Here is a 121,896-nt window from a genome sequence, read left to right on the forward strand (position 1 = left end):
AGTCTCCAAAACAAAATTCTTAGTCTAGCAATCTGATCCATGGTAAGGTGTAATGAAGTGTTAGAGGAATGAGGAAAAGATAAAAATTAGAAAAATAGGAGAACACCTAAGCAATTCTGAATAGACAGTGCAGTGTCTGTACTAAATGATGACATCATTGTGAAATGTCATTAGATTCCACCAAAACAGAGATTTTTCCTTGTCATTAAATGCAGCTTTTTCTGTATACTGACTCATATCCTTGGCTTTTGAGGGAAACATGCATTCTGAGACTCTTACAGAGTCTTTCTGCATGTATATCCACCAAAGATATGTTTTCTATTCCTTGAAGAATTCATTGAGTATCATGATGACAGGAGCAACTAGACCATCTTCCGCACCTACAAGTGGAGTTTCAAGGAAAATTTTTTTAAACTTATATATGAACTTTGATAAAAATTTAGGAATGTAATTGCTTTTCCCCTGAAGATGTTCACTGAAAGGTACAGTAATAATTTATTTTAAAAGCAAACACATGGAGATCCATGGAAAAGTAGGGTTTTTTACAATTCTATGAATGTATTTTTATCACTTATGATATTATAATAAGGCTCCTTACCTTCTTCAGAAAAATTAAGAAAGACACATTATTTTCTGGAGTGCAAATCATCTTCTGGAGTGCTGACCACTTCAGCTGTCTACTGATCTCAGCCGCCTTTTAGCTAGCAGTGCCCGGTGTTCACCATGGAAACAACAGCTCTGTTTGCTCAGCAGAGTTCATCCCCTCTCCTTCCCCAAATTTCTCAGGTACCTAAAAGCAAAATGGACTTAAAGAAATTCTATCCTTGAAAAATGGACTTGGGAAATCTCGTTTGGAAGATAAATGCTTTTAAATGAATAATATTTTTTTTAAAAATCTCCAAAAATCGATGACTGAGTTATGCACAAGCTGGAGGCCCAGAGGTGAGCTCCACTGGGCAGTATCTCATCCTAGCACACTGCTCAGTGTCTCAGGTTTAACATTAGAGACTGTATGTGCAGCTGCTGCATGAAGTGAAACTTGTGCCCTCTCAGTTTTTCTTTCACAAAGGTTGGACAGACAGTGATTGCGCTGCTCCATCCACTCTACAAATGATTACTTGGTTTGTTACCATATTATGTTCTGCAGAAAGTATCTGATTTAGCAATCAATTTCAAATTAAAATAAGTGAATTAAATCAAGTATAAATAAAATTGCAAAACTGGAAAGAAAATTACAAAGCTATTTCTTAAAATTTTCTCCTTTATCTCTGCCTGGCTGTACCTGTTGCTGGACAACAGTCAGGTAAGATTTAATCCTCTTTACAAGTGAACCCTGAAGGAATATGATTACACCTAATTTGCAGCAAATTGCAGAACACAGAGCATTAATTTAATCCTGTGTCACAATTTTTGTTCTTTAAAAACCACTTTCCAGGATAATGGTTTTACAGACCTTGGAAAGCAAAGTTACTCACTTAGCCACCACAAAACTTTTTTAGATTTTTAAATTTTTAGGTTTTAGATTTTTAAAAACTTTTCTTACTGGCTGAAAATATCTGGGGGAAGGGAGCTTAAACCTCTTCCTCCAAGCATGGTCCCATCAGAGTCCTGGCAATCCATCAGTTGCACAACACTGCGTGGCTGCAAGTGCATGAAAGCCAGAAAGCAAGGAAAGTATTAAGTTACCCTACAAGCTGATGAAAAAAGCTGATGAATAATTGGCTAGTTGATGAACATGAAAAAACAGCTGTAAGAATATTTCCACTGGTAAACAGGAAATATTTCCTTTCCCCTCAAATACAACGAAGATTGAGCAAAAAGTCATTTTTCCTCAATAAATGTGGTCACGTGTCACATGGCAGTCATGGTATTCCACAGTGTGGAGAACTAAACTCTGAGCCATTCTGCACCAATACAAAATTCTGGAAAAGTACCCATCTAGGACGTCATCATACCAGGCCCATGTGGTTTTTTGTTTGTGAGAGGGTTTTTGTTTGTGTTGGATTTTGGGCTTTTCAGTTGGGGATTGTTGCTTCTCTGTTGTTTTTGTTTTTAATGGGGATAATGCTACTCCAGCAGTTCTGTAGATATCCTTTAGAAAATAGTTAACCTCTATGCTCCTGGCCCTACCAGACCACTACTAAGACAAATTAGGGTTTAGTGACAGAGGCGGTAACACCCTCAGGCTTTAATTTTTTTACTTTACCCAGTGCAGAGGAACTCTCTTAAGGAAAAGAGAACTGACTCAATTTTAGCCAAAAAAAGTGAGGTCGCAGAGGATCAGGTCTTTGAGGACTTAATCACACAGATTTCCAGGATGAAGAAATACTGAAGGTTTACTCCTTTAATTTTCCTTTAGTATACTGCAGTGGTGGCAGATCACTTACCTAATAGTGCTTTTTCCACCAAGAGGCCATGTACCAATTCAGGTTTTAAAAAGTTCCCGTTCCCTTTTTTCATGCCCGATTATTACAATAATCTACCTTAATGTATTCAGCTACCATGTATTTAGGACCCTCATTAAGAGTACTAGTCCATGAAGAGATTTCTATTCAGTGCATAGATCATAAGAAAATGAAACATCACAGATCATTTTCAAAGCAAGCCAAGGTCTTTAATAATACAGCCAAACAATGCTCTATATACACTGGAATAATCTTTGCATTATCTTTGTATGAAGGACACTGACATCTTCTCATTTTTCTCAGTGACATGAATCATAACACAAAAAGATTCTGAAAACTCTCCTTCATATATGCTTGCTTTGATGAAGCATGTCCTTTGAAGTTCTGTTCTGTGAGTGCTTTTGGCTTGTGCTCAATTTGGCATAATTAAACAACATATTATATTTATGTATGCAAATAATCTCACTCAAAGTCAATGAACCAGCTGAAATGTCCTCTGCACTTGGGATCAAACCCCTGATTTGGAAGAGTGGAGGTCATTTTCCTTTTCTTGAGAGGTGCATTTTTGATTGTGAGGTCAGAAGCAATCCCCAAAAGGGTTAGAACTATTACACATATTTTTCTGAAGAGTCTTTACCACAAATAATAACTGTATATTAATAAATTGATTTCTATTTTCTTGTTTTTATTTCTGGAATGAACTTGTTATGCATCTCTTTTTCTCACAACTAGACATTTAGGTGTTCAACTGATCTGCAAGGAATTTTTAATTTGCCTTGCACTTGCATCTGACCCCATTAATTTCAATAAAAGTCTCTAAATCTTAGAAGACTTCCCAGAATGACATTTTAATTAGTTTTTGAGGAAGTTTTTATAATTTTTTTTTTTTTAAACTTACTTACTGACATTTTTAGCAGGGAGAACTAAATAGTTTAATCTGGACTTTACCCTAGAAATTGTTCAAGTTTTGTTTCATTATTGTCATAATTTCAAACATTCCTTGATATGTGCATCTTCCAGCCAGGGATAATCTGAATATCAGTCCAAACAGTTAATAGCCCAAAATTTGTATTATCACGAATAATTGTTCTTCCCTTAAAAAAATTAAAAAGAAGCTGAAATTTATGTCGTATCAATTACCTTTTTCCTTGCATGTCATCCTTGAAATAAAGAAGAATAGGGTATGATTCAAGTAAAGTAAGCAAATAAATAAAACCATAAATAAAATAATTTCACTTTGTAAGTTGTACATATAGTCTCTAAAAGCAATGAGAATTCTTCTCAGCTAATCCGTTTCCATGCTCATCTGCTTCCTGCTTTGTAGTGCAACATTAATGAAGTAAAAACATTGATGCTGATAGATGAATTGGGCATGGAGGAATATTTTTATGCAAAAAAGGTATTCAGTAACAAAGAAATACACTCACTATTAGACAGTTTGGAGATGTGTTGCATGCATTATCTATATTGTATATATACCTATATGTATTAACTGTAGTTTTCAGAGTCATTGCCTGTTGCAGATTTACTTTTAAGATGTAGTGTTGCGTACTTTTTTTGTACAGCATTGTATATTCTGTACAGTTATTTATCAGACACTGTTGCTGCAAATGCTCATCTTAATAATTTTAATTACCATAGGATCAATCTGGCAGTAACTGAACTATTTGGCATTTGCATGCAGGTCCCAAGGGGCATCTTGGTTCCTTAGGAACCAAACTAGCTCTCAAACTTAAGAGATGCTCACTCTGCAAAAAAAGATAAACTATGCATGCGATCATTCACCACTGAAAATCACTTGAGATTTCCTAACCTCTGGTATACTATTACACTGTTATCATAGGTTAGCACAATTTTGTTTTCTAGATACAGAGAAACGTAAAGGGTTGTTTTCCCTGCCCTAACCGTGGCGTAGGTTGGGGGGAGGAGGACAAGGACCTATCAGAAAGCAGGCCGGGATATTGACAGCTAAGTTGACCAATGAGAACTGTCAGTACAACTTTGGAAGGGACATTTAAAACTTATCTGCAGCTGACCGCCCACTTTTGCTTTAGTGACTTGCCGTGAGGTAACGGGGTGGTTGTGGCTGGGCCCCGTCGGGTCGGGCCCTGCTGCCCCTCTGTGCGGCCGGGCCGGGCCGGGCCGGGGCTCTGAGGGCCGCTGCCCGCACGGAGAGAGCCGGGGCCGGCTGAGCCCCTTTCCCTGCTGCGGCAGAGGAGAGAGGCGGCTGCAGCTGGGCAGTGCGGGGCCGTGAGCTCAGACCGCGGCACAAGGGGCCAGAACACGGCCCAGCGTAATCACCGCTGGCAGCGGAGAAAGCAAGCCTGCAGCTCTGTAACAACTCTGAGCTGAGCCGCCCTGGATGAGACCGAGGGGTGGGAAAAAGGACATTTGCTGGTTTCTTTTACCAGTCAGCAAGCGCACCTGGCTTTGCAAGCCCGGGCAAAAAATTTAACCCTTTCTTAGCAATACAGAACTTTTAATGCACAATTCTTCCTTGAGAGAAAGAAGAAAGAAGAAAAGAGAAGGTACGTGGAACAGACACTGCATGAAGACAGATGAGAAGTGAAAGAACTAATAATATTAGAATGGGATTGAAGAAGTGGACATTTTTAACCGGACTTTTCTAAGGTAAATTATGAAGAAATGAACTGTTCTTTGCAGCATTCTTAGTATTATTTTGGGTAGAATGCTATTCTAATCAAAATTAAGGACTGGTGTAATAGAGATTTATTTGGGAACTTTGAAACACCCACTCCTGGGTCAAAAGGAGGTCTCAGCCTTTTGAGACAAAGATAATTTTAGATAAGAAGAAGTATTTGTAAATAATACCCCAGATACACTGAGAAGCTCTGCGGATAGAACATCACAGTCTGCAAAAACTCCGGGCGGCAGCGGATGTGTGTGTAAGCAAACATCTTCATAAAAGATCTTAAAAGGACTCTTCTCCTAAAATAATGTATAGTTATGTCTAAGTAGTGAAACTGACTGAAAATGCTAAGTTGTGTCTTTCTATGTTGTTTAATAAGGAAGTTAATAGTTTGTAAGTGGAAAGAAGCGTGTTTTTAAAGTTTCATTATGTTTTAGGGTTTTTTTTCCTATTCTTTTAGTATGTCTTAATAAAACCATTTTTTGTTCATTTTTAAGCTTCAGCCTGCTTTGTTTATTTGTCTCCTAATCTCTCCCTCCCACAAAAATACTAACACTAACACCCCTATATTAATAAGGGTTTCTGCCCCGTTTTATTAAATTAAAAACACTACAATTGTCAATTTTGAACTAAACTTAAGATTTTTACACTGATGAGAGCACAATTTAAAATATTCCCCCATAGTGTAACACACAGATGAAAAGCAAGCCATATCAAGAGGCTGTGCAAAAAAAAAAAGAAGGGCAACATTTTTCCAGGAACATGAAAAAAAACCCAGCCACAGAAAATCTATTTTTTCATAAGAGTGGTATGATAAAAGTTCATTCCTTTTTTGTGTGATCAAAGACAGAAACTCAGAGAGACCAGTGCAGAGATTTTAGCCTCTCATGAAGACCAAGGGAATTACTTAGCCATAATTCTTTCTGGGAAAGAAACCTCTCTGGCCTCGATTTATGTGGATACTATGTGGGAGTGGGTTGCATCCTTGTAGGAGTTTCTACTGAAAATTCCTGGAGGGGGGATTAAAGTTAACCAGTCCATTCTCTTTCAATAAGATAGGGTAGAAAGTTTCTTGGGAAATAATTTTTTTTTAATCTCCTATACAAAGGAACACCAAAATAAGTAATTTTAAGGGGTTTTTTTTTGTTGTTGTTTTTGTTTGTTTGTTTGTTTTAATATTATTACTGGCCACATCTACAGAGTAGACACAGCTTGGTTTCTTTAGGCCTCAATCAAAAAACTCATTTGCCGAATGCTCCATATGAAAAACTCATATGAAAGGTTTGGGATTCCATACCTGTTATACAAAAGCAAATGTTTTAAAACAGCTCGAAGGGGATTTTTTTGCTGTGTGTCATCATTCTTCAAAGCATGATAGAGCCCAGAACTGTGATCATGATGCATTTAATAGAAATCTATCAATAGTAAATATAGATGGATTATTGAGTTGGTCACATTACAAGTCATGCTTAGCTTTTTAAACAAACCCTTCACGCAAGCAAATTTCTTTTCATTTACGTTACGCGAAAGTGCAAAGATTTTTGTATACCAGCATAGGGAGCATATGAACAAACAAACAAAAAACCTGTTCTGCTGAACATATGTTTCCTACATCAATTTAGACAAGGCACATGCTATGGACTGTGGCAGGAATATTTCACACTTTATTCAGAAAGAAGCCAGAGGATCATGCAACTGAAAAGCTGCTTAAGAGGAGCTATGGAGAAGAAACATGAGTTCAAACATCTGACATGTTTCTTAGATGCCTTTTTTTTTTTTTTTTTTTTTTTTTTTTTTTTTTTTTTTTTTTTTAAAGCAGCAGAAGAATAATCAGAAAGACATGGACACGGTCCATGCCAGCATGGCAGTATCACTCTTTATAAAATGTCTCAAAGCTTGACGTGGACCTTTGCCAGAGTACACTTCATGCACAAATATTATGACCCACATTGGAAGGTTTGGCACTCAAACTAAATATTAACATTTTCTTTGTTTCCCTTTGGGATAAATAGCTTTCATCCCTTAAATAAACCAACTCTTTACACAATTTACATAAATGGGAGAAGAGCAGTCTGGATTATAGCCTCTGCAGTAGTTTTGCCACCTGGCTCAGTCCCAGGCAGGCTTAGATATCACTGTTCAATGTAATTATGCACTCAGATAAAGTCAATTTGGTTTACCCTGCTACAAAGTCTGGCAGCAGGAAAGTTAGGGGTATCATTCCATATAACATTGCTACTAATACATCCATTCTGAAATGGGATCAGGAGAATATACAGGTACTGGCTTTTTCCTCTGGACACAGGTGGATATCCTACTGGGCTGTTGAAAGGAAGAAGCTCACTTGCCACAAACAGCCTCAGTGAAGTGGTCAGAGACCAAGAATTGCAGTCAGATGCTGTGTCAAGTTGCAGTGTTACGTGGCCCCTCTCACAACCCAAGCAATGATACAAACCCAATATTGCTAACTTTTTTAGCAAAGAACTGACAAGGTACACAGATACCCGAGTATATAGCATGAGTTTGTGCTAATATTGACAGACCTACTTACTCAAATAAGTCATCTTGCAGTGTTCCTCTGGAAGCATTTGTACAGGAACGCTGATATTTGCCAAATAATCCAGTCACAGGAAACCACAATAAACTTTATTACCCATTATCAAATGCTGATTCTTCATTAAAACTGTTTAGTGATTGAAATATGACACGTTCATTGTCAGAGTCCCAAGCACTTAGTGGTCGTTATTGGAGAACCAAACATCTCAGAAAATTTCATCATTTTCTCAGTGATAATCCATTGGTTTTGTCATCCAGCTAAATATCAGCAGCCTGTTTCTACAAGTCAGGTTTCTTAACTGAAATGGAAATGTAAGTTTCTGAACAAAAGTATTCCCACCGGAAAAAAACAAAAACAAAAACAAAACAAAACAAACAAAACCCCCCCCCCCAAAACAAAAAAAACCCAACCAAACAAACAAAAACCCCCAAACAAAAAAAAACCAAACCAAAACAAAACACATTTATTTATGTTTCACCCTGTATTTTTTTTTCAAGTAACTAATGATTTGTTGATTTTTTGTTGTTGTTGTTATTATAAAGAAATTAATTCAAAGGTGGAATAAAACAGCTATACTAAATTACTAAAAAAGATCTTTGACAATAAAGTGGCATGATAGACAAGTATTATACATTTCATAATTTGATTAAGTTGAAGTGAATATGATAGCACAAAACCTTTTATTTTCCACTAGTAAAAAAGACCAGAGCAAGAATCAAAATTATGACCTGACAGACCACAAAGAATTGGAATAACAAGAATCAAGATGGGCCCTACTTTGGTGTGAACTTTCAGTTGCTAATTTAGAGCACTTGCTGTTTGGAATTTAAGCAATGATGAAAGCAGTTCTGCTTTAACTGAATACGATAAGGTTGACATAATTTACTAATAATGAATGTTAACATTACTTAATGTTCCTTTCTAATTTCAAGTGTTTATTTCAGTTCTTCTGGACTGTAAGATTTCTTACTTTCTCTGTTTTTTTCTTTAAATTCAGAGAGGTCAAGTATCTAGAGAAATATATCTCTGAAAAGGCAACTATATTTCTGGAAAAACACAAAACTAGAAGCCATAAAGCTTTTTCTTTGTTCACAATCTCAACAGCCATCAATCTCTGATTACTATTTGAACATCTCTGTAGGTCTATACTTCTTCTGAACAGCCTCTGCTGAGACCAAACTTTTAGGACCCTTTATAAATAGTGTAGCTGTGTAATTTTATTTCATTTCCAATAAAAACCCAACCACCTTCAGCTGACTCCCAGGACATAGAGTATAGACATCAGTTAAAAAAACTACATGCCCCGCTACAATGTCTGGAATGGATAGTTTGATGCTGAGAATGACTGGCTAAGTGGGAATAAATTATTTAGTAGCCAGTGTACAAAATGAAATGGCTGTGATTCATTCCTGTCTTGGGAATGTGAAGAATATATTTGAACAAGAGTGCATTGGGGCAATAGCAAATGGAAATTACATGTCAAATCTGCATGCTTCTTTCTGGTGGTAGCCTTTGAGCCCAGGGACTTTGTCTTTGCATTAGCATTAAAGAAAAAAAAGATGTATTTGGCCTTAAGAATAAGCAGCCATAATCCCCCTGTATTACCCAGTGTTGTAGACTAAAGTACTGCATCAAACACCCAGTTAACAGCTTACTCCCCCTACAATTTTCCAGTTTCCAACAAGACTAGGAATTCCATAGAAACTTTTGCTTGTCTTACATAACTTTTACGTAAGGAAAATCTAATTGTCTATAATACACAAGTGTTTAGGACTGAGGAAATTGGGAATAGGGAAGTAAGCTTTCATGACCTAGAAACCAAAACACCTGTAGCAGCAGGTGTGATCATCCAGGATGCCAGTAATGCTAAAGCAATTGGCATTCAGGAAAGGAGTCTTGGAAAGGAATTTAAAATTATACGTGAGATAACAACTTTTCAACTGAAAACACACCTCCTTTGTGCTGTTCACTTTTTAATAGCTGCACATTTTAAATCCACAAAGTCAAAAATATCTCTGTTTAAATTAAGAAAGTAACCCATTCGTTTAAGAGGATTTTTCCTAGGCCATATCTCTATCCCTTGCTTTGTTTGTTTGTTTTTTGTTGTTCTGGGGGATTTTTTTTGGTTGGGTTAGGGGTTTTGTTTGTCTTGGGGGGTTTCAGTTGCTTGCTTCGTTGGTTTAGCTTGGTTATGTGATAGTAATTTTTTATTGGTATTATTAGCAGTTGTTGGGTTTCTCCTTGATTTGGTTTTTTTGTTTGTTTGTTTGTTTGTTTGTTTGTTTTTTGTTTTGGTTTTTTTTTCTTGTTGTTTTGGATTTTTTTTAAAATAATCTAACTTGGTGAAATTTGTGGTAACAATATGAATAGGAATTCTTTACTTGTCAGTTTTCCCTTCAGTCTTTCCCTTTGTAAAACACCTCATCTCAGTGTTTCAGTGAGGCAGGTCAGATTTGGGGCTCCTTCTGCTGAAAGCTGCCTTTGTTGTGCCTCAGCCTCCACTTTGCAGCTGTCCTTCCAGCTGCCCGGCACTCACTCATCTGGTGCTGGAATAACGAGGTGTAAAGTGAGCCCAGAGCACTCACATCCAGAAACGACCCTTCAGCAGAGTCCAGGAGTAATATAAAGCTGTGACATGTACAAAAAGAAAATTTGACAATGTTTCTTAAAAAGACTGGTCAGAGGACTTCTGAAAAACCATTAGTAACTTCTGATATCTCAAATGCAAACTTTCTTACACATGACAGCATATTCTGAAAATACAAGGCTCTCGAGATTACTCCTATTTATACCACTGCTGTCCAGCCCAACTAAAGGGCTGTAAGGTCAAAATATTATGAATACAGTAACACATGAAGAATAATTATTTGATATAAATTTACTATCATAACAACTTCCAGTAAAAAAGGTCTTAAACGTGTAAAGAAACTCCAAGATGCAGCTTTCCCTACAAAATATATTTTTCTAAACTAAAAAGTGAGTCTCTTGTACATAATAGAAGAGGCCCAGCTCTTTAAGAAAACCCAAACACCAAGCTGGAATAGTTTAAAATTACAAATAGCTGATCCACAGATAGCCAAGCTAAAAAGGCTTGGAAAGGTTTGGTTTTCCTCAGGAAAGACTGAGGAATACATACAGCTATACATACCTGGGCTCTAAGAAAATTTTCCATTTAAAGATGATTTTTTATGTTCTAATCCCTTAAAACACCTGCTTTCAAAACAGCATAGGAGTCTTTTCAGAGAAGCTAATGTTCCCTAAGTTGACCTCCTCCTATATAGGTCTAGAAGTTTCACCTTTTGAGAATTTTGTAGCATCTGTAGTTTCTGAATTCTTAAAAGTTAATTAGAAAACACTACCACTTTGGTAGTATTTTTGTTCTGATTTTTATTCTTCAACTGGTGAGCACAAAAACACAGAAAAATAGCTCTCTTATTTGAACTGGTTTGAAGCATGTTGAGAAAAAGTCCTTCACCCAGAGGATGGTTGAGCCCTGAAACAGGCTCCCCAGGGCAGTGGTGACAGCACCAGCCTGGCAGAGCTCAGGGAGCATTTGGACAAAGCTCCTGGGCATATGGTCTGATTTTTGTAGCATTCTGAGCAGATCCAGGAGTTGGACTCAATAAGTCTGGTAGGTCCCTTCCAACTCAGAATATTCTGTGACGTGATCAAGACCATCAAAGTTGCTGCTTTCTGAATTACTTGTAGCACTAATTCTTCTTCAAAGTAGGTGTTCTACCTGTAATTACTACACTAAATTTTTCAGAAATGGTTCTACAATATTTTGTTGATACATTCAGTCAACTTAAGTCTGTAAATGGTATGTGTAATGCCATGAATCTACATGTAGGTACATGCTCCTTAAAACCTACTATTAAAAGAATAAATAATAATAGTTGAAAGATACACCCACAATGAAACCAAAATGAGTTAGAGAAAGCCCTTTTCATTCTAGCTCTTCAGAGTGGCCAAGCTGGCCAGCATGTAGGCAAAGCAAGCAGACAGCCAGTGAATGATTTCTAAGGGCACGTTAAACATCACCCCTTCTTCTCAACCAATCATTGTGAAAGTGTAGGTGAACATCACCTCTATCCACAACTGACATCCTGTTCAGTATTCAAACAAAATTTATAGTACATATTGGCAGAGCTGGATCAGTACACCAAGCCTGATTTCTTACCAGAGAAAAGCATTTAGCTGAAGATATTCACAAAAAGACAGATGGTCCTGCAAACTCTGCCAAGCCAATGGGTCTTACTATTAATAAATCAAGTACAGAAGTGATGAAAATTAATTTACATACTGATAATTTTATCTCTTTTAAAGGTGAAGTCTCATTGAGTGCTAATAAATCCACTTAAACCCAGAGATTTTGTGTTTGATGGGAAGTCCCAAACAGTGAAAACAAGTGCTGTATTTCAAAAACTCCCTATGTAATGAAGGTCCAGAGTGATTCAAAAGAACATCAAATTAAATACATGAAGCAGTGGCATTTTTAAACAGTGTCCATACAGCACAATTTTGAAATTAGGTCTGTATTTGAAGAACTTGCATTGAAGACACATGTGCAGAGTAAATCAAGACAAACAGATGTACAAAACTCTTTAGTATTTATTCTAAGCATAGTCACTACAAAGCACAGTCCCTTTGACCCCTACAGGCAGGTTACACAAGGCAAGGACAGACTTCAGCTGCTGTGCCTCACAAAATCTGCTGTGCTGATGAACATTCATGGCTCTGGCAGCTGCTAGACAGAGGAGAGCACAGACCTGTGCTGGCTGGCTGTAGGGAGATGTCAAGCTCAGTCTTCTCAGCACCACCTTTATGATCTACAATTGGCAAGGGGTCAATAACAGAGGAACATAATATTTAGGTGTTGCACAACAGTGTCTTGGTTGCAAGATCTAAGTAAAAGTATGTATTCTATTACTGTCTGTTGGAACCAACTGGGGAGGTGATTTTCTTTTCTATGACCCATTCCTCACGACTCCAGGGCAGAGGGAGCAGGTGCCTTCTGTTAATGGCCAGCTGTTAAAACCAGGTGGAGCAATGTCCCTTATCTCTTCCACAACCCATCTTCCCTCTGGGGGATATCTTCTGTTAATGGGCCATTAAGGCTCACTGCATGACTGATGAAATTACATCACCCCGGTGTGAGATGCTCCAGCCAGTGGGAGGAGACAAACATTCCTACTTGGATAAAAGCCGCAATTCAGAACACCAGGACAGCCTGTTTTTCCAGTGGATTCCCAGAGGAAGACTGGACCCATCTCACCACCACTGGACCTTCAGAGAAAAACAACACCCTTCTACAGGATCGTCTCTGCTCTAACAGAACCACATCTGTCACTCCAAGAGGACTTAATTGGACTGCTACCAGCACCCTGACCAAGTGTGTGTCAGGTTGTATTATGACTCTGTCAGTGTCTTCATTTTTTGTTTGTTTGCTTCCTTTTTTGTACTTTTTTTTTTTTTTTTTAATTCTCCTAGAAAAGACTGTTATTCCTGCTGCCATATTTTTTACCTGAAAGCCCCTTAATTTCAAAATTATAATAATTTGGCGGGAGGGGTTTACATCTCCATTCCAAGGGAGGCTCCGGCTTTTTCTCTGGCAGACACCTGTCTTTTCAAACCAAGACAAACAGAAAGGTGTATGAGCAAGTAGGTTTATAAGAGAAACAACGATCTGCAGTTCCCTCAATGGCTGTAGAAAAAAACCCGGAAGATTAAATCTGGCACTTTGAAAATCAGAAGACCAAATTTTGGCCAAATTTTCTTTGGGTACTGCAGTATTTTACCACCAGAGTCCCTATTTAATTACCAGGGCAGTGTACAGTCCATGAAGATAGCATTGTTTTCACTTCTCTTTTCTGCAGAAATAATTTTCAGCTGCTCTGAATTTAATTCTTTTTAATAAATTCTAAAGGTCAGAAAATATTTATGCACCATAGTATTGACTGAGGAGTTGAAAAATTTATGATTTTCCTATCTGGAAGAATTATTTTTAAACTTTTGTATTTTGGTATTTTAAGTGAGATAATTTCCTGCTCTAGATGCTGAAAAAGCTGGTATTTCCAAGCATTACTTCTATGACTTTAAGTTAAAAAAGGCTATAAATAGGAAGAAAGGCTCTGGTAAGTTTAATATCAGCTGAAGAAGAACGGTAGCTGACTTCTTTAATAATAGTCAGAGCAGATGAAAAATTATTTGCAAAAGATGAAAAAATAAGGGTCTCAAAATCTAACAAGCTAATTTTTTTTTCAGTTTATATACCTCCAGAGCTTATACTATGTATCTCTAAAGAATGGTGTCAAAAATGGGCTTAATATCTTGCAGCTGAATAATTCCTGGTTGTGTCATATTAGATATTTGGTTTTTTCTCTCTTCCTGATATAAGCTTGTTCAATTCATAGATGCCATAGACTTTGGATAGAAAATCTCAAACAAAAACATTTGTATTTTGGTAATATCAAGGATATAAGTGCACAGTGTAGAACATGCTATTATTCATTTGAGATAGATTTTAGGGGAAGGTCTGAAAAGCTGCTTTCCCTGGGGGTTTTTAAATGATATGTAGATGCGTCACTTAGGGACACCGTTTAGAGGGGAATACGATGATGCTGCATTAATGATTGGACTTGAGGGTCTCAGAAATCTTTTCCAAAAGATTCTATTTTATGATTCAAGAACAGCAGAAGCCAGAGGGCTACAGGCTCTCAATCCTTCCATCTCTCCCTACCTTCTCCATCAAGGCAGTGGCTTAGCTCCCAATGCCACCTTTTCCCGACCAACATCTCCTCCCTTTTTTCATTCCTCTTTCCCATCAGAGCAAAGCCTAAGCTGGGTCTTGCCTTAAAGCAGGAAACTAACAGTGTTGGATCAATCCTTGCACAAGAACTCTCCAAGCACATCTGGATCATAATGAAGTTTTACCACTAAAATCCCAGCACTATGACAGTAATATCGATCAATAGTTTTAGTAAATGGGAGCAGAACTTTTAAATAACCTTGTCTTCATCACAGCTGAAGAACTGCTGATGGTTGTCAGGACAGACTTATTTCCTTAGGTATACAGTATGGACTATCTCTCAGGTACCTTATCTATTTTCTTAAGTTACAAGCTTTTCCCATATGATTGTATAGCTACAAAAAAGCAAAGCAAAATAAAACAAAAACAAAAACAAACAAACAAAAAAACAAAAACAAACCAAAACAAAAAAAACCCCAAAACCAAAACAAACAACCCCCCAAAAACAACAAAAAACCCCATCCCAAACATAAAAACTACAAAAAGTAAAAAACCCCAAACAAAACCAAAAACCAAAACACAAAAAACAAGACGCAAAACATAACACAAAAACAACAAAAAAAACCAAAACCCAAACAAACAAACAAAAAACAAATAAAAAATTTCTAAACTAATATATGTTTACCGAATATTCTACCATAACATCCACTCAGCCTAATTAATCACTTTAGTTCACTTGCATCAAGTCTTATTTGTATTTATGTTTTGCAGTGTTAAACATTCAGTCAATCCTGCTAATGCAAATGAAATTATGGTAGTAAGGGCTGCCAGTGACACATATCTCAGTATTTACACCCACTACACACAGTAGGATGGCCTGGGAAAATGTGTTCCTTACCACAAGGCAAGGACCCCAGTAGAGCTGCTCAGGGATAGGCAGGGTGAACTCAGAATTTAAGAATACTATTAGAAGTAGAGAATAAGAAGTTAGCCCTTTACACCCCAAGTTCATTAATGGAGAGAAAGGCATCATGTCAAGGAAGCAGAGTCATTACACTTTTGTAGAGGGTAATATGGGAACAGCTGATGGACGCATTGAAACAAAGCATCATCACAAACTAGTGAACAAATCTTTCCTCTCCAAACTAAGCCAAGTCACCCTTTCAAAACCATGAAGTCATTCCCTTCAGCCATGATGAATCATAGAACCACAGAATATTTGGGGTTTTAAGGGATGTCTGGAGATCATCTCATCCAAACTACTGCCAAGGCAAGGTCACCTCTAGCAGGTGACACAGGTACATGTCCAGCTGAGTTTTGAATTTCTCAAGAGAGGGAGACTCCACAACCTCCCTGGGCAGCCTGCTCCCATGCTTTGCCATCCTCATCATAGAGAAGTTATTCCCTATGTTGAGGTGAACTTGTTATGACCACTGCTCCTTGTCTAGTGTTTGGGCACCACTGAAAAGAGTCTGGCACCATCCTCTTGGCACCCACCTTTGAGATATTTATATGCATTGATGAGATCCCCTCTCAGTCTTCTCCAGACTAAACAGGCCCAGCTCCCTCAGTCTCTCTTCAAAAGAGAGGTGCTCCAGACCCCTCATCATCTTTGTGGCCCTTTGCTGGACACTCTCCAGGAGCTCCTTGTCTCTCTGGTATGGAGGAGCCCAGAACTGGACACAGAACTCCAGATGTGGCCTCACCAGGGCCCAGCAGAGGGGGAGGATCAGCTCCCCTGACCTGCTGGCCACACTCTTCCCAGTGCAGCCCAGGATCCCACTGGGCCTCCTGGCCACAAGGGCACACTGCTGGCTCACTGTCACCTTGAGATCCACCAAGACTCCCAGGTCCTTCTCTGCAGAGCTGCCCTTCAGTGGGGCAGCCCCAGCCTGTGCTGGTGCTTGGGGTTATTCCTCCCCAGGTGCAGGACCCTGCACTTGCCCTTGTTGAACCTCATCAGGGGTCTCTCTGTCCAACTCTCCAGCCTACCAAGGTCCAGATGAAAGGCAGCGGAGCCTTCAGGTGTATCAGCCACTCCCCCAGTTTGTATCATCAGTATGAAATCAACCTTGGCTAAAAGTGAAAAAAATCAAAGAAAACTGAGAAACCTCTATGCACATACATGGACACAAACAACATAAATATATATATCTTGCCAGTAAAAGATGGTCAAGTGATAAATCAATTCCAGTTAGCACATGCAAGAAGTTAGATATTGGTGTGATTAAATCATGTTTAACTAAATATAAAATTCATTTAGCCCAGTTCTCACAGTTGAAAACTGATCATCACAAAGAAAAATGCATACTTATGAGCATATCTGAAAAATGGATATGCAAATTTAAGATTTTATGCTCATAGCTTTATAAAAATCAAATATTACTCCAGACATACCTTTCAATCATACTGGTTCTTCAAGCACAGCCCAGAGTTACCACTAATGGGTAATCTAACAACAGTGCTTGTAGTCAGCAATTACTTACTCGTCCTGCTGAGACAGATGAGTGAAGAACACATTTGTGAGCAGAGAGAGTTCAAGAAATGCCAGGCTTCTAAACCAAATAGCTCATTCCAAATTTGGTAGCAAAGCAACAGCAGCCAAAAGTCCACAGTCACAGAGATTGGAGCTATAATGCCCTATTCACTCATTCCAGCTAATTCCCCTGAAAACTCAATATCCTTGCTCACACTTTGCACCATTACCCTCACTGCTTTTACTGTTCAGGTCTTTTCTTCACCTTTGAGGTCAGAGGCACACTGAGGAGAAATGACTTGGAATAGTGAAAACTATTTGTACTTTATCTGTAAAGAACTATCTGCTTTCCCTTATAATCAAAATCTCAGTTTATCAAAAAAATGGTGAGGAAAGCACAGGTCATAGACTCAGAACATTTTAATTTTTTAGAATTATTACTATTGTTTATATTATTTATATGGTTTACATTTTGAGCTGAACAAAAAAAAATAATCAAAGTCCTTTTGAGTGAACTTGACTTGTTCCATGCTGATGCTTTCTGACCTCTAAACTAGTAATCTGAAAAAAAGATAAGGTGTATTTTCAGACATTTCTTTCTGTAAGTTGTTGAGATCTGTGGTTTATCTATTTAATTTTATTTTAATTTATAAATAACTTACCCTGTATATAAATGATAAAGAAAAAAGATGGTAAGTTACATCAGCCAAAATGTACCTTAAAAATAAAGGAGCCTGGTGACCTAAAATACCTAACAAATTCATTATTCAGACAACGCAGGTACCTTAAAATTATAGAAAACTAAACTGAATGTACAGCCTGTTAAGGCAGGTATCACAATATTAAGAATTCCCTAGTGGGAAATTTCTAGCTTTGATCTGAATCAGTCCTCATAGGAACAAAATTCAATTCTCAGAGAAAACAAAGGACAAAATCCTAAGCTTAATTTTGCATTTCAAAAGAGTCTTCTTTAAAGTCAATGTAACATTTGAAATGCTTAATGAATGCTTCATTTCTGAGAGAGAGTTAGAACGGGCAGGTGGGGGTACAATGAAGGACCGCTGCTCCATGGGTTGAAATACAAGCTCAATTAGCCCACAGACAAACGCTGAACACACGCTACTCAGTGCATCTGAAACGCGTTAAATTTCACACTCACAACCAAAAACATTTGTCTCTAACAAAAGTTGCTTGTTACCTCTCTCCAAAAGCAATGGCACAAAGGAATGAAAGCTGTTGTTCTCTAGGGGGCTCTTTTGTGCAACAGAAGTCAAGGTTTGTTGCACCTAAATTCTTCAAGCACAACACGTATTTCGGATGTGCCAATAGTCAGATGTGTGGAAAATGAACCAATCTTTGCAACAGGCAGCTTTTCTGAATGTATTTGGAAGCAAAAGCGAGGACAGGGAGAGCAAAGGACTATTCCAGGATAGAGGAACAGAGACAGTTTCAGCCCTAAAAGAGAAATTGCCTTTTAGAAGTGACTAGCTGTAAGCGGTGTTTTTCTCTCTCTGTGTACCCAGCACAGCAGCCTCCCAACTACCTCACGGTGAGAGCAAAACTGTGCATGGTAATAGTAAGGCAGGAAAAGCCCTGTTCAGTCTGCATTTTTGGACAAGCACTGCCTCACAGGTGTGGTTTCAGCACCAGAGGATGCTCCTCTGCTGATCACAGCCACCCATCCAGAAGCCGAGATTGCCCTCACTCACTTCTGAGCCAGCCGCTCTGGGAGCTCTCCCTGGCACCAAAGCCATCACTCCTCACTGCTCCATGGACAGGAGCACAGCACCTGGGAGGAGGGAACTCAGTCTGGAATATCAGCTATCTCAGCAGGAACAGGAAACCCTCCACATCTTGGGAGTGTTCCTTAAGCCATGCCAACCCACAGAGGAAAATTTAGAAGGGATATTAAAAGCACAGGGACAACAAACCACAGCTGACATCTGTCCCACCCCACCCTCTCCTGCTCCCTCCTTTGTACCAGCAGCACTGTAGGAGCAAAGACGTTTGCAAAAAACCCCCACGAACCACAGAACAATTAAATGAGATTTCAGCCGAATCAGGGTGGCGGTATGGGGGCACAGGCAGCATGACAGGACCAGCCTGACACTTTTTCCCTGCTTTCCAGCTTTACAATCTGTTTCCTAGACAACTGCATTGTCGCCTTGACACTTTCTACCTCCGTGCACAGCCCCCTCTTCAACAAAAAGAAGTCAAAGTGTTTGTAAGGAGGTGTACCATCTGCAGCGCTAGTTTCTGCAACATCTAGATTTAGTTTGGCAGTCTCACACCTACCCATTCCCTGCCAGCTGCAAACTAAGTGGGTTTGACAAAATAGAACCAGAACTCAGCAGCACAAATGAATACAGCGGAAAACAGAGAACACAGTACCAGCTTGTACAATTCTTGTTCCTAATATTCCTCCTATATGATGTTGTGTCATCAAATAAACTAGATAGCAGAAAAGCATTCAATCTCTGTAATTACTTTTTAAATATACCTTTGACTCATAGAAATTTTTAAAATCAAGACAATTAGAGAGAGAGAAATGTATATATATTTCTCTATTTATAACTCAACCAACTAAAATGCTTCTTGGTCTGGCTCTAGGGAGTATGAAAACAATTTCTTCAGCCTTAAACTTCAAGGCATTATTTGGTATGTGAAGGCATTATAAGAGAATAACATTTTATTCAGGCAAAAGTATTACAGAGTAAAGAAGTAACCATGAATGGAAGTTACCCCACATCATAAAAGGCAGTGAGAGTAATTTTTATTTTAGAAAAAAATTTAGGAGAAACCACACTTATGCATATTTTGTGGCTTCCTTGGAAAGTTTTGGTACTAAATCCGGAGTCCTGGTGACCTAAACTGGTTTGTCACAGAGGCAAATGTTAATCACTCAGCTTCCATATTTCAAAAAACACAAGGTTTTACTTAGTAAGTTTTAAGTGGCTTAGGAGATGAACCCAGACATAAATCAGAAAGTCTGGATGATTACTTAAAATTTAATGCAACCATACAGTCTGGAAAAGCAGGACCCAAATCCTGATAAAATTTGCTATAAGAAAAATTATTTTTTCCATCTCTTTACTCAGACACAACTAAAAAAAAAAAAAAAAAAAAATCTGCTTTCTTCTATTCCATGTTACCTAGAGCAATAGGACATGTAAAATTTTTATCTCCATTTTAATATCCTCTTTCTCCCTTCAGAAACCTGCCCTACAGATAGAATACAAAATTACATCATAACTTCTCTTACCTGTATTTATCTTTTACTATTTATCAGCCCAGCTCCATTTTTTTCTCAGTGTGAACATAAAATTCAACAACAGAGCTCATTCTCATTCCTTCAGACCTTGTATTGCCTTCTGAAATTTAGTGATCCCTGAAATCCTTTAGTCAAAAGGAGGCTATTTTAAAACAGCACCATCAGCAGTAACTAAATTAATCTCAGAACATGATATAAACTGTGCAGTCATTAATGCCTTTCCCTAGACACTGCAGATGATGAATAGGAGTATCCTGAAGTTTGATGACCAAAAATAGCACCAAGACCCAGTTTATTAAGGCTCCATGCCTCCTGCTCTTACCTGCATAACACAAAAACTTTCAGAACAAAGCAAAGGCACAGAAAAGGGTTTAGAGACTTTCAGAACTACCTCCAGCAAATAAATGAAATGTTATAAAAATAGGAGTATTCATAATAGGTAATTGAGGAACAGCTATGAACCTCCCACTCAACATATGCACAAAATGACACTGTAATTATAGAAAAGTTGCAAGTGGTAGGAAGACTAAACTTTACAAAGTTTTTTTAAAGGATTGACCCTTGATAAGAATGATCCTATGAAAAGGTGCCAGAGCACCACAAGGGCTGAACTTCCAAATCTCCAAAAATGGTCTTGTTCATAATTTTTTAAGAATTATATTAATATACTGGCCCAAATAAATAACTGATGGTGAAATCCACCATCTCAAGTACAATTTCCTATTGTTATCTATTTTTTCTTTTGCTTTTAAAAAGCATATTTTATTTCTGTCTTTTCTTTGTTCATAAGCACATTTAAACTTCAACATTCCCAACAAAGTACTGCATCGTCATTGTATATTCACAAATCCTTTGTATTCAGCTTTGTCATCATTACACAGGTCTCCTGTAACACTATCATATTCTCATCAAAAGCCTATTAAAAAACCTCCCAGTTACTACACATGAAGATCAGTTTTTGGTCTCTGAAGAAGATTAAATTTGGTTTTGAGACCCCTGAAACCCTTCATGCCATTAGATCTGCCACCTGCATACAGATTATTTTTCTCATTTTTACAATACAGTGCCTTGAAAAAAACAGGATTCAAGGCAAAGGAAAGCGAAGAGAAAAAGAAAATAATGTGAGGCAGACAAGGTATAGTAAAGTTGCTCCAGTAATCTCTCTATGCTAACAGGTACTGGGTGGGGGGTTAAGCCTCACGTTTGGCTCAGCAATCAAATACATTTCCTCAGTGTGAGGTGAATGCCTTAAGGTTTTCACAGGTTTCAGGGATGCTGGCCCCAGGAAATTCCAGCTTCCGCGTGACAGAACATTAGGTCAACTCAAAACACATTTGTGCTAATGAAGAGAAACTATCACCTTTGGATCTGATTGATTTGAATTATTTCAAACTGTCCCTTTCTGGGGACCTCAGATGACCAACTCTGATGTATGCACATCTACTCTACAGGCTCACAAGGCTCACTTCACTCTTTGTGCCTCTAATAACAATTTTGCAATTTCACAGGTAACTATTGGAAACTATTCACATTTGAAAACACTGACCAGGTAAGTCATCGCCAAAAATCAAATAAACCAAGACAATTCTTGATTTAATACTGTTAAACTTATGATGGAAAAAATACTATGCAAAATAAAACTCTTTACTGACATGCCATGTATTGGCACTAAAGCTGTACAAATACACACATGTAGTCCCAGGATTCGCAGTCGTGAGTCTCTAAAAATGCAAATCAACTCATTGTCCTTTGCAGCAACCTTTTCCTCTCCCCCAGCTGTCATGAACTCCTGAGTGCATGGAGTGACAGGGGAGCAAAACACCTGACATCTTGGTCTAAAGGGACCTAATGAACACCATCCCTTTGATCTGTGACAGCTGTAGGCTTAACAGGCATCCAGCCTTCATCCAGGGTTTATCAACAAGGCTGCACAAAATAGATCGCCATGAACAGTGCAGAGACTCCTGAATGTCCCCTGTATTCTGTGGGATGCTATCTTCTATTTTCAGGTCATTGTTTTTAAGTACATTTTTCAAAAGCACATGCAGGTAGTAAAAAGCTTCATTCACCTTGCCTAATGTTTTCTCTGACAAAAATATTTTCCCCGGAGAAAAATATATCCTATTCCACCCAAGACAGGGCTTTATATTTATCTCAAATGTATCACCAGAATTACCAAGATTTGTTCTCTACCTAGTTACTGCCTCATTAATGCTCAGAGGACTGACATGTGCAAGCAGCCTAAGGAAAGTGTTGAAATATTTCAAAAATTCAGAGATGCATTTTCACTGTGTGTAGAAAAATCTTCTACCATTACAGAAGACAGCTCAGTCTCTTTAGCATGGTTTTCATAGTTTTTACACACTGTGTGCAAATAGGTGGGGCGACTCAGTGAGACGGGAAATCCTTGATGACGGGAACTAAAGATTAAAAATGAGATTTTTAAATATACCAAGGATTTTGAAAGTTACTATCAAGAACAACTGAACGTTCTTTGTATATTCTGTCCAAAGTTCTGGGATAAACAAAGACCCTTCAGTAATTCAGGCACTGGAGGAGACTTGGAGCAAAGGCAGTATTAAACTTAGAAACTTAAGTTGCATTTTAATTCAGTTGAATCATAGAATGGTCTGGGTTGGAATAAGCTTTAAAAATCATCTATTTCCAAACCCCCTTCCATGGGCAGGGACATCTTCCCCTGGACCAGGTTGCTCAGAGCCCCATCCAACCTGGCCCTGAGCACTGCCAGGGATGGGGCACCCACAGCTTCCCTGGGCAACCTGTTCCAGTGCCTCACCACCCTCCTGCAGTAAAGAACTTCTTCCTAACATCTAATCTAAGCCTGTCCTTTTTTAGTTGAAAGCTACTGTGCCTGGTCCTGTCTCTGCCTGCCCATATTAAAAGCCTCTTCCCAGCTTTTTGTAGCCTGCCTTAGGTATAGAAAGACTGCTAGAAGGTTTCCCCAGAGCCTTTGTTTTTTCTCTGATTACGACTCATCCTGCCTCAGGTAATACAGCGGTGTTGCAAACATATGTATGCTATAGCATGTATGTGTAGCTATATCTCTGCAATCCTTCTCTCACTGCTAACAGCAGGTGCGTGTTAATGCATGTAAGTCCAGTCCAAGGACACATGCTGAACTCACACAATTCAGTCTTGAAAGAGGCACAAATATAAAACTGAGTGTTGTGCCATTTGTTAGAAATTAAAAACCCAAATTATGATACTTCAAGTGAAACACAGATCTTGCTTTTTGTCCCAAAATATCAATTCCTAAGGTCATTATATCACTACAGAAAGAAAAGGAACAACAGAAACCCCAGATGGAACACTTGAACAGTTGAAGTTATATCATCTAATATATCTGACCTTCTAAAAAAAACCCTAAACCAATTACATATATTCTGCAATATAAGTTGCATAATACTTGCCTTTTCCAGATATTTAATTCCAGAAAAAGCAGTTGTTTCAATACTTACAGAGCCAAACCAAACCCCTACCCATGAAATCTTCATGACACAATTTTTCATCATGTACTTTCCCCATATACGAATAAATTACTTAATTATGACACAAAATATTAGAGAAAGTATGTATAGGTTTCTGATATTAATGCTTTTCAGGGGCTGGTGATGTGTTTGTTTAATTAGCAGAACTTCAGCTCTGCCAACAGCTTCTGTATTACTGCAGAAGCACCACAGCAGTAGTGCAGTGGAACACATGATATGATGGATTGATGATATTTGAGGTTAATGGAATTGACCATATTCAGCTGCAGAGTTGAATAACGAGGCCTGGTAAAGCCTGCTAAGGTAAGCAAATCCATAAGATTTATCCTCTTTCCTCCTTTCTGAGCACCAAAGCAATAATCTCTCAGGTAAAATTGTTATTTTGTATTTGGAAAGATTCCACCTGATAAAAGAGCATTTATCAGTTACATAGACAGAAAACCATATCATGCTGTTAGGGTGTACATTCATCTGTTGTGATAATTATATTTAATACAGGATTATACCTTCTCCTCCTGTGTACTACCCTTAAAAACTACCATTATCTCATTTATACTGCTTTTTTTCTCTTTTCTTCTTCAGGTCCCTTAGCATAAAGCTTTGCTCAAGTGAGGCATTCTTGCCAAAAGAGAGGGTGTTCTCTGCTTATGCACTGTGTCAGTAGGCAAACATATGTTTTCAGCAAATTGTACAGCATCCAGCTAAATCCAGGACAAATGCATATGTCACCCCTTAAATCAAACACTCTTTCTTTAATTTACAGTCTGCTCCAAATTATAGCAATTCAACTAAAAGAGGAATTTGCCTTAGTACTTCTGGGCTTTTGGATAGACATAATTAGTGCCAAATCATTTAATAGTTTGAGTTAACACACTCCAGTTCATTTTTGCTTGTCAGTTTAATGTGATAATAAGCTAATCTGTTGTGAAGCAACTGAGTAATCTGGTTTTGCTTATCCTGTAGAAGAGAAGGCTCAGGAAAGACCTTATTGCCCTCCACGACAGCCTGAAATGAGGGTGTAGCCAGGTGGGGCTCTTCTCCCAGGTAACAAGAGCCAGGATGAAAGGAAATAGCCTCAAGTTACACCAGAGGATGTTTAGACTGGATATTTGGAAAAATTCCTTCACAGAAAGTGTTGTCAAGCATTGCAGAGGGAAGGGGGCCCTGGAAGTGTTCAAAAAAACCCATGTGGATGTGGCACATGGGGACATGGTTTGGTGTTGCCATATTATGTGAGCTTTTGTGAGATGTTTATAGCTCTGACTGAATTTTCCCTCAGCTTTCTGATGCAAACATCTTGTTTTACACATTCCTTTCTGATTATATTCAACTGATGGACTTCTAGCCTGGCCAGTGGGATGGAGAGGTGGTAGCCTTGTTCTCCATTCCCTGGTCATTCTTTGAAACTTATAAAAGTGAGGTCTTTGTAAACAATAAAATTCTTCCTTCTTCAGCCTTCATCTTGTGGAGTCAAATCTGTGAGTGTTTATTCGAGCCCACTAGCAACAGTTTGGTGGTGACACAATGATGACGTAGTTGGACTTGATTATCTTAGAGGCATTTTCCAACTTCAAGGATTCTGTGATTCTATGAAAGCAAGAAGCATCATGAAATAAGTCTCATAGTTTTAGTTAGGCTATTTTTCTTGAACATTAACAGCCCTTACTATGAAGTATGACACATGGAAGCACTGAGTATAGCATTCCCAGGAGTAGCTATGAGGTCCAAGAAGAATCTGAAGCCAAGTAAGAAGATGAGGAGAGCAGCATTTCTGTCTGCTTAACACCTTAACCACCACCCTAACCACTACCTCTGTCACCACAGCAAGGATAATGCACACGGTGCATTGTGTCAGGGCCCTGCAGCTGCCTCAGACAGCCGTGCCTAGCATATGCCTTTCCTCAGAGCAGCAGCAATGAGTAAAATACTAATATATATATATTTAACTATATATATATATATCTATATATCCACACAGCACTAGTATGAGTGAGCATGAAACAGCATTCTAATTCTCTGCCCTGTCCATCCAACCCACACTGCTTGTGTTTCTCCAGGAAGGGTGTCCCACCTTAGGAGCTGAGTCATGGTTGCTCTTCACAGATCTCCTGCTCAGCTCAACATCAACAAGCAGCCACAGTACAGAGCTGGTCTTCTAAATTTCAGCTTTTTGGGGAAAAAAACAGATCCAAAACAGAATTGGGCAGACTACAGATAAAGGGACTATACTACATATTATCTGTATTATATTACTGTGCCCTACAAGTGCCGGTTAATTGTGGACAAGTTAGATTCCTCAAGGTGCTTTTAATTGGGTTTTGATGCTGTTGAGACACCACTGAGACATTCAGGCTGTAGGTTAGGAAGGCAACAGATAAACACCCTAATTGCCATGCTGTTGATTGAACTTGGTTTGGCAAAGGCTTGTTAGCTAGTGGACAAATTTGAGCATAGTTTATAAATTACAGGCCAATTCAGACAGGTAAGTGTGGCTGCTGCATGAGTGCTATGAGGAGCCATAACCAACAGAGCTTGTCTGAGCCTGTGCAAGCAGATCCAAACATGGTGTTTCTGGCCACCTTTCTTCACTTGAGAATGCTGCGTGCAACAGCACAAGGGTATTCGTAGCAAAGCCACCTCTGGTGCCACACATACCATCAGAGTTAATTTTGGAAGAGTCAGTTAGCATGAGCAAAGTTCTGGGAAGGCACAAAGCAGTGGAGATTGTGTCCAACAGAGACACGGAGATTGCAGAATTCCAGAAATCAAGCCCTAGAAGGATACTACAGTTCTGCAGAAGAAAGAACAACAGCTTTGACTAGGAGCCTTAACACCCTGCTAAAGCTCCATCTGGTATAAACAACACCTCTGCACCATTTCTTACTATGTTCTCCAATAGTAAAATTATCCAAGCAGTAAAGAACAATTATTCTGCTGTATGGGGCCCCTAAACAACTTAATGGGGAAAAAATCAAATCCTCCCATCTCTTACCCCAAGAACACACAATTTGTCTATTCTTGACCTATGCTTTGTAATTTTATATCATAAAAGACTGGAGAGGAATGGATGCCCTGCGTTAGATATAATCTGCTTCTACTACAGTCCTTAAAAATGTCTTAGAGTAAGAGTGTATGCTAGCTTATTAATGTCACAGCCTTTTCACTTTAAATTGTGTCTCTAGAGCCTCAACTAAAATGTATCATATTCATGGGCACTAAAGCTTATATAAGTTACTTTATCCAAATTTTCTGCAAAATGAAGTTGAGTTAGAACTTCAATTTAACCTGAAGCTGCACATAAGAGTCCTTTGTACTTGCTTGAACTTCAGATTGCTTAGGATTTTATTGCTGTAAGATTTTATAGACTTTGAAGTGCAAACATCACTGTGGGCAAAGGGAAATAATATAGATTTTAATATAATTTCTACTGGAAGAAGTGTATAAGTAATAACTTTGAGCAAAATTAGTCTTTGGTAGACTGACAACTCCAGAGATAAGTTTACACAAAAACCCCAACTCTCTGAAGAGAAGGCAAATGTACTTCTGGGATTTGTTTGTTTGTCTTTTGTTTGTTTGTTTGTTTGTCTTTTCTTAATCATAACTTCAAAGTCACATTTTTCATTGGTGGTGCCTACAGTAAGGCTTAACATCTATATTTTGGGTGTGCAAAAATGATCAGGAACAATTGTGTTTTTGCCACTTGGTGACTTCCCATTGATGTGCTGCTGTTAAGCTCCGAAGCTCATCCTGCCCATCTTTATTATGAATTCATGGTATTTTAAGCAAATGCATTGTGTCTCATTTAAAACAGGAGGACAACTTACACCAATAGCATACCAACTCTGCCATGATTTCTATTACTACTCTAAAATATGGCTGCGAGAAACAAATAGATTTTTGCTCCAAAATAGAAGTTCTAGCAAATTTGAATGCCCGAGATGCAAGCTTCAAGAGCCTAATTCACTGGTCAAACTCTGAGAAATATGATAATCCTGGTAACAGTGACAGAAACACAGGTCAGTGCATACATACCAAACTGAACATTATTACCCTGACACTGTTAGGTGTTTTCCATCCTTTTTGGTGTTTTCTGTCCTTTTGCATTTATCATTTTCATACTTTAGTATCATTCACTTCTTATGTTTGTTCCCATGTCAAGTCTTATCACCTTCCCCCTTCCTTTTCCTTTCCTCTACAGTTTTTCTCCTAAACACAATTTTTCTATCCTCTTCCTCCCTAAGGCAGTCCATTTCTCTTTGGCTCCTGCTGAGGAAATCTTGTACTCACCTGTTTTCTGTAAGCAGGCAGTTAAAACTGTCCTACCCTAAAGCTACAAAGAGAAATCACACAGCAGACAATACAAACAGGTTGTGGTCAAAATCTTCATAGCTTTGGGGTAAGACAGGCCAGGGATATTTAGTTCAAAATACAGTAAATACAAAGGTGAACCTGAAGTCTTAGAGCCATAGAATCATAGAATGGCTTGGGTTGGAAGGGACATGAAAAATCATCAATTTCCAACCCCCTTCCATGGGCACAGACACCATTAGACCTGGTTGTTCAAAGTTCCATCCAGACTGGCCTTGAACTCTTCCATGGGTGGGGCATCCACAGCTCCTCTGAGCAACCTGTGTCACCCTCCTCACAGCAAAGAATTTCTTCCTAATATCTAATCTGAACATACCCTATTTTAATTTGAGCATATTTTCCCATGTCTTTTGACTACTTGCCCATGTAAAATGTCTCTCTCCATCTCTCCTGTAGGCTTCCTTTAGGTACTGGAAAACTCCAGTTAGGTCATGCTGGAGACTTCTCCTTTCCTGTCTGAAAAATCCAAATCCTTTCCTCACAGGAGAGGTTCTCCATTCCTCAATCAACTTGGTGTCCCTCCTCTGGACCTCCTCCAGTGGGTCCATGTCCTCCCTGTGCTGGGACCCCAGAGCTGATGCAGCTCTGCAGGCGGGGTCTCAGCAGAGCAGAGGGGCAGAATCCCCTCCCTGGCCCTGCTGCCCACACTGCTCTGGATGCAGCCCAGGACACGTTTGGCTCTCTGGGCTGGGAGTGCCCATGGCTGGGTCATGTCCAGCCTCTCACCCTGCAGCACCCCCAGGTCCTCCTGGGCAGGGCTGCTCCGGGTCTGTTCACCCCCAGCCTGGATTGATACCAGGGTTTGCTCTGACCCAGGGGCAGCAGCAGCACTTGGTCTTGTTAAACTGTGTGAGGTTCTCATGAAACACTTCTCCAGCTTCTCCAGGTCCCTCTGGATGTCATCCCATCCTTCAGGAATGTCAGCTGTAGCACTCAGCTTGGGACCATCTACAAATCTGCTGAGGGTACACTTGACCCCTCTATGTCATTAAAGAAGATATTATATAACACTTGTCCTAATACGAACCTCTGATAGTCGCCACTTTTCACTGATGTCCTTTGGGACTGAGCAGCTGACCACGACCCACTGGACGTTACCATCCAACCACTTTTATATCCACCAAACACCCCTCCTACTGAATTCTTCTCTCACCAGCTTAGAGAGAAAGATGTTGTGGAGGACTGTGCGAAAGGCTTTATGGAAGTCCAGATAAATTACATCCACAGACTCCATCGCAGAAGGGCATTGGGTTGGGTCAGGAAGGACTTGGCCCTGGCGAAGCTAAGCTGGGTGTCCTGAATCACCTCTCTGTTCCCCACATGCCTTAGTACAGCTTCCAGGAGGATCTGTTCCATGATCCTCCCAGGCACACAAATGAGGCTGACAGGTTGGCAGGTCCCAGGGTCTTCCTTTCTATCCTTTTCTAGGATTGGTCCATGTTTCTGTTTTTCCAGTCACCTGGGACTTCACCTGACTGCCATCACTATCTTCCTCAAGTGTCAGTTGTAGCAAACAGAGTATTTCTGAAAACCTGAGAAAGCCTTCTCAATTTCTACCTACCAGTTCAAAGTCTCCCAAGATTTAGGGGCAGCAGAATTCCCTAATGCCACTGAGTTTTATTTAGTTGCAGCTTGTGACTAATTTGCATATTCTGTATGCCAGTAAAGGAAACGCAGCACATTAACAATGGCCTAAGAACTACACATTGAAGGTAACTCTGTTTAAGGAAAAAAAGGTCTTGAATCCAGTAAATAAAATAGGAAAATGCCTAACATAGTGGTCAATTAGGAGCAGCGTCCTGGAATCCTCCACAATAAAGAGTAAAAGAGGTTAAAAATCGAATACAGAAAAAGAATAGCCTCTGACATGGTCTGATAGGTCTACAGGATCGGTACTACTCCAGTGTTATTTAAAAACTGTGAAGAAGTGACTCAATACAGCAAAACTGCTAAGTTTCTAAAGCCAGTTTCTGTCATTATTTTTCTATTTACAAACTGATTTAACAAAAAGTGCAAATTAGGATAATTCCCCTCAATGCCTGTGAGCAATAAGACACTAAAGACTTCATTATGTCTTTGTTGCTTAACTCCCACTTATATGCTTATATATTAAAACAAGAGCCTTGAACTCCAGAGATCATGCTGTCATGAAAAATAGTCCACATTGCCATCACAAATTAAGGTAAATATCTTCCTTGCTGTTTTACAAATGGGCCAAGACAACATTGCTGGTTTTTGTAGTGATGAAAGATGCCCATGGCTGGGCATATGTGATGCCTCCAAACTCCAAATTCAGGGTTCATCTGTCCCTAGTTGTGCAAGTTCACCTTAAAAAAATGGGATAAAATTATTCTTTTCTTCATTCTTCAATTTCAGGGCAGATTTTTGTGAGCAAATTCAATGTTTGACATTACAAGATCGGACCACTCCTTCCGTAATTAACTTGCCAGCTGTAAATGTCAAGGCAGAAAGTCTTGTCTTTTCAACTTCTGCCTTTCCCCAGATTAGTCCTCACTTTACAAAAAAATCAAAATAAAACACAATCTAATCTCTCCTGAAGAGATCCTCACCTCCTTCTGGTCTTGCTTCTGACATAACCTCTTCGTGAAGGTTCAGATATTTCTATTTCCTCGTGACAAAGTACCTGTAAGACCCCTCCAGTCTGTGGAAATTTACACCCTCTTGTTATTATGGGTCCATACAGTCTCCAGCCCAAACACTGACCAATACTCTTCTCCAGCCCATGAACAATCCTGTTTCTTTCCTGCGCCAAGTAACATTAGGATCCACTGAGTTCCATCATTTTATCTTCCTTGGGAGAATCTTTCCCCCAAACCCACTCTGCAGAGAGGGTCAAATCTTGAGGGATCTTAGCAGTATGTATAAATACCCAACAAGAGAGACAAAGAAAAGAGAGCTGAATTTTTCTTGGGGATGCTCACTGACAGCACAAGAAGCAATGGACAGAAACTGAAATGTGTTTGAACTCAAGATGTGAGCGTGGTCAAAGAGGCGGCTCAGCGGGCTGTGGAGCCCTCATCAGTGGACACACTCAAGAACCAACTGGATGAGGAGGACGAGGGTAAACTAAATGACCTCAAGAGAATATTCCAACATGGACGATTCTGTGAGATCTCATTTCCAGCTGTGTGAGCTTCTTTAAATTCTCTCCCTCCACACTGAGACCCTCTAGATTTCCATTTCACAAGCCCCAAGCAAAACTTGATATACAAGGGACGCTGGACTTTCTGTCACAAGGCAGATCAGCATTTTCTAGCTCTAGAACTTCATCAGTCTTTGCGCTGCTACTTGTGTTGGTTTTGCATAGCCTGGTTTTATGGTAGCAGGGGGCTCACGGAAGTGGCCTCTGTGAGAAACAGCCAGAAGCTTCCATCATGTCCAGAAGAGCCAGTCCCTGATGGCTCTGAGGATGGACATGCTGCTGGACAACCCAGGGCCAATCAGAGATGATGGCAACACCTCTATGATAACATATTTAAGAAGAAAGCAAAACAAGATTAGTGGTACAATTGTAATTCCAACCAAAGAGGAGAAGGAAGCAGGAACATGTGAGGGAAACAACATGGAGACACCAAGGTCAGTGGAGAAGGAGGCGGGGGAGCTGCTCCAGGCACCAGAGCCGAGATTCTGCTGCAGGCTGTTGTGAGACCATGATGCCACAGCTGTGCCCCTGCAGCCCATGGGGATCCACGGGGATGCAGAGATCCACCCACAGCCCTTGGGGGGAGTGCCCATGATGAGTGGGTGGATGCCTGGAAGAGGCTGTGATCCAGCAGGAGACCCAGTAGAGAGAGGGGGCCCTGCTTCCAGGCTGGAGCAGCCTGTCCTTGGAGGACTGCACCCTATGGAAGAGTGTCCCACGCCACAGCAGTTTTGGGTGGACTCTCTGCCCATGGGAGGGACTCACACTGCAGCAGTTTTGGGAGGACTGCTGAGGTTCATGAGATTAGAAAGTGGTTGTGAGATTGGAACCACACTGGGGAGATTCCCAGAGAACATGGGAGGGCCCCCATGGTCTCACAGGGAAAGGACTCCTCTCCCTGAGCAGTAAAGAAAACCTTGGGTGATGAACTGACCAAACCCCCACGCCTTGTCTCTCTGTGTTGTCGGTGGGAAGGAGGGAGTGGTTGGGGGAATAAAAGGTGTTTTTTAGGGCTTATTCTATTTCTCGTGATCTTCCTCTGATTTTGTTGTAATAAACTCACTTGGTACCTCTCAGCTGAGCCTGTTTTTCCCTTGGAGTGTTTTCTCCTGGTCCTTATCTCAACCCATGAAGCCTTCACTAAATTCTAAATTTTCCTCTCTTCTGCCCAGCTGTGGCAGTTTGGCCAGTGTCAAACCGCAACACCACTCCACCAACCGCTCAGTTGCCTTCTTTGCCATTTCTATTTCACTGGCAGATTTTTTTCATCAGTGCTCCTAAACCATCCATAAAGTTTGATAAAACTCCGTCCTTATACAGAAGCTTTGTGGACTCTTTCTTCAGTCAGGTTGAAAACTGCTTATTCACTCTCTAGATTTCTGCCTGTTACTTAGATGTTAGCATTTCATGTTTGACTGCACCACCACCCAGCCTCCCCAGGAGCCTCTCTGCTGCAGCCTTCCGAAAGACCAACTCCTCTCATTCAGCCATGCATTTGACACCGCGCTTGCCGAATCTCAAGGAGGCTGAGATAAATTTGTTGATTTCTTCACAAGTACTTCAGGAGGACGACAAAAAGGAACTTCTGCAGAGCAGAACAATTCTGCTTGCAGCACTCTCAGATGGATCTCAAGAAAGAGACAATAATACATCAAAATGCTTCAACAAATGAGTACAGCTAGCAGCAAAAACCTAGGCGAGGACTCCTGGGATCCAGGGTCTACCCACACATGAGGCATTACAGTATCATTGAATAAAATGCTTAAATAGCTTTAAAGCCAGATAGAAGAATATGGAACTCTCACCACTTTCTTCACCCACAGCTGTTGGACAAACCAATCTGCATCTTTTATTCCTCTCCAGAGTGCTTGATGGCCAGCATACGAGGATTTCATTTAAGTATTTGAGAACTGAAAAACACAAGTGTTTGTGAAACAGCAGGCACTTGTTATAGATGTAGTAAGCCAAAAAAGCTACACCTAGTAGTGTAAAGTTTGGGAAAATACAGGGCAGAGCATTTCAACAGCTGAACAAGGGGAAAACCTGTGCATGTAGTTTATGCCTGTAAGCTTCCTGAACACCTGCCTGATTAAAGTTGGGTTGGTGAAACATCAGGGTGAAGTTTTTAAGTATCTATTCCCTTGAAAACTCAGATAGTGAGTCAGGAGTCATTCCCACAATCCACATGTATGAGAATTACTAGTTTTTCTCAGTATCCTATAAAAATATCTGCAAAATATCTGTCATTTTAGGGTTTTTTTTGTTTGTTTTTTGGGTTTTTTTAATCAAATTGTAACAATTAATAAATAGATTATTTGCCATTAAAATAAAGACGACTTGGTTTAAAATACTTTTGAAATCACTCATGGTGTGTTTTCAAGCACTGCCATGCAACACAATAACAAAGTGTACACTTTCTCTGGTCAGAATTTAGCTATCAGCAATTTCCAGTTTCTCAAGGTGGGAAGTTACTGGGTATTTGTCTATATTGTATGACTGACCCAATTATTTCCTGAATAACTAAGGAAACATTCCTAGTTTAAACCACAACCACCGTCTATCAGACAGGCCCCACAATGTTTTGTTACTTTCCCTGATTAACATCAAAGTTTGCGCTGGTGCAACTATTAGAAAAACAAATGTAACTTCTGGGTCAAACATTTTCCGACTGTTTTTAAATGCTGTTTTAGTAATCATTTTTGCTGGTTAAAATTCCAGTGGGAGGGGATGAAAACCTGCAATCACAGTCAACATGACTAATTTTTTGTCATCTTTTAAAGCAGTATCTCTTTATTAGCACTACACTCCATTATAGAATTGTACAAACTTTCAAGAGATAATGTAACAACTGAAAACTGAAAACTTTCATACTACCTAAACCAATATGCACATTCAGCAAATAGTTTTATCTATTTGTTGTGAACATTTCGGACTTTTCACAGGTTTAGAAGTTAACAGCTTGACTTCAAAAATAGCTTGTATTTTATTAAAAGCAGGTACAGAAGTCTTAGAAAAGAGAGAAATACACCATTAAACTTTAGGTCAAGTAATACACTTCTGTTGAGCATTTTCCCTTCTTAAGAAAGGGAATGAAAAGTCAACTGCTTGCACAACTCCAGGCCAGATGAACTTTGCCACCTGCCAACAACCACTGCTTACTCCAGAAATGACACACACCTTGATGTGGGTTGATTTTATTCCCTATAACCAACTTGTGATAGGCATTCTCTAGTTCCATTTATGTATTGCTGGTGGAATTTGCATGTTTGCAGATCATTCTTTTAATCCTTTTTGTGACAGCTGTAGCTGGTCTGTAAGCTGCAGAGACGAACGAGGCACAACTGACACCAGCTCGAACAGCCTGGCGCCTTAGAGAGTGGAAGAAAAGAAATTCCCGGGTATGGTAATGATAGGTCAGATTCAAGCCCCAAAACAGGACCCCAGCCAATCCCATTCAACCATGAATGCAGACATATCATTGGCCAGTGAGCTGGGCGGTGCTAAGACCCCAACCAATCACGTGTGCAAGCACGGGAAATCTGAAGCCCCTATAAAAGGGGGCGCCCAACAACAAACTTCAGCTGTTGTCACATGAATGTCGGTGGGTTGTGCTGTATGCCTGTCTCCAACATAGTGACACCTTTCCACTTCATTTTAGACCAAAACTGATCACACGTTCCATGTAAATTTGAGAACTAACTCCTTCACCATCAGTATTTTCAAGCATGCCGTATGCACTAGTTAGTGCAATAGTACACACAGTCTAACACTGCTGCCTGGTCACTGTGAGGAGCAGAGGATGTACCATTTGTAAGCACTCCTTAAGAATACTCAATTAAAATTTTAAGGGGGTTGTCACCACTTAATTTGATTTCACTTTCCCAAGAGCCAGCGAAATGTGTTATGAACAAGCCATTGAACCTTATGAAATGTTTTTACAGAACTAGTCAAATCTGACTACCTGGCAATTAGTCATCATTATTAATCACAGTTGGCAGTAAGATGGAAATTGTGAACATTTTACAATTAATAATCATTTATTTTTTGAAGCAGCAGCACTGAAGCAAGACAAGTAAATGAGTCTGAAGATCCTTCAAAATGTGTGTCTTAGTTACCAAGGTGCTGTTTCTGCTAAATGAGTATGTGGCATGCTCACTGTTCCAACACTGTGAGCTGCAATTTAGGAGCTAGAATTTGGAACTGAACAAAAACTAAGGAAAAAAGTCAAGCATACTAAACAATATTGAATATTAGTTGCAAACCTTGTATCTGTGTTAATATGATGTAAAGAAATGATTTTACCACTGCTGAATTATCAGAGAAAAGACCATATCTGTTACAATTGGCAGTTACGAGCTGTGATTCTGCTTAGGACTTTGGCCTTCATTCCAGATATCCTGGGAGAACATGTCTGAACACCTGAGTTTCCCTCCTGCAAATCCTCTAAGGCTTAGAATCATGGAATCATAGAATGGTTTGGATTGGAAGGGACCTTAAAACCATCTAGTTCCAACCCTACTGCCGTAGGCTGACACTTCCAGAGTGCTCAGAGTCCCATCTGAAACAGTCTTAGCAATTTACAGAAAATACACTGGAAAAAGCTGATGTGTTATTTGTGTATGCAAAGATCCTGAGGAGAAAGTAGATGTGAATGGCTTGCATGGTGTGTTCATTCGTGGAACTGTGGAACCCCTTCTCAGTGAAGGCACAGTGGGCAGAACACTCTCTGCCAATCTGCCAGCAGTGCCACAAGCAGTCACTTCCCTGGCAAGGTTCTCTCCAGGAGCCTGGCCACGAGGGCTGCTGGGACAGGCACCTCACACTCTCTCTGCCCCTCCTGGGACATGACCATGGCTGAGGTCTCCAGCACACAGCCTGACCCTGGCACTTAATCACAAATGATGCAAAATCCCCCACCACTTCACTGCAGGGAGAGTGGGAGGCCACGGCCTCACGGCTGGTAAGACAAAGAGCACTGCAAGAACACAAGAACCCTGCCCACAGGTTATCTAACCAGAAAACATCCTTAGAAGTTATTCAACTTGTATTTTTTATGAGACAAACACCTCAACTATTTAATAGAAATAAGTCATAGCTTGGATTTAGTTTCTAAAGCTGAAAAAGATTTAACAGATTAAAGTGATCACCTGAGTTATTAACACTTCAATTAGGCCAGGACCTAAAAATGGTCATCACTGATATATCAAAGCTAAAGTTTCGAAGAGGGAAGCAGTGGAACTGTTCTTCTCAAATATCTCTTATCAGAAGCAGAAAGTTTGCCTTCACCTTAATCATTGGTTTTTCTGAAAAGTAAACTGATAGCAGTTTTAAGTATTCAGTTGTGCCATAAGAAAAAAAATAAGCCAATTTAAATTACTTTTGTCTTGAAAACCAAAGCCTAGAGAACATGAGAATCCAAGATCCTTCCTCACGAGAATTTCAGAAACTGTATTTTACTGCTTTGGTGTCAGGCTAATTGCTGCATTTGGTTTCCATTCTTTCCCTAGAGACAAAAGTTAAAAATTTCACCATCAAATTCAAAAAGGTCTGTAGCTTGCTGCAGTCCTAATCCATACTCTTCCTGTGAAAATTTAATCTTACGTATAGAGCTTAATATATAATGACAGTTTGTAAGAGTTTTTCTGCTGTTACAAGCTGAAATTTCTCCACTTTGAGTACTGGATTGCTGCTGGCTGCAGCTGGACACTTGTTTGGCATTGTGCTCATTGTCAATGCTTGTCATACAAACAGCTATGAAAATGATGATTGTTTTTAATTATAGTCCAAGCCTCAGAGTAAAACCTTCCAAGATCACAGGCCGAACACCTAGTAACAAATCTGGCTTCTACCCTAATGCATATGAAAATGAACACATGCAGTTATTCAGAGACTTTACTCAGAAAGTCAATCACAGCTTACTATGCTGTTATTAGCTGAAAGTATGTCCATCATTCTTGGCAGGGTCTCTGCCACCATCAAGCACTAACATAAACTACAGCTAACACTCCACCACATGAGGGGATGGAGCTGCTCTGAGAATGATGCAGGCAGGCAGGCCTGTCTTGGTGACAGATCTGGCCTGTGAGATGCTGCACGGGGAGCTGGGTGGCTTGGCCACACAGCAGAGAGCAGCCTTTAGGCCAGTGCTGGACAACAGCCTCTGAAATTCAGGGAGCTCCATTTGGCACTGCACAAGGGGTGTTGCAGAATGGTGGAAGGACAGTACTTGCTTCCTGCCAGGATGTGTTTCTGTATGCCAGGAGGTCATGCCAGGTGGGGTTAAAGCCAGCAAGGGTGACCAGATCTGCACAGATTTTACACTGAGCTGAAAGCTTAGGGTGTCTGCAGACGAACTGTGCAACAAATCCAAACTTAGTCAAAAGCCACCGGGTTCTGTAATTGTGGTTCACAGCTGAATGGGACCATCAGCACGCTGAGTCTCCTCCCTCTCAAGTACCAAATGTAACCAGATAAACCTCTTAATTATGAGATGATGAGGGTGGTGGATGATTGAGGAAATGACATATACATAACACACAAGCTAATAGTAGCAGTTCTTCTGGCAACTCCCTGTGCCAAGGTAAAATGCAGGAAACAATGAGTTGAGTTCTCACGCAACTTCTGACAGATGCTGGCAGCAGGTGACAGGGGAGGTGTTGCATTCAGAACTGTGAGAGCCCCAACAGCCTCTGACACTAATGCCAAAGGAGGAGAGAAGGGTGAACCTTCCTTTGGAAACAGAGGGAAGGTTTCTAAAAAATGAGTCCCCAAAATAGGCTCATATTTTTAAAAACATCTGGTAATCTGGTAAGATTGTCAAAAGCTTGTAGGTGTCTTTAAACAGCTAATCCCCTCTGGAAAAAAAATCTGATTTCATAGCTGAATCATCCCTTAGTGAGGCAAAGTTAATTTCAGCTTTGAAGGTGGAAGATCAGTACTTAAAAGGAAAAACCTGAAAATGGAAATCAGCATTTTCTTCCCACTTCCACCTGCAAGGTATAAAAGACAAAGGCACGTAGAAAGGAGCAGCTTTACCCTGAAGGTAACTAATAAATAATTAAACGTAAGCCCCATATTTGTAAGTAATTGTTTTAACTGTGACCATTTGGATTTAAATGTTTTACGAACAATTCTGAAGTATCCCCATGACAAGTCTTTGATGAAAAAACAAAGAATTGAGATACTGTGCACAGTAATTTTAAGTAGTCCAGGTATGGCCACAAAAGAATTAGAATTAATTACTCATCTACTTCTGGTGAGTTTCTCTCTGTTATGACAGCTAAAAGTGAAATAGAGGGAACTCAAGAAATTAATTTTTTTGGTAACAGAAATAAAGAAAACGTGGTAATAAAAATGAAAACTCACATCTTCAGATAGAAATATACAATGATGCTCTCTAACAATTCAAATACAATTAAAGAGTTACAATCAAAGTTTCTTTTTCTCAAATGGGAATTATCTTTCTCTCACGAAGGAATATTTCTGTTCACAGTCTTACTGCTTTCCTAAATCCTTGTTTGTAAGGTGGAACATACAGTCTAAAAAGAGCAACAGAAAGGGAGAAAGTTACAGATCTACAGTATAAAGGAAGCAGATCCTGATACTGAATTATAGTATTGAATTAAAAGATGCTTCCCATTAATATACATTAGTAAGTTCCTTCAGATTTCTGACTTTATGACATACTTTTGTGAACCAAAAACATGGTCAAGGGTACCAAAAAAATGGTGCCATCCCTCGGGCAGCATATACCATATTAGGAATCATGGAAAGGTTAGCTTAATGACAAAATCTTTAATTAACCCTTCATTATTAAGAAAACCAAAAGAGCATAGTTTAAGAGCAACAGCAGAAACTTATTTTTATTCCTTTGCCACAAGTTGTTTTCACCTTTCATTAGACTCATCCATACAAGACAGAAGGCTAGAGTTCTTTCATATTTTTGAAATAAAAATTTGACATAAAAAAAATCTTTTTTCTGCGTATTTAGAAGCCTTGTAAAAATTCTTGTAGCTGGGCAACTATTTCTGTATCCACGGTTTCCATAAGGGCATGAAAACCTTGTTCTCCCAGTAATTCCTGCTGTGCCTTTAACTTCTCATAGATGAACTGCTGCAGTGACACAGTGTGTACTGGATCTTTCAGTGCAAGCTGTGGAAAACATGTAAAAGAAAAATATATAACAATGCAATAAAAAATACTCTATGACTTACGCATTTGGATTATAACCTCAACTCAAGGAAAAAAATCTGCTTTTATTTTCTTTGTACATACTTGAGAAACAAGAAGAAACATTTGTGCAAAACAAAAATCAAATTAATTATTATTAAGGCAAATATCAGTTTAAAACTATGTGAAACAGTGTCAAATCATGAACCTTACACTTTGCCCTAAGGTTTTAGGCTTCTACAAGATAAAACAATTTCAAAGCTGCTTTATTACTTATTTGTTACTGCTGAATGAGGTTCCTGTAACTCCTAAAATTCACATCAGATCTTACCAAGGACTTGAGTGATGGCATGCACTATGGCCAGTTTCATTTTATTAGGAAGAAATCCAAACACTGAAAAAGTTGAACTTGTTTAGAATACATAATAATCAAAATAAACTGTCCATATGTATAAAGAATAGACACACTTCAGCACTGATAACTGTAAACCTCATAAATCTAGCTGGATTATACAATTTTCTTTTGGGCATGGAAGGACAGGATATTTGTCACTATTTTCCCACATTAGCTGCCCTTTAATGAAAGCAAAAATAGATAAAAGAAGAGGCTACATTGACTGAGGATATATTGCTGATTTTAGTGTCAGCAGACACAAGGGCAGGCTCAGGGCATTGACAGTCATGCCACACTTGCCCCTCAGTCCACCAGGCTGGACGTGAGGGGATGGGAGATGGGGACACCTGGCACTTGCTGCATCATAAGGAAGTAGGATGTTGAAATCAATGGCAATTAATGCAGACCTGTGATCTCTTCATCTTCGTGTCAAACCCAAACGACACTACTGTTTATACTGGAAGGTCAGGAAACTATTTTGCTATTTCAAGGTGAGACTTGATCATTTTATTACCTACTATTACACTCTTTAGAAAGGGGAAGCAATTGCATTAACAGTTGGGTACTTTGTAGGAGGTTTTTTATTTCAGTAAATTAAATTTAAATCTCTAGAATACAGTAGAGTCTTCTAATGGAATTTCTAAACCATAACTACTCTAATCAGTATTTGCCAAAGTTAGTGGCCTTCCTGCCCTGCCATACAAAGGATCTACCAGTTTCTGAATGATTTGCATTTGTTCACCTAAAACTATAATTTGGGACATATAATGCATTTATAGTTAGTTTCTGTAAATTTATAGCTCTGAATAATCATGTATAAAATTACCTTAGGGAATTCTGCACAGTAAAACAGGTATTTAAATAGAAGTGTTCTCATCCCTGTGACCCTGACCACAGCTACTCAACCATACCCTCCACAACTGGGACAGGGGAGAGAAAATACAATGAAAGGCTTATGGGCTGAGGTAAGAACAGGGAGAGATCACTCACCAGTTTCTCACATGATCAAAACAGATTTGACTCAGAGAAATTATTCTACCACCAAACAGATCAGAGCAGGGTAATGAGAAATGAAACAATCTTAAAATACCTTCCTCCCACCCCTTCCTTATTCCTGGGCTCAGCTTTAACCCTAAATTCTCTACCTCCTGGAGCAGCTTGAGAGACAGGGGAATGGGGACTGCAGTCAGTTTATCACATGTTGTCTGTGGTGCTCCTTCCTCCTCACACTCTTACCCTGCTCCATCATGGGGCCCCGCCCACAGGAGACAATACTCCATGAACTTCTCCCACATGAGTGCATCCATGAGCTGCAGTCCTTCACTAACTCTTCCAGTGTGGATCTCTTTTTTCCATATGGTGCAGTCCTTCAGGAACAAGCTGCTACAGCATGGGCTCCTGTCTCCATAAGGCTGGCCACAGGTCCTGACAGGAACCTGCTCCAGTGTGGGCTTCCCACAGGGTCAGACTCCTTTGGGCTTCCACCTACTCCACCATGGGCTGCAGGTGGATCTCTGCATCCCCAGGGACCTCCACGGGCTTCAGGGGCACAGCTGCCCCACTATGGTCCGCACCACGGGCTGCAGGGGAACCTCAGCTCTGACACCTGAAGCACCTTCTCCCCTTCCTTTCTCACTGACCTTGATGTCTGCGGATTTATTTCTCTGACATACCTCACTGCTCCCTGGCTGCCTCACCATTCAAAGCAGTAGCACTCGAAGCCATTAGAGACTTCTGCAGTATGATTAATGCTTGCTTCTAGAAGCATCATCTACCATCTGTAAGTCAAATGCGACTTAAGATTCTTCAGACTTAATTAAGGAGTTAATACACTAACTTGTTTTCATTCACATCAAAAGTATTTCAAGTAAATGAAGGAGTTTTCTGCAACAAGAAGTCGATTTTTTTTGCTCTACTTTTTTGGAACTTGTATTCAGAACTAACAAAACAAATAAAATAGTTTGATATAATGAGTTTGTCAACAATGTTCAACAGACAGCTGCAGCCTTCACTGACTAAGCAAACAAAATCTTATGTCTGGAAGAACAGTAAGCACAGTTGGTAAAGGAATATATATAAAGTATGTATGCTGAGTTCCTAGGTGTGTAGCCACAGCTGTTTTATTGAAATGTGCCTGATTCTGATAAGGCAAGACAAATCTGTTTTCCAGTTAAAAAAAACCCACTAGTAAATTCCAACAGCTTCTTAGTCAAAACAGCTACAGAGAGGAAACAAAAATTTGGCCAGTAACTACACATGATTGAAATGTGATTTATGCTGCTCAGTGAAAACCTGGATATGACTAGTTTTTCAATCTCCTTACTTTACAAATTATCTTGGAACTGAATACAGGTGCCCACCTTGGGGCTGGAGTGAAGAAGCTAATCTTCCACAGCACTGGCTGTAAATACTGGCTTGAAGTAGACAAACAGTTAGAGGTTTTGCTGATTCCCTTTAGGTTGTTCTCGATTTTCTTATCACATTATATATTTACTCCCCCTCTTACGTTACGAGTGGTATCACCTACTATAGTTTTCTAAGTTTCATGTGAGTGTGTGCACTGGTGCTCCTACAGAGAGGAAGAAACTCCATCACACATAGGTGGGAATGGACCCAGGTAATGTTTTGTTTTTAATCCAGTTTCTAAAATAAAAAGCTAGGTGTGCTTTCGAAGCCATGATTAACAATTTTGATTGTTTTCTGACACTTCTGCTACTAGTGACCTACCCAAAGGACCCGTACAGTTTTGAAATAAATAGCCAAATGTCAAGTCTCAATTTCTGCACCATCTGAAAAGCAATATATATGAAGCTATTTCAGCTGAAATAGAGAATTAATTTATAGAAAACATTCATAACAACTACAGTTCACTTGCTTTTGCGACGCAAGACATTACATTAAAAAGGGTAAGAATACAGTGTAAACTAAAGTTAGCTGAATAAATGACAGCGTAGAAGGTTTAAATCAGAAATATATCAGGAAAAATTAACTAAATATAACAATGAGAACACTAAAGTAGACAGCTATTCTTAAAAAGAAGGCTTGAAAGGAGAAAAAACAAATGATTTCCATAATGCTTAGGAATCTATAAAACACAGCAACCATGGAAATAGTTAAATTTAGACTAGGAGATTCAAAACAAAAATGAAGCTTTGATGTTCACATATGGTAATTTATTCTCTGTAAACTTTCCAAGAAAATAAAGCCTGAAAATTAGTTTAAGCTTAATGTTAAAGAGCAGATGATGAACAAATCTCAAGCAATCCCTTAGAGAAAAAAGGGAAGTGATATGCAAAGGAAGATATACATAAGGGAAGATACATGCAAGGGAATTAAAGCAAGACCTTTGATGTGGTGTTATTAGTTTGGTGAAGCTCCTCCTTATCAAAACACATTTATCTTTACTCAAATGACCATTGGTATGTGACCCCAGAACAGTTCCCTCACTTATACCTGTGTTCATCAGCAACATATTGGTGTGCTGCATCATTTAATGATATAGGATAATTCAATCTGCCCTGCTTTTCATTTTGTCTGACATATCCACACTGTATGTAGTCCGTTACAAATCTAACAAGTCTAAATTCCTCAACATATATCCAAACTATTTAAGTTAACCTGCAACAGAAAAATTAAAGCCTGACACAAAGTAGTCTGAGTATACTCAAAACGAAGAACATAAAAGCATTGTAGATTTAAATTTACTTTGCCTTTTAAATCTGATTAACAAGCAAAACATATCTCTCTCCCTGCTGACATACAGACATATCAATCCCTGTTGATGATATATACGTATGTACCTATATTGAGAGATTATACAAAACAACTATGAATCAATACTATCACTCCTCAACAAACAGCTAGAAATCAAGCCCACAAGCAAGAAGGAAATTTAACAGAGTCTAGAGATGCTTTTAAGAGTAACAATTATAGAATTGTGTAATACATTTTTAAGGAAAATTGTATTTCAGCATTTTGTTTAAATCGGAAATTGCAAGACAATAGGAATTTCTCTCCAGGCATTTCTAATCACAGAAGAATATGGAAAGGGTTTTGCCTTTTTTTTTTTTTTTTTTTTAAAGACATATATTATATTGCTTTTATAAATATATTCCTATATATTTATTAGTATTTAAAAGAAAAATTAAACAAGTGTACACTGGCTTCTTTTTAAGAGTTCTTTACACTAGAAAAAAATTCTATGCAGGCAAATCCATTCTTTTAAATATGAGAAATTTGGCCTGCCGTGATATTTCAATAAAGTTCAGCTGTCTGCTTTTCTTCAGTAAATTCCTTCTATATTGTGTTAGTATTGTAATGCCCAGATATTGTGAAGAGATGATGTTTATTTTGATAACAGTTACCAAGATGCAAAAGGCAAGCAGAAGCGTCAACCAAACCTAAAAGGAATTTAGTGTGACAGAAGTGAAACACATAATCAGGTCTATGACTGAATAACAGATCGAAAACTTACAATTTTTTTCCTTTTGTCTTGTTCTGTGGGAGGTTCCTCATCTTCTGTAGCCTTGGGCTCTTCAAAATGAGACATTAACATGCAGCTAAAAATGGGAATAAGAACAGTTTTAACATACATTATCATCAAAAATTATTTTAAAGCACTTTTGAAAACACAGAACAGATATGGAATTTGCTGAAAGTCAGGCAATCTGATCACAAGTAATTTTTTTTTTCTGAGAACAGTGAATGTAATGAAGCCTGAATACATGTTCTCTGTCACCTCTACACATGTAACAATCTCAGTTTCCTCCATATTTTAGCTCAGGTTGTGGGTTAAAATGCATTTGCGCATATAGAAAACAGACTACTTGGCTTAAAAAAAAAAAAATAGAAAATCCTACTGTTCCTTACAAAAATTTTCCACTCTTTTCAAGGAAGCACAATACAAGCACTATGTATTAAGTCAAAGTGGCACATATACAAAGAGCGCAAAGATGTCTCATGGCATTAATGTTTTTCTGTGAGATCTTTGACAAAAGGACCTGAAAATTAAAAAGGGCAGTGCTAATGTTCTACAATAAAATCTGCAAGATACTGAACAAAGGCTTTAAACTCATTTTTTGTTTTGCTGAAACTCACAACTGGCACGTACCCATGCGTGCAAGTATCAGCCAGACTGTACCTTTTAAAGTAAGTATAAAACCAGAAAATATGAAGGAAAAAAAAAACAGTTTACAAGTCAGAGGTTTTCCTGTCTGCTGAAATGGTTTGAATTGACTTTATAAAAACATTGATGAAAGCTATCCTATAGAAAACATGTCTTTCATTCACTTTACATGCTTTGTGCTGAAACAATAGACAAATATTCCACCACTTTATCAAATATTTTCCTGGAATTTCTGCCTTAAAAACCAAAAGTATATTAAAAACACTCAGGTGATGACAACTTGCCGCCACGTATCAGGTATGATTTAAGACATGAAGGACATGTAACTCGCACATTACTAAGCACAAAGACAGATACAGATTATTGTTCATTTTCAGTCCTGCACTACTGGGCATTTTTAATTGCTGCATTCCACTAGCATGTGAAGTGCTCCATCAACTAAGATGAATAACCTATTTTAATGTTACTAAAATGAAAATAAAGGTTGTGATTTTATGTGTTCATATATGATCTTATATGAAAATGTCCAGACTTATTCTGTTTACATATTTAGTTTTCTATTAGCATGTGTTTAGACCTGTATGAAACACTTGCTAAACAGCATGGCAAGCAGGGTCAGATACTAACACAGAAGCCATTTTTAATAAAGGGATTAGTTATTTCAAAATAATACAGCAAAAATTGCACATCTCATCTGCTCACAAATGGCTGCTTGCATCTCAAGTTTATTAAAGGAAAAGGAGACAAAAATGTCAATTGTCAAAACATACAAGATTGAATTAACTTTTTCAGACCTTCATAAATTTTAAGTACCACAAAATTCTAAACACAAGGAGAGGAGACAATAAAAGAAGAGATGGTGATAAAACTGGGAAAAAATCTGAATATTGGTGAAACAAGTCTAGAGTAATGGAGTGCTCCCCTTTCCAGAAAATCTGAGGTTTGTAAAGCTCTCTCATAATTATCAATGTGAAATATGAACTCTAGGAAACCTGGCTGAGTGTAATCCCTTTGCATTGTAAGACAGCATAAACATTTCCACAACCTGAATAAAAGCCATTACAAATCTAAAAAACAACAAGGCTTTTACTGCTTTCAAAATCTCACTGCACTAACTACAACAGTTTCTTTAAAATCCCAGTTTAAATGCATTCATTTAAAGTGATTAAGCCACTTAAGCCATGGGCATTGTTTAACATTCACAATTTTCCCTGTACATGTTTACCCTCTCTTCATCCTTCAGTGGCTGAAGTTCTACAGTCTTTCAGCCTTGATTTTCCTGTGTTAAACACACACATAATTTTATTTCCTGCACTACAATAATTAGCTAATATGATAATCAGTGGACTGCACATTATCTTTTGTCTGAACCAGCTCAAGCTTAAGCCATTCTTCTTCAGTCTGGAGAGCCAAAACAATGCAAACAATTTCAGATGACTGCTCCCATTTTAGTTCCAGATGATGTCAAAATATATTATGCAAATGTCAAAATCTTTCAAACAACTCTTTCAGAACCTGCCAACATAAATATGCCCTTGGTTCAGTTTAGCTACATTTTATGAAGTAAAAGCAATGCCCCAGGTTTGGAAAAGTAGTGACAAGTTCTACAGTCTTTCAGGCTTAAAATATGAAATGAACTAGGATAAAGTTTATTTATTTCTCAGTAAGAACTGTTTTCAGGAAGTGCTGGCAAAGCAAAGCATTTAGAAATTGAAGGGCTCTGCAACGTTGTCTCCAACAGTAAACAAAACACAGTGCCACACATTGTACATATTCCCAGACTTTGGAGCTACATCTTTTTTACTGAGAGTTTGGTGGAAGGTATTTTGGCAAACAATTCTTAGGCATAGTTCAGGCTCAGTGTGAGTGAGGACTGTTCTCAACATACAGTTGTGTGCCAACCACCTGTTTTAAGTGGAGAGGAACTTACTAGATTGCATTCTGGCTGTTCTGTGCTGCCTAGTTTCAGCGGCAGCAAACATCCCCTTAAGCAGTTAATTAATTAGCTCAGATACAGTCTGTTCCACCACCATGTAGTGAAATAAATAAATTCTGTTATTAGCACGTAGTGTTTGTAAGAATATCCTGCAGAGCACCTGTTTTTAACATCTTACAACTCTCCATTCTGAAAGTAAGCAATCGTTACAGAGATAAAAATGACACTAAGATATCTGTCCAAAAAATTTCTTACTATTCATTATGCTGTTTTTCCCCCCCCCCAACTTTCATGGACTACAACCATTAATCAGGGAGCTATCAGGAGATGAATGAGTGTGGTGCTGGGTGGCAGCACACTCCAGACACCTCCAACATTCCTGTCACAAGCAAGCTCTTGCTCCCAGCTCTGGAAGCTGTCTTTTGAGATATATCCTTTAGCAGAACATGTGGTACATGGAACAACTGGAGAACTGTCCTTTTGGGATATGCTTTCAAGTTCTCCAGGCTGTGAAATACTGCACACTAGGTAAACTCACATGAGGTTCATGTCATACTCAAAGAAACTGAGTTACTTCTGAGTTAGAGTGGTACTTAGCACACAAGCTTCTTGTATTAAAACTTTAGATATGACAGTCAAGTAAACAAAAAAGCAATGTTTTAAGACATCATTTAGTAGATAACTTGATGAACAATGTAAAATTATACTGTCATTTGAAGCCCTCCTTCTCCACTGCAATCATTTTCTTTTAAGACCAGAAGCTTCCTGTCTTCCTAAAACACTCACTCTTGAGAAAACAGAACTGTAACAAGCATGTCTTCATTGCCTACAGAATTTTCAAATGAAAACACTTCATATAAAACAGTACTGCTACTGTTAAACCCAGTTTAAATTAGATTTTCTGCTTACTCTTTGTATGTTCCCGTTTCAGAATCTTCAGTCATAACATCGTGCAGTCCTTCCACTGAAACATTGATGATACCACAAAATTTATCTTGGATAACACTGTAAAAGAACAAAATTTATTTTGGATAACACTGGAAAAGAACAGGAAAGTGACTTAGCTAAAGGAACTGCACAGGAAATTTGTTCAGTTGTAGAGTACACTTACTGTGAGATATTTTCCTTGCTTACTGCTTAGCTGAGCATGCAATCAAGCATCTAATTCAACATACAAGCAACATTATTTTTTAATATTATAAAACTTAATGTGCCACTGAAAACCTAGAAGTAATTGCAAATGGAATAGAAGAAAATACACATTAGCACAGTAGTCAAGAACTGAGTGGGAATGGCATGCTCCTGCCAGCCAGGAAGAAAGTAGTGGATTCTATTCCCCGTACATTTTCACCTTTTGATTGTAGCTGATCATTGTTTTAACACAGACATATCTATTTCCTGATATTCTTTCATTTCCTTTTCTTATTTGGGATGAAAACTGAAGACATGGATGAACTGTAGCTCCTTATACAATAGCAACTTCTTTTGTAAAACTTCTTTTCAGACACACAACAAAATTTTATACATATGACAAACAGTTAAATAGCAATAGATGCCTTGGAAAAAATGCTATCAAGTCAGAATACTAAGCATAGAAAATATTTCTTTTGTATTTGTTTTGATAACATTACAATTTAAGTCAAGATGCTGTTTCAAAGGGATTAGTTTTCGTTCCTTTTTTTCAGTTCAGCTATGGTTGTACGCCAGAATCTGAAGTGTATTTTGTATCATCAGACTTGAAACTCCTGAATTCCACAAAATGAAAACTGACATAACTTTCACTGCCTGATTGCCAGCTATGTATTTTAAAAGACACTTATTCCTTTGCCAAAAGGCTTTCCCATCACATTCAGAACAGCAAAGCATTACATGTTGTGAGACTGAATCTCTGTGAGGCTCTGCAGAGAGCAAGCAAACAACCTACTGACCTCACAGCATAGCTGAGAGAGTGAACAGGGCCTCAGCACTTGCACAATGAGCCCTCTGAGACAGAGCAGGTTTCTTCACCAAGTCAGAGGTCCTGCCTAGCACACCTCCATTAAGACTCATTTGCCTCACCCTTGTTTTTGAAACACAACTCTAGGAAAAATGCCATTAACACGGTTAATATTTTCCAACAAGCTGCCCTCAGATTCATGTCAACAGTAGACATGGGGCATTCAGTGGAGAACAAATGTCAACATTTTGAGCCCTGGAGGAAGTAAACTATGCCCTGTTCATACACACAAATTAATAATACAGGATACTGTCCAATGGCTGTGTTATTCCTTCCTTCCAAGTTGCACTAATCCCAGAATGGTTTAGGTTGGAAGGGATCTCAAACGTCACTTAGTTCTGAAACTCCTGCCATAGGCAGGTCACCCTTCCAATGGACCAGGCTGCTCAAAGCCCCATCCAGCCTGGCCCTGAACACTTCCAGGGATGGAGGTCTTCTGGGCAACCCAGTGCCTCACCACCCTCACAGTAAAGAATTTCTTCCTGACATCTAATCACAACCTGCTCTCAGTTTTAAGCCACCTTGTCCTATCCTGACAGTTTCTGATGAACAGTCCCACTCTGGCTTCCCTGCAGGCCCTTTCAGATACTGGAAAGTTGCAATCAGGTCTCCACAAAACATTCTCTTCTCCAGGCTAAACAGCCACAACTTTCTCAGCCCATCTTCATAGTGGAGGTGCTCCACTCCTCTTATCAACCTTGTGGCCCCTGGACTTCCTCCAGAAGTATCAGGTCCTTCGTATATTGAGGGCCTCAGAGCTGGATGCAGCAGTCCAGCTGCAGTCAGCACAGAGAGGCAAAAACGTTGTTCCTGATAGTTACTGCAAAAGCACACAGGGAAATCATTAATTTCTTGGAAAGGATAGTCTTACTTTATGACATAAATGAGAAATAGTATTTCACTTCTTTCTTTAGTCAAAGATTCATGAGAGTTTTTGGGTTTTTTTTTTTAAGGAAAACAAAAAAAGTAAACACCTTTCAAAATGCAATTTGCCTGCCGCTTACAGTAATACCTTTTCTTTTTTCCCCTTTCTTTTTTTTTTTCCCTTTTAAATGGGACATACAATTTCTGTCTACCAAAGACCCACTAAAATTTTACCAAGTATGGAGTCATTAAACAGCGCAATTCTTTCTAGAACACAAGACACATGCTGGTGAAAAATAAAGATACTACAGACTCATGCTTTAAAAAAAGAAACCTCAAAGTGGTGGCAATATAAAATGCATCAGGCCTTATTTTCATAGATGAGAAGGCAAGCATGCCACTTAATGTAATATCTTTTCAAAGATACTAAAATTAGCTTGCTTATTTCAAGAAATTATTAGAGAAGGCATATGAGCGGATTCAGAGACAAATGCTGTATTCAGATGAGTTTTCAAAGCAGAACAGTTAATACATGGTACGCAGCAAAAGCAAAAGATGCACAACTAGGACCTAAAACACTCCATCACCCAGCTTCAAAGGCATAATGACTACGTTTTTTTTATTACAGAAATGATATTTTATGCTGCCTGTTAATAAAGTTCACCTTACCAATAAAGAAAACAAAATTTAGCATTCAAGGCAGCTTCCATATGAATAATCTCAAAACTTCTATTTAAAAGTTTGCCTAAGTTTTTAGATAAAAGAATAAAAGCTTTGCAAAGGACAAAAACCACATCTTTTTTGAAAATAAAAAGGTGGGTTTTCTTTTTCATTCTATCTATAATTTCTACTGCACAAATCTATGGATACAAGTTATTATCCTGAGGTTTTATGTGAAAATTCACAGCTTTTACTTCAATTATATAGCCAACTACTGTCAACAAACCTCTGTCATCATGTTAAAACATGCCTTGACATATTTTCAGTGGTGCTTAAATAAAATGGACCCCATCTCTACTTTGCAAATCTCTCAGAGTGGGAGGAAAAAAATCTATATGAGAAAAAATACTTTTTCAGAGATTAAAAGAAAAACATTTTTTACTTTTCTACATTCAACAGGATAAAGCAATGAACACCAAGAAGAGCTTGTTTTCATACACTTACTATTGTACATATTGAGAAAGCTTAATTAGCTCTTTCTTCTTATCTCATTAGCCAAGGAAAGAGGTGGAATGGGACAAATAGAGGTTACTTTGCACATACTGTAAGTGACGTAAATGATTATTACACACACACCCCCTCCCCTTGGGAGCAGCACAGTTGTAGCAAGCTCCTAAAGCACTGAAGTAGCGGCTAAGACTATCCAGAGGAGTCCCATGACTGATCATAAACCTGATCTTCAGAAAGCACCACTTTGCTTCATGAGGGCAGACTCAACTAAGGCTTCTAATGTTATTTCCTAATGATTTTAATAGACATGAACCATACACGTACATTAAAGGGTTGGTTACCTGGTGTGAACATTTAAGTACAAATACTGACTACTGAAGAAAGGCACTTCCCCCACAACTGGATAATAAATCTCTCAGTGCCCTGTATGTCTAATCCCTGTGTTGGCAAGCTGGATATTAGAGGATGTCTGCACTCCAAAGGATACCTTTCAACTGCTCTCTCTGCTGCACAAACAGCTGCAACACTAGGTTTCCTTTCATGTTCCACCACTACAGATGGTGAGGCTCATACCTGGCAAACAACTCCCACAGCAGCTTGTCAGTGATAAAGATACAGAGAGAATCTCTCATGCCTTTCTGTATAGAGCAGCTGTGGAAACCAGAGCCTAAAATAACAGAGCTGCTCCCTGCCTGACTTCTTTGAGAACTGAGAGTTAGGTTCATTCCGTTTTTAACCTCTGTGCACTACCAAAACTCCTCTGTAACAGAGGTGTAGCAGCATTTCTAGCAGAAAACAAAAAAAAAATATTTAGTTTCTACTGCATTTATAAGTCATTATTTCTGAAGGTGTCCATGTAAAATTAAAAAATTAGAAATACAGCACATAAAATTGCTGAACTTACTACAGTGCAATCACTGATTGTGCAGTTGCTACTAAGTGAAAACACAATATTTATCACAAGGCACTATGTAGGAGAGATAGAAAGTAACAAAAATGGGTTAAAGAGGAAGAGACTGCAGTGAATTAGCCTCTGGAAAAAAGTGCATCAATTACAGTCAGTGTTCTCCCTTCTTAAAAGCATTTGCCCATTATATTTAACATCTGATCTTAAGATAGAAAAATATTTTAAAAAATAGTTTCTACTCAAACAATAGTAAACACTAAGTTTTTGTCCAAGAAGCTGAATTGTGTGTTCCCTAGAACTATCTGTTCTATGATACAGTAAATTACAGTCAAACACAGCATTATTTCATTACACTAATAACAACAATAAAGTCACACTTGCACATTCACACCCACTCAGCGCAGTCAAGATTTATCTATGTCCTGGTAGCAGATAATGGATTCTTTCCTTCTGGAAAAGAACTGCAGATGGACAAACAGGATGACCGGGAACTGCACAGGTCGGATATGCATGGGATTTACACCAGCAGGAAAGAGAGGGGATAGAACAAGAACACTGAGAGCAGCTCTGGCTCAGCTGGAAACTGACACAGGCTGGAGCCTGGAACAGCAACCTACTTCTACACAATTTAAATCAACACCATGGAGGAAAGTGTATCAAAGCATTGTTCCCCACTTTTCCTTGAGGAAAATAGTCTAACTAAAACCTGTGTAACTTATAAACAACACAGCAGAAATCCCTAGGGCACAGGCCTGTAGAAGACAAACAGTATCTACAAGACTAAGACTGGTTGAAAATTTTACAATATTGGATGATTTGGAACATAGTGTTATGACTTTCAATTCCTGAATGAAGTTTGAATTATTGAAGTAACAAACAGAAAACCAAACATCATAGAAATTCAGGTTGAAAATAAAGTCACAACATACTAGACATAACCTGACAACAACAGAACACCAACATTTGAAATAGAAATAAAAAGTTAAATGCAAACTATATTGGAATCCCTATTTTGAAGATGAAGCTTTCACTAAGAACGTGTATCTTGACCTGACACCTCCATATTAAACCAAATATGTAAATGTTTTGAGCCATTAATTTAGCATTACGTATTTATGGTGTAGTGTATTTCTTCAATTTGTATCTCTTACCTAGCTAAGAAGTCCCTCAAAATATTACTACATAGATGACATAGGTGATGATCTTTTACTGATAATCATTAACCAGCTCTTACCTTAAAAATAATAAATTTGGTCATTAAACTTTGGTAAATTTCAACAAATTTAGTTTTTCTGAACTCCAATTTGGGGTATTTAATGAAATGATACAGATAACACACTAATAAAAAAAGTCACTTTAATATATTCTTTATACAGACTTTATACACAGCTTTGTATATTACAATGTTATAGACATGAACAGAATTTGTATAGTTTGAAATTTTTCTCTTACTCAAGAGTTTGAACATGCTAGCTGTAAATGCGTTTTGTTCCACTGTGCTTTATTTAATAGAGGAAGAGTAGAAACTCTATTACAAAAAACACATGAAACACCGTTTTCTGATTCCCCAAGATTTCTTGGCATTGTGATTCTACTGGGAGAAGAACTAAGAACTGATGTTTTGCTTGCTCCACAACACCTATGAAATTTCTATAGGAACTTACATCATTAAGAACTGCAAAATAAATTAAAGTGTACTGTGTACTGCATGTATACTTTAGTTTAGGTGAACAATTACTACAAATAGGGACTGAGGTTAATAAACCTATCCACGTTAGACTGAAATGACATAATGAAATAATAAAATTCAAAACATTCAGTAAGCACATGGTGATACAGAACCTAAATTGAGCCAATTCTATTAAGCAGCTGATTTCAGTCGGTGTGGGGTATTTTCACAGAAGTGAGTTCTTGATTTCTTCACCTTTTGTATCACCGTTAACACCAAACCAAATGAGAGAATTTACAATGATGAATGTTCAAACAAGATGACCTGTGCCTGACTTTCTGATGCTGTTCGCTTGAGCAGCCTTATTTGGTCCAGTTCTGAATGTTCCACTGATTTCCGAGTTAGAGACTGCACTGAGTCAGTTATGTTGTATCTGCCAGGCTGATAAAAGCCATAATATTCTATACTCTTTTCCCCTGAGTTTTCCAGCACCTTTAGTTTCTGCCTAAACTGAATAATTTTACAGGTTAAAAACAGGATAACAGCACAAGCCAGAATGAAAAAGGCTAGTAAAATATCAAAAGCTTGATTCAGCTTTTCGACCTGTTGTGTACAAATCAGGGTAGTTTTTAATGACACAGGAGCAGGATCTGTTGTAAACAACCGTCCTTCTTCTACATTTCTATTAGTAGGTGTAGTTTCTCCTAGTATTTGCACTGTTACTGTTGGTGACACTGTAGCTGCCTGTGATGGCATTTCAACAGCATATTCCTCATAAAGCAATGGGGTAGAAGACGTAACTGTAGTTCCTTCCCAGAAAGCAATATACTTAGTTTCTGCAGTGACGGACTGTTCCAATGTGTAGTGTCTGCTCCCTTTATGCCAGGCCATCAGCAGAGTGGTAGCGCTGCGACGCACCCCGAGGGATCCCCAGCTCAGGGCAGAGCCCGGGCTGGCAGCGCGGCCAGTGCAGTTTGAAAACCAAGCCCACTTCACAGAATGCAAAGGTCTACCACGCATACTCTGGGGATTCTGACAGTGGATTTTTGCAGAAACAGAAGATGATGCTAGCCAATTAAGTAACGCAAGCATTTTGCAGCTGCAGTTCCAAGGATTAGAATGTACCTGCAGATGAGTTAAAGATACCAAGGGTTTGAGCACTTCAGGTTGTAACTCTGTGATATTATTAAATGCTAAACTGAGTACTTTAAGTGACTGTCCCATTTTTTCAAAGGTACCGTCGCCAATACTGGCTATTTTATTTCTGTCCAGCTGTAGATACATCAGATTGTTCAATAAAGTAAAAGTGCTGGAATTTATATTTTCTAAATCATTATAACTTAAGATTAGCTGGCTAAGGTTGTTTAATCCAAAAAATCCATTTACAGAAACACATTTTAGCTTGACATTTTTCAAAGACAGATATCTAAGCTTGTTAAGTCCTTTAAATGCAAAAGGCTGAATTGATCCAATGGGATTGTGAGACAAAGAAAGTCTTTCAAGATTTTTGAGCCTTCCAATAGCATTTGATGGCACAAGTGTTAAGTTGTTACCTTCAAGAAACAAATATGCAAGATTTTCAAGATGATGAAATGCTGAATCTGATATCCGTGAAATCTTATTATTTGCCAAGTTTAGTGTTTGGAGACTTATCATTCCCCAGAAAGTCCCACTTCCAAGTACATTGAGACGATTTCTTTGAAGTGTTAAATATCTAACAGAAGGAAGATCGGTAAATAATCCTCTGGGAAGAAAAGCTATTTGATTATTCTGAAGGTATAAACAACGAAGATTGGAAAGGCCTTCAAAGATTCCTGGATCCAGGCGTTTAATATTATTGCTATTTAGATGCAAGTAGCACAGTTTGGGGAGTTCCACAAAAGCTTTTGGGTGTACATACAAAATACTGGAATTATCCATGTAGAGTGCAGCAAGCTTCTGAAGGCCTCTTAGATCATTTGGAGTGACATGGGATATATTATTTCCACTGAGGTAAACAAGAATTGTTGTTTTTGGAAGATTCCAAGGGATGCTCGAAAGCCCTGCATTACGACAGCTAACTTGTCTCCCTGTGCAGAGCTGACAAGCAGATGGACAGCCAAAAACCTCCTTCTGGAGCAGCAACAAAAGAAAACAATTAAATATATACAGGAATGCTCCTGGGCAGGGTGGAGAACTTTGCAGAACACACATATCCCTGTCTTTGGCCTTCTTACTCATCTCTGACTTCACTAGTAGAGATAAAAAGAAGTATATAAATATTATTAATTTCAAGTATATTCATTATATAGATATTAATTATTAGTAATTATTTGAATCTATCTATGAATAGATAGATTCTATCTATGAATGTGAAATCTTAAAATTATTAGCATTGCTCTCAAGATTAGTATTTTTCATATTATTCTTTCATGCTAAACAAGCAGTTTAAAACTCCAACTTACTAATTGGACTACACTGCAAAAATTTTTTCGAAGTAAATATACTGCTAACATAGCCAGAAAAAAATGTAACTGGCTGTAGCATAAAAGCATCTAAGTTGCCAAAATAACAGCTTCTATTAAATTAAAAATACTATCTATTATGTACTTATAGTTAACCATCAGTAAGAAACGTTTCAAAAGCATTCAAGCAGAAATGCCAACTGTAAACAAGTTACGTTTTACTGGCAGCTCACCTACAATTTGAATTTTATTTTTATAAAGCTGAGTTACATTTAAAATAAATGGAAGCATTTACTTACCGCAAATCTGAAGTTCATTATTTCTGTTACTTTGCTGTTTGCAGTCCGCTGGACTATGTTATAAGCTGACCAACCACACTCATCTGTGAAACCTTTGTAAAGGCAGTACTGCTGTGTACTACAACACTCACATTTTTGCCCCAGGGTTAGCAACAGATTGCTCAGGAAACTAAGAAAGAAGTGCCTGAAGTCAGGTTGCCATGGATACAGGAAACCCTGGGACAGGAAGCCATTTTATCTGTGCTTCAGAAGTATTGTTGGAAAGGAAATCTCAATGATTTGTTTCTAGAAAACCAAGAACTATCTTAGTCTGTAACTGCTGGGTTTTGTTGTTTTTTGGAGGGGTTTTTTTGCTTGTTTGTTTGCTTGTTTTTGGTTTTTTTTTTAATCTACTGATGTAACTAAGAGACCTCAAAAGAGTTTTATCTTAGTTAGGTGTAACTTTCAGAATAAAGTACAACTAATTTGTAACAGCACTACTGCATTACCTGTAACTCCCTTATCTTTCAGCCAGAATCTGAAATGCTTTATTAAGTTGGTAGCAACACATAACACTGTTCTCTGTCTACAGCGCCAAAATGCTGCCACATGCTCAAATATTCCAGTGGGCTGGACGAGAGGGAAAAGACACATGCTCTGGAGGGAAGAGCCCAGTGTCTCCTGCCCTCTGGAAAGGCACAACCTGCCTGCAATCCCAGAGAAACCTGTGAAATCTTAGGACATGAGACACACATGATATGGCACCAAGCTGCTATGCACTTGTGATTCTGACCTGACCCAAGCACTTTGCCAAGTCTCACTTCAGGCCACCCTCTAAAAACCAAATTTATCTGCAGAGGGTTATGAGATGGTTTCTGCTTCTGAGAGCCACACCTCTCATGAACAGCTTTTGTTTCCTGCAGTGTCCCCTGTGCAGAAAAACACTACATGGGTTATAAATATCCCTCTTGCTTAAGGACCGGAGATTACACCCTCAGTTTATCCCTCACAGGGAAGAAATATTTTCAAAGCTCAGTCACATCATAGAAGGGGGAAAGGGGAGATTAAATCTACAAATAGCAACATAACTAAAACTCCATGACTTTACAGCAATGAAACTTTCTGCTCAGCAGAAGAAAGATCACAAAGCCCATCAGTAGCCACAGCCAAAAAAAGAGGTGCAACAGCAGAAGAATTAAGTCCCTTCAGCTACAGTGATCTCACAAAGGAAGCATGAGTTCACGTAAGGGGTGAAATGTAACCCAAGTGTCTCTCTATATAATCCAAACTGAAATGCAGGACACACATGAGAAAGGGAAGCAGAACAGACAATGGCATGATTTTGAAGAAGCTTTCTTCCAAACATCTAGTCTAAAATTAGAAATCAAGTAAGTAAAACTGGTCCGTGGACCATTTTAGACAAAGCCTGCATCAGTTACAACCCAGAATTAGAACTGCATTTGTTTTTTTCCTGAGACCAACAGATCAATAGGAAAATTAATTCATCTTCATATTTGAATATTTATTTTCACGCTTATATTTTTTCACAGTATTTAACATTAATTGTTGATACAGAAAACAGTAAAATAAAATGTCATGTCATTTAATTGAGAGGAAAACACTGTATAGTTCACAGGAAGATTGGTGAAGTATCCTGGATGTGAGGAACAGAACACTAAGAGTAATGGAAAATAGAGTCAGATGTGGGGAAAATCAGAGACTGGCTAAGAATGGAAAGCTACTTCAAACAAAAAAGGAAATTATCTTCTACCTAAACTTCACTACCTATAGTATCTTTGTATTGAAACCCTTATGTTTAACAAAAAAGAATTATTCTTCCAAGGTGCGCTGTATGAAACAACCCTTTACAGCTACAAGAAGTAAGACAAATTTAAAAACCAAAAAGTTTTAAAAGGCAAATGTTCATAGAGCTGTCTTTTTGTAAGATGTCAGAAGCAACACATTTTTAAAAACCAGAGTAATTAATGAAGCTCTACGGTGTATCAGCATGAAAATTTAGAGGAGCCAGTAGAGCAGCGGTCAGATAAAAGGAAGCTGATGACCAGCAAGTAGCTGAATGTCTCTGTGGTCTTGCTCTGAAAGTACCTTACAAATATTCACAAAATTTTTGCTTGAACTATAGCTCCATTGCGGCTCTGAGCACACTGAGGATTGTTCTGATAGTTCAATCCCAGCCCAAAATGGAGGAAAAAAAAAAAGTGTTAGTCCAGATCATGGCTCCTTCCATTCTGCACTAGGAAATCTAGATAAAGTCCTGTTTTACACTTTGTAAAAACTGCACCTGAAGGTGTGAAAATCTGATTGCAATGTAATTTAGAGTTATTATGCCATTAATACTACATATTGTCAAAGTTTCTGAAAGTCGTTATCTGTTAAGAAAAAGACACAACATTATGTGCCACATAACTGATACCATTTTGGGGAAAACCATAAAAAGGACTGGCTGAGATACATGCATAACTTGGATCTGCATTTCTCAAACTGGCTTGTACTTGAACAATAAAATCCCTTACTTTTTGAAAACTGTACCAAAATAACTAGGAAACACTAACAAGCTTAGGCAGCTTTCATATTTTATTCACTGCAAATTTTCTTCTGCAGTGAGAGAACTACTAGGTTTGTACCTGGATACAGCTTCACACAGCCATAGAGAAAATTATTTTTGAACCCACAAGTGAATTTTATCTTAATATACTAATATTGACGAAGTTACTAATGCTACTTGCTTTTTAACATTAAAATCTAGTTCAACAGTGATTCTTGTAAATACAAGCTTGAAGTCTGAGTAATAGCAATTTCTCAAACTGTACATAAAATGACAGGTATAAGTAATTGAAAGAACATACAAGCACTGCACCCATGTTATATTACAGCCAATATAATGAATATTAGGTGGCACAAACTAGTCATCCAAATTGATTCCACATATGTCCAGCAGAAAACATGCAGGAAGTTCAAAAACAGGGTGTCAAGTCAATTTTTGAGAAGGGATTTCATTCTCATAATCACTACAAATTATGATAAAGCCTACAGAAGAAGACAACCAATTTTTAGCACTGTATTCTTTTAAGCTTGCATGAGTGAAACTATTTATTGGCCTCCCATTGTGTATTTAGCAACCAATTGCTCTTGCAGGGATTCCTTCTACTTTTATTCTCTACAAGTAGGCTATTGTACAACTTTATTTTTTCAAATACCTACTTCCTTCTGCCCACATCATCTCTAGATATGGACACAAATAAAAGCAATTCAGGAATTAAACTACTGCTTAGGCAGCAGAGACATCAACATTTAATTAACATCCAGTAGGCAGGTTGACACCTTATTAACTTATCAGATCCCAAAACACTGTTCTGTTTTTCTCATTATCTAGTTTACCTAAACATTTCTGATTGTCTCAAATATTGCAGATTCCTTCTAGTATTTAATATTTCTGTTTCAGTAAGAATCCTGACTTTATGGTCCAAAATTTCTCACTTCCACAGCGTGAAAACTACAAAATTATTTTTTCCAAAGAGGATATGAAAATAAGTTTTCATTCTATAAACCTAATCTGATTTTAGACTCCAGTGAAATAATATGACAGAAAGCTCTCACAAAACTAAAAGCTCACTTTGAGAAATTGTTAGAATTAGTTTCTTCTTCTTATTCAGAAATCTAAGTCTTCTATGGACCAACCACTAAGTTTGTGAACAAAATAGTAACATAAAAAAGGCTGGCCATGAATGCAAGGCACAGATGTGATATGCTGACCCTAACACAACAGCTTTAGCCTTTACTTTTCACTGCAATATTTAGCAATTCTGTTCAAACTATGAAAGTATTAATGTACTCAATATGAATGCAATTCAACCCAAAAGGTCCAAAGAACTCAAATTAATTTTCCAAATTTCAACTCCTAGAAATTTAATCAAAACTCAATTGCAAAACCACAGACCGCCTGACAGTTTAGGAGACAGGATGGTTATACACTTGGCATTAGCAACTGATAGCTCCAAATATTTAGCAGAAAGAAAAAATGTCAACTGTTCCTAACAAATACTACAGATAATACCCACAAAAAAGAAATACAAAATTTATTTCTTAAAAATACCTATTTTCTTTATACTTAGGCTCTTTTTAATATCAAAACTTGATGTTCTGTTTTAAACACTCACTTTCTCATTAAATTGTTTGGATATGAAACATTATTTTTCAAGATAGTACTTATTTGCAGAAAGTCTTGTAATTACATGGGTCATGGTATTTATCACTTCTGGTATCTTATCATAGTAGTCTATCACTGTTAAAGAAAGTCACTGAATAATCTGAGCTACTCTCTGGCACTCTCAAATTTCACAGAGTATAGCACTACAGAGAGAGAAGCAGATGTACCAAAATAGCTCAAACAAACCCAGGTGCAGAAACAGCTGTAAACCTATGTTTTGTGTGGGTTTTTTTGTTTTCTTTGATTTTATTTTTTTACTTTTGTTACAGTCTTGTGATTTTTACAGATTTTTAGTAATACGCTATACTCTAGTCACTATGTATTCAGTATCTAACTTACTAACATGTAAGTCATACATTGCAAAGAGTTTAAAGGAAGCCAGTTAGTATTATCTTTTGCTGTCTTTTATATAATTAAAATCTTAAAATTTAGGGTAAATTGCAATTAGAATAGTTTAAAGAAAGACTTCTGAAATATTTTATATAGGCCATAAACAAAAGTAAGATATCAGTAACCAGACCCTTATAACTGCAGTTTGTTTTTTTGCAGCGGTTTAGCAGCAATTAGTGACATAATTCGTTGCTATCACTTGGTACCTTTTTCCTTGAAATCAAGGCTTAAGAGTCTTAGGGGAAAAGATAATATGCTCGTGACCAGTCCATGCTAGCAGTCAAGTGCAGGAGAAAAACTGATGGAGACTTGTGAACAAGGAAAGTTTAATAAGTGCATCCTTTTACCAATGCCATAATGTGACATGCAGTTACAAAAGTTGGCAGTGCTCTGTGTAACCTTCTGAATTATGCAGACTCTGATAGACTAAGACCAAAGCCACATTTTTCAGTCTTATCATTAAAACTGCACTTTTACCTGTCATTCAAGCTAAATAAATCCAAGGCCAAACACTGATAACAACTGCAAAATCATAATTTAAAGAGCTTCTTTAAATGCTAATAGTCTATTAGAGGCGTGTGTGAGCATACCTTCAACTAGAGGGATTAAAAAAATGGAGGGGAAGATAAAATAGATTCAGAGTATCATCCCTAAAAAGAAAGGAGGATGTACAAGTAATTACGTAAGAAATTTTGACTTTATAAATGAGGATGTAACTATCCTGAGGAGAACATGACATTCTATTAGGCACTTTCTTGCCATTTACTAACATTACATATAGACAACTTTTTGAGAGGAAAATTAAAATTTCTAACTAAGTTATTTTAACAAACGACAGAGGCAAAACTCTGTAACAAACTAATGAAGATTTAAAATTGCATACTGTAAGTACTTACAAAATACCAATTATATAGCTGGCAGAATGCATACTGACTGATTTATCAGACTTGATACACAGTGAGAAAAAGCAGACATTAATTTGCAGAATGATTAGAAACCTGGAGAACCTCTTAACCCTTTCCCCACAATACATAAACATATTTGACTCAAAGGAGTAAAATGAAAACTACTCATGTACCAGAACCCAAAATTTAGAAAGATAAATTAAAATACTTCATATTTTAAGCTCAGTAGAGTCTCCCCTGCTTTAGAAGAGTACCACTCTACACACGTAGGTCCACCAAAAAAGAGCCTATCCTCAAGGACCACAATTAGTGACCTGTTTTGGAAAGCACTGACTTTGAGGAAAAGTAAACTTGGCAATCTCCCATTCAAAAGTGACAGACATAGCAGAAATAACACTCACTTGCAGAAGGGGAGCACTTTGCATTCCACAAGGTGTCAAATGCTACCGGCGGGCACAGTTAGGTACCACCCCAAACTAGGCTGATCATTGACACTATAATCTTTCCAAAATCTTTTTCCATTTCCTTATTAGAGAATAAATATTCCTATCACTCTTTAGCATCTTTCAGTGTTGTTTGTGTTCTACTAAAATACACACAATTGTAGGATTAAAAAAGGTATCTACTCTGGTAAATAAATCATTAGAAGTTTTCAATATCACCAAAGAAGGACATTCCGAAATGCTGTAATACTGACATTATACTGCAGTAAGTAAGCTAATTATTTCCAGACAGATATATAAATAGATAGATAAGGGTAGGAGAAGGGGACATAGTACTATTTTAGCCACTTTGGCATCAGAAACTACAAAGGATGCTGAAGAGCTCAAAATGCAGAACTGTAGATAGTGGTGGAGGCCCACACGTTTTCCATAACAAATAAGAGGCAAGAATGCTGTTACTGACCATGTTCACTAGGGACTAATTCACTATTTTAGGGACCAAGGGCACATCCAATAAAACTCAACTCAGTCTTGAAGAGTACTCCTGCAGTTGTATATTTACAAGCAAGCTGTTAAGGTTATAGACAAGTGTAAATAAAATTACAACAGTAGGAAAATCATGACATTTGTGAATTTACTCATCCAGGTTGCTGTCATATCTCATGTCTCACACTCCAGCTCAAATAAAATGTTCCTCCAAAAAAATTCAACTCAAGCATGTTTTTCAAAAAGCCATTCCTGTTAGAGCTGCTGTGTGTCTATCCATACTTTCCTCATGTACTGAACATGGAGACATTGTAACTCCCCAAGTGCATCCTTACAGTCTGAATGTTACTGGTCCCCACTGTTACATACAACAGTTTAAAGACAGAAGTCTTTAACCTCTTTTGTGAAATACTAAGATTTTTTTAATAAATTAAGAAAATGCACATGGATGGATGAGTGATAAATAGGCAGTAAGAATAAAAAATACAGAAAAAATTGCCAAATGCAAATACCGGTCAAACACAAAAAAATTGCTAACATTAACTGACCACACTTGGATAGCAAAAGCAGATAATTTATATAGCAATTAATTTGGGCAAACCCCTAATACCAGGAAATTACTCTTCCGTGAAAAGGTGCTGCAACACACTAATCAGGAAAGCAGCAGTTATTGTTCTTTTTTTGATATGAATTTCTAACCACTAACAGATGTGCAGCTGTGGGAAGATAAACAGGATGCTAGATTGAAGGACATGCATACATGATTAAAATGCAGCACGACTGCTGATACCAAAAGCATGTCATTTTGTCTAACTCTGGATGGTACTGTCTGGATGAGAAAATTAAAGTGTGGCTAACAATTTGTCACTTTACAACCTGCTTACTCACACTAGTCAGCCCAAGAGCCACTGTGAACAACTGCTCTGCAGTGAATCCTGTCTTATCTGCTCTAAAATCCTCCACCCATGACACTGCCAAAGGTGCTGTACTTGAAAGAGAAAATTATTTGCGTCAAACTGATTTTAAATTAATAATGATGGAAGTTTTACCTTCTCCTAAAATGCACAAAGTCCTGAGTTCCAGATAGTTGTAATTATAAACCTGATCACTAACTAGAGAAACACTTAAAATCTATTAATACTTCAGAGTTTACAGGGAGAATAAAAAAGGTCACTGTTTAATACGTTCCCCAACATTTTATCCATTTATCAACTATGAGGGAAGAAATGAGAATACATGTTATCTGCATTTTCCCCCCACTACTTTTGTCTACTCCTTCTTTTTCCTCTCTAAAATAAACCAGCGCTTCAGCTATAGGAAGCTAGAGGAAGCAACTGCCAAAAGGCAAAAAATTCTCAGAAAGTGTAAGACACAGCACAGATGCCTGTTTTCTTTACAGCAGAACCTTGAAAATCTGAGCTTGCTACTGGTACCAATCCTGACCACCACAGAGCAGCAAGCTGAGGGAAGAATCTCACCCCCACCTAGACCTTCCCAAGACAGCCCATCAACCATTCACAGACAAAAAAAAATAATGTTCTGCCTCTGCATTTGAGAAATCTTGAACTTACCTTGGATATCCAAACAAAAATCTAATCAGGAAACCAGTTAGTGAAGCATTCCAACAGGAAAAATTACTTCAGCTTTTCTTGAAAACACTTAAAATAATCAAAGTGTTTTGTTTAGACACTGTATTATATTTAAAACCTTTTTTGCTTCAACTATGCAAGCGGACTTGCACAAGAAGCCTACAGATACAGGATGCAGCAAGCATGTGTAGTATAATCCCTGAGATTATACTGAGATAGCAAAACCAGGGTGACTTACATGGTTCTAGTACAAGAAACAATCAATTGACAGAATCCATTTCACACACTCCGTCTGAAGGTAAATTTGGCAGTCTATCAACTGCATAAGTTAAATTTTCATAGCTTTGATATAAATATGTCCACTGAAGAGAGGCTGTTTATTTGAAAAGCAGCTTTCTTAAATGGTATGAGTAACTGAAAAATAAAGCTGTCATTTGCAGAAGGTTTTATTATGTTAAGGACTGCCAGAAATAATTGGCTTTTACAGCAGGAAATCTGGAGCAGCTGAACATAGTTCAAAATAACATGGTTATCTAAAGGAATTTATTTTTTTTTCCTTCCTCTCTTTAACAAACTTCACAGGAAGACAGATGTAGTTCAGCACCTTAAATTTTAGCTAACACCTCTCTAAAAACACTTCAAATATACTTATAAACAATATAGCACTGTTACATTTACTAGGAAAAACCTCTCATAAAGCAGCTGCTTGGTTCACCTTTAGCTAGATGGTTATCCTGACTATCCATCAGACTAAAAAAGGGAACATTTTTCTGCACATAAAAAGCAATGAAGCCTCTAAATTACACCGACAGTGTTCCTTGATTTTTTTTTTAGATAGTGACTATATAGTCTACAGCTTTGACAGATACTACATATTCTACAGATACTAACATAGTTTTTAGGATTTGGGAACAACATCTAATTTCCCAACAGACAAAACTTAAAGACTGTTTAGGAAACCCAGCAGACTAAATATAAACTCAGGCAGTCTTGTCTTCCTGAATGTCAAACAGATAGAAATAATCTGAAGGTAACCACGTACTGAACTCTCACCTAAACATGTTATATGTGACTTCTAGTATTGACAGCTTAGAAGTCAATACACTTATTCAGCATTTTCATTTAAAACTTTCTTTTCCTATGTACATCCAGTAATGATGATGGCTACTGAAGGGATCATAGTAAAATCTGCTTGCTATAAACTTATAGTGCAAAAACTGCTCCACAGTAACAACACAGACTTTCACAGCAAGTCTTTCTTCCATTTAATGTCGTAAAGGAGAAAACCAGGATGAAAGTTCAGATCACCCACAACAGGAAAAAAACTGAACACTGTTCCCTGGAAGGGACACCAAAATAGTAACACGTCAACTAAAGCAACTACTAATCACAGATGAAAAAAGCAGATAGTTCTAAGCTAATATGAGAATCAACAATAAAATCTGCAGTGCTAGCTCTTCACTTCTACAAAATGACATTTCCTATAAAATGGAAGAAAGGTTACAGTAATACTATGATGCCAAATAAGTTTATATAATGTAGCATGAAAGTTCTACCTCTTTAAAGTTTCTCTTGGGGGTGAAAAACCAAATTCTTATATTGGAATATTTAGCTGCAGAACTGTGAAATATTTCAAAAACAATTCCAAGGGCCTTTGAAGCATTCTTATTTAAGGTATTGTATGTTTGCTTACCTATTCAATGATGGAAGGAGAGAAAGCAATGCCAAAGCAGAAAGTTTTCTTCTTTCTGGTTGAGTGATGTTATCCATCCTATCAACCCACATTTCAATCATGTTACCAAGAATTTGGTCCAGCTGCATGGGAAACATAATGTTCCTTTTCAGTTATGAGTGCATCAGTGTGTTTAGAAAATAACTTATTTTAATTTTTCTAGCAACTGAATACATTATTTAATCTTGGAAAGACACTACACAGTTGTATACCCTACAGAAGAAACAAGCAACAGTTACTTTTCAAATTTTCTACAACAATTCTTCCAGGCCCTGAACCCTCCATACCATTAGCTGTAACCCAGATGTTTGAAATTAATTTCATTTCTGGAGAGGGAACTAATTCAGGACAGCAAGTTATTCAGTTTTCATCCTAACAGCCTCATAGAAACAAAGCACATGGATTTACTCTCTTATCTACACAGTGACAAATTTAAAGAAGAAAAAAAAAATACAAAGAAAATAAAAAGACTTGCCATTATCTGTTTGAAAACTGTATTATACCCCAGAAAAGCAAATGACTTCAATTTCACTTAAAGACAGAACAGAGTACTTGTAGCAAAAGTCCCTCAGTAACTTCACGAGTGGAACTGAAGCACACTGAACCTGATACTCTAGAAACTCAGGGGAGAATGATTTGATCATTCCCCATCCTGCAAGACCCATCAAGACAGCACAGGGAAATAAATTCTCACCCTACAAATGCATGTGAACTAAGGGGGCTTACATGGCCAATTGTGGGATGCAACAGGAAGAGAATTTAGGGACTATATAAAAATTTTAATGAAATGTTTTAAGTAATTGTGGGAATATGTAAAAGTTGTTACAAGGTATTCAGGGAAAGGAGAAAAAGAGGGGAAAGAGCATATTTTCAAGTTGAACTGGGCAGAAACAAGCATGCATAATGGAAGAGTTTCTTCAGGTCAAAAGAAAGCAAGACTTCCCTATGTAATAAAAGCTGAAATACAAAGACACCAAAAAAAGGACAAAAAAGAACAATAAACCTTACCTCCTGACCTAATTCACATGCCATCTGGCTCAAAAGTAATGAAAAAAACCTTGCATTTTGTAGTAGAACTCTACCCATGATCCCCAGGTAAGTAGACATCACCACTGGATATCTCTGAAACAAAAATAAACCAAAATAAAAGGTGCTTAGTTTAAGTAAAAGAAAAATATTTGACAGTCACAGCAGCAATACCTGGAAAATACCTGTATACATTCCTTATGTCTTTTACTAAATTTTAAATTATAAATTGCAATTTAAGAGCCTCTAGAACAGAAGACTGAGCAAGCAATCATTACCAGAGTTCTCAGTTCCTACATATGAAAACTATGGCAATTTCAAAGTCAATTTTGTCCAAACAGCCAAGACAACCTGCAACGTGATTTTACTTTAAATTTTAAAAGATGCACCTTAAGGAATTGACAGTTTATTGTACTGTTAAAAAATTATTTTCAAAGTTGATCTTGGTTCAAAGTAGCTGCTTACTATTTCAGTAACATTAAGAACACTTAGTATTTCTGAAGCTTCGACTTTCTTCAGGTAGAAACTATAATACATTTGCCCATAACTAATATGTAGGTGTCTCAGAATTAACTGGATACAGCAATAGGTTCATTAGTTTATTATATCTGGTTATTACTTTTAAAAGAAGCTATAGGTTTTTTGTATTAAATTCAGCACATAGCAATATAACTGTATTTTGTAAAATAGCCTACTTCAAAAACAGAATGCCAACATTTACCTGAAAATGCTAACCCAGATTAATACATTCTGAATAGGGTACAATGAATTCATTAACCTTAAATCAAAAGACATTTTAATAATCCACTCTCTATCTTTGTGCTTTGAACAGCAAAAAGTACTTTGCTCTACAGTATTACTTGGCTTAAGTTTGGAAGCCTTACTCAACTCAGTAATTGGAGCCACATATTGATATTTTAGTGTCTTCAACTGAAATAAGCAAAGGTTGTGATCAAAGTAGTCAAAAAACTTGAAGAATTCCACCCACTGATTCCTACTAGAACTGAAAGGTTCAACACATAGTTAAAGCATATTTGATTTTACTCATTTTCATCCATCATACTAGTTTGTTGAATACAAAGAGAGAAAAGCAAGAAGGCAAGGCATACAAGCCAGCAAAATATTAAAGACTCTATCTCACAAAAACCATTCTCACACCCTTCAGCTCTTCATATTAGATACGCCAATTAGGAAAAGAAGGTCAAGCTGATCTCCTGGTTCAGTTTGCTTTTCTCTGGTCCAGGTACCATTAAAAAGGAATAGTATGTGTCTTCAAAAAAAAAAAAAAAAACCAACAAAAAACACCAATACCGACTAAGGATTAAACTAGACCTAATGTTCTGTCTCTTAAAAGCGTTAATAGTGAAGGAACAGTGGAACAGTAGAGTAAAATTTGTGCTGTTTTATTAAAACAAACACTACACGATGAAACAAGTGACATATATGTTGTGTTTTTCTTGTGCTACTGTGTTACTTTTAGAGACTTTTAAACTAGATGTCAAAAATCTCTCAGATGCTCTTAAAACAAGAGAAAATACAACAACAATACAAAAAAACTGGAGATAATGGAAGGCATTGTCATCTTCCAAAGAACAAGTAGAGAGTAGTTAAAGTAACTCTTACCTCCCCATCTATAATCCCCCTGAATACCGATGGCAGAAGAGGTTGAAACATTTGAGGACCCAACACAGGGTTGACTTTTAGGACATTTTCTACAACCTTAAGAACAAAAGCAAATTATACTGTTATTAAAGTATATTCATAAATCTTAATTGAAGCTTTAAAACCACGTGTACTGGTGTACACATATAAAGTGCTGATAGGATGCTTACCATTAAATATCAGCAAACCCCAGACTGCTGAAACTATAAACTAGTAAAATAGTCTGCAAACCTGATATGCATAAGTGCACCTGGTGAACGTTTACAGGCCAATGAAACACACCTAGCCAAGCACCTCACAAGCCTCCCCATGGCCCAGGCAAACTTGATGAGGTAGTTTGGAAAAAAGGGCTTTATTATGGTTCCAGGAAAAGCAGCAGACTGTGGTTGGTAGGGTGAAGCACCAGCAGTTCAGGGCATATCTCTATAGCTTTGTCATGTCCCTTTTTTGAGAAACCACTGCTTAGAACCTACCAGCTCTTTGCAGGTGTGCTCTCAGAGGTGCTATTCTGGGTACCTTGCTTTGGCTCCCAATATTTAAACACTTCACCTTCTGTTTTTCAGCTCCTTTCCCCTCACCATGTGCTGTTCCCTGAAGTAACTTGTTTTCCTGCCTTCTTCAGTTTTTCTTTTGCCCAAAAGTTTGTGCTCTACCCTTGTACCAAGAGAGATGGGAAGAGGCTGTAAAAATAATGGGCTGAGGGCTCCTCACTCCTACTGCCAGGCAAAGACAGTGACACCACAGGCATCTGAACACACCGATGGGCTTATAAAGGACATAAAGGTATCATAAAGGTACCTCACTTAAAACACTCAGTCTCCTTTTACTTCCCTCTCAGAGGAACTTCAACAAGGGTCAACTCTTCTGTGCTCTTGAGCATTCTCCCCTAAGTGTTTTTTCTCCTTTTTGAACCTTGTTCCCAATAGTTTCATTTAATACTCTATTGTTTTGCATTGAGAAAAGTGTTAGGCAGTTGACCTTTCTCAATACCTCTCCATTTTGTAGGCCTTTAATATGCAGAGGCATAGAAGAGGCTTTTTACATACACAGGTAAACTTAACTCTTCCCCCACTCATCTTTCTGGGTACCGGAAGTTTTGGCCAACTCCTTTGTTCCTTGCACAGTCTTTTTAAAACTTTTCTTGTCTGTGTCAGATAATTAGAAAATCAAGTTGCATTAAACCTCAGCAATCATGCAACTAATCTTCTTATCAGTCCAAATTAGTATTTTTTGACCTTATTTATTTACTCTTCTATTTACAATCCAAACAAAGCTGTTTGCAGGAAACACCCCTGGGTGTTTATGTTCCCAATGCTTATCTAGTTTCGGGGGGGTGGGGCGTGTTTAAACAAGTCAGAATAGTGAAGTATGACAAAACTTCAGCTTTTTCTAAAAATATTTACAAGGGTGATAGCTCAGTTATCCCTCTGGAATCAAGAGGGCATACTAGGAAAGTGTTACAAATATACAGGACAAATCTCGCAGCTAATGCAAGGCCACAGAGGGACCAAAGTGAATAAATGATTCTGTATTAGCAGCATAATTCCATTTTAGAAATCTGATTAAAAGCTGCTGCATTAAACATTTGCCCAGCTGCAGATTTTAAATAGTATCCCTGATAGACTGGAATTGACATTTTACATTTCAGAACTAGAAGTCTTAAGCTCCTCACAAGCAGTAACTACAAACAGGAAAGACTATCAACTTCACCAGTTGTTTTCTGTCCTGGATTCTGGAAGCAGTTGTGTGATCCACCAAAGAGACAGGTGGGATCCAATTTATATCCTCCATCACATTTAGAATTAATTGAATTCAAGTCCAAGTTTTCATAAGCAACACAGGTTGCCCTGTTTGTGTAACCACTGGAAATGTTAGTAGTAGCACACTACAGCTACTGCTCAGTTATCTTTCAATGTATATTCCAACTTTATTTCCTGAAATTCTTCAGAAGACATGTTCAAATTATTGCTATTAATATTTCAAAAGCCTACAAGTCCCACAGCACCATTTGAAGGCTGTGTGAAAACAATTTTCTGGTGCTTTGAAAAACCTTTAGCAGCTTTATTTAAGCAGTTATGGCCATTACAACAGCAACTTATGCCAAAGGCAAACAAAAACTGTTTGAGCTCTGTGTCTGGTACAAATGGAAGTATGGAACACAAAGGAATTTCATGAAGACCACATACATATAACATTCAATAAATATTGGAAAAGTTTGCTCTACACTCACTAGGTCTCTACATGCATGCACAGCCTTCAAATAAGTAGTTAAACCACCACTGATGGTTTAACTCCAATGTCAAATTCTGCTGAACACACTGGTTTCCTCTAAATGTTCTAAATTCTGCGTGAAAACACTACATCTACAGAGCTGATCCTCTGGATATTATTTTCATTATACTCCACCTTTAAAACTTGAACTTGACCTTCAGTAGTTATGTCCTTCAAAAGCTCACAAAATGACCGACATAAGTCAGCAGCATACATCTGAAATTAAAAAAAAAGGTATTATGCAATGTACTTTATATTTTTGTATATATTTAAAAATTCAATTCCTTAGGGTTTATATATGCCTAAAAATCCAGTTTCTCTTCAAAGATCATATCTGCTAAAATGTTAATAATTATATAATAATTAAAATATAAATTAAGCATTTTATTGCTTTTTTGACATCGCAGGCCATTTAAACAGTCAATCTCAAAGAATTTTCTAATAAAGAAGGTGTGACAACAAGACACAGTATCTCTAGTTCAACTCTTGCTAGAACATATATTCACAATTTTAATCTGATAGGATAATTAAAGTAACTATTACTACCCAACAGAGGACCTTTTCAGATATCAAACTACAAAATCAATCCACAAAGAATTAATTCTAAATAATAATATTTCTCAGAGTGCCCACCATGCACCATAAAGTGCATTAGAACAGTATGTTTGTATACACATAAATGAATGAGAGTATAAATGATTGCGCTTATGTCTGTGCCAAGACAAGAGAAAAAAAGTTTTCCAGTAAGGAACTGATGTGCTGTATGGATCTTTATGTAATGGGAACATACCTGCAAAAATTCAGATGATGATAAGAAAATATAAGCATTGATGATCTTAAAGCAATTTTTGAGGTTTTCTGAGCTCAGCTCTGGAAAAAAATAGAAATCACAATTCAGAACCTGATCACCAAACTGAAGTACAACCAAGATGGTTTGATTCAAGAAGTCTTTTTTCTCTCACATCTTGTAGTGCCAGATGTCAACAAGTAGAAAAAAGATCTTTGATCCAATGCCAATTAAGGCTCTCTCTCCCTGTAGAGAAAATTACAGAAGTGGGATGGCAGCTCTTGTGCTCAAATGGAAGCACAAGAAATCCTATAACCTCAAAAGCCAGTGTTAACTAAAAACAAAAAACAAACAGAGGTCATGTTTTGGATATAATACTGGGTTAAGAAGATATTAAAGAGAGAATAAAAGAAACATGTACTTTAGAGATTTGCAATTACTGATAAATGATCCCTCTCACACTGAGTCAGTAAATGCTGAGCAGAAAGAATGAAATAAAGATTGCATCTTCTGAGCCAGATGCCGTATCAAATGGCATTGAGCTGACACACACTGAGCTGTAGTGCATAGCTGGAGTATTTCAGTCAAGAGAGCACACCCGTCTAAGATACAGATACAGAGGATGATACACGGCAGCAGCTTGAAGAGAGAAAAAAAAGATATATCCTCAGGCACTACCTGTAAGACTGTTTAAGAAAAAAAAAAAATCACTCTGTATAAACAAAACTCAAAGCAAAAGGAAAAGTTTCAAAGTTTCACATGGATGTTCAAACTAGTGCAGAAAGTCCATATTGTATAAAAACAAGGCAAAATACCAAAAAGCCTGAAAGGGATAAATTTCCTTAAAACCATTTTGGGAGACAAACTAATTTTAGTAAAAGAATTGGACCTCAGATCCATCACCTTTAAAACATCTAATAAAATCATCATGGAGAGACAACAGGAAAATACTTTTACATGCATTTTAAAAATTCCTCTACCAGATGGAACAAGCATATGGCTAAGACTTCATATGTCTCCCATGGCTTAGATGTAAGCAGCCATACCGAAGTGTGGCTTACACCTAGTGATATTTTATAGAAAAGCTTCTATCAAAAACAGTTCTCACCGTGACCATGGCTGCTTTTCCATTATAACATCTGTATAGCTCTGGGGAGGTTCAACAGATTTTTTTTTTTTTTTTCCCACGCATTAGTTAGAACACTAATGTTCTTCCATTTGATATGGCCATAGGACAGCTTTGCATTCATGAGTACATTCATTTGTCAGTACTCAGATCATATCTTGTAATCATTTATAATGAGTATTTTTTGTCTCTTGACTTGAAAAGAGATCAACTATCAATACAATATCAATCCAATCATTTGATATCAAAAGATTCCAAGACATCAAGTTTAGCTTTAGTAGCATATTATTAGAGCTATACATTGAGTTATCCTTAGAGGTATGCATTTGTTTTCTTCACTGGATACAATCATATTTGAAGTTTCAGACACTGAAGCAAATAGACAAATGCTAAACAAACAGTCATACAAACATGAAGTTTTCCATAACTTTCCATTCTGTGATCCTGTGATAACTGATAAAAGGTAATAAAATGCGTGTAGCAAAAATTGTACTTCAGGCCAAAATGAAAACTGAGGTATGACAGATGCAATGGAAATGATGGAAATTCTATCACTCATCTACAGCTCAGCGTTTACCAAAATTTTCTAGAAAGATCTTGTGTACAACTAACTACATCTAGAAACTAATTATACATCAATTCTCTTGCCAGGTTTTCCTAAATCAAACTTTTTTCTCTGAATTCGTAAATGTGCTCCTTTGAATTTTGTTTGGATCAGAGGAGTTAGTCCAATTTCAGTAACCTGGTTTATGCCTGTACCTTAAGAAATACAGCACATGCACATTACACTTGATGCTTCTTGGAACAGGTATGTCTAGATTTTAACCATATCCCCAGCCTGAAATTTTATCAGATTCAACTGTCATTTTAAGCAGCCTCAGTGCAGAAATGCTTCCATCCTCAGGCAATTAATTATTTCTCCATTCCACATTATTCAATACATTCGAAGAGATATATTAAAGAGATTGTGCAATCCCTCTACAGGGCAATAACATTTCAATGGCGTTTAAACAGTAGCAGCAGTGCTGAACTGAAAATCAAGTATGACAATTATGCTGTGAATAATTATTGCACATCAGTGATAGCACCATAATCTTTGAAGGTCGGCCACTTATGCAAGTGAAACCAAGCCCTCATATCAAATGCAACTTTCTGCTCCTGAAGGCAAAATTAATTGACTTGTATAACTCCTCTGACATCCACTTCCAACAACAGTAGTATACTGAAATGGGTACAAAAAGATTTTTTCATAAGGACAATTGTCACCGAGACACGCAAAGCAATCACACGCAGACAAGAGATTTTTGCAGAGGTTCCTCTGATCCAGCTCCCAGGTGAAAGAGCGGAGAGAAGAAACCCCTTTGTTTATTCTTTTACTTTTATACATTTGTGGGTCTAGCAGAAGATTGGCTTTTTGGGGTTTCCACCCCTCAGCCTCAGTGGCCAGACGAATTGTCAGTTACAATTGTTTTCAGGTTAGAAATATGCAAACAAAGGACAAAGAATGAAAAACAAAGGGTTTGTTTATATTACTTCTGTGGGAAAGGTAGAAAAACTGCTCTAATATTCTACAGTAACTAAAAGATCTGACTCCATTTATGAAAATCAAAAGGCTAATAAAAAACTCAGAAAAACCAGGGTAACAGACAATTTTATCTGGAAGGGAACAATCACATATTATTTTCAGATTAGTTAAAAAAGGAAAATCAAAACCACACATACATATGTATGTGTGAGTATATAAATATATATATACACACACACACATTTCCTTTTCATGTTCAAAAATCTCACATATGAATTCTTCTCTCCTTGCCCTCTAGCTCTTTTGCTCTTTTAATTTATCCATGCTGACCTCTGACATTTTCTGAATTACTTACATGCTGATGAAGAAGCTAAACATACCAGGAAAATAGTTACATTACCTGTATATAACAGTAATTCCAGTCAGTAAAAAGAAATTCAGAACAAAAGGTCAGGAGGTTAATACTCCTCACATAGTATCTTCAAGAACTAATTTTCTGGAGCATTCTCTCTGCTAGTTTTCCACCCCACTACAAAAGACATAAGCATGGTAGTTACCTATTCAGAACCTCCCTTCAACTCATCTGTCCTTTGACTTCTACTTTGATGACTTCAGACTGAACTGAAAACTAGTCTTGGGGAGATTATATTTTTTGACTTATCTCAGACAGTTAAGGAACACAAGACTTTGCAATTTTGACTTCTCAGTTAAAACACCTTTTTCTCACAGCTACATCACCATGCTAAGAAGGATAGAAGGGTCTGACTAAGTGCTGGAAGTTTCAGCTGAATACTGCTACTGGTGTACTGGAAAAACTCTGCTACAGGTTTAAGGCTGAAGAGTTATTTAATTAACTGGCACAACTGACCATCCCTGATCAGTACATTTTCTTTTGCAAGATGCTGCACTTTAAACTGTACTGCTGCACTTGATTTCAGTGAAGAAGCTCTTTTTCGAGTGTCCTGAATGAAGTAGCTCCCTGAGGGGTAGCAGATGACAGTACTGTACTGGTTTTCCAACTACCATGTTTTAAAATAAAGTTAGCAATAATCCAAAATTCCAGATGCTATTTAAGCATCATAATACCATGGCCGTGTCATGTGGAAACTGTCTAGTCAGACTTTCTTGATATACACAGATAGAATTTGTAGGCAAAGAGCATACCAGAATGGTTTCCACTTCCTGGCAAAACATGCATCATTTTGCATCAATCAAAATTTTTGACAAACATGACACTCAAAAACCAGTTTCTCAAAAACGCTCAGGAAGTAAAGTAGTACAGAAGCCTACAGGACAAAATCACTCTGATTACACATCAGCTGCTGTGTTTTTGCCACTCACTCCCAACCCTGATAAGAAAAAAAGTTTGACATAAGCATGTTTGAAGGCTCATCCTAAGGAAACCCTACCCAGCTTAACGGTACTATTTACTCTACTAGCATCATACAGCTTTCATTTTTTCAGAATAAATAATTTCTCTTGGGAATGTATTTATTTTACAAACGAGAGCATCACTGTTCTCCAGGATTCATTCATAAAACGAGGAAATCATTACAAGTATAGAATATTCCAGAATACTTTCACCTTTTCTAAGAAGAGTTTGCCAAGGTTTCCATTTCCACTCATCTCTACTCTGAAAAGTATCATGTGTTGACTGGGCTCAGTTTCTGCTACTGAGAAAACATCAGTAGCAAACAAACAAGCCACAAACGCAGAGTATTTCTGAATTTAACTCAAGCAGATTAGCAGCATGACAAACCATGAAAATCACAGCCATTCATTCAGTGCAGGCTTCCTGCAGCATACACCACCTCCGACTGACACAGAACAGAAGGCAGAAGGGTAGGTGCGCAGTCATGGACAATGACAACAGTAAGGACTCAGCAGATACAGAATTTTAGGGGTAGCTGCGGAGTATTTAACCATAAAGCCACTACTATACAGAGCAGTTTTGTCATTAGAGATCTTGTACACAGGGAGAAATAACAGAAGACATCACCTTGAACCTACCCATACCATGATATAACTCTCTACTGACCAGCAGAAATAGAATAAAATATTAAGTCCTGAAAACAATTATCAATTAAAAAGCTAACACTTCTGTCATTCTGTGAACACATTATCTGTAAAAAAATTAACCCATTTGCTGTATTAGTGTTGAAGCCTCAAAAGCACAGCTAAAGATCTGAACAGAAACATATTAACATAAAATTAGACAACAGAATTTTCACACTCCCTTTAATTATGAAGCAAAAGCATTTGAAATACCAGTATTTCCTAACCATTGACACCTAATTGTCATTATTAAGTTTATATTTTGCAAACAAACTGCTGTTTTTAATTTCAGTGCTTGACCCAAATGTTTACAGACATATTTAGGTAGTTTGAAATCATCGTACATTGCTATTATCTGAATCAGGGAAAAACTAATAACTTCATTCTGGTTTTAAGCAGAACAGGCAAGTATTCCACATAAACAATATCAATAACGCTCGGCATATTTGGTGTTAAATTCCAGAACCCTCTTAAAATAAACCTCTGAAATGATAAACTGAAATTTGTCTTATCTTTCATGCACAGCAGCTCCAATTTATTAAAAAAGAGAACTTGGGTAAGTAGGTCATAAATATTAAAAAAGATGAGAAAGTCTGACAATAAGAACCTGTTCCTCAATTTTTTCATAATTTTGCAAGCTCCCTCAGTACTTGCAGCCACAGGAGCATTGCTTAGTGCATGAAAAAAGCAGCAGGAAAAAAACCCTGAAATTTTATTAGTAAAAGACTTACCAAGAAGGGCAGACATATTCTGAAATATTCTCAGGAGTTCTGGTGTAAGACATGGACTATTCTCCAATGTCACTAACCTAAGAACAGATTAAGCAAAATATTTCAGATGATGTCTAAGTAACATTGAGCAATCATTTTGACAGATGTAAACATTTTAACTTCCAGTAGCCATCTATATTATCAACAATGTGTAACAATTACCAGAAGCATACTTCAGGCAGAGCAAAAGTCCTTACAACAAACTCATCAGTACAGCCACAGGTTGTGACAAGGTAGGAAAACAAAGAAAAACATGTTACTGTCTTTTTATAAAGACAACATAAGCTCTGAAATGTAACAGTGAGAATGTCTATGTAGCCAGCCAGGGAACCTAGAGAAGGTGGGTAGAGAGGGATATTTACAGAGCAAGGACAACACACATTGTGTTATAAACCTCAAAGGATGTCTATAAACCTCACCAAAACTGTGATGGACCGGCTCACAAATTTACATTTTTTTTTAATTCTGAAATGGTACATTGATTATCACACACTGTTTATAACAATTTAAAATGCCTGAGATTTGAAAACAGGAGTGATAAATTAAGTTTGTATTTAAAGCCACAGCAACAAATTCCATTTTGTTTCCTAGATCTTAGGCACAGGACTACCATATTTAAATAATACATCTGGTTATGTGAAATATCTTAGTTGTTTTCCTGCTCTTGGTTCAAGGAGCCCTTGGAGTCCTAACTGTCTCTGCAAGCTCTCCGTATTTCTCTGATGCTCTAGGACATCTTAAAACGTCATTCTTCTGCACAGACATCAAAAGAGCAACCTCAAGATCAGTATTAAGAAGACATAAGTTCCGAACTGATACATGTAGACAGCCTCTATGCTAAATTTTGAGAAGCTCTTGCACTTTGACTAGATGCCACCAGCATTATAAATCTCAGTTTTGCTGTATACAGAACAGTTCATTTGTAGTTTAAGTATTTGTAATTCAAATGCTTATTTACAATTTAGATCAAAGGAATTGTTCACTATTTTATGAGAAACTCTATGTATTCCTATTCTTCAGAATCTGGTCCAGGTAACCATTCTCCCTTCTTAATAGCATCAGCTGCACCAGAAACAAGTAAATCAGGCTCATGGCAAACTGAACACTGTGTCACTTCTTGTTTTACGTTCAGTCACCAAACAGCCTGAGATACAGAAAGTAATTTCTACATTTTATCCTTGTAATCATCTCTTCCTGCATCCAGCTCTGATCTGCTGGCTCACTGTTCTCCAAAAGTCAAGCACACCTAATTGTTAAATTAAGACATACATTATAGTGAGTCTAGACTTTTTGTCTTGCTGTTCATTATCACTACAGAATGGTATCTTCAGTATAAACTGCTTGAAAATGAATAATAGAAGAAACACAACTAAAACCAGCTGAGTATATAAATTTCCTAACCTCCTGTCTTCTGAGATAAGGTGTGATATAGGTGATGTCAAGGTAAGGTAACAAGAACATACCAAATTTAATATTCAAAGCTTTTTACAACTTTTTTTCCTCCGGGGGTACAGAAATAACTGTTTTAAAATTAGAAACAGAAAGAAAATATTCTTACCACAGCTCTAAACCATCTTCCAGAAGATAGACATGTGGAGGCTGAGAAACATCTGTACTTAGTTGGATAACTGGAAGTAGAAAAGGGTAGAGATTTTTGCTGTCTGCTCCTAATCCCTGTAAAACAAGTAAGAAATGTAAAATACGTCAAAAGCCTTAAACCAAGCATTTCAAAAATAGCATGGAAAAGATCTATACTGCTGTTAAATTCATATATAAACATGTGTTCAAGAAATCAAAGGTTGAACTTGCTTCCATTTCATACAACAATAAAATAGTCTGATATTCCTAATTTTTCCCTCAACATGTCTTGAAAAGGTTATGTTTTTTGAAAACAATCCACTTATCAATAGTCTGATAGAAAAAATGATAAAGAACATACACTCCCAAAAACATTCACTGGTCATTCTCTTTCTTGGAGGAGTCATGAGTCTAACAAATGCCAAATGACTAAAAGCTGAATGTTTTATAGGTCAAGAAACGAATTACTCTTTGGTTCTTATCATTTACAAAATCATTTGACATAATCTAATATTCAGGAGAAGGGTTTGCTTTTATAGCTACACAAAGACTGCCAGACTGATGACAGTGATTCAGTTTTTAAATTATCCATAAAACTTTAGAACAATGAAGAGTAAATTGGGAACTAATGCCAATTACTGAAGAGCACTACAAAATATTGTAATATTACTATTTAAGAGAACTGAGGTTAGCGGAATGCTGAATTTGCAGAATTCCTGCATTTAGATAATGGAAAATTTAAAATTATTTGATATTTCTACATTGCAGCTTCTTTGTGGATTATCTACGTACTTAAGCAAGCATACCTTAAAAGAAAAAGATTCTTCTACAAATCTGTCTCATCTTTTTGTATCTATCTACACCAAGAGATACACCTTTTGCAAAAAAAACCCCTCATATTTTAGTTTCCATATGGGACAGAAAGAAGAATTTCCACTATTTGCTTATGGAAAAATATCTATTTCCTCTTCATTTGAAATTATTCAACTTTGGAAAGAAGCTTTAAGTTCTCCTTCTATATTAATAGTTGTCATTTCATTTCCAATTTCTCACCACTGTTAACCTCTACAATGCCATCCTTTTAAGTCATGCATTTCCACAAGTTCAAGACTGCCTGTATATTAAGTCTGTTCCTGTACAGACACTGTCTTAGGAGCATCTGTCTTGGTCTCTGCTAGCCCTATTACACTTCCTTTGAGATGCAGCAGGGGTTGGAGGTGGTGTGGCATACAGGCTGTACTGAAGAACTACGTAATACCACAGGTTCTGCAGGCAGTTTAACCATGTACTGTTTTTATCATCAAGAAAAAACTTAGGAGGTACCGACAACGTTTATGTGACTCAGATTCCTTACCTGGACGAGATGGATTAGGGTGGTTAGAATGGCACATCGTAGCATATTGTGCTCCTCGCTCTGCTTCCAAAGGAGCGGTAAATACTGAACCAAACATCCTACATATGGTCGAATCTAAAGTTCAGAACACAAAATTGCTTTCTTAGTATGTGAAACAAGATCAATAATTTATCCCAAGCAAAGTTCCTGGAAAATATAGGAGCTGATTTTGTCCCAGTAAAAATACAGTTTGGTTAAATCTTTCTAAAACACCGTATTCCTTACTCTGTGACTGAAGTCACTTCTGATTGCAGAGTAGTTTGAAAAAAACCACACTACTTATGGTGAGATTTGTGTACAGCAATCAAGCTTATCTAGTAAACAGGTCACAAAAAATATTTAAAACTTGATACACAGAGATACTTTCATATCAATTTTCATATACTTCACTTAGACAGGATTCCCAAACAACAGTATTCTTTAAGACCAGAAACAGTCCCAGGGAGGGAAAAAAAAAAAAGTGTTGAATAATCTCTGGAGTCACCCAGCCTTTGAGAAGGAGACAAGACTATGTAACTTTCAGAGATTTGTTTTAGACTATATTTTTTTTCTGTAATGGTCTTCAACACTAAAAGGTTAATCAATTTGTCTTTAAAAGGATTAATTAGGAATTTACCTAAACATATTCAAGGGTCCTTTCTCAATTTGTTTTTAATGCTGCTTCTCTAAACTGCAGGGAAATCTGCTGTCAGGTTGACTTTTTCCATAAGGGACAATTATGAAAGCTTCATCTGGCTCTCAGACAAGATTACTCATAGAAAGATGAGATAACTCAAAGACATGTATTATCTCTGTCCTTAATACAGTAAAACAAACAAAATCCACCACAACAAAACCTGAGACAAAAGCAGTCAACTATTCATTGTTTAATTCTGCAAAACCATCTTCAAAACCTTTTTGTAAAAGCTGAAGCACATACTTTAACACTGAAGTACTGGGAATTCATAATGTGAATTTGAAACCTGTCATGTAGTTAAGAAGAGTGCTATAGAGGCAACTCTGATCCATATCAGTATCAACAAGAAATTACAGATTTAACTGCACATTCCCTATGAGTGCAAAGCATTTTTTCCCAAAACTGTCTTTTTAAATATGTAATATAGATTAAAATACTAGTTCAGATTCAAGAGAATTAGAATAAATCACAACTAAAAAAAAAATTCCAAGAAATGTCATAAGATTTAAAAATCCTTCAGTACACTAAAAGCTGACTCAATAGAAAAACTACACAATAACTTAAGAAAAGTAAGTTAACATTTACACAAAAGATAAATGAGAATTGGAAAGAGGACCAAGTAATGCCAACAGTGCACACATCTCTGACAACAACCACCAGTCTATTAATTGATGACATTTTCCTTCCACTACAAGTCCTTCTCTGTTTCAGCTAAAACTGAAATATATATTAAAAAAATACCTGCATATTGACTCTCTCAATCACACAGGACAGAACATGAAGAACGTGCATTTTGGTATCACACTGTGTTACTTCCTGAAGCAGCTGAAAGAGCAGTGTAAACATGGACTCCAGGTACTAAAAGAAAAATAAAGAACTACAGATTAGACCATCAAAAATGTAACTGGTCACATGAAGTGGTAATTTTTCTGTATGCTTAAAAATCTAAGATATATATAAACTTTGAGAAACACTTACGAAGTGTGCAAAATATTACTCTTTCACTTGGAAAAAAGCACATTACCCCATCATTGCCTAAGCGAGGTAAAAAAATTTAGATATACTCCTACATACCAGTTCAAACATGACCAATTTGAATGTATGCCATTTTCAAGTTTTGTAAGTGTAAATATGATTTCACATATTTAGGCAAAAGAAGCTGTCTCCCCAGAAGGAGCACTTTGTTAAGAGTCAAATCAAAGGTACAGTCTTCCAGCTTTTGGTCTAGTAGATAAAAGTTAAATATTGAACTGAAAAAGACATCTTAGAAAATTCCAGTGTTTACAGTCTAGATGCACTCTGCATTTTTGGTTTGTTTGTTCTCAAGTTAGTTGAAATTAATATGGAAGTCAAAATGAAATGAGAAAAAACACCTGCTAAGTTTGAGTGACCAAAATAAAACTTTGTTGTACTTATGTCTTTCCACTGTTTACTTAATGACAACAGTAATGACCATGGTATAGAAAACAAATATACGAGAACCAGAAAGTAGAGCCTTTTAAAAGGCACTACTATAATGACACACTTGTATGTAATACTTCCAAGAAGCAGCAAGTTGGAAAGCACTGCGTGAAACAGGCGTGTGGGAAAGCCACAGTGGTGGAGATGTATTTGTTAGATACAGTTTTATTATTTTCTTATCATAAAGAAACTCATTATCTGGCAACACACAGAGCCAGAGCTCTGTATTATAGAGTTATATAGCACTGAACACACTGCTATGAAGTTGTAAAAGCATAATACTAAAATGTATCTACACTAGCAACCTTAACAGCAGCAGTGTGAGGATATATTTTGGTCTGTGAAGACTGAACATACAATACAAACACGCACATCAATTATTAAACAATGTCGTTCAAAATGAAATTGGAAAATATTTTTTCCTGCTTTTCTTCATGGATTTATCTACTACTCAGAATATATAAATGCTCTTACTGGTAAGAACTGGTCAGTTCTGAACTCGAAATCATCTACAGGTAAATAAACATTAAGGAAAAATAAAATACAGACTGCAGACAGATAGCAAGACTCAAATGAGCAAGTATTTCATGGACACTCCAAAAATACAACATGAAGAATTTGGTAGTAAATATAAAGTTGATTGTTTTCCAGTAACTCAGAATTAAGAGCTAATCGAACAGCTTTTCAGAGAAGGATATTTAACTTCAGTGTCGTAGCTGTCTCAATACGGACCTGAAAGACAAAAGTCAAGAAGCATCATGCATGCATCCATTAAATGTTTTGATCACCCACAGAATACCCGAAAATATGAAATCACTTGATGTTTTAGCAATTGAATAATTCTCTGTGTTCTATCATCCTCTAATAAATGTAGTTAGTTCATTTTCATTCACTTTCATTTTAGTATCCTTTACATTTTATTTGTCATTGCTAAAGTAATAGAAATTGAAAAAGCTACTCAGGCAAAACCTTCAAGGATAAGAAATAATTAAACAAGAAGGTATCTATCTAGACTGTGATAAAAACTCTCACAATAGAGGAGGAGTTTTACTTGGAATTATCTCATAGCTTACTGTCAGCTGAGAAGATCAGAATCAAATAAGCTCAACAAGTCAGACTGTTCTCCCTGCAGATACTTAGAATGCATTAAATAAAAACAGCTGACAGAGAAACATACCCTGCTCTGCTAAAGCTGTCTGGAATCACAGAAATTATTATTATGACTGGCAGATACTAATATGTACCTACCAAACTAGCAAATTGTATTTATTGGGCTTTTTTGTGGGCTGATATCCAGTTTATTTTAAAATAAAAACAAAATAAACAATAGTAAAACCAGCATCTCAGCTCCATCTCACCTGATGGTAAACTGAAATTTTAGCTTAAAACAATAGATTTGTACTCAAGCAGTTTAGCAACCAATGCCATTTATCATATCCTGTTAGCAGGTTACTTTAATGCCTAAATAATCATAAAATCACAGAATCATTATGGATGTAAAAGACCTTTCAGACCATCTAGTCTAACTGTCAAACCAGCACCACCATTACTAAACCATGTCCCCAGCTGCCACATCCACACATTATCGAAACATTTCCTGGTGATTCCACCTGTTCCAATGCCTGACATCTCCTTCCATGCATAAATTTTTCTCAATGTCCAACCTGAACCTCACTTGGTACAGTTTGAGGCCTATTCTTCTGATTCTGTCACTGGCTGCCAAGGAGAAGAGACAGCCAGTGACAGAACAAGAGCCTCCTTCCAGGTATCTGTAGAGAGTGACAAGGTCACCCCTGAGCCTCCTTTTCTCCAGGCTTAACACCCCCAGCTCCCTCAGCTGCTCCTCACAGCACTGGTGCTCCAGACCCTTCCCCAGCTCCGCTGCCCTTCTCTGCACTCACTCCACACCTCAGTGTCTTTCTTGCACTGAGGGCCCAGACCTGGACACAGCGCTCGAGGTGTGGCCTCACCAGTGCCCAGCACAGGGGGACAATCCCTGCCCTGCTCCTGCTGGCCACACCATTGCTGATCCAGGCCAGGATGCCATTGCCCTTCTTGGCCCCCTGGGCACACCCTGGCTCACGCTCAGCTGCTGGCACCAGCACCCCCAGGTCCTTTCCAGCCACTCTGTCCCAGCCTGTGGAGCTGCCTGGGGCTGCTGTGACCCAAGGGCAGGACCCGGCCCTGGGCCTTGTTGAACCTCACACCATCGGCCTCAGCCCATGGATCCAGCCTGGGCAGATCCCTCTGCAGAGCCTGCCTGAACTCCAGCAGATCAACACTCCCACCCTGCAAACTCGCTTGATCAATGCTGTATAGTAAAGGGACTAGTCACAAAATAACTCTGTTCTATCTACACAAAGTATCCATTAATTTATAAATGACTGTAAGACATTTCATAGTTTATTCCTGTAAAAAACAGATTGTTGCTCTCGGAATTCATATTCCCACCAAAGTCATCACTTAATGAACATCTTTAGGCTCCATTTAATGTCTTACAGTACAGTAATGACATTACTGTTCAGCATCTCCACAATTAAACATCAAATCTTCCCAAGGATTTATCTTTTGCAAGACACAACAGACTTCAAAGCATGATGTTACAAAATTCTCAATCAAGTCTACACTAATTGAAGTATTTCCATTTCATCTGCGGTTACAACAAACGTGTAGTCCAAAAGATTAGTTATTTACACTTACCACTAAGTCACGGTCTTGAAGCAAGTTACGAATTGCTTCATATAGAACAGGTCTCAAGTCTGATTTGAATTTTACAGAAATCCACTGTCCAATCAGCCATATTACTCGTCGGCGTATTGGTTTATACCTTTAAAAGTAGGAGGAAAAAAAATGCACTTGTTAACTCATTACACTAATTGTAACAGAATGAAAAAGAAAGGCAAGAATCATGATGAAAATATTACTGACCAAAAAAATTAAAATATTTAGTTTGTCAAGAGCAAAAACCTTTTCCCTTAAAATTCTTCACAAGGAGGCTCAGGAAAAAACAGCTAGTCTGAAAAAGATAATTTTCACCCTAAATGACTGAATCTTGAATGTCTCCCTAGAGATATAGTTCATTCTGCACACAGCACACCAATTTCAAAAAAGAAAAAAGGAAAAAAAAAAGTTGCATTTATTACTGCAATCATGGTATCTACTGTTTTCATTATAGTTCCCAGCAAGTCCCTGGACATTCTGTTTATGCCCAAAACATTTAAGTCAGATACAATTTAAAAACACAAACTTAAGGACTGCACTACAGCAACTGTCAGAGTAATTCACCTCATCAGCCCAAAACTATTCTAAAACAGACATTACCTAATCTTGTGCTAGTGCCACGACAAGGGTACAAATCAAACAGCTTTAGAGTTGATGGGAAGAACAAACCAGAACAATGATTGGGAAAAGCATTTGACAGAACTGCTATTTCTTTCCACTGTCCAGATAACTCAGATTTCTATGTTTAATTTACAGACGTATAAAGTTAAGAAAAATTAACCATATTTAGAGAATTTTAACTAATATATTGTTATCATAAATGTATTTTTTACTTGATGAATTACTGCCTTGTAAGCCTTCAAGAAGCCATTTAAACTGAAGTTATTGAGGTTTCTCCGCATTTAATAATTATGTTTTATTAAAGATTCCCATAACTATAAGACTATAAACAAAGAACATCTTCAGAGAACATGAATGTTGTGGAAATGGCATATATAAAGCAATTCATTAGTTTGGAATATGTATCTAATGAGGAATAACAGTCCAGTGTTGCTTGATGTTTACTGAGTGACAGTGAAGCAGGAATAATGTATGCTGAAGCACGACTTACACCAAACATTGACTTATTAATGCACCCTTTGATTTGTTCAAGAAGCTGTGAAGATACAACATTTTCTACTCTTAGAAGGCCTGTATCGGACATTTAACCTGGTAAACATCAGAGTTATTTAAAAAACTACGTGATTTTCTTGAAATTTGAGTTGGGTAGTTTTCAAACCAGTATCACATAAAGAAAAGTTTTAAATGACATGACATAAGTACATAACTGTCTGCTGAAAGCAAAGATTTTCAGGTCTGGTGGTATCTATTATTCAAGACGTACATCCTATCTCTGCATCTCTGTATCATTTTTCTCTCTCTCCATGGCAGAGAAAATACAGCATGTTATTGAGATTTTTTGGGGTAGGTGCGTGTTTGGGTTTTGTCTGGGTTGGGTTTTTTAATCGGAAGTTTCTCACAGATCCTCATTTTTGAGGTCCTACTTTTTCTACATCCACAACTTCTGGGAAAAGCTCACCTCAGAAGATTAGCTTTTCAAAAAAGGGCATACAGTGACTGAGCATAGCTTCACCACTGAGCCTAGTGGACCAAAATCTCACACGGGAAAAGTGACCATATTCCAAAATAAGGCAACCATTGCTGCTTTAGTCATAGGACAGTACCCTTAAGCAGTCTGGTATGCACCAGATATTCAAGTCAAAAGTATCTTACTTTTTCTCTCAGCAGGAAGTGTTGCTTTACTAATGAGTTATTGCCAAAAAAAAAAAAAAAGTATTCAGTACTACTTTCATATTATGGAAAAGTTTCTCATTAATCAGTACAAAACTAAGCATCATGGCAAGTGATAAATTTGGCAGTGCACTATTTCTAGAAGTCTTTTAGAACTTTTTAAATTAATTCCTCTATTGCTATGGTCATGGTTGATGGGTTTACTGCCAACAGGTAACGAAACTTTCAGAGAAAACAAAGCACTGCAAACTCCAGGCACACTGCTGAGCAACACATAGGTTTGTGTTTGCAAACATCAGCCAGTTCTGAACAGGCATACTAGTCAGCATGGGACATTCTGTGGGACATCAGAGGATACCCTCCAACCCACTTTACCTGAACTGCACACGTATTCCCAAAGCTGCTGTTAAAGCGGCACTTCATTCAAGCCACTAACACTGCCTTCCCTTACTGGGACCTGGTGATCGCCAATGACGAAGACAGTAAAAGCAGTTCAAGAAAACAGGGCTTCAAAATTCCAGACAACTTCTACTGCAAGCTTCTGTCCCCACAGGAATTTCATCCTGGGGTATCATGTCAACCAAATGGTTAGATCAGGTGTCTTCCTGAATGTAATACAATTGTATCAACAACACAAAACTTGTCAGTTTTACTTAAGCTATAGGGGCGAATAGCATAAAAAATGCCAGAGCCAGGATGTGATGGGAAGATCATGGCAGCTTTATTTAGAAACTGCTGCTGGTGGAGCACAACAGCAAATTCACAATCCTATACAAAATCGCCCTTTTTTTTCCTGCTTTTCTGACATTTAGCCTAATCATTAGAATACTTGGCCACTTGTAAATAGTAAGTGAAATCTTAGTAAAAAATAGTCTAATGAGAAGAAGAATAAAAACATTAGGAGACAGCAGGTAAACAACTCTGGCAATCATTCTCTGACACTAACATAAGGTTATACATCCAAAAGTAATTAATTTTTTCAAAGCCCACTGTAGTGGAAAGAAGCATTTTTCTATTTTAATTTCCACTCTACAGGAAACTGAACTCTCTTTGTAAATAGAGCATTTGGAAATAAATGAGCTAACTAGTGACCCACTATGGGAAATAATTTACAATTTATAGTAGCTCCTAAGGGTGTAAGGAAACAAATTAGTTCATGTTTCCCATAAAAATTGCCACTAGTAAGATGAATTGCAAATGTACAAGAAAAACACAGTAACAGTCTTCAAAGGACACTGAGGTCACTGCTAATGACTGTTGAGAAAAAAAGAACATACTTATTTACAGTCAACTGCTGATTTGAACTTGTCTGATAAGGATTAGCATGCACAACAGTGGTCACTGTCCTTCCCCTGGGGAAAGAGTGTGCTTGAGGGAAAGGGAGGAACAGTGTCTTCCAGATATTTATGAAGAGCGACAGCTCAGTCTGTACTGAGATGCCAAAAATGATCTTTCAAAATACCCCATGATATCCCCACTAAAAAATAGGAGGTACTCATGTGAAGGCCATCCAAGTGAGAGGGACCTTGGTGAGAAGGAAACATCACAGCAGACGGACTGTGTAAAATTCTTCATGTAGAACAAGCTGCAATCATTGACACTTTACAATACAAACCAAAGCCTTACTTCCCCTCTTTATTGCAGCAAAATGACAGAATTACAGACAGCTTGTTATTTAAACTTAAAAAGAAGTACAAATCACTGTCTTGGCTAAACTAGAGTTTTACAGGGACGGATTTCCATAGATTTCAGTTGGACTTTGTTGCCTAGAGGACTCCAGGGTCTCTGGAGACCTAAATATCTTTTTTTAAATGAGCAAAGGTGGTTATCCTGAGAAGGTTTAGTCAACTCTAATGTATGCAAGAAGTCAGATAATGCACTTTTACCGAACCCTGGAAGTACTCACCACACAGTAATTTACACATGAACTGTCAAGAAGACTGTCACTTCTGTGAGTGCTATCAGTTATCTGTATGCATTTCATACTCCTCCTTATTTAGTGGGTATGTTTCAAGGCCGAGTATTTTTCAACTTGGCGATTACTAGGCATTATATCTTATCAGATTTGTACCAGCAGTTTGTATTTAAATGATGAAGGCATAACAAACCGAAGTGTTTACCTGTCATGAGAAACCTGTAGTTCTGCTAATAGTTGATTTTTAAACCATTGATCAAAATCCACACTATCAAATAGTTCATAAGCAGCCAGTCCAACCGCATTATACACTGGGGAAAAACAATAGTTATGCTTACTGTTTGCTTAAATGTTATTTTTTTGATACTAAATAATCAGATTAATTTTATATTCAAACCACATTTTTGTAACCTGAACATAACAAAGAAAACAAAACTAAAGCATATCTTTCTTTAAAAAGTTTTATCAGATCATCGTGAAAGGAACTCTTGTGGAAATTATTAGTAAAAGAAAGACACTACAGAAGAAAGATTAAATTCTTGAAAATAGCCAAAAGAACAATGAGGATTTTATTCTATCATCAAGGACAGTTCCATAAGAAACAATTATTTTCTTCTGCCATAAAATCTCCTCACTTGTAAAACTGACTGAGTATCTCCATGAGAAATACTGAAGGTCATTTACTTGGCACGGTAGAAAGAACAAGACAGTAAAGAAGATTGCTTGTTTCAGAAAAAAAGCCAAAAACCAGTGTATATTTGCATAAACATTTCCAAAAGTGAAGGCCAACATCAGTGAAAGGAGAATTCAGACTTAGGTCCCGCTTTACAAATGACTTTAAAAAAATCTTGCAAATTCTTCATGCAATTTTTAAGAAGTAAAATAAAACACATAGACAAAATAGGCTCTGTTATTTCAAAAATAAAGTAAAACTTAACTTACCAGCGTCTTTAATCAGTATAGCATTGGTATTTTCCATGTTGGTAGATCCTACAAGCCAAAGTAAAAATAAATAAAAATGTGTCATTAAAAATGAAATGCAAGCAACTTTGCACTTAAATGTTTTACGAAAGGAAGACATGAATTAAGACAGCTTCCAGTGCTTTTAGTCAATTTACAAGTTCAATCATTTCAGGTTTTATACTTTGTCCAGTGAATATATCAAAATCAAATCTCTGCTTTAACACCCTGTTTCTGACTTACTTCTTTGGATATGAACATTTTTAACAACATATACATAAATCAGAAGCCAGTATTTTAAATGAGCAGACTCAAAACCTGCCAACTGCTGACAACCACACAGTACACATCAAAAAGGGTCCTAGACCTACTTCCCTCATTTTTTTATATATGCGTGCCTAAAAGTAAATATTTTCTGAAGTTTTTAGAATTAATGGATTCTTCATATCATTTAGTACTTCAACAGTGAATCTCAATTTGAAAACATGAAGAGCAGACGAAAATTGCTATGGGCCCCAGTAGAATTAAAAAAGTACAGATAAACTTTTTAACATCATAGTATTAACTTCAGTAATTTTTAGAAAACAAAAACACATTAACTGTTAACCCTATTATTATAAGGAATCATTTACTACTCCCCATACCACAAGCCATCCCAAAACACACACACATGAAGTACTGTATGAACAGATTTTGTGAAGTCAGAAACCACTCTCAGAAAATAAGTATTTATTTTTAATAGAATGTAATGTTCCTTTCTGCTATGTTCAAATACAAAGTATTGTAACTAATATTATCAACTAAGACAACTGAGGAAATCAACCTGAGCTGAAATGATTGGGGAAAAAAATGCCACTCTCACTTATTATCCTTCCTAGCCATTATAAAACTTAGTTTGGGGGCAAAGAATCATAAAATAAAACAAAGAAAATATGAATCACTCCTTAACCTATTAATAACTCAGTGATCTTACAGAAAATCCATAAATTTTTAAAGAATTCTTCAGATTTGGAAAGTCATCTAGACTCTCCAAAATGACAGCGTAACTTAAACTTTTTCTTTTAAAGTTTTTTCTCCCTCCAAGATTTTGGCAGAGACACAGCATAAACTGCCTTGCAACTTTTGAACAATAAGTGTCCAACTCAAAACAACCCAAAGAATTCATTAAGCTTGTGGACCACTCCCAAGAAAGCCTGAAACCACATGAAATTAGAATTGCTACAACATTTGTCAATCATCTAGAATAGTTACAACGAAAACCAAAGAGCCTTTAGGACTTCCTCCTCCTAGATACACAACGCACTCCATTATGGGAGGTTTAGAAAAAATTTTAGCATATTAACATGTCCTTTCAAAAATACAGACAGAATGCACTATATAAAATTACATGTTACAAGGTCAAATTGCTTAATAGTTGACAAGAGTATGTTATGAATGTAAACAATTCTGCATTTTATACTTCCTTGATTTTTTAAACAACATACCTTGCAGACTGTGAACCATTTCTAAAAGAACTGGCGTAAGAGTCTGATTATATTCATGAAAAATATCAATAAAAAGAACTTCTGTGCATGGCTGAAAAATTAAAACATCTGGTTAGAATCTATTAAAATAAAGGCAATTAAAATACATTTTATGCTAAATCATATTGAAGTTCACAATTTAAAACACAATATATAGTAGCAAAATTAATATTGTAAGAGATACCACTCTTTCTACTTCACATTGTGCTTAACTCTAGCACACTTGATGGTTTTATCTACGTCAACCATTTCTGGGGCAGAAGGACAATGAATCTGTGGAGTGAAACAGCTGGTGACCACACTGTAGGTATGTCACAGGTTGTTTTTGCATTGGCTAATTGGCTCTAGGTCAGGGACTTGGATTGAACACCCTTTTACAACCAGAACATCCTATACGCACCACGCTGGCTGTTTTAGTTTTATATAATAAAAGTAATCCATCAAATAAACTTTGAGATCTCTCTGCAAAGCAAACCACAGCAGTTACAATTGGGAGATACACTACAACAGCAGACCTCTGATCTGAACTAAATTAAGTAATATAATAACTAATTAATGAATATAATTAACTAATAAAGATGCATCTGGAACTTGCTTCACTCATCATGTCTGCTAACAAAGCCGTATGTGGTCACATCAGTTATCAGTTTAAAAAAGAGACAGCTTCTGCTGGCTTTAACCGGATGCTACATAACTCAAATGCAGAAGCAAACTCATTTTCCCCCTAAAATATGAAGTGCATAGATTTCTGTGTATTTCGGTAAGTTTGAACACTGATAATGAATGAAGTTAAACTTTACTAAATCTGAAGAAACATAAGGACTTTTTTTTCAAATATTATCCATCTCGGTTATAAAACAGTCAAGAATTGCATTCAGGATTTTTTAATGGTTTTCTTTCAAATTTAACACTTACTCTGAGACTGTACTTCCAAGAATCTCCTCCAGTCTCTTCTACAGCTATTATTTCACAAAGAAAAGAAAAAAGTATTATTTCAACTATGGTACAAACAAAGTTTAGAGTTAGGATAAAGAGGATACCACAGACTACTGAGAAATCTTTTATTACAAAAAGAGTGTCTGTAGGGAGTATTTGTCCATGTAAGAAGACTGCAAGAAATAAAATGGCCAATATTACAGTAGGCAACTTGTAGAAACAATGTGAATATGAAGTACTTATACAAATATCTAATTACACTACAAACAACTATATAGCACATTTCTTACTGAAGCTCTCTGGATCCTCTTCCCACATGGTCAATTCTTCCTTCGTCAGCAGGAAATAGTGAGTGACTAATCTCCGACATATTTCCGTTAGTGTTGGGTATGTGAAAAAAGCTGTCTTTATCTTATGTGCTTCAAGAGTTTCAGGACTGCTGTCTGAAATGAAACATTAATATTTCAGATTACAATGAAGTGGCTTAATGATCAAAGACTAGTCTAGTAAAATTAGAAGGAAGTCAATAAACAAAAAAGCTCTTATCCTCTGAGAGAAACAGGAAAAAATGCATTTTCATGGCAGACTGACTTTCAGCTCGTAAGATAGGTTTTTAAGCAAGTAATCTATTTTGACATATACCAGTACCAGTATTTTAAATTTTTTTTCAAATTCATAGAGAATGCTAATCGTTATCTAGTCACTGCCACATGTAAAACTTATGTGAAGGGTTGAAGTATTTTAATTCACACATACAGCAGTGTATGAAGTTTCAAAATTAAACACAGTCCCACAAAGCAAAACATATGAACTCCTTTATATCCATCTGCATCTCCAATCCATTGTGTTTCTGTATTTCATTGTACTGGTATTAGTTAATTACAGAAAATGCACCATTTTATCAAACATATCTCATGGGAAAGATGCAACAAACTAGTCGATGAAAATAAACCAAACTCTTTATCTCGGAATTTTTTCAAATTAGTTCAATGGAAACTAAAACAATCAAAAAAGAAAATGTATTTGTGCTCCTTTTGCATTTAAAATTACTTCGGAATGTCATTCTCTATATACATTAATACTTTAAAAGTTAAAATAACAATTATCAACATAGAGGCAGAACCATACATATTTCAATAATTATTAAAACATTATTAAAGGACTTTAACTGTTGAGAATAGCTAGCAAAATGTTCCTCAAGATATAAAAAAACTATTTTAGTAAAAAGTAACAGTACCTTCAATATTTTTGGATGGCTTGTATGCATAATTTTTGACAATCATCTTGATGAGATTCATGCATTGTACAATAAACTGCTCAAATACAACTCCTTCACCAGCTTCTGTGAAAACATAGCTTACAGAGAACTCCAGTGATCTCTGAATCAAAGCAGTGAATGAGAAAGGATGCTGATCCAAGAAGTCCAAAAGCTTAAAAAAAAGGAAGTAGAAAAAGAGGAAATTAAAACACTTTTAGTGAAGTCTTATTAAATGCTTTAGTAAACTAGATATCAAAAACAGGTTATAATTTATATAAAATAGAAAACTGAACATGGACAGAAAATTAGGAAGAGATCAGTATCAATTGTTAATGAAGCACTATTCTTGATTTGGGTTCAAAATTACTTTTTTTTTCTAAGTATGAAGAACAATACCCATTTTCAAATGGACCAGCTTGCTAATAGTAATTAGAACAGATCAGCCATACTTAAAACAGTGAGTATTTCAGCAGATAATTCATCCCTACTAGAATCAGTATAAATAAAAGAGGTATGAGGGATATATAACTTCCCCTGCAACACCACCACTGCAGTACAAGCACTTCCTCAACTTAGCTTTTCCAATTAATGATCTAAAATAAACAGGTGGCTCCCTTTTATCTCTTTTAGCGCTGCAAAACCACCAAAACCTATATTCTTGCATGTGAATTTCTACAGGTGGTACATTACCTATCAAGTTTACTTTCTCTTCAGATCTGTGAAAAAAGTTGCACATTTGCAATCTAAGAACTATGACAAAGACCAAAAATAATGTGTCATATAATCTGTAACTCAATTCTGGTGAAGCTGATAGGTGCTTTTTACTTCTGATAACTAGGCTGAATATTTAAAATAGACCCATGGCCTCTAGACAGAATCTGAAAACAATGGGAACGCTGTAGGTGTTGCAACTTTAAAAAACAAAAACAAAACAAAACAAAAAAAAACCCAAAAAACCCCAAAAAACAAAAAAAACCCCAAACAAACAAAAAACAACAACAAAAACCCAAACACCAAAACAAAAAAACCCACAAAACCACAAACAAAAAACAAAAAATCCAAACAAACAAACAAAACCCCACAACCACCAAAAAAACCCCAAACAACAACAAAAAACCCCCAGACCAAGCGTCTGTATCAAAATTATCTTCCACACAATATGCATTTAACATTTACACAAAATCAGCTGACAAGTCCAAGTGTATCCCACAATACAAGCCTCAGAAGGCAAGAGAGTATGCTGTTCATTTTCTTTTGATTAATCAGTGTGGCCAGTAATTCCACAGAACAAAGCTATAGAAACAGTGATCTAACTAGCTATAAAAGACAAGATGAAAAGCCAATCTCTTCTTTATTCCTTAACACCACTACCATTATTTTACCAATGCTTCCAGAACTCTTCTTTAAACAAATCCTAGCTAATTAATTCACTTACAGAATGCACTTAATTTTGTTTGAGCTAAGAAAATGTATTCTCCACTGCCACAACTTACATCAGCATGAGTAAACAGACACCCTTTTGTTCAAAATACATCTCATAACAAAGAAGTTTTAAATTGCAGTACCTTTCATTTCTTTGAAAGGTCTAAAACAGATTCACTTTAAGGCACATACATGTCTGGATGGGGACTGCTCCTCCAGAACTATAAACCATACAATAACTGAAAGGAAATTTTACTTACCACTTTAGTGAACAGAATTATGGTCTTTTCTAGACGATCTCTGCATATGCTTTCTGCTCTTATACTTCTACCTGGTAAATCAGACATTTCATGACTATCATTTTTAGACTTTCATTTTCGTTCTGGATAGCCAAGTTTTAAATAATTAACACTGGAGAAGAACTTATTTTTACTGTAGTTAAGAGATAAGTTGAGACTGAAAAAAGTTCTAGGGCAAAATAAATTCCAAGTCAAATTCGAGGTAATGAGTACTGGGAAGAAGAAATCTTAAACTGTTTCTCTCAACAGCAGTGAAATTCACTGCACTTGGTCAGACTATAATAATTGTGACATCATTACAAGAAAATTCAATGATAAAAGGTAGTGAAAATAATGCAAATAAATGCCAGCATAGACAAAAAATTTATGCATTGAATATATAAAGATGTCTTTTTAATAAAACTATTGCTGCATACTATTATGTGCTTTTTTAGAAAAAAACCTCCACCTTAAAGAATAATTTATTATGGACCCTAGAAAACATTCTGAATTAGGGAAAAAAAAAAAAAAAAACAACCTGACAAAACTTTTATTAAAAACAGGAAAAACCAGAAAGGGCCATCTTGAAGGCATACAGGCAGAAACACAACATAATATAAACACTAATCTTGCTTTTGCAAAACAATTTACTGATTAGAAAAGTGGAAAAGGGAAGGTTCAGCTCAGTTCTTGTTTTAGAACAGAGAAACCCTAGTACTCTAGGGGACTACAACAAACAGCAAACTTCAGTATGGGATGGTCTTAAATTCCTTCTATTCAACTCTGCACCTTTCTTCTTAAAAATGAAAGAAGACCCAGAAGAAGCCTTACTGTAGTATAGTTGAAGTGGCAAATGGGGGCAGGTTCCATCTCTTCTAAAAATGAGGCTCAAAGCCCAGGTCAGCCCTTTTACCAAAGTACAGGCTCCTGAACCCATGAACTTCATCAAAATATCAAAATTACATATAACTTATTTTTAAAAAATTCTTCCTATTCAGTTTAGATATCTACTCTAGTAAAAATTGTTGTTGAAATATGACACCAAATACAATTTTGGTGTGATTTTAGTCTATTGATAAAAAAAAAACTTTTACTGAATTCCTCTTTGATAGTTTCAGCAGCATTTAAAGAAATAGTTTTGACTTATACAAAAATACCTTGCATCTAAATGATTATTGTTGATACACTAGCCTGTATATTTTCATGCAGCTTCTAATATTTAAGAAAGAATACAAAGAAAAATAGTCAGGTACTTACTACACTGCAGAAACTGTTTCAGCCGTTCAAATATGGCGTGTAGAAACCCCTGAAAAAAAAAATGTCTTTGAAAAATGAAGCTTATCCTGCACTGTACAATGAGAATTATGTCAGACTGAAGTCATGTGTTACCAGCTCAGACATGACCTCAGAACGTTTAAGTGAACTCTGCTTATTCTGAACAATTTCTTCAAGAAATTAACGATTAGCTAGGAAGCAGACCGCATAGACGATATCCTTATTCAGTTCTACCCTGTTCTCAACTTCCTAGTGTAGGCTGTAGGTCATAGGTACTCAATTCAGCACTGGAGGTTAAGGAAGGTACTTGGGTTTCTTTGTCCGATGCTACCCTCTCCCTGGGCTGCAGAGCACAGACTTTTACCTCACACAAATGTGATATGACAAGCATGGCATCAAATTCATCACTAAATGAAATGTTTTTAATGGGGGAGAGCAGAGCGCATGTAAGACATCTTTCAGGAAGCAACAAGTGCCACCATCATGCGGTGCATAAATTGGAAAGGGCGTCTTTTCTTTTTTTAAACATGACTCCATTAGTGTCATAGTGTTTACAATCCATAGAGGATTTGAGAGTTCTTGACTGATGGGAGGATAACTTTGAGAGAATGTTGTTTCATCTTCCTTTGCATAATACAAATGTGTGCCTTTCAACAATTTTCAAACGCAACTCTAACAACACGTGAAATCATCACAAAAGACTTACTAACCTAGAACTAGAAACACACTTACCATCACTTCTGCATTCCAATGAGGTTCTACAAAGCCATGGACCGTTAGCTTCCGAAGCACTAGGAAAAAAAAATTACTTGTGTAGCTATTCATTAGCTACTGTTTCAACAAATTTCAGAATACAATTCCACTTCCCATGCCTTTCTTTCAACCCAATGCTTTAAAAAATATACATAATTTTAGGTCCCAGATGCCTAATCCATACCTAACATTCACCTTCTTGAAATTTCTTTAAAATACATCTTTTGTAAAATAATGAAGAGAACTCCAAGAATCACTCAATCAGGAAAAATTCTACCAAAACTCTAAAATATTCAACTCCTGAAAGATTCTGGAGTAGGGAAAGGGCCAAGTACAGTCTAGTAAGGCCCATAAGCCACTTATAAATTCTCTCAGGTTTATCCCTGATAGTAACCCAAAAAAGAAACAATTCAGGACATGTATTATCTACATTGAAAACACTGTTTTTTATCATGTATTTTCTACATGTGTTATCTACAGTGAAAACACTGATTTTACAAAAATCTCAGTTGTTCAAAGCAGCAAATTATCAGGATATGCGTTTACTCCACTCACAAGCCTCTGAGCATCAACCTAAAACATAAAACTAACTTCTAAGGCTAGCTTTTGCCTGGACACAGGATGAATTTAATGGAATGAAACCTGTAGCTCAGCTTCCTCAATCAAGTGTTAAAGAAATGCAAACCTAAATTAAAAGACACATATGAAAACCTCCTGTTTTGCCACCGACTTTCCAACCTCCTAGACAATGACTTCTTACAACATGCACACTGGAATGCAGTTTCTCAAACTGAGAAACAAGAGTACTCTCCCCCGCTTCTGAATGAACAATCCTCCTTCTGCCTTGCTAACACTAGAGGTAAAATAAACCAAGAATAAAGTTATTCCCAATGGGCATGGCTTCATTAGAGAGTGGGAACTATTTACCAAGTAAGTTCTACGCATTCCCTGCGAAGAAAGTTATTTGATTCCTCACCCTTAACGTCACTCTATATTATTACCTTTCAATGACAACAAGGTCCTTTCAAGTGAATTTGCAGCAGCAGCTTCATCCCCGGTACAAATGTGCTGTAGGAATGTATCTGTATGATGATTCCACAAGGAACATGCAAAGCTATAAATACTTGATGTAAGCTGCAAAAGGAAGACCCAAAATGTATTTTGTTTCCGGAATTTTGCTACACCATAATAAATCCCTGAATTTTAAAGGCTGGTTTAGACTCTTAAATATTTAATCCAGCTTCGTGTATGTATCACAGGCCACAATGTTTAATTTGCTTCATTGTTGTAATGAGTTGCTCTAATCTAAAAATATTTTTCAGAAAAATTATTTGACGATGTTAGTATAGGCTCACCGGTTTCCCTGACTACTTGGGTCTATGACTCTCACCTTAAAGAAAACTATATAGGGCTCTTTTCTTACCTGATTTTCAGTAAAAACAGCTGCTGGTGTTTAATACGGTATGATGCTGCAAAGAATTATCAGGTTTCCTCATCACCTCCTCTCCCACAAAGACAAGCTGCCCATCTTACAGTTAAATTAATGTCTGAACCAGCTTACTCTGGGAAACACAGCCCTTACAGATGCAATAATATTGAACAATGCCTGCTCCAAAACTAACTTTTCTTTGATGGTAGCTACAAACACTGACTTTTTCTCTCAGATTTTTTTAAAACACAGTATGACCAATAATTTCTAATCAGCAGAACTGAACAAAATTCAAACTTAATTCACATTACAGTTCACACACAGTGCTTAACAGATAAAGATATCTGAATTGCAAACAGAAGATAAAGGTTTTCTCAATCAGTTATGGTAGCACTTGAAAGCTTCCTAATTACAGAAATCTGCAATTAGTCTGCTACACCTTATAGCAATGGAGTCAAAAGCACATGACCTGTTTATTTAGTTGCTTCGACTGAGTAAAGGTTAGTAAAGGTTCTATTTACAAGTCAGTCTTCAATGCATCAGATTTCTGATGGTTAAAACTTCATCTAATTGATTATATAGACAGAAATTTCTACATAGCTAAATAAACAGCCTTCATTTTCAGTGCTCTCTCCTTTAAAATGACGGAATAAATGAAAACTTCAAAAATTCAAGAGTAACATGTTTGGAAAAAATGTTTAACTCACAAAATTCAGTTAACTGTATTACATTGTTGGCCAACTCCAAATGGGTTTGGAGATGCATGGCCTAGAGCCAAAGTTACATCTGCGTTCTAATCCGTGGATTTTTACAGCAGAGAATGCAAGCTAAATGACACAAGATTTGTCATTTGCATTCACATCTTGCCATTTAATTAACCTAAAGAGATGGCGTGGAAAAACCTCAAACACATTCCTGCTGATGATAAAAAAAAATAAAATATGGTAGTATGGAAGTCTAAAACCCAGTATTTCTCAAAGACTATACTGACTTAAGAATTCGGAACACACTTCCAAAAAAACTCTCTAAATTCCTAGAAAAGTATGATCATGTACATCATATGGCTGATATGCAGATCAGATACTGTTCTGTAGATGAAGCTCTGTTTCTTTACACAAATTAAGAGACCATTCAAACTGCATGCAAAATTAATGAAGGTCTCAAACATCTCACTCAGAAACAGACTTTCAGTTATTCTGTAGTATGCAGTTACCCACAACGTAAGAGCACTTCTGTTTCACAGGACAGATATTAAAGTCCACAGATGTGCCATTAATGCCCTGCCAGCTAAATTCAGGAAGAATCAAGCCATGTACAATACACAGTTTGCATGCTTTAAAATACTGCATCACGCTACTTACATCATAGAAAAGCTTCCTGTCTGCAGCAAGCCGTTTGGATGCCAGGGTCTTTGTAACATGGTAAAATGTAAGTAGTGCCCTGTGTTGTTGAAGATCATCCTGCACCTTCACAGATTCTACAAGAGTGGGTATAAGTTCTGGCCATTGCCTTGGGCAGTCCACTCTGGCAACTTTGGCAATCAGTACAGAGATCTGAGTCGCTATCTGCAAAAAAAAAAAAAACCAAAAAACCACAGACACCACTAAGCAAAAGGGCATTTAGGAAATGAATAATGATGAGATCCACAGCCAAATAAAACCTGAACCAAAAAAGACTAGTATGGATTGCAAGATTTTTGTGTGCTTTTCCTTGTTTAAATTTTATATGAAGACCAGTAACTATATTTATTCTAGAAATCACCTAAATGAAGAAACAAATATTTGGGAACCACTTTTTACTTATTGATCTTTTATCACTTTCTACAACCATACACATATTACCCTCAATTCTGCTCTACCTAACTTTTAGATAGAGCCATTCCCAGCCCCAGGCACACTTATGTGTAAGCTTAAGCCCCATCCCAGTAACTGGAACTGAGACTCTCTCTTGCTCCTGATCTCCAGAACCACAGGCCAGGGGCACCTGCACCACTCATACCATCTGAGTTTGGCTGCTGGACCCAAATCCCACTCGTGCCAGTCTTGCCAGCAGCTGGAACATGGTCCTTGCAGCACACATGCAGGATGAGCAGTGAGACTACCCAGTAAGATGGGTAAGAGATGCAATCAGAACACAGGACAGGCAGTAGTCATCAGGCACAGGGTTTGTTTAGACACAGGTACAGACCACTCATGGTTTATACATGACTGGCCCTTCTTACGCCCTCTGTCTAGTCTACACTTGGCTGCTGTGCAACTCCGTTCCCCTAAACATTCCTTAACATATTTTGTATGGCCCCTCAAAACCCTGCCTCAAATACCCAAAAATTTCACATTCTTGTTTTCCCTGTCCTTATCCCATTCTAATTGAAAAGGTCCTTGACTGAATTAGTGAAGCAGACACTCTCTCCTTCAACACACTAGAACAACCACACTGCCAGCCTGGGGAAGAAGTCACCCTCATAGGCTATCAGAAGGAATCCAAGCAATTTACAGCCCTACGAAGGATAGAGCTATGCTCTTCTCCTTATTCAGTGCTTCCTGAGCTGTTTCATCTGGAGTCTGACAACCCCACCAAGTTTTCTGCAGTATTTATTCCTACCATGCTGTTTAGTGATAAGAATTGCTTCAGGAAAATGACGTCAACATTCTCAAGGAAGAGGTGGGAGTCCTACTCAATACCAGATCAAACTGGGGATCAGAGAGAGCAAATAAATTCTTCTCCTTATGTGATACATAGGCAACCTCCCTCCCAGGAAGGCCAAAGGTACTTCTATCTTGAGGACTGGCTTTTTAAATGGGGAGAAAGAAGAAAGAGAATTTGCTGTCATACATCTGAAGAAGTACTTTGTTCCACTGTTCCCTCCATATGCTAAGTGTCTTCAGAGGGCATGGAAATTATGCTCTCAGCAGATGGTATGTTCTCTTTTTCCTCTCCACCTCCCCTGGAAGTCAAGTTGTATCATCACATCTCCATACTATGCCTATTTCTCACTTTTTTCTGTTGTTTTTCTTTCTATACAAGAGTCATAATTTTTTCTGCCTTCACTGATGCAAAGAGCACAAGAAGATAGCAACTGTGTTATGAACTATCTGTGACTGGAAAAATGCAGTTATCAGGAACACAGGATATCAAAACTCAGATGTATCAAACAGGCTGGGAAATAAACAAAATATTCCTCTGAAAGGACACCTCAGGATACCTACAACACAGACTGAGAAGCAAGGGGAAAGAAAGGGATATGGACTCTGTAAACATATTTCAGTATCGCACATAATTTTTCATGCCATTATCTAGACTGCTGCCATAAAAACAAACAGAAGTCTCCACGTGTTACAAAATGACATCACAAAGAAGTCATAAGGACACAAAAATCAAAACATGAAGCCAATAGCCTTTAAAATGTCAGTTAAAAAGGTTCCAATCTAAACTGCAATTACGGTCAGAGAACTCCAGAACTGTTCAGCAGCAGCGGCATTTTTAACTACAAAACACGCTATACGATCATCTTAGCAGGCAACCTGATGAAATTAAAGAATATATGGAAAAGGTATTGATAAAAAGTTTTAGTTGCTTTACAAACAATGTAGTTAATATTAGAGTTTTATAATTAATTTGCCTATTTAAACATGAAAAAAACCATACCAACTTCAAAATTAAACATGTGATAAATTATATGCTACCGAATAGAAGCATAAATGACAGGCACTATGGTTCACCTTGACATACTTCATTGTTCTTTTTGGTTAAAAGACAGAAACAAGGAACATTTGGTCATACTGTTTATATTGAAACTATACCTCCCAAACAAATTTTAAATTCTTTAGATGCTATTTAAAAAATTGCATTTGAAATGAAAATTCTTAACTCTAGTCAAAATTGTCATTTGACAATGGGCTTCTACAAAGACTAAATTACCCTAATTTTGATAAACTGCTCTAATCCTAGAAGTCACATTAATCCTGTCAAGAAATCCCAAAAAGTTAAAACTGAACTGTCTGCAGAACAGAAGTTTATTTCCAATGTGTCTTCCTCTTAATCTTTACCTTATGCCTATCATTTCTCTATTTTCTTGACAAAGTTATTTAGGATGTAGCTCAAAATATTAGGAAATACTTCCTTGCAGAATCTTACATGATAAAGAAGTTAGCAGAAGATTGATTCATCCAGTATGGACAAATTCTGTGCCCCTAACATTAAACCTATACTCGACACAATACCAAATTCTTATTCTGATCAAAATAATAGCTTAGAATTAGTCACTTTATGTAACAAAAGACGTTATCACACTGAAGATTTATTAAGCTTACTTAAATTTACTAATGCTTACTTAAATTTACTAATGGTTATGTAACTAGACATGTGACAGCAACACTGCTTAGGTGGGTTTACACAGCAGCAATCTCAACAGCTCACTGCTGCTATGCCACTGCCACACTTCCTTGTATGGCCACACTGGGAGTCAGGTAAGAGAACAGACACAGCCGAAAAAAACAAAAAAATCACTCAAGGAAAGGTTATTCTTGAGCTACATCCATTCCCTGAGCCATTTCACCAAATGGTTCCATAAACAGCAAGGGACAACAAACGGCTACTGCAACACCAAAAGAAACAAACCAGAGAAAAAAGACATTGTTTCCAACCAAAGTGTCTCTACAATTCAATGAATTATGATGTATGGTAAAAGATCTCATTTCAAGATCTGTCTGAAAAGCAATATGTAAAGTACAACTTCGTTATTATAATTAAATACTTGGTAAAGAAAGAAACCAAGCTATCTATCAATACAAGCATTTCTTGAGAGAGTAATAAACAATCACCACTAACCTGATTCACTGGCTCATTAAAGTTGGTGATTAGTCCAGCACGCAATGTAGTTTTTTCTTCTTCAGAAAGAGCGCTGCCAAGATATATTTATTAAAATATTATTTCTTTTCAATTTAAAAGATGTATGTAATTATCAAAAATACTATCAAACCTAACAACAAAATAACATAATTTGCTCTTCCACTATCTCAATTATCTTTAAAAAGAGAGGGAACGGTGAAAAGAATACTTACAAGGCATTTTAGTCTCACATTTTGAGACCTGAAGTGACTTTTTTAAAGATAAATGGCAAAAGAAGTTGACAGAGTGAAATGCAAAAATACATATTGAAAAAATGCAAAACTGTACAAAATACAAATGAATTACTCATAGACAATTGTTATACAATTATTACTGCCAGAATTAAGGATTTGAACATGACTTTGCCCATGTATACTAACGGACAATGGCCAAAAAATGTCCAGAATAAAGCAATCACCATATCAGAGGACATCTCTTTTTGTAAAAGCAGTAAGTCTTTTCTATTATAAATCCTTTTTTACAAGCAAGTAATACATTTACCTTAAAAGTACAGATCCTTTGAAAATTATATCCTTGTGTGAAAAGTATGTTGATAAATTCTCCATAAAACACAGAGGAAAATAGTGAGCAGGGAAAATTCTAAGCCATAAAGGTTCATTTTCCTTCAAGCGCAACACTGTGGTATCTTAATACTTCATTTTAAGTGACCTTTTTCAGTTTAAGACTACAAGTTACAGTATGATACCACTCCCGTATTACTTCAGGAGTATTACTTTACATGATTCATGAAATTTTCTTATAATTTCTAGTCAGGAAACACAACACACTAATTTAAAAAAGGTTTTGTTGGTATTTATAGATAATATTATTGGGAAAAAAGAAAACCAAAACCAAACAAAAAAGTCCAACACATTTTCATTTACTGATAGCACCTAGAAGGCTGTTTCTTCTTCATAAAAGGCCTGCAAGTTATCACCCAAGATTGCTCAGATGAAATTTTCACCAAACATTGCAATGACTTAGAAGCATGCATGCAAATATCACATCTCAGTGAAGACTAGTGGCTGGAAATTAAGAAGATTAAACACACCAACACAACCACTTCCCCTTGTCTGACCTCAGGCACAGATATTAAACACCTAGTTTTATATACTGAGGTTTAAAATTATGTCTAAAGCTCCCTAAAGCATAGGTTTTACACTAATCTAGACAAATACTAAATATTATTATCAAAATAATAAAAAGATAGAGGCAGGAATTTCCATAAGAACAAACATCTGCAAAAATAGTCCAGTTTTCACCTTCTCTTCCCCCCCTCACAAAACACAAATACTCACCACTTCCTAGATCAAAAACTTATCATTTGAAGTATAGTACAAAAGGGGGACAATTCACTGTTTCACTGGTGACACAAAACTGCACACTAAGTCTTATTTTCCAAGGTGGTAGTTACAGCATTCAAGAGCCACAATTTTATGTTTTATTTTTTAAATCAAGATGTAGGCTTTAACATTTTTTCCTGCATAAAAGTACATTAGGCCTAAAAACATTTTGGTGAAAAATTTACAGGGATTTCAGCAATAGTGAAAGCTTTTGTGCACGTAACTATTTAATTTATTAATCTAAAGTCATGAGATTACATTCCAGGAAAATAATTTTTTGTGGATTTTTCTTTTATAATATGAAAATGCAGGATATAATTTCCATACATACAGGCATCCTCGAGGTGCTTTCTAAAATTTAAAAGTGTTTATTAATAAAATTTAAAAATCTATTCTCATTTAAATGTAGATTGTATAATAACTCGGTTTCAGAGACAACAGAAAGCACCTAAAGCCTGCTTTATATAAAAAAATAAAAACCCCTGATTTGCTATATTACTTTATTTACTTTGTGGGCTCATGAGACCCCTGGCCTTAAACACTTTTTCATAATTATATTAAACTTATCATATGCACAATCTTAAGACCAGCAAGAATTCAGTTCATTACTTACTGTAAACAAAAATGCTGTAATTAAGCTTTTGCCAATGCAGACAAAACAAAGGAAAGAAAACAAAGAGATTCATGAGGATGAATGCCTCAAATACACAAGCTTGTGATAAGCAAAACTGGAAAACGGTGATGAATAATAAAAATAATAAAAAAAAAATCTAAGAAATCAATGTCGTTGCAAGTGTGACAGAGTCCATCAAGGTTTGCCCGAGCTAGGGTGGAGGAATTCACTGTCGAACGGCACGGGTGACATCTGCTGGAGAACAGGGACACCCTCAGCCCCTGAAGGACACACACAGACCGTGGGCACCACTGCCCACAGCCTCCCCCTGCGCCTTGCAAGAAAGCCAGTTCCACTGTTCCAGCTGTAAAAGTTACAGGCGGGCGAGAAGCTAGGGAGAATATGCCTCACTGAGCCAGCTATTTCCCTTCAGCATTGAATTAATTAAAACAACTTAAACTACACATGAACTTCTATACTACGCTGCAGTCATTCACAATTTGCAAGTTCAACACTACTTTGATCTTTCTCTGTGGTTGTGGTATGCAATATACATCCAAATATTTAAAATATTATTTTGGAGCTTCTTTAAAAAAAAAAGACTGATATTTTGGATTTGGATTTCTTGTGAGGACTTATCACACAAGTAAAAACATATTTTCAAATTGCTAACTTGGCACCCAAATAAGAGAACAAAGTCCACAAGAGACAGGATACACAAGTAATTGTCGGTAAAATCAAAAACAGGTCCAATTCTTGAGTTTAAGACAAGACATTTCTGAAAAAATTAAAAACCGCATACAAAATCATCCCATAAGATCAGCTTTTGAGGAGGCTGACAAAAAAATTTTTAAAAAGAGGCCAAATTGTGCCTGAAAAGAGGCTATGACAACCCTAGGCTCTTCCCCACAGCTATATGAAAAGCTGCCTGAAAAAGCAGGAGGCAGGAAGTTCATGGGCTCATCTTCAAAATCACTCTCACTGGAAAATGCGGTTTTAAGCCTGATTTGTACATCAAAATACGCTCTGATGTACTACTATGGACGGAGAGGGGACGGCTGCTGAAGTGAGACACGAGAAGAAAGACAAGATATTTGCAAAGACAACAAAAATGCAGCCTCTACAATGAAGCCTTCAAAAAATCGTGACATTCAAAGCGTGATTGGCTCACAAAATAACGTACAGGGAATTTTGTTTAAGTCAGGATTTCTCAAAATGACCTCAACATATACTAAGAGAAATGTGGTTTGGGTGAGTGCTGACAAAATGTCAAATCTAACAAATTAGAAAGAAAACCAGTTGGACACAGACTAAAAATTTAGTGTGCATTACTCCACTGAGTCCCTAACAGCAGCCAACAATTTTTAAAATTTATTTTATGCTTTAATTGCATTAAACTAGTGGCAGAAGACTTAGAAATGGGGAAAAATGGGGTTGCACTGGAAATTTAATACAGATTTAACCCATGGAATCTTTGAAGCCAAGAAAAAATTATTTTAAAATTATATTTACTTTAAAACTACAGGAAAACTACATTAAAATATTTTTATTTAATTTTTTCTTCAAACAGTAAAATTCTAGTCTTTAGTTCTGCAAGAAATAAACTATGCTTTTTTTACCAGAAATGCTAGAATGTCTAAAAATATTAACAAATTGAAAGCAAAATCCTGTTAACCAGAAATGTGAGATATAGAGATATATATATATATATATATGCGCGCCACCTTTCATGAAAAATATGGTATTTTCCTTTCATACAAAAAAGAACCCAAATGCTTGCGGATATTTTGCAATCATATACTAATTCACACATAGAAATACTCAAGTGCTCTATGCAATAATGAAGGAGTACTACACTGCTTAAAATGTGCTGTGGATACAGAATTTTATAGTTTTTCCCTCTTTTGGTAGGTCTTTGGATTGGCTTACGATGCAAGCCAAAATACATTGAACTATCTTGAACAATAAACAATGAAAATCATACTTTTTTGAACAATAAACAATGAAAAATCATACTTTTTATTGTAAAATTACCTTAGACGTGTGACCCAGAAAAACTATCTAGAATTCCACCTAATACCCTACATCTGACAGTGACAGTCCCACCTATTACTAGCACTTAAGAGAGACTGAACACTTGCAAGCCCTTATGAGTTCTGGAATTGAAGCTCTTTGTGAAATCACACCTGTTTTTAAAGGAAAAATAAGCACTTCAAACAAGAGACTGGGAAGCATATAATTCTACAGGTTAGATATTAAAATGGCACTTTTTGTAATTTTTAAGTAAATTACATGGTGCTCATGGAAAGTACTTATCTTCTTTGTCATGCATTATCAGAACAACAAAGAATGAACACCTGAACTTTTAGTACGATAACTACTGCCTCTTTCCCATGTACACACTCAATACAAATCAGCTCAAGCAAAATGAAATGTCTCTCTCACTCTCCAAGAGACTGCCTTTCACTTCTGCCACTATCAGCAAATCCAGGCGTTAATGTTGTAACACTTAACTGCATCACTTCAAAACCTATTATCTACGAAACAGCCTTCTAATTCAGTTCTCAAAAGTAAATCATGAACAGAGTCATAAGAAGCAATATAAAGACATGTTTGAAGTTGTCAGTTTGAAGCAGACAAGTTTGAAGCATGTTTGAAGTTGTCAGTTTCACCACAAATTCTAAAGTAACTTTTATGAACTAAGGATCTGCTGGTTTTCCAGTCTGGCAACCATAACAAAGCCAACTCTAAAATGGTTAAATGGAAGAACTCAAAACTTACTGTGGTGCGACACGTCTCCAGTACCGATCAATTCCATTTTTAAAGTACAGCACAGCTAGCCATCTTACATTCACATCCAGGCTATGATTTGTAAAGATATTCTGTTTACAAAAAAAAAAAAAAAGAAGTCAAAAACTGCTCAAGACACCACAAGCAAGACAGAAATTGTGTCAACACATGCCCGGGTTTACATAGAAATACCTCTGTGATATGTGTGTACATAAAAAGCCTTAATCATCACTTGACAGAAATGTGAAAACACTGTGCTAAACATACATTTTTAGAGATGAAAAAACGTTTATCATTAGCCCAAATTCTGATTTATTTTAAAAAAAATATATATAAGGCAAATGTATTGTTAATCTTACTAGATTAACAATACTAGAATTACTAGAATCCAACAATTTTTATATTCTTTAATGATACAGCTCTCAGAAGTTTGTGCCACTGCAGAATACAAGACAATTCCTTATTCTAGTCAGAATCCAGTCTTCAGGCTATTTATTCATTATGTTGTCATATGCCAAGAACTATCGTTTCTACCAATACCGCTTGTAAAACAGCGACCTGGTAGGTCTGAAATTCTCAAATTCAACCATGCTTATCCTAGGAAACTAGTTTCTACCAATAAAAAGCTATATATCTATAGATACATACATACATATGTGTATGTACACACAGACAAGCACAGATGATTTATTTTGAACGGTAAAGTTGTAAAATTAACCAACCAAGAGAAACTAAAATAAAGGCAAGCTATTGAATCTCAGCATGGGTACTTTTTGCAGTGCATTATTTGGGTTTATATTGCATTTCATTTTTATATTGGGTTTTGTAATGGTTTCTTCTGTACCATCACATATCACGAGGTTTGTCCCTGCTCCTCCTCCCTGCCCATCCTCCCATACTGGAACATAACCCAACTCTGTTCCACTCCCACCTTGTCCCTGATTGGGTAGTGGATTGTCCCTGCCTCTGTGCCCTGCCCCCTGGGTAAAAGCCCTGGGAGAAAGTGGAAAAATCTCCCTTGCTCTTGGGATGGGGACAGGGACAGGAACTGGACTGGGCTCCTGACCCTGCGGGGGCAGGAGCAGAGACTGAATAAAGCGGTGATTCCCCCTGGACCAAGGACAGACTCTTTCCTTTTGTCATCAACAGATGCCTGCTCTCTCTAAAGGAAAAGGTTTGTAGCTTCTCTGGGACGTTTTGGGACCCTGAAGGGAAAATTCCTTCTGGTGCGGTTTCTCTCTCAAGCTAGCCCAGGCAAAAATGGAGAACGGGGGAGAGAGAGAAACTTCAGGTACTACTCTGAATGGCAGCTCTCTGCACGTTTTTTACTGCATCAGATGGATCCTTCTCAAGGGGTGAGACATCATTGCTCCCTCCTTTGAAGAGCAAGCATGTGTGAGCTAAGTGTTCTTACTATACAGCACACAGCAGAAAGAGTGCACCGCTTGTATTCATTGCTTTTAGAAATCCAGTATGAAGGGACCTGAAAAATGCAGGGATTCTGGTCAAAAGCATCTGCTACTTTTGGACACCATGCCTGCAAACCTGTAAACAAACCTTTCAAATAACTCAACTGTAGAAACCTAGGACCTCATTTTCAATATGGATCCAAAACCTAACTTTTTCTCAGAATCTATTTCTATTAATGGGAACATCTTTCTAGAGGTAATAGCCAGCACCCCTCCCCCCCCCAAAAAAAACCCTAACACACTCCAATCACTAGAAAGTAAACAGACTTACATGCCAACAATGATACCGACTTCAAAACTAGCAGGCTGTAGAAAAGTATCAGAAAGGTGGTAGCCCACCAATAAATACACATAACATAAAAATGATCCATATGTACTATGGCCTCCTTCCTCAAAGCTCATTTAGGAAGACAGACTGAATCTCTACAAGACTTGACCTTTCCCAAATGCAACTTAAGCATATTAAAATACAAACAGGTAACTTTAAACACCACTTCCATATCATAAAAAAAAAAAAAAATTCAAAATAAATAAACATGGAAAACGTAAACTATTTGTACTGAAACTTCCACTGATCTTACGAACAATTATTCCTCTCCTTGCTAAAATATTTAGCAGAAGCAAAACCTCCACACATAAAAAACACCTTAAAACTAGACCAGGCCTAGATAAAAAATAATAAAAAAAGACCAAAGAATCTACACAAAAATAAGTAAAACTTGTCTTTATACTGTGTATCTTCATAGGAACTTCCTAAAACATGAAGTATTTAATGTAACAGTAATGCTGTCATAGAAATAACAGGAATTAAGCTAACATACAAACTGATATAACTGATATTCTTTTCAAAACCACCCAATCTATCGCTGAAACAAAAGAGATATGTAATACCTTCAAAAGAGAAACACAGAAAACTAATTATAACAACTCCGCTAGGAACTAAAAATGTAGGATCAAGGATGCATGTCCCACACTTCTGTATGATCTCCTCTACTCTGATTGTCCCAGAAGCAAGTGTATCTTCCAGTAATTGTGTTACCTGCCACATCCCAGCGATATCGGCTGTCTTCCCCACTCTCCATTTACATTTACCTGTTACCCAGCACCCTTTTCTGCTCCATCAAGAAGGTGCCAACTATTTTCCCTCTCAGACAGCCTATCTGTAATGACCGTGTTAAACAAAGAAGTAGACACTTTACTTGTTTAGTCTGGAAGACTACGTTGATATTTCATACTTAAAGAAAGACTGATGTGGCCCCAACAAATCCACCTAGCCATGTAGAAGGAATTATCAGCATTTGATCCTCTTTGATAAGCATCTAAACCCCTGAATTTTTAGCCCTTATATTTAAAATTAACTCTCATCTGTTCCAGTTACACTTGTGAGTGCTCAACTTGTCTACATCTTGAGGTGTAAGGTCTCAAAGCAAACATCCAGAGAAAAAAAAGTCACTACTCAGCAGCAATTTCTACTGTTTTCTATCAAGATCATTTACCACAGAGCTACGCTATGGCAAAGGCAGTGCATAAAAGGAAATAAGACAGCTTCAAGTATCGTCTTCTACTCCTTTCCCTAAATCTTCAGGCTTGCCTTCAACTTTCCAAACAAATGAGAGGTCTACAAAGAACAGAACAGATATTTGTAGTAAAAACATTTTACTTATGTTTTTAAGACTATTACAAGCATGCATAAATATCTGAGAATTTTCAAGTGTCTTTGCTGAAATAGATTTATTTCCTTTTTTACTGTGTTGTCATCACTTTGACGACACTAATGCATCCATTTTACCAATGGTCATAAGTACTTTCAGGAGTATTCACTTCCCCCATTCCAGGATCTTACTACCACAGCCAGGTCAGCTAATCTCCCTGTGAGTCTCCCTCCACTAACATGAAAGCAGACCCAGAGAGGTATCACACAATGCAAGGGAAAGCATGAGAGAACTTCAATTAAAATGTTCATGAAGTATCACCCCCACAAAAACGAAAAGGTTATTACTGCCTTGGTATATAAAAGGGTCCCTTCCTCTTGAGGTCGTAAAGGAAATTCTTTTACAAGGGCTCTCTTGGCCTGCTACTGTCAGAGTCCAGGGCATTCCTTTGGTCGTCCTGGAAGGTCTGAAGACCTGGACAGGGGGGTCTGGGAGCCTGGCACAGAGCCCAGGGAGACACTGGCTTTGATCCCAGCCCATGGGAAAGGCTTCCTACACTGCAAGATGAATTACAGGCCACAAGGGTGTGAAAGATAGTAGTTTAGCTTATCACAGGGTGAAAAATCGTAGTTTTGGGTTCTTTAGTATGGAAGTGGATGGGAGCAAGATGGAGGATTTTGGGCATTGTCCCATGCTTCTTCCTTCTTCTTCATTCACTCCATTTTCTGTAGTAATGGTGGCACAAAGTAATTTAAGGAGATTGGGTCAGAATAGAGGTGACTTGTTTAGTATAAGTGGTAGGTATTGGCAAATAACGATAAATAAAGAACATGTAACAATTAGTGTAAGAGGCAGCGACAGCCCAGTGCGGGGGGAGTCATCAGATGCCCGAGCAGCTGCACAGATCTTAGCTGGGCACACAAAGATTTGCAAGGTAAGAAATAATGAACAAATGGTGCAGCCTTGAGAAATCAGAACCTGAAGACTCCATCTCCTTCTTGCGTCTGGCTCAGGGCTTTTCAGAAGGCAAAGGACTCCAAAATCACCAGAATCTCGGGAGAAACACCCAAGATTCTACCACCTACAATTCACAACAGGGCAGTAAAAGATTTAGCACTACAACAGAGCTAGTCGTAATCCAGCTAGAGGCTGGATTTCCACCTTCTGAACGGCTAGGAAGAGAGCTGACTTTGAGACAGGGGTGACAGTACCTATCATTGTCATATCCCACCTACCACCTTCTTCAGCATAAGGATTCTAGTGGATAGACCATGACAACTCCGGGCTTCTCTCAGCCAGAGGTCATGGTTCAACTGTATGCTAGAGATCAGTACTCAAAATTATTCAGAGTTTGCTTAATAGCACTTTTCCACTGTATCTTACCAACAAGACTGAATAAAAACCTGGCTGTGTCTCCCACTGCTTCAGCTGTTCCTCAGCTGGCTTCAGCACTGCAGTATCTTGGCTAGTAGCCTGTGTCAAGACTTGCAAAACAACAGTGCTAGCACTGTTGAGATCCATGAAAATCTGAAAACATTAAAAAGGAGAAAAAACACTTAAGGAGAAAAAAAATAGCAAATATAGACAGGTATTTTCCATTCATATTATCCAAACACCCCACACTCATTTTTCATTATACTACAATGAGTAAAGATAGCATGACACCCACTCACAGGCAGTTTTGGTACAGTGATAGAATTATTTGCTTTCAGAAATCTCTCAGCAGAAAGAGCAAGCATTAAATCTATCATTAACAGCATATTTGCTAGATTTGAGGAACTGCATGAAATATTTTGATTGCAAAACACTTACCTCTCTTGTGAAGCACAGCAGCTAAGAGCAAAACTGCAACTAGAGATGATTATTCAGCTGTAACTGGAGTAAACCATGAGGTTGTCTGAAAGAGGCAAAGATGCAGATTATTAACATTTTTTAATTTTATTTTCCTTCAAGAGAGAAAATGACACATTCATACAGTTAAATTCTATAACTCAAATCCATCAAAACAGTTCATATTAAAAAAGAAAGCATTAAGTCTCACAATTATATAAAACAGAATTTTCCTCAATATATTTGGTTTCCTTAGTATTTAGCACACAAATGCTAAATGCATAACCAGCTGAACTATGAATGTATTGTCAAATTTCCAATGTAAATACAACCTTATGGAGCCATGTACTCTATGAAGGCAAAACAAAACACGGCCCTCCAGATGACAGAGATCACATTTATAATGACCACACAAACAACATTACAAGAAGAAAAAAACACATATATGAAAACCTGTGAAGTCTGTTTTCTGCTTATTAAAAAAAGATTGGTTAAAGCCCAAGTCAACTTCTAGTAACACATACAACAGTTAAATATTCATACACTTAGGTTTGTAAATAAACAACAAATAACAGTTTCTCTTCAAAGAAGAGAGAGGAGGAGGTTCATGTGGGGCATCGGGAGGAATTTCTTCACAGAAAGATTGTTAAGCATTGGAATGGGATGCCCAGAGAAGGCACAGAGTTGTCATCCCTGGAGTTGGTCAAATGACTGGAATTAGTGCATTTAGCACATAATTTGGCATTTAATGCAGTGGTGTAGCTGACATGGTGATTTCCAGCTGTAATGACTCTGATTTGCTTCTGTTTAATGGGAAAAAAGGTTTATTTTTCCACCCTCAGGAAAAAAATCAAGATTAAAATTGTTGTGGTAATGGTAAGCAAGTGGGAAAACGAAATTTATTCTGACATTGGCTTAAATTTTTGATTTTTTTCAGAAAAGTCACCTTAACAGCAAAACTAGCCACAATACTGATGACCTTTTATACCAGTAATAGCACTGCACAACTGAAAAAAAAAAAAAAATTTACACCCTTAAAAACAAAAGTTCTTCATCTCCAAATCTCCAATCCTCAACAAAAGCTGACAAAAATTTGAAGGTCCTAAGGTCAAAGAAAAGCTACTTTCAAACCCATGAAACAAAATTACATCTCACTTTACAGCAGTAATTGAACAGGTGACTCCATCTCTGCTTTGCACTTCCCATGTGAAGAATCTTCCCATCTTTGTGCTTTAACCAGCTGTGCACAAGGTAGCAGAAGGGGGGTTACCAACAGGGGTGTCTTCTGTGAAAAGCTGCAAGAAGCTTTCCCATGTGTGACAGGGGCAGTGCCAGGGGGCTCCAAGACACACCTGCCACTGGCCAAGGCTGAACCCACCAGCAACAGCGGTAGCACCCCCAGGATAACATATTTAAGAAGGGGGAAGAAAAACCTGATGGCTTTTGCTTCTAATGGAAATTCATATACTTCATCTAGAACAGTTCTCATTAGAAGACATACTTATTTAACTTAGCAAAATGCAAGCACGAAAAACAGGTTACTTTTTTTTTTCAGTTTCTTAGTTCAGAACAATTAGCTGGTAGTTCTAAATACAACAAAAAAATCCACAAAAATCAAAGTGAAATATTTGCCTTTTTTTAAAATAATGTTTCTCATTCTCGAAAAGGTTTGTATTTCCGTATAAAAACTGGAGCTACTGTTTGAGCTACTGCTCAAAAAAAAACTGCATGAAAAATCAAACTAAGCTTAGTGGGTCAGAACAAAAATTTATTTAACCCAATGTTCTTTCTCTGTCAAAACCACAGCAGATACCCACATCAGCACATTTCTAAATAATGCTGGTCCGTCATCCATAAAACTCTGGTTCAAGGATTTTCTATTAAGAGGCAGGGAATTTAACAGCCCTCAAGATTTAGTCTCCAATGAATCTGCAGAGCAGCTTCTTGATCTCATGTAAAGAACAGTCCTCACACAATATTGGATGAGGCTGTCACAAGCCAAAAAGCAAAAATGAATTAAAATATAATAATCTCCCTTGAAGATGGGTCAACTTTTTGATAAGGTTTATAAATACTGTAAAAAATTTAAGGAAGTGTTATATTCTGCGTGATTTCAATAGCAAAAAATTAACTGGAATTAAATTAATACATCTATTAAATGTAGAGCAAATACAAATGGCAAAGATGCAAAAAAGCTGTCTATTGCTACTACCTTTTAAAAATTCCTCTGAACAGTTTCTGTTTTCTTCTAGTAAGTGACTAGTCTTACTTATATTAATTTCTACTTAAAAAAAAAAAACCCAAACAGAAAGAAAATAAAAAGAAATAAAAAATTTTCAACAACAAGAATCAATCCTTACCACATAAAACTCAAATGTGCAGTTTAAGTTAGCTACAAATAAGTTAAGCTAAAACAAAGAGCTACAGTCACCAAAATAAATTGTAAAACCCTCTCCTTCTCCCTGAACCCCTTAAATACCCAAAGATGAAAGAAGCAGGAAAAATGCAGGTTTTGGGTTGGATTAAGTTTTCCAATCATTTTCATACCACATTGCTAGACAGGTAAATGTGCTAGGTATAAAAAGGCAGACAGAACAGCAAGCCATCTTTATTTCATACTCTTGTCAAAATGTAATATAAGCTTAGAACAAACTTACAAATTGTGACTGAGCCACAACTGCCCACCAAAAGGCAAAAAGGGTGGGATGCTGGGGGCACACACAACAAAAAAACCCAAACAAGCCAAAAAGTCAAGCCATCTAAGCACACTGTCCCACAGAGGACACTGCAGGATCATGGAGGAACATGTGACTTCCAACAGTGTCAAGCCATTACAGGCTCAAGTCCTAGCATACAATTTCAACTCTGACAAAGTTAGAGTCCCTACCTTCCCTTCTCACCAACAAGATTTCTATGGGGAACTTATTCTCTGCATGCCCCTTGTAAAGACAATTTACTCAGGGAGGGCACCAGCTCCTATCTTAGTGGAATCTGCTCAAAATACAGTTTTAATTACTGCCATTACAGACGCTCATGTGTAAGTTATTCCTGCAGACAGACACAGCTGTACTTGGGGAGTTTTAACCCAGATCTCTCCCAGTCTTAGTTTGTTGTGATGCTTTCACACTGCCCTCTTTTTTTTTTTTTTTTTTCTTTTTTGATTGATGAACCAAGGCTCCTCAGACCCTAATATACACAGTGGATATACAGATGCTCTTAACCACACAGAACTGCAAAGGCTACGAACATTGGCTCTAATACTATGGGATAAAGGCAATCTTCACCTCTTACATAATCCGACTTCACTGTTGCATGGGAAAGGCAAAAAGGGACACAGGCTACCCCAGAGATTGATTAAATCACAGGGACAAGGACTTTCTTCATAGCTCATGAGACTTCTACAGCTTTACTCACTGCTGAGCTTTTTCTACAAGACTGTTCTAGAGATGAAACTCAGGAGGTGAGTATTAAATATTGTCTTTTGGGTACTTTCAGAAACATGAGGCACATGTAGAAATTTTGGCAGTCTGTCAACCTGATAAGCAACACATTCCTAAAAGGAAGGCAAGGTCTCCATTTGTGTCACAACAGCCAGAATTTCCAGGTTTGATTGCTGAGTAAGGGTGTAATTTCCCTTTCTTACTTACTAGTGACAGTCTGTGCCTTCACATTAAACACTGAGCAGCATCAGGAATGGTGTGTTGCTTTCTCCTGCTTTTCTGCGGTCCACACCCATTGCTATCACTACCAAACTGCACACAAACATTTTGCAAGAAGGGAAAGAAATCCCTTTCACTTAAAAGTGTTCAATGCTGTCAACGGCAAGCCCAAGCATGACTCTTACTGCCATGCCAGAATTCTGTCTTGCAAAAGGAAAAAGAGACTATTTGTGCCCCACAAGAAAAAGCTGCTCTCCAAGATCCCACTGGATATGACAATACTGAACTTGACAATAGCATATTCTCAATTCTCAGCTGGCAGGAAAAAAAAGCAAGTGCAGTTACATCTAGAATAAAGACAACACATCAAATGCCACCCCTTAGCACATGGGGTTAGTGTCTTCAGAGACCACAAATACCAACATCAGTTCCTCATCGTTGCGTCTGGTTGTGTCCCCGCTCCGGGTGGGAGCTGACCCCCAGCTAGCTCGGGTCAACACAGACACAAAGTTTCCAGTTCGTTTTGGCTTCTCGGCTTAGCAGCTGGACCCAAAGGTGATAGTCAACAGCAGCAGAAGAGAAAAGGCTGGCTCTCAGCTTAGCAGGTTAAAGGATGTTTATTAGCAGAGATCTCCAAGCTCCGAGGCGAGCGGCTCGGAGGTTCCAGGCTGAGAACCCAGCAGCTGAGAGCTTCCAGGCTGAGAACCCGGCGGCTGAGAGCTTCCAGGCTGAGAACCCAGTGGCTGAGAGAGCTTCCTCCTCCCTCCTACCCCCTATAAGCGGGGGAGGGTCCCAGGGAGGATACAAAAAGACAACATATCAGGGGTTTCAGGGGGTAACAAGGTGTGCCCACCCCCAAGCTTCAGACCACTAAAATCCAGAGCCAAAGGAATTTCCCCCAGGCTACCTATCACCTGAAGCCCTCTCCCGGAGATTTCACAATCGGGGAGGGACCCCGGGAGTGACAGACAATCTGCCCCAGAGAAGGGGGTTGGGGCAGAAGGGATGTTACATATCATGTGAGGTATGGGATGATTGACACAAAATACCTTATTATACAGACAACACAAAAGGGATACAGAATTGGGGATACAGTGAAACGAACCATAACATAAACTTCTTACAAAAAACTAATAAAACAGTTCTGCACCACCACACATCGTTATCACCCAGTGTCCTGTACTTCCATTCCCACTTTCAAACTCCTTCATCATCTTTAAGTAGCAAAAATCCAAGTCTCGCTTCTGTTCTATTCTTTACTCTATAATTCCCTTGCTATGGGAGTATCTACAAACACATTTTACCTTTCAAGACTATTCCAAGTATCTTAAACGCTCTAGCTCTATACTAGACATACCAGTTTAATGATTTTCCTGAACAGAAAATGCTTCCAATATAGACAAAAGGCATCTAGGTACTTTTCCCATCACACTAAAATCCTAATTTTTAAATCACATCAGCTATAAAAAGAAATTGGTGACTGGTAAACATCTGAAGTGGTACAAAATGAAGGATTCATTACTACACACATCCTTACTTCACTTTCTCCGAGAGAATGCAGTGTAACAACTCTGTCATATCCAGACAATTAATTCTGAGAATTTTTGTTCTCTTTTGTTAAGAATTCGATTAATTCTTTCCCACTGTAAGAAGGCACAAGAATAAATTCAGTTAAGATTTTATGAAATGAGAAGACAAGCCACAAACCTATGACACAAAATAGAGTGTGCTCTCACTGATCATAGTGCAAATACATTCTGGATTACTTCACGAGCACAAGTGGCCCTGTGGATGTAGTTATCGTTCTTAACATGTCTCTGTGCCTGAGACAGCCTCTAGGACATCACTTCCAGTTTGGTTCTCATAGTACTCCCTTTCCTCAGCTCAAGAAGCAACAAACTGGAGAGAGGCCAGAGCTACTAGAGAGTCTGTTGTCAAAACCAAATCATCTGTGAAGAGAGTTTGAGGACTTGCTTAAGACAGTGGAACCTAAGGAAGACTTTGAAGACACTTAAAACTTTAACTCCCTGAAGAGTGCTAACAAAGAGGACTTGCTGCTTCTTATCAGCAGACTGTACAACTAATGAACAACTACAAAGTTACACCCTGCAGCTCAGAAGGTACAAGTAGAAACTTAGGACTGCCTTTTACAGCACATTTGCTTCAAGGAAAACAGGAAAAACAAAGTTTCCATGCTGAAAAGCCACAAGAACTCCTGAAATAAGTAACACAAATGCTGGTGTTCAGTCATATAGATATGATACATTAGCAAGGATACTATCACCTTCAGGAAGTGTCAGTAGTTACAGTGATGTCTTTCCAGCCTTCTGCAAACTTTTCCATGAATCTCTTTTCTAGCATTGCAGAATTGATTGTCAATCAAGTCACATGCTAGTAGTCCTACTAAGGAATGCACCCAAAAGAACTAAAACTCTCCTGGTTATTGAAGGTACTAGTTAAACTCAGTAGTAACTACAGCAATCACCAAAACAAACACAACTACTAACTTTAAGCATTACTAAGATTTTTCAAAACATATTAATTTTTCTTTATGCAATTGAACGAAGCTATCTATAGTTTGCCCAATTTAAGCCACAGTAAAGAAGTCAAATAAAAATATCTGAGCAGGAAAGAGTCCTGCTCCTCCAGGAGTAGAATCTCCAAAATTTCATCTTTACAAAAATTTAACACTGAAACTAAAACCTAGGTCTGAAAAAAGCATGCAGAAGACACGAAGGATACAAGAACTAAGAACAATGAGGACTACAGAAATAAAGGACAGCAACAAACAAGGCTGATAACAACGTTAAGGAAAGTAAATCAGATTATATTAGAAACTTGTATGAGAAGAATAACCTTTCACATTAAACAGAAACCACCAAAGTGACCAAAAATTCCCAACAGAAAAAACAGGGAGTAAAGAAATGAGTGAGACAATTCCAAGGATTAACTCAAAAAATTACGCTGTTACAGGGTTCAGTACTGATGACATAGGAAAAGCCAAATGGATACAGAGACAATGTAATAATACTTTTAACATTAAATAGTAAATTTCTAGGATGACTGATGCCTTAAGTTTTAGCTTTCATGTTTTTCAGATTCTGTGCTGCCTAGGGATGTAGTTCAGAGCCTCATATGGCGTCAGTCAGCCCTCTTCACAGAGTGGGCAGACAAAACAAATCCTTATCCTGCTGAAGACCAAGGACAACTTGGAGCCCAGCAGCATAAACAATGGTGGACTGAAGAGCGAAAACAAGACAGATGAGACCTCACAACCTAAAGCTGTAATTGGACAATTAAGCCCCAGCACACAAATGGACCAAAACTTACAAAAGTGTAAGACCTTGTGACCTGTCAGCCATTTTGTGACCATACTTAGTCCACCCTGGGTGTAGCCCTGATCAGGCTCTTGTACTGTCCAAGTTGTACCCTTTAAGGCCTTTCAAAAATATCTACTTTATTCTCTAGCTCTGTCCAGTCTCTGTTCCAGGTCAGCCTTCCCGAGGCATCATGACCAATACTACAAGGTCAATCTCATTCCTTTGACTTCCTCCTAATTTACCCAGTATAATGGATTTTCAAGAAGACCGGACAGACCGCTTAAGAACAAACTAGTGCCAAACTGCTGAGACGGAAATTCAAGTTTCAGTCAGCTCTCATGCTCTGGAACAAATTTAGATCCTTTCGTTTTAACTTAATAATTTAACTTATTTATATTATTAACTGCAATTTAACACAATTCATTTAACGACAACAAATCCCACTTCTGAGATACAGTTTTGAAATGTTATATGCAAAGCAAGGGTAACAAAAACCTTTATAATTTATACACATGATAGTAAATGTCCTTGATGAGAACAACACAATGAAAGAATGAGCAAAGGAAAACAGAAAACAGTGACAAATTTCATGTTGCCATGAAGTTTCAAGAAACCAAACTCCATAAGGAACATGCCATTTGCAAAAGCTCAGGTATACCTTATGTACTATGAATATAATTTGAATTTGGCTGTGTTTTGCTGATGTGCTCTGTGGGCTAATTTAAAAACCATGTCAAATATATTACAGAAATGAATTCATGTATGAGACATGGGAAGCAAGGCACATGGAAACGTAAGAGAGAAGCAGCATCACTATTGCACTTAGGGTCTTGTTCTTGTATTCTACACACGCTGCTGTCTTCTGCAGTAACAAACTGGAGAAATAACTCACCACTGCTGCACTGAGCCTGTCTCTGATTAAGGGAAGACTCTGCTCTGAAGAAAAACTGTTGCTCTTCAGCCTGCAGAAAGAAAACAACCATCTAGAATAAAGGCCAGTATGCACACCTTCACGCACAAAACAAGTTCTGTCAGGTTAACACCTCATCTCCCTCCCATGCCTTCCCAATAATTCTATCCTGACTAAAAACTGATTCAAGGAAAGAGCGGGAAACTGTTCCCTGGAATTAGGTAACAGTTATTTCCTTCCATCTCCAAGCAGGCCCTTTGCAGCTGCCAGTATAATAGGCAAGGAAGGCCCCGCTGCCTGAGCCCCGCGGGCGGTGCCCCGGATCCGGCACCCCGGAGCGGGCACTCCACGCCGGAGCCGCGCCGGCTCGGGCAGCGCAAACGGGGGCACAGCCGGCGGAGCAGCAGCCGAAGCGATGGCGCAGGAGCCAGCCCCAGGAATCCGTGCCGCGAGCGCTGCCTGGCCAGAAGCCGCCGGCGCCTTTCCCCCCCCTCTCCCCGTCCCCTCCCGGCCTCCCACGAACCGGGAGCAGGGAATGCCGCGGCGGCACCACCGCCTCCCCGGCGCGCGGCCCTGACGTCACTGCCGCGCGACCCCAGAGCGGAGCCCGCGCCGCTTCGCCGGCAAAGGCGGGGCGGGGGCGGGGCCCGCCGCGGCGGGGGCGCGCACAGGAGCGCGCTGCCCGTGACGTCAGGCGGCGGCGGCGGCGGCGCGCACACGGGCGCGACGGAAGCGTGGCGGGCGCGGGGAGTTCCGCTGCGCTCCGCTGATCTGCTCCGGGACAGTCCTGGGCGGCTGCAGCGCCGCGGCGGACATGCGTGGTGTTTGTGTCAGAATGTAACGCTAAAAATATATACATGAGAAAGTAAAGCAAAAAATGCAGAAAGTATATTTATTGGTGTGCCAGCGCCTGGGAATGACGGCATCGGCGCCGCGACTCCGGGCCATGGGCGGATAGGC

General features: G+C 37.6%; 2 protein-coding genes across 2 annotated transcripts; both read right to left on the reverse strand.

Moving 5' to 3' along the window:
* Positions 1–38,982: 38,982 nt before the first annotated feature.
* On the reverse strand, positions 38,983–121,526 carry IPO11 (importin 11). Its single transcript, XM_040089751.2, has 32 exons — positions 121,460–121,526; positions 120,919–120,988; positions 113,030–113,114; positions 112,601–112,744; positions 108,088–108,188; positions 103,291–103,363; positions 99,825–100,028; positions 98,036–98,168; positions 97,014–97,072; positions 96,264–96,312; positions 94,989–95,059; positions 93,286–93,478; positions 92,339–92,491; positions 92,028–92,071; positions 91,074–91,164; positions 89,572–89,619; positions 88,835–88,940; positions 84,903–85,029; positions 82,901–82,934; positions 82,677–82,717; positions 81,483–81,599; positions 80,027–80,140; positions 78,653–78,768; positions 77,056–77,132; positions 71,622–71,701; positions 70,967–71,047; positions 68,522–68,617; positions 66,881–66,994; positions 65,834–65,955; positions 47,681–47,776; positions 44,185–44,269; positions 38,983–39,298 (listed from the first exon to the last, which is right to left on the reverse strand). The coding sequence occupies exons 4-32, from the start codon at positions 112,736–112,738 to the stop codon at positions 39,134–39,136; spliced, it is 2,928 nt and encodes a 975-aa protein (XP_039945685.1). The 5' UTR covers positions 112,739–112,744; positions 113,030–113,114; positions 120,919–120,988; positions 121,460–121,526; the 3' UTR covers positions 38,983–39,133.
* Positions 53,125–56,262, reverse strand: LRRC70 (leucine rich repeat containing 70). Its single transcript, XM_040089752.2, has 2 exons — positions 56,121–56,262; positions 53,125–55,608 (listed from the first exon to the last, which is right to left on the reverse strand). The coding sequence occupies exon 2, from the start codon at positions 55,595–55,597 to the stop codon at positions 53,672–53,674; it is 1,926 nt and encodes a 641-aa protein (XP_039945686.1). The 5' UTR covers positions 55,598–55,608; positions 56,121–56,262; the 3' UTR covers positions 53,125–53,671.
* Positions 121,527–121,896: the final 370 nt, after the last annotated feature.

The sequence above is a fragment of the Hirundo rustica genome, chromosome Z (assembly GCF_015227805.2).
Source record: "Hirundo rustica isolate bHirRus1 chromosome Z, bHirRus1.pri.v3, whole genome shotgun sequence".
Taxonomy (NCBI): Eukaryota; Metazoa; Chordata; class Aves; order Passeriformes; family Hirundinidae; genus Hirundo; species Hirundo rustica.

Coding starts and splice junctions, on each gene's coding strand:
- LRRC70 (XM_040089752.2), bottom strand. CDS start 55,597: ATGAGTAAGAAGGCCAAAGACAGGGATATGTGTGTTCTGCAAAGTTCT.
- IPO11 (XM_040089751.2), bottom strand. CDS start 112,738: ATGGATCTCAACAGTGCTAGCACTGTTGTTTTGCAAGTCTTGACACAG. Junction 108,189..112,600: donor GTTTTTATTCAGTCTTGTTG/GTAAGATACAGT, acceptor TTTTGTAAACAG/AATATCTTTACAAATCATAG. Junction 93,479..94,988: donor TAATTCTGTTCACTAAAGTG/GTAAGTAAAATT, acceptor CTTTTTTTTAAG/CTTTTGGACTTCTTGGATCA.